At 39.5% G+C, this 144,179-nt stretch overlaps 5 protein-coding genes across 11 annotated transcripts; 1 reads left to right on the plus strand and 4 right to left on the minus strand.

Moving 5' to 3' along the window:
- Nucleotides 1-1,573: 1,573 nt before the first annotated feature.
- Nucleotides 1,574-22,596, minus strand: DNAAF10 (dynein axonemal assembly factor 10). Of its 4 annotated transcripts, none has more exons than XM_045580834.1 (9): nucleotides 22,025-22,593; nucleotides 17,987-18,058; nucleotides 15,812-15,912; nucleotides 13,478-13,608; nucleotides 10,768-10,869; nucleotides 8,748-8,863; nucleotides 7,710-7,844; nucleotides 5,036-5,133; nucleotides 1,574-2,483 (listed from the first exon to the last, which is right to left on the minus strand). In XM_045580834.1, exons 1-9 carry the CDS (start codon nucleotides 22,373-22,375, stop codon nucleotides 2,276-2,278), a joined length of 1,314 nt encoding a protein of 437 aa, XP_045436790.1. In that variant the 5' UTR covers nucleotides 22,376-22,593; the 3' UTR covers nucleotides 1,574-2,275. The 4 variants fall into 4 exon arrangements, with proteins under 4 accessions (XP_045436790.1, XP_045436791.1, XP_036291446.1 ...); XM_045580836.1 differs by lacking the exon at nucleotides 1,574-2,483 and adding an exon at nucleotides 2,573-2,738 and having other exon boundaries at nucleotides 22,025-22,595; XM_045580835.1 differs by lacking the exon at nucleotides 7,710-7,844 and having other exon boundaries at nucleotides 22,025-22,596.
- Nucleotides 22,597-22,656: 60 nt separating this feature from the next.
- PNO1 (partner of NOB1 homolog) lies at nucleotides 22,657-30,235 on the plus strand. Its single transcript, XM_036435556.2, has 7 exons — nucleotides 22,657-22,926; nucleotides 23,142-23,291; nucleotides 25,017-25,100; nucleotides 25,283-25,343; nucleotides 25,550-25,667; nucleotides 28,764-28,834; nucleotides 29,495-30,235. The coding sequence occupies exons 1-7, from the start codon at nucleotides 22,717-22,719 to the stop codon at nucleotides 29,560-29,562; spliced, it is 762 nt and encodes a 253-aa protein (XP_036291449.1). The 5' UTR covers nucleotides 22,657-22,716; the 3' UTR covers nucleotides 29,563-30,235.
- Nucleotides 30,236-32,665: 2,430 nt separating this feature from the next.
- Nucleotides 32,666-64,477, minus strand: PPP3R1 (protein phosphatase 3 regulatory subunit B, alpha). 3 transcript variants are annotated; one of them, XM_036435558.1, is made up of 6 exons: nucleotides 64,451-64,477; nucleotides 59,149-59,188; nucleotides 43,118-43,294; nucleotides 42,250-42,309; nucleotides 40,620-40,804; nucleotides 32,666-34,785 (listed from the first exon to the last, which is right to left on the minus strand). In XM_036435558.1, the coding sequence occupies exons 1-6, from the start codon at nucleotides 64,460-64,462 to the stop codon at nucleotides 34,738-34,740; spliced, it is 522 nt and encodes a 173-aa protein (XP_036291451.1). In that variant the 5' UTR covers nucleotides 64,463-64,477; the 3' UTR covers nucleotides 32,666-34,737. The 3 variants fall into 3 exon arrangements, with proteins under 3 accessions (XP_036291451.1, XP_036291453.1, XP_045436793.1); XM_036435560.2 differs by lacking the exon at nucleotides 32,666-34,785 and adding an exon at nucleotides 36,929-37,449; XM_045580837.1 differs by lacking the exon at nucleotides 32,666-34,785 and adding an exon at nucleotides 39,308-39,379.
- LOC118717457 (ninjurin-1-like) lies at nucleotides 47,336-49,807 on the minus strand. Its single transcript, XM_036435561.2, has one exon. The coding sequence runs from the start codon at nucleotides 48,700-48,702 to the stop codon at nucleotides 48,292-48,294; it is 411 nt and encodes a 136-aa protein (XP_036291454.1). The 5' UTR covers nucleotides 48,703-49,807; the 3' UTR covers nucleotides 47,336-48,291.
- A 62,872-nt stretch (nucleotides 64,478-127,349) lies between the features above and the next one.
- Nucleotides 127,350-137,358, minus strand: CNRIP1 (cannabinoid receptor interacting protein 1). 2 transcript variants are annotated; one of them, XM_036435565.2, is made up of 3 exons: nucleotides 136,715-137,313; nucleotides 134,428-134,578; nucleotides 127,350-128,333 (listed from the first exon to the last, which is right to left on the minus strand). In XM_036435565.2, the coding sequence occupies exons 1-3, from the start codon at nucleotides 136,891-136,893 to the stop codon at nucleotides 128,169-128,171; spliced, it is 495 nt and encodes a 164-aa protein (XP_036291458.1). In that variant the 5' UTR covers nucleotides 136,894-137,313; the 3' UTR covers nucleotides 127,350-128,168. The 2 variants fall into 2 exon arrangements, with proteins under 2 accessions (XP_036291458.1, XP_045436794.1); XM_045580838.1 differs by lacking the exons at nucleotides 127,350-128,333; nucleotides 134,428-134,578 and adding an exon at nucleotides 134,684-136,340 and having other exon boundaries at nucleotides 136,715-137,358.
- Between the last annotated feature and the right edge of the window lie 6,821 nt (nucleotides 137,359-144,179).

A 144,179-nucleotide genomic window follows, 5' to 3' on the forward strand; every position in this document is an offset into this window, starting at 1 on the left:
TTGGTTAGACTGAGCGGTGCCCTGCTCCTCGGGGCGGGGAGGGTGGGGGGAGGCAGAATGGAGTGTGGAGTGGACGCCTTAGGTGGCATAGGGAGGAGTGCTGGACTAGGGGGTCAGGAGATGTCACACCTGAGTCTCTGCCTCTAAGGGATTCTGGGCTCATTGAACTGCAAGGGCTCTCTCAGAGCTGACATTCCAATCTGCTATAAAAGACCCAGTGTGAGCATTCTTAAGCATAAGAAAAGTTGAAGATTTAAAATGACCAGAAAGTGTGCATGCCTTCAGGCTCCTGGGTGAGGGAGAGCTGTCTCTGACCACATTGTTCACTTTGTGTTGCTTATTTTAGGTCCACTGAGCCAAAAGGTTAGATGGGAAGCCTGCTCATTGACTTGTTCGTGCAGAAATAGCTTGAAAAAACAATGACCATATCCCATGCAAATTCAGAGCAAGGAAGGAGGTGGGGGAGGGGATCCTAGAATGTTTGCAGGACATTAGGTGGTGGTATAAAGAATCCTTACCTTGAGAAATACCACTTCATATTATAATCAGAACTTATAGAATGAATTAGTGGTGGGAGGTGGAGGTATATATACTATTTTAGTGTACAAGATAACTCCTCACTTTATAAAAAGTCCAATGTTTCCTTCTGGAAGTCAGCTCTCACGGAACACTAAAAATAAGGTTGAATCTAGAATAAAGTTAATCACATGACTTTTGAAGTGTTATTGCCTACAGAATGTTACTTTTCATAAACACTCCCAACTGGAGAAGAACCTTCTCTAAGATAATGTCTTTCTTGAGGCTCAATTTGACATGTGTGCCTACAGTAGACTGAACAGGAAAGGTTTTACCAGCTGCATTTGAAAGACAAAAATCATTTTCTTCTGTGATGAAAGGTTTGCAATGCCCACATTTCCCCACAAGAGGTCAGGGCATCATAGGGTCTTTACCTAGGAGAGTGCCTCCTTCCAGGGGAAGACAATTCACTGAAAGTGGTCAGGCAGATAGGACAGTAGTCTCCACATAACTCCAAGTATTTGCCAGGCCTTGTCTGGGCCTGTCCAGAAGGCACCCAATCCATGTGTCTCTCTCACACTGATATTTCTCTTTCTCCCCCTTTCTATCTCCCTTGCACTATCTCAAAAAATCAATGGGGGAAAAAAATCCTCATGTGAGGATTAAAACAAAAACAAAAACAAAAACAAGGGATAGGTATTTTTAAAGTTCAATTTAATTTTACTTTCATAATTATGCTCATTGTATTGTTCTATACAAAAATTTAGGATTTTTTTCTTAAAGTTAATGTTCTGAATTTAATATTCCAAACAAGTGACTTTCCAAGAACCCCTGAAATCACATGGGTTTCATACAATACAAATGTTTTAGGTGCTCTGTCTCTTGAATGCAGGAGAAAGGGTAGGCTTAATGAAAGTGTGATACAATTAATACCTGAGCTTAGCCAAAGATATGAACAGTAAGGAAACAAAGTGAATAAGAGGCACATATTAAGCATTTATAAAGCAAAAGTGATGTTTATTTTATTACTACTAAGTTCAAAGAATCAGATCCACCATAGATTTAAAAACCAAAAATTTATTCATAAAATATATTAAAAAGTTTGACAAAAAGATTACAAAATCCCCAAAACTTGAACATCTCAATATCACTTGCCACAGTCAATAATGGAAAGTCTCACTAATTTAACTCTGTTTCTAGGTACAAAAGAGATCTCTGTAAATCACAGTATTTCATTTTATGAGTTACGCAGCTAAACAGTTACCCAAATTTATTTTGACTGCACAGTAGGGTTATTTTGTAAAGTAATGTTTTGTACTGAAACTTAGTGACTGTGAAAGCACTCAGAGTACACTTATGAAAGTTAATTCACAGTAGTTTCACCAAGGCAAACCATCCTAAACCAAACTAAGTGATCCCTACCATGACCGTGTGAACACTGAAATGCAACACAAGTGTTTATTATAAAATATGGAATTTGGGGACGCTGAACAAATGTAAATATGGTGAAATATAGACAAGTTCCAACTTTTATCAGAAATGGAGAGAGGAACAGATCTGGCTCTGGAGACCGTGGTGTCCCCTGTGCAGGAACTCACCGCTGGGCATTGCACACCCAGAGAGGCGAGCCTGAGGTTTGTATCTGGGCCTTCTTCATCAGTCAAATCCAGCCTTGGCTGAGGAGAGTCGGAGGATGCAGAGCTCATTCTAAATTCTCCGAGTGTTCCACTGGAAGGTTTCAAAGTCCAAAATCTTCCGATCAAACTTTATTGAGTTTTGTAATAATCAGTACTCTCACCATTTGATCAAATGAACTACAGATGCAGAGGCCCCTTTTATCCGGACTCCAGTCCATACTGGAGATGGGCTGGGTAGACAATGTAACATTCTGCAAAAGGCTGACCGAACCCGCAACTCCCATCTCTACTCCCTCGGAATCTTTCTTTGACCGCTGGGCAGGGTATTCGCTGAAAGCAAGAGCAAAGAAGAGATACAGCATGTGTAAAGGCAAAAGCTGCAACTACCTTTTGCAGAACCCGTCCAAACACTTCCAGAATGGATGGCAGACACTTGATCCACCCATACTCTGAGCTCCATGCCAGATCTCAGCACCTCTGTGTACCACTCTATGAGCAGACACTGCTGGGAAGAGATTTTAGACCTAAACATCATTGCTTCAAAATGCAAAAAAAGCCATTCTGAACCATGTGATTTTCTTTTAGCTGAAAATACAACTTTATAAATAAATAAAGTTGAAGGCAAACAAGTTATAAATACTATTTGGGCTAAATTTGAGAGAGGGGAAAAGAAATATCCCTCTTGGCATGGAGATGTGTTCCTAGTGAAATACTAGAATATTGCTCCTCCTTAAAAGGCCTTTTAAAGTCTGTGAGGTAACTATGATACTACCTGTATTTTCTAAATGCTAAGAAAGCCAGGAGTTTCAGAACATAAAGCAACAGAGAAGCAGAGCAGAAATACAAGAAGTGATAGGTGGATAACCTACTGTTCTTTCTTCTTCTCAGACCCTACAATTCCTTTTGATAAATAGTCAACAGATTTTTTTTGTGAGTCTCTTGGCAGAGGCTGCAGCAATATAATATTTAATAAGTAACAAAGACTTTTCAAACCCTTTAGACTATCTGTTAAAGTTTTGAGATTTTCAAAATATGCAACAACAACAATAAAAAAGACAGCTTGTCGAGGGCCATTCATTCCTAACACAATTTCTAAATAATCAGATGAGTTACATTAGGAATTCTTGGTTAGGTGCCTAAGAAATATTTATAGTTTAATGGAATTACTGCCAAGGGAGACTGGCAAAAACCAGATCTCCTTTGCTGGTATAATACCTGGGAACAAAGCTCCAAACCAATTTGAAGATTACACTAGCTATCTGTTATGGAACAGGTTAAAGTTGATTTTGAGATAAGCTACAAATTTCTAATTGCATACAGACCCAACTTCTCTGTATTAATTAAATCCACAAGAGAAAAAAATTCCAGCTACAAACATGGCTGCATAGCATAAGGAAAACGACTCCACGTGTGGACTGCAAAGACAACTTGGACTCAGTGCTTCAAGTTAGCAGCCTGAAGAGTTCGGTCCTCAGGTAGAACAGTGAGGTGCCGCTGCATGGCTCAGAGGGGTCGGCAGAGTCCATCCCAGAGGAAAGACGGGGTTGGAACAACCAGGAAGGAACAATGGACAAAAGTGCAGAGAAAAGGGAAACTACCAAATGACCTACCTACCAGGCATTCTCCCAGATCTCTCACCACTTTCCCTCTGCTTTTTACTCACAGAAACGATACAGTTTTGATCTAAAGCATTCATTCCTGGTTCTTGGTCAGCTATATTCCTAAATGCTTTTGTATCCCTATTTTTGAGAACCCCTTCTAACTTCTAAAAGGAGATAATAAGTAGAAAAGTATTTTGTGGTCTGGCCAGTGTAGCTCAGAGGTTGACCACTGACCCATGAACCAAGATGTCCCCAGTTTAATTCCCAATGAGATGCCCCATTTGCGGGCTCAATCCCCACCAAAGGTCACGCGGGAGGTGGCCGATCGATGTCTATCTCTATGTCTCTGTCTCTCTCTCTAAAATCAATAAAAACGTATTTTTAGAAAATATTTTGTAAATGTGGAAGTCCCACAAGCATTAAAGATGGTATTTTTCTTTTATTTCCTTTTTCAAACATTATCTTTCATTTATGGCTTGTGTTTATTTCTCGCCCCCCCCCCCTCCCTTGGGTGATGTTTACAGAGAGAGAGAACCATTAATGCAGTTTTTATCAGGTCTTTTAAATGAGCAACTACTAGTAACTGCCACCTTCAGGCCCTTGGGATTCAGAGCGCAGTGCATGGTAAGCTCTCCCTGTCACTCACCCTGCCTATGGTATGCAGGAAGCAAATTCAGGAAATCATTCAGGGCCCTCGGGCTCTGCTCTGGTTCTATCACAAGGATGTTATCTGAATTTGGGCAACTGAATTATTAGGATCTAAAACTAACAAATTCCAGCCTTTTTCCTATCTTCTAGAGGTAGTGTTTTAACAACCCAATTATAATATTTCACAAAAGCCTTTGGTGAAAGCTTTTCTTAAAAAAAAAACAGCAAAAATCCATGATTTCAAATCTATGAAAAGAATTGTTCCTGGCTTCTGACCGCACTATAATATTTGGAAGACAACTAAATAACAAATATACTTAATGAGTCAAAATATTACTACTTAGTATGTGTAAAAGACGTAAATTTGTTTTTTTTAACTGCTTAGAAAATAATACTTATGTAATATAATAAAGTTGGAAATCCTTTATTATTATGTAATATAATAAAGGAACTTTTACCATCTGCAACAGCATGGATGGAACTGGAGAGCATTATGCTAAGTGAAATAAGCCAGTCGGAGAAAGGTAAGCAAAATGAACTGTCAGAGGAGGAAAATAAGGGGAACAAGTTCAGTCTATTCCTATTTCAAGCCCACAAGTGACCCAAAAAGGAGCCGGTGCACAGCAGACTTACTACTTCCAGAGGTGGAGGGCGCCGGCGCCTCCCGCTGTCAGGAACAGCTCTCGGTTCTGGGGCAGGTGTCGGACCTGCCACACGGTAGATTTATGAGCCTAAACAGTAAGAGAGGCACACAACCTGGTTATAAGTTTGTATGACAAAGACTGCCCTGGAAGAGAAATCCTGCAAATAAAGGAATTTTTCTTCTATCTTTTCAACAACTGCTATAAAAGTAATTACTTTCTGGTCCTTCTCTTTATAATGGCTCCAAATACTTAGAAGAACCCATCAGAAATCAAAAAAACATAATTTTTCTTTATTGTTTTATGAAACAAAGTTGTACTCGATTTAAAAAAAAAATGTGTTATCGGATTAAAAGTCTAAGTTTATAGTACCATATAAACTATGCAAATAAATTTCATACATTTATGTCTCTAGCTCACTCTGAAGAGCAAAAGAAACATAAAATACAAACCACATACTTCTTCCTAAGGGAAAAATAAAGCTAGATTGAACTTTTGAAAAATAAACTTTATTGCCCTAGCCAGTTGCTCAGTGGATAGACTGTCAGTCTGCAGACTGAAGGGTTCCAGGTTCGATTCCGGCCAAGGGCACATGCCCAGGTTGTGGGCTCAACCCCCAAGAGGGGCATGTAGGAAGCAGCCTGTCAATGATTCTCTCTCATCATTGATGTTTTTCTCTCTCCCTCCCTCTCCCTTCCTCTCTGAAATCAATAAAATATATATTAAAAAATAATAAACTTTATGTTTTAGGTCCACAGCAAAACTGAGTGGATAGTAGAATTCCCACAGACAGAATGAAATTTAACTGAAAGCTCCCAGAGCTTTATTTTCATTCTAAACCAATGGACTTGTGTGGTCTTCAAAATAACGGCCATAAGGACTTATGTACAGTGTTTATGGTCATAATATACATCTACATCTACACAATGGAATACTACGCTGCTATAAAAAAGGAACTTTTACCATCTGCAACAGCATGGATGGAACTGGAGAGCATTATGCTAAGTGAAATAAGCCAGTCGGAGAAAGGTAAGTATCACATGATCTCACTCATATGTAGGATATAATGATCAACACAAACTGATGAACAAAAACAGATCCAGAGACAAGATAGCACTGAACAGACCATTCAACCTCAGAGAGAAGGCAGGGGAGGGGGAAGGGGGTTAGAGATCAACCAAAGGACTTGTATGCGTGCATATTAGCAAAATCAATGGACAGACACTGGGGTGGTGGGAAGTTGCCCTCAGGGGTGGGGTCAACTGGGAAAAAAGGAGACATGTTATACTTAAAAGAAAAAAAGAAAAAAGACCACACACACACACACACACCCACATCTCAAAATATACACTTTAAGTGTGTGAGTCCTCAAGTGATTAGATTCAAGCTCTTAAAACTTAATTTGTTTTATAGTTTTTTAAAAAAAATTAAGCTGGATGATAAAAAAAACAAAAAACCCTAACCAAGAGGAGATATGACCTCTTAAAATACAATAGTCATTTATTTATCAGACTAAACAATTACTAGATTAACTAAACGTAAGAAAAATTTATTTTGAAGATAACACTATAATTTATAGCTAATAGGAAACATGCTGCAGTTGTACATAAACAAGTTAGTAAAGTGCTTTGATAGATAATATACTCTGAAACAAGTCAAAACAATATTACAAAATATATTTATCTTGTTAAGAATTTAGTTCATCAGGCAGTGGCAGTAATTTACATGCAATAATAACTGCTGTAATAATAAGACAAAATAGGAACATTTGGAAAGTACTACTGAGTCCATGGCAGAGTAAGAAAAGGAGTGAATTTTTATTTCCTGAACAACTTATATATTTTAATCTCATGGAAACTACAAATATGTAACCGACCTTTATTTTTATAATGGAGGAAGCTCAGACTCACATTTCTCACCCATCTCTTGCAAATGAGAGGATATTTCAGCAAGAATTTTATGCAATCCCCTTACTTCTGACACCATTTTAACAAGTATTTTCCCTTTGCCCTGTTTTTCTTCATCTATTTTTCTAATATTGTAATGCCACGTTTCTTTCTAAGTTTCGTCAAATACTATTCAAACAAGGCAAAGTATGTATGTATATAAGTGTGAATAAAAGAATAAATACATTTTTGAGCACCTACTATGTATCAACCACAGTGGTTAACACTTTATATAATTTTATTTAATATAACAAACAAATATAAAATAAAATGTGATTAAATGACTATATATATATAGATAGATATAGATATATTTTGAAAAGCATAAAATTAGTATTATACTAAGGTGCATCTTGGTATACACTTAAGAGTATATAATTAGGTATAAATACAAATATTATATATTTATTAGGAAATGCAAGGCTAGTATGTTTATTACATTCTTGTCATCAGCCATTTTTCCTATGATTGCTCCTTAAACTACAAAATAAGATTCCTATCCAACTGAGGTATTTATTATAATCAAGAAGTCTAAAACTGACAAGCTTTCTGAAAGCACTTTTTGTCAAGAAAACCTTGTCAAGATCCCACAAGAATATATTAAAAATAGCTCTCTTCCCATACAGACCTGGAAGGCACCCTGGTGACTAAGTCTATTTATTCGTCTAAAACAAGCTAAGAACATTCCTCTTCATAGAAAGGCATTCCCCTCAGATTTACCTTTTCTGAAACAGAAGCAAAACCTTTGGTTGGGTGCTGTGTTCTCATGTCAAAAACATGAAACTTTCCTTCCAGAGACGTAGCGACTAACTTATTCATGCTTATATCTTTCCTGTCAAACTCCAGGCTACATACCTGAAAATACAGAATATTTATTAATGAATATTATTCAGTAGGTTATTTTAAGCTAAGTATGGAATTCTTAAAATAATTTTAAAAAGTTATTAGCTCATGTAAAAGCATTTAAACGGAATCAATACATTAAAAACCTTTTAAACTATATAAAAAAAAAATTCTTCTTGGTTAATAAGGTCAAACTATCTTGAGTTCCCCAATTATTGTGCACAGTTAAGTCAAAGCTGACTTTAGGAAACAGGAAGGAGTCACATTCCTCATGAGAGCCCTACAACTCAGGAACTTAAAATCTGAAAGGCTTCCTATTCGCAGAAAAAAGCCTCTTACGTGCTCATTTTGATATGACAGTGCACAACACACAGGTGTTCACAGTCTGCCACAGGGGCTGGCGACTCACCAGCACTGTCACACCACATCTGGTGTGTGTTCACTTTGCAAGAGAGGGTCCACGGTTTTCATCAGATTCCCAAAGGGCTCGGAGCCCCAAAAGGTTAAGAACCACTGGTAGAGTGGGTTGTACTGAGATGAGTTATTAGAATCACCTTCCTTTTGTAGTAGTTCAGAGGTAGGTGAAAACATGCTCAGAGAAATTTAAAATAATCAAAATGGCCCTAGTTGGTCTGGCTCAGTGGATGGAGCATCGGCCTGTGGACTGAAGGTCCTCGGTTCAATTCTGGTCAAGTGCTCATACCTTGGTTGCAGGTTCCCTGGCCCTGGTCAGGGTGCATACAGGAGGCAATCAATCAATTTGCCTCTCTCACATCAATATTTCTCCCTGTCTCTCCCTCTCCCTTCCACTCCCTTTAAAAATCAATGAAAAAATATCCTCAGGTGAGAAGTAACATAAATTAATAAATAAATTAATTAATTAATTAAATATAAAAGAATCCAAATGTACATTACCCCATTCTTAATGTTTGTCTCCCACCGCAATGACATATTTCTGAGATCAAACAGTTTGATATCACCGTTGTCATAGCCAGCACAAACAACACGTTCCTCTTGATTATACGCGTTACCTACAGATCAAGACAACATTCCAGATCTTTAAAATCCTAATCTGAAGACTGGTAAAATAATTCTATGAACCGATGCATATAATTTGTACTGAATCAGATTTTACAAAATCTCATTGGGTAAAATCTCATGTTACCGATCTTGACAGGACATCAGATTATTAATTTGGTATTTGATACTGTTATTTTAAAGCTCATTTTATACTGAAGGGATATGTGAGAATATTATTGGCTTCTAAGACTATCTAAACACCTCTGGTTGTGGGCTTGAGCCATCTTTAAAGCAATTTCTACCACTACAGTATTTCCCCTACATACTAGGACACTTTTCAAGCTATTCCTTATACTTGAAATTTCCTTCCAATTTTAGGGGTTCAAACTTTATATGTCCTTTTGGTAAAAACTGCCCCCTCACCCTGGTCATCTTTCCCTTGGGATTTCTTCCACATTTGTCCATGTTTCTCATGATCTTTTATCACTCCTACCTTGTACTATAATTTTTAAAATATATTTTTACTTATTTCAGAGAGAAAGGGAGAAGAGAGAGTGAGAGACAAACATCAATGAGAAAATCATTGATCAGCTGCTTCCTGCACACCCCTACTGGGATCAAGCCCACCCAGGCATGTGCCCTTGACCAGAATCGAATCTGGGACCCTTCAGTCCGCAGACAATGCTCAATCCAGTGAGCCAAACCAGCTAGGGCTGTACTATAATTAATGTAGCTATCATGTCTTCTTTACTAAACTCTAAGCATCTTGATGCAGATAACACATCTGTTTACCCTTCATATGCCCGCCGCTTTGCGCCTCTTTGGCATCCATAAAAAATTGTCAAATCAATGGATTTTCTTTTTAAACTTAAGCACCTATATTTAAAATTGTACCTATGTTCCTTAGGTCAATGATGAAAGGCTTTAATGAGCCCAAAGGTAATTACTTTTTAATTATTATACCAAGTTTTAGATGATGATTCCAAATACTAACCCTGAAATTTCTCCCCAAGCATATGTCTTAAGTTTATATAATTGTTTACAAAATATACACACATAGTAATTCTCAAACAATAATTTATTTTTTATAGTGTAAGTCTAAAACTTTCCTCTAATTAAATAACAGTGCAATTTTAAAATAACATAAAAAGTTGAACAAATCACGTGTATTGTTAAATCCTACTTTTAATGTCTGTTATCTACATAGGATTATACTAAGAAAAGAGGGAAAGAAAATAGATTTAAAACTAAATATGACCTATATACCTCTCACTAGCAAAAATCATTTTAATTTTGGTGCTCAGCAAGCGATACAAGGGTAAAACATCAATTAGTCTTACAAAACCAGCATTCATTTTAAATATATTAATAGAGAAATACAGCTGTCAAATTTATAAGAAATAATTTTGTAATGGTATAACAACTTTCTAGAAACTAAACATACTATATAGAGAGTATAATGTAAGATCTGTAAGGATATCATTTGCCCTTGATGCTCTACTTAGCTCCGTTACTGGCATTTGGTTCTAACGGGTCAATATTATCTAGTTAAACACAAGTACATAGTAACAACAAATTATTTTTGAGCACTTAATAACCTAAGCACAATTCTAAGCACTATACATATATTAACTTTTTTAATCCTCATAACAACACTAGCAAGTAAATTATATTACTTCCATTTACAAATGAAGCTACCAATAAACAGATATTTCATAACTTGCCAATAAGTCACACAGCCAATAGGTAGACCATGAGACTTCAAACCCAGGCCTCAGAGGATGACATTAACCACCATGTCTATTTGCCTCAATAAACTGGCAGAATATCCCACAGGCTATGAACAGACCATCAGGAATTCCTTGAAACTTTTACCATTGGATACTTCAAACCCAAGAGTTCTTCAATAACTCACCAAACGCCACAGTCCAACAGTCTCTCTTGTTTTCTCCTTGTACAGGTTCCATGTTAGCAACAGGATCGTCTTTCTGCCTTGGGTCCCACACCTTCACAGTTCCTGCCAGACATAAAAGTGCACTGGCAAAATTCAACAGCAAATAATGACATTTCTTTTTTGCATTCTCTTCTATGGCTTCCTGTATACATGATAATATTATAGATGTTATAACACCTGAAAAAAATTCACACTTTTCTAACTTCTAAGTGGGTAAGTTGTACTTAATATCAGAAATATAACCCATATGTCTGACTTACTAATTTCCAAATAGATATACAGAAAAGCCAACAACTGTTCCTATGTTATCAACACAGTATGATTGACAAGACAAATATAGATGTTATGCAATTCAATTCACACTTTATTTTCTTTGCTTAAGCCTAAAACTAATGTATTAGTTACTTAGATAATACCAGTGCCATTTTAAATTATTTCCTTACTACCCATATAACTATTGACATTATTCTTTATACAGAAGAATAAACTAATTTTTACATCTACAATTTCTTATATTGAGTTTTAGAATACTATTTCATATAATTAAGTTTAATTTCCCTGTGGCAATAGAGAACAGGGAAATATTAAATAAAATTAACAGGGCGGGAATGGGCTGGAAGAGGTCAATGGGGGGAAAAGGGAGACATATGTAATACTTCCAATAATTAAGAATTTTTAAAAAAAATTAACAAGTAGCTGAAACCGGTTTGGCTCAGTGGATAGAGGATTGGCCTGTGGATTGAAGGGTCCCGGGTTTGATTCCGGTCAAGGGCATGTACCTTGGTTGCGGGCACATCCCCAGTAGGGGGTGTGCAGGAGGCAGCTGATTGATGTTTCTCTCTCATTGATGTTTCTAGCTTTCTATTCCTCTCTCTTCCTCTCTGTAAAAAAATCAATAATATATAATTTTTTTAAATAAAAATGATAAAATAAAATTTTAAAAAATTAACAAATAATTCTCAATTTAATTTCAACTTCCTCTTGTAATGCAAATTACAGGACTGCTACATAAATGATGTAATTGCTTCTGAGAAATACAAAATGGCTAAAATAAAATGGCTAAAAGGCAAGTACCTGAGAGAGAATAGGAAAAGCATAAAAAGAAATCCTTACAAGGGATAATAAATGTAGAAAAGAGAGTACTATTCAACTCGATTTATCTCTAAAAATAAAATAAAATTGGTTATTAAGAAGATGTGTTAAGGAGAAAAAGTTCCTGCAAATATGACAAGATGTATCACTCCACTAGCTTCATACAAATTGATAAAATTTATATTAAGTTTGTAACAGTTACATGAACAAAGAACATAAAAAATTCACACAGCAAAATTAACTGGTAAATAAATACTGTATAGAAAGAAATTAACACAAGTTGAAAGATGTATCATTTTTATCTAAAAATTTAGGAAAATCAATGCTGGTAGGGTACACTAGAAATCTATTTCTTCCATTGTAGCTGATAAGGTAAAGATATTTTGGAAAATTTGACAGTAAATTTTAAAAGCCACAACACATATTTATTCCAAAAGAGTTATATACATAATGATACTTATTTATTATTTTTTTTAATATATTTTGATTTCTTACAGAGAGAAAGAGAGAGGGATAGAGAGTTGGAAACATCGATGAGAGAGAATCATTGAACAGCTGCCTCTTGCACACCTCCTACTGGGGATGTGCCTGCAACCAAGGTACATGCCCTTGACTGGAATCGAACCTGGGACCTTTCAGTCTGCAGGCCGACGCTCTATCCACTGAGCCAAACCGGTTTCGGCTTATTTATTACTTTTAAGTCACTCTCCCAAAATAATAAGCAAAAAATTTGAGGTAAACAAAAAACTGAATGCTTATTAACAGGGGCATGGTTAAACATTGTGACCCTCCAGAGGATGGAATGTGACGTAGTCATTAAAATGTAAGTATGCAAACAGCAACACTTACATATAACAAAACATTAAATGGAAAAAAGGAAGATACAGAAGCACACACACACTGGTAGCTACTCATTGTTGTATATAAGACTGGAAAGAAAAGCACACCTAACTGTTATGCTGGTGTGGTGGACTGAATGTTGTTTTTCCTTCTATATTCTGAATTGTTTCTAGGGTTGGAAAGAATATTTGATTTAGAAAACAGAGCCACTCTTGAGTAACTATCAGAAAATTCCCCCCTCTTTCCTTTTAAGACTGGTCCATTTTTAGTCACTGCTGGCTGAGCGGCGCTCCCCTGATGGGGAGAAAAGCACTTGGTGTCCTTGGAGCTTTCTGCAATGCTCAGCGGAAGGATCACAGGATTTCAGTGTTCAACGCGACAATTTTCACAAGTACTGATTCTGCTTTTTAAAAAAGGAAAAGCTGCCACCCACATTGTATTGTCAGCTGCCTCAAAAACGGATAAAGAAATTTGAAATCCTTCAAGGGTCATATGAAACTATGGTTGTTAGTAGTTGAATTTGTTCAAAACTAAAATAGTTTAAGTGCTTTTCCTCTATCTCAAAATCCTCAAGAATAAAACAATTTAGAGATATGCAATCAAACCTGCCTAATAAAAAAGACTGTTAGATTTAGTGGGTAAGGGTCACTGTGGATTTCCACACAGAGAGGATAGCCCGTTGTATAGAGATTTATCTTTAAAAAAATTAAAATACTGTACATAAAATACTTTGACTTACCATCTCGGCTGCCAGTCACAATTTCAGGTGCTCCTTCCCCAATCCCTAGTCCACCTACACCATCTATAGTATTTATAATTTCTTTATGGGCCTTTACGGAATACACTGGGTACTCTGGAGCTTCCAAATTCCTAAACAACAGAAGACAGCTTCTTACTTACACCACATGTCCCAAACATTTAGTTCACTACTAAATTGTAAGGATGCATTCCATATTTGGATTTTTGTTTAAAAATAAGGATTTTACTATGAATTTATACAAATACTCCCAATTTCTTCCCTCCCCTTTAGCATCTTTTAAGCCCTCAATGAGAACGGTCATTATTCAACTTGGAATTCAAACCCATGTCCGCTTTATTTAATGTTCTTCATAGGTGAATTACCAGGTCTGCTTATTAAGTGCAGATTCACAGGCTCCTCCCCAGACATCCTATATAATAAAAGGCTAATATGCAAATTGTCTCCAGGACCAGGAGTTGGGGCCTGCTGGCCAACTGCCTGGGCCCCTCCCCCCAGACAGCCCCACCTCCAGCCCACCACAAATTCGTGCACTGAGCCTCTAGTCATTAATAAGGATCTCTGGGATGGGGTCCCAACCCTGTGGACTCTTTGCTGACTGAAGTCTGATAATTACTGCTTTAAATATAAAGTAAAAGGATTTAGAATATTTCCAAAGTTGACCTTGGTAGTTTCATCTTGAGATCTTCTAAGGTTTATTTTATTATATGAATAGTGTATACTAGGTACACATTTTCTAATTTATCATGTATTATTTTCTCACTGAGTTTTGATTTTTCATCTAATTATGTATTTGTTAGTTTATCATCATGCTGGTCACAAATATGAATCAAACTGGCTGAAGTTTGTCTAATGCTAGGTTATTTAAGAGAAAGAAATGCAGGAAAGTAACTACTATTATGGGTGCTTGAGTCTACATGAGATGGTTGAATAAGGAAAGGCTCAAGTAGGTTATGGCAATACATCCTTTTCTCGCTTGCTCCCCTTCTTTTGCTTTTCTATTGGAGCTTCTATCCACATTTCTCTTTAACAAGTCAGGTTTCAATAACTTACACTTAAACAAAACGAACATAGCTTTTCATGATGTAATCCCAACTTATGAGCCAAAATGTGTAAAATTTCACTTAGCAAATTTGTGATAGTTCAACCTAGTTTAGACATGATGTTTATCTTTATAACATTACTGTGAAAGAAACAGGAGACTAAACAGGATTGAGGTTCTACTTAAAAGACTATTTTTACAGATTTTTAAAAACATTACTTTTTTAATATAAACAAAAGACTTATCAATGAAAATAAGTCAGTAGTACCTGTTCTACTCTATTAGGAAGAAAGTCAACAGTTACATTTGTTCTATATACTTGTGCTGAAATATTTTATTTTTAAAAATAACATTCAGACTAGCCTCTCTCCCAATTTCTTTAAAAGTATATGACATAGCATGTGAGGACTAATACATTGTAATAAATGCTAACTTAATTATTAAGCAGTTAAAGCAAGGGTAAATTAAAATAGCTGCATTATGTTGTATATTAGGAGCCTAAGAAAGATAAATAGATCAAAGTAATTTAATTACAAAGTAGCAGATTCTCAGTGAGAAATCCAAAAAGGTCACATTGGAAAACAAGCAGGGAAGACGGTTTCTCTCTAGACCATTAGTGTATACTTCAGATGATTAAGAGATATTCTTAAAAAGTAATTAGAGAAATTTGAATTCACTCAATTCTAATTTAAATATAAAAAAATAACTCTAAAAAAAGGAGATATATGTACTACTATGTGTAATACTTTAAACAATAAAATAAAGTTTAAAAAAAAGAAAAAATAAATCTTGATAAAACATGAAAATTAAAAGCATTTGACACAATTATGATTTTGCTCATTCAAAACAGGTTTATCTTGATTTGCTCAACAGATGTGTTCCTATAAAGTTGTGCTTAGATGTTAGCTAACTCATTAAAAGAACTTCAAATGAACTGGGAGCTCTACATTAAAAAATTAAAATAAGCAAAAGCTCAGTGTATCATTCTGTAATGTCAAATGTACTGCTTAAATGCATACAATATCTAATTTCCCCCATGTTACACATGTGTACTTTTATAGACTGCATCCTTCAAGGTGGAGAGGAATAACCCTTTATTTACAAATTCAAGTTATTAAATAGTAGCATCAAACAGCATATGTAGAAATACTGATAACATTACTTTAAATACCTAAAGCCTAAAGATAAAATTAGAATTCTCTTTCAGAGGAAGAGCAATAAGACTATCAAAGAAACTGTTATCTCAGGTCTTACTACTAATTAAGTAATCTTACCATATATGAAGGTTTCCAGCAAAATCTCCAGTAGCTAAATATCTCTGCTGTAAGGATGTTGCACCAAATGTTCCACATTTAATGGGTTTGGCCTTTTCAATCTTGATAAAAGGGAGGGAGAGAAGATATAGTATTTATGTCAGCTATTTATAATCATGATATTTACAGCCATATTAAAGGGTTTATATAAGGTGGTAATATAAAAAGCAATTAAAACTTAGGATAAAGCAGAAACCGGTTTGGCTCAGTGGATAGAGTGTCGGCCTGCGAACTGAAAGGTCCCAGGTTCGATTCCAGTCAAGGGCATGTACATTGGTTGCAGACACATCTCCAGTAGGGGGTGTGCGGGAGGCAGCTGGTCGATGTTTCTCTCTCATTGATGTTTCTAGCTCTCTATCCCTCTCCCTTCCTCTCTGTAAAAAAAAATCAATAAAATATATTTTAAAAAATTAAAAACTTATGATAAAAATGATCGTGCTTTCCTTTAGTCATCCTATAAAATAAAAGGCTAATCTGCAAATCAACTGAACAGCAGAATGACTGGTCTTTATGATAAACACTGACCACGAGGGGGCAGATGCTCAGTGCAGGCGCTGCCCCTTGGTGGTCAGTGCGCTCCCACAGGGGGAGCGCCGCTCAGCCAGAAGCTGGGCTCACCGTGGGCGGGCGGGCACAGTGGCGATGGTAGGAGCCGCTCCTGCCTCCTGGGCAGTGCTAAGGATGTCTGACTGCTGCGAACATCCCTGAGGGCTCCCGGACTGCAAGAGGGCCCCGGTCGGGCTGAGGGACCTCCCCTTACCCACCTCCCCAGTACAGGAATTTCTAGTTCTTCTATAATTTAAAAGTATATAACTGTCAAAAAGAATGAGTTTTAATTTTGCCTTTCCTTTCATCTCGCTAATGAGATGTTCAAATGCTGATAACTACCATCTCCACTGATTTGCAAATATGAACATCGCAGCATTTAATGAGGTATTCTTTTTTTAAGATCCTCTGCAGAAATGAGAACATAATAAAGACATTGCTCTTTCTAGATGGCTACAGGAACAAAAATTTTTATGAGTATTTCATAGTTTTCCCTGCAGAACCCTCTAAACTGAGAATGTTTATGTCCTGTTCTCTGTGGTACCTTTTCAATCATAGAGATTTATACACCTCTGTGTACCAAAGGTACCACTGTTAGTATGGATTAGCCAATCTTTTTCATGTTCCTTTTATTTAAAAGGCTACTACTCCGACTATTATATATAATCACATTAGTAAAATAACTATATATCAATGCACTACTTAAGGCATGCGGCTTATGGAAGTCACGTGAAGAACATATCACAGAAAGGATCCTTGAAATTATCTAAAACTACCCCCTGCCCCGTCATAGATAAAGATATTCCAAGTCTAGAACTTTATAGATTTGCCCAACTCAAGCATTCAACATTTACTAGTAATGAGTCCCTACTATATGGAAGTCAATGAACTAAGCAGAAGAAGACATAAAGATGAGTAAGACTGAACATTCCCTCAAGGAGTTTACAGCCCAAATACAGTAGTCCCCGTTATCCATGGGAGATATATGTTTCAATACCCACAGTAAATGCTTGAAACAGAAGATAGTACGGACACTGTTTTTTCCTATACAAACCTATGATTAAGTTTAATTTATAAATCAGGCCCAGTAAGAGATTAACGATAACTAAATAATCTAGAACAATTAAAACAATATACTATAATAAGAGTTATGTGAATGGCTCTGGGCATTAATAAAAATAAGGGTTATTTTTACACAGGTACTGTGGTGCTGAAACCATCTATATGATAACCATGGCAGCTAAGTGACTAACAGGCAGAGAGCATATACATCATAGATACCAGTGTGGGACAGAGTAGGATGGCATGAGATTTCAACACACTACTCAGATTGTCATGCAATTTAAAACTTATGAATGTTTATTTATTGCCTTTTCCATTTAATATTTTCAGACCATGGGTAATAGAAACTGTGGAAAACAAAACCGTGAATGGAGCTGGGAAGGGGGGGATCGGGGGAGAGACTACAGGATCAGTTCCTACCTGACTCCTCCTACATGCATTATGCTACTCTCACCTACTCCCACCTCTGTGGAATTTTCATTACTCATTTACTTCCTGATGTTAGGTCCCCACTGACCACAACTTCACCTCCCAGGTCACTGACAGTCCTCCTGAAGTCTGCTTTTCCTTCTGGTTCGGCCCCTGGAAACTCTGGACAATCTGTAATTAGATGAGGCCACTAGTTGATGCCTTTCCCAGACTATATTATGGCCTTATACTATCACCTTCCATTTACTGTCAGCCTCACTAGGGCAAAACTATTCCTCATATTTGGTCTCTACAACTTTTATTCTTAATGTTTATATAATACAGTTGGACATCCCCCAAGGGGTCCCAGATTAGAGAGGGTGCAGGCTGGACTGAGGGGACCACACCCCACCTCCACCCCCATGCACCAGGCCTCTAGTCTATATGTATAAAAGACTAATATGCAAAGTGTTCCCTCAGGAGTTTGACTGCTTGCTATGAAGTGCACTGACCACCAGGGGGCAGTGTGGACCATGGTGGGCAACCAGTGGTGGTGGTGGGTTGGTGGTGCTGAGGGAGTGAGGGAAGGAAGAGGTGGGGAGGTGGGGAACCGTATCCACTCTGATCACCAGCCAGGCCTAGGGACCCTACCCATGCATGAATTTCATGCACCGGGCCTCTAGTTAGTATATGACAGTGGAAATAACCATCCATGATGGTCATGTTTAATCCAGATGTTGGTTCTCTTTGCTACACTAAGTTAACATGATTAAAGAAGCCCATGATAGATAATTCCAGTGAGAGCTATTTTTGTTCTGTCTGTGGGTGGGTCTAGTACAGCTTGTCAGTATTTCCTCCTCCACATCCTGGCACTACTTAATTAACATTAAAAGATTTAGCCAACCAAATGCTAACAAGCAGTGAATTCAGTGCCACAGGAGCTAAAAAGCAAAGCTGTATTAGCTCATTACTAAATTTTAAAAGTGTAAACATCCCCAACTATATTGCCATTTCTCAGGACTACCCCCAGTCCTTTGTGCCAATTAGAAAAAAGGTGCCTTTTACAGACAGATGAAGTCTCAGGGGAAAGGCTTGGTGAAAGAGGTAGATTTCAGCTCTCGTGCTCTTGGCCAAACATCTATGGGTGACGCAACAAGCTGCTTAACTGTATACGGAGCCTTGCTGTCATTCCCGTCTGTCTTCAGTAATAACATGAGGAAAGCACCAACAAAGATCCACTTTCTTCCTTCCTTTTTGTCTTGGATGCACAAGCTTTGACTTGTGGTGGTCCCACAATGATAAAATCAAGTCTGTATCCTAATAGTATAATGAAATAATTCATCTAGCCCCACTGAAGTCAACCCTGGTACTCATTAGAATCATCCGGTGAAAGCTGAAAAACTACTGATGTCCAGCCCTTGCCCCAGTCTAAAAGCAAGGGTCCCAGTGCATCAGAACTTCTAAGGGTGGGACCAAGGCAGGAATTCCTTAAAACACGCACACAAACAGCAACAATACACGCTAAGAATTGAGAATCACTGAACTTGTACTTAACCTATATTCTTTCACATTGCATCATCACAGCCAAATACAAGGTAAATTCTTAAATGTTTTCCCATTTGTTTTATCCTCTTTAGACAGCAGGCTCTTTAAGAGAAAGAACTCATCAATCAAATAGTTCTGGTCCTTCTTCAGAATAGTCCTTAGATACAGGTGAAATAGAAAAAGTAAACTCCTAGGGTTGAGATCATGGGTGATATTAATTTTCCTCTTCTCCGATCTACAGAGTATTCCCCCCTCCCGCAAATGTATAGACACTTTAACAACCGATTCTATTACACTTTGAAAATGAAATGTATTTTAATAAATAATGCCTTTATTTATTCAAAGTACAATATGTATGCATTTTTGAGGTCACCCTGTATATTTCTAAAATGTTCTATCATTAACACATTACTTTTGCTAAAAAGCAAATTTATTTGAAAAACTCGTTAGAATCCTATAGAAACTCTAGAAAAGACCAAAGAGCACTATTTCACTTTTGGAACAAGTGTATTCCTGCAAATTATACAAATCATAGTCTTATAAAAAAAAAAAGTCATAAGTCTGGAGATGCTCTCTGGTTGAACTTTGATTGGTATTTGTTCCTAATACTTCACCTTTAAATTCTTTCTGCTGTTTCTCGTTTGTTTAAACTCTTGACCCCAATAGTATAATCAATAAACCAATATTTAAATTACCCAAGTTACACTAACTAAAGTATATAATTATCTAACCACTAAGCTGTACACCTGAAACCAATACAAAATAAAATTTAAAGGGAAAAAATAAATTACCCGTTATATCCTGTACAGACATACATTTACTCATTCTTTTAACAAGTAATTTATTGAGTTACTGCTCCTTACGTACTATATGAAAGAAAGACACTGCCCTGGCCAGCGTGGCTCAGTAGGCTGGGTGTCCTCGCTTGCACTGGTTTTGATTCCAGATCAGGGCATACACCAGGGTTTCCGGGGCTCAATCCCCAGTAGGGGGCGTGCAGGAGGCAACCCAGTGATGTTCAGCTCTCAAAATGAAGTTTCTCTCAGTCTACCCTCTGACCCTCTCCCTCTCTCTAAAACGTCAATTAAAAAAATAATTTTTTTTTAAAAGACACCATCCTTACTCTCCAGGAGCTTACAATCTAGAGATAAATGGAACAGAATGACATATTGCAGGCACAGATAGTAAATACCACAGGAATGCAATGTATGAAAGGTTACTTTGTGTGGGGATCAGGAAGGGACTTCAGAAATCAAATAATCTGAAACTGGACCTCAGAACAGCAACAAGTGACTGGGGGCAAGTGGTGAACAACCTAAGGAAATGGAGAAAAGCACAAGCCACATGTACTGATCCCTGACTAGAGAAGGCAAACTGAACAAGAAAACTGACACTCATAGAAATTTAAAGTGGGAGGGGGCCCAGCCTACTACCTTCTAATCTAGGCTATCTATCGAAACTATATTCTTCCTTTACTTAGCACCAGTTTAACCTCCGACTCCTCCAAGCAGATTCTCTCTACAGCTTTTGATCTCCAGAGTTGTCAACCTTCCCTGTGGTCTATTACAACCCTAAACACCTGAGCACGATCATTTTTTTCCAGGTAACACAAATCAAGGCACTTTTTAAACTGTAAACAGGTATGAAAAATGTCAGTTAACGTGATTCTTAACTTCTTTCACTGTTGAGCTTTTTCAAAACTTTTTCAAAACTTGCCAACGTGATCATGCCACACACTGCTTAAAGCCCTTCACTGATGTCCTTATTCTTAGGGGCAGAAAGGCAACGTTTGGTCCCTGCTTACCACTCCTGTTTCTTAAGAAGAGACTTTCTCTCATCGCAGAGGTTCCGCACAGGCCGTGTCCTATGGAAACCTCGTCCTTTCCTTTTAGTTTGGCCTCGTTAGCTTCTACTATTGATTTCAGCGAGGAAGAAAGGCGGTTGTTTTTACTTTCGTAGAACCGTGTTCTTTCATGTTTGCGAATTCATCTTGGTTGTACTTATGCACTGTTGGTTTGATTATTTTTAACCGATTCTTTCTCCCACAGGAAAACTCCCTGAGATTGGAGACACTGTCATTCACAAGCCTGGGAATACCACCAGGCAATCAACCGATACTTGTGGGAAGAATAAATGTTAAGTTAGGGGATCTCCTGCAATCACAAGGCCGGCAAACCGGCGCCAGCTTTGGCTCTGTTTGCATTTAAAAGCATTTTACTAACAAGACCCTCTATTCCCAGACTCGCCACGAACTGCGCCCCGCCCCGAAGGGACTCGCTTTCAGACCCGGATTCGTCCCGAGACCTCGCGCTGGACCACAGGGGCCGCTGGAGGAGGGGCCGGAGGGCGCGGATGGACTCGCCCGCCCAGGAGAACTCTGAGCTCCGGCAAAAGCACTCACATCGGAAGTACCGTATGTGCGCCATCTGCGATCAACTCCACTCCGCCCACGAGGCTCCGAGCGGTGCTTTTGCGGGACCCTGGACGGAGGCGGTGGCGTAATGCAGACCCCACACTCCGAATCCGCACTCGCCCCCCAACGAATTAGCTTAACACTTAATTCGGTATTCCCCCCCGGATCCTGCACGAGGGCAAGTCTCGGCCGGCACCCACCTCCCGGAGCAGCTTGAGGTCCCCGTGCTGGATCTCGTACAGCTGAATGACGCCGGTGCCCCGGGCGAAGTTGCCCATGGTCACAAACTTGGCGCTGCAGGGCATCCACTTACAGTCGAACACAGTGTAGTTGAGGCCCTTCTGGATGTGGGCAATGATCTGAGGCTTCTCGAAGGCCGACATGGTCCAGCCAACTTCTCCTCCACCAACGGGTACGTTCAGCCCCTTGCCAAACCCCTCACCTGGAAACCAGACCCCAAACAGGACAGTTGGTCTCTTCCGCTCGCCGTACACGTCCCCCCGACACCCTAGCCAGTTGGACGTAGCTGTCTCAGATAATGCCAGATGCATTACAGAAATCCCACGGGCTTTTTCTTCACCGGTGGCACCAACTTAGGCATCGCCTTTACCTACTTCCTTTAGCACATACACAGATTCCAGGTCATAAGATGCTTTGGCTTTGAGTGTCGGGGCCAGAGGGAGATCATAAGCATACGGCATATTTTAGGACAGCCCCCTCCCCTTCCCAGCAAACCCACACAAAAATCCTGCCTCAGGTCCCCGGCGTGGGGCCCTCTCAGAAAAGGGGGCGGAGCCCTGCGGCTGGTTGGCCAGCACGTGGTGCGCCTGCGCAGTGCAGCGGCGCACGTGTTCCATCCGGAAGCGCCCGCGGGGGCTGGAGATTCCTGAGGATGGCCGCCGAAATGGAGGCACAGAGCGCTGGGGCCGAGGACGGTTTCACCCAGGTCACCCGCAAGGGTGGCCGGAGAGCGAAGAAAAGGCAGGCGGAGGAGCTGTCCGCGGCCGGGGAGGGCGGGGACGCGAGCCGCATGGACACCGAGGAGGCCCGGCCGGCGGCGAAGAGGCCGGTGTTCCCGCCCCTGTCCGGGGACGGGTTCCTGGTACTGGCGGGACCCGGGACTGGAGTTGGGTTAGGGACCAGGGGGAGGCCAAGTCCGTGGTGATGGTGAAGCTGCATGGGCTCTTCTGAGGCTGAAGTGACTCCGCTGACGTTTAATTTGTTAAGGAAGCTTTTTTTTGGTGTGGATCAGTTGTCATTGTTACAGCTCCACCCCCTTTACTTCAGACATCTGAATTGTGTGTTCTTTTATTGCAGGATGGGAAAGAAGAAACAAGGAAAATTCCAGTCCCGGCTAACAGATACACACCATTAAAAGAGAACTGGATGAAGATATTTACTCCTATTGTAGAACATTTGGGACTTCAGATACGCTTTAACTTGAAATCGAGGAATGTAGAAATCAGGGTATGGAGAATGCCAGTCATTTCCAAATATACAGGGATGAACATGGGTGAATAGACTTTCCTCAGTGAGAGTCATTTTGTTAAATGATTTCCTCTGTTTTCTAATTTAGTGAGTTTGCATTTAACACATATATTAGTTGAGTTCATAAATTGAGCCTGAGATCATACCAAAATAGTGGTTATGCTGTGCATATTTTTAAAAAATATATTGATTTTTTACAGAGAGGAAGGGAGAGGGAAAGAGAGAAACATCTATCAGCTGCTTCCTGCACACCTCCTACCGTGGTTGTGCATGCAACCATGCCCTTCACCTGAATCGAACCTGGGACCTTTTAGTCCACAAGCTGCCCCTCTGTCCACTGAGCCAAACTGGTCAGGGCTGCTGTGCATATTTTTAATAATGTTCTGTGTTGGACTGAGAAAAGGCCAATTAAAGAGGTTGTCATAAACAGAAGTTTGTAAATAATGAGTTGGAAGTACTTGCTGCACTATATATTTTATTGGTGTTTGGGGAAAATGCATTTTAGGAATAAGTATAAATTATATATACGTGTGTGTGTGTGTGTGTGTGTGTGTGTATATATATATATATATATATATATATATATATATGGTACTTACACACGTGTATATACTTTTTTTTCCTATGGTGCCAGCCCCCTGGTTCAACAATCAAAATTAATTGACTTTGAGCTTCTTTTTCTGAGTGTCAACTTTGTATCAGAATCAAAGACCAAAGTTAATTATAATCTGTCTTAAGGGTGTGGGGAAACAGGGTCAAAGGAGTATCTTGGCCAAAGTCATCAAGCTGATATGTGAATTTTAATACTAGTAGGGACCTCTTGGCATCTTTTACCCTGACCCCCTTTTAGAATATATATTGGGCTTGTTCAAGGTCATGTATAGGATTGGGATAGGATCCAGTTTTAAAACTGGACACATACAGGGTCTAGTTTTATACAACCCTGTATGGTTTCAAGTTTGTCAAGTATGTGGTCTCAGTTAGATTGTGAGCTTATGTCGGAGAGCGGAAGTAACAGTTTTGGAATCAGACCTATGTCCAAACCTTACCTGTTTCACCTTTTAGTACTTTAGTTGCCTGGAGCATAAGTCTTTATATCACTTAATATTTAGGGTTGTCATGAAGCTTAGAGCTATAGTACAGAAAGCACCTTTATAATGCTTGTCATTTGCAGTGGTAGGCATTTTATGAATACCTGTTTCTGTGATTATGGAATGAACTCTTTGAGCTCGGGATCCCTGCTTAAACCACTCTCCGTAGTTCATACTGGAGTTGTTGCTGTGGGAAACATTAGTATATACATGATTGAAGTTGGGAGATTATATCACAGCTTGCAGGGAAGACTGTATTGAAAGATAAGACAATTGGCTTGGGCCTTGACACATGGAGGGGCTGGTGTGAGGATGCTTCAGTGTGTGTATTCCGGCTGTGCCAGAGGGATCTTGCTGTTAAACCCAAGTCAGATTTGGATGGAGTACAGTCATTTGACAGCATTTTGGTGGAACTGTCTACCCCTGGAGTTGGGAAAGTTTTATTTTGCAAGTTAAACAGTACTTACCTCAGCAAAAAACTGGGTCATGGAGAATACACTGGGGGAAGGGTGGTGGTAAAGGAAATGACAATAAAGGGAAAGGTCATTCCTGATATTCTGTTAGATATTATCTTTTTCATCACCACCTGTAATGTGTGCCTCTTTTAACACAGACTTGTAAAGAAACCAAGGATGTTAGCGCTCTGACAAAAGCCGCCGATTTTGTGAAAGCCTTTATTCTCGGATTTCAGGTAGAGGTGAGTGATTTCATGACATCTGAAATAGGGGCTTGAAAAATATTCAAAATGAATGTTTCAATGAATTGGGGCTTTTTTTTAAATATGAATTTTCTAGTTCCACAATTTGTGAATTTTAGCTTAACACTCATTCTCAGAGATTTACATGGAAGGGCTTCACAGTATTCCTTTTTACATTGTAGGATGCACTTGCTCTCATTAGGTTGGATGACCTCTTCTTAGAGTCTTTTGAAATTACAGATGGTGAGTCTTTTATAATGAAATGCTGTCCTTTTGTATATTGTGTTTCTCACCTTTCCTAAAGCATCCGTTGATTATTAGCAGCTTTTTAAAAAAATGCATATTTTGTGTCTGTTAGGAGGGAAATTGCATTAAAGATTACCCGTTATGTAGAAGAGGGTGCTGTACTGGAATGGCTTGCCTCTTAAAGTCTTGATTTTCTCATTTAGTGAAACCTCTAAAGGGAGACCACCTGTCCAGGGCAATAGGAAGAATCGCTGGCAAAGGAGGAAAAACCAAATTCACCATAGAGAATGTGACACGGACTCGGATAGTTCTAGCTGATGTGTAAGTATGTGATCTTGAGAAAATTGTTGTAATTTACATTTGATCTTTTGCTTTGTCATAAAGATAAAATGACCTCTCAGAGGTCATAAAAGTTGTATTTTTTGCACAGGGTTGCCACTAAATCTTTGTCAGCATATGGTTCTGGATGAATAGTTACCTACTTTGAAAGCAGATTAAGTTAGGAAAAATCTTAGAAATTTATAGCATTTTTTTCTCAATTAGCATGAAGGTAATGTTTGGAACCTTAAAAAGAATTACAGGACAGGTGAAAAAGTAAATAGTTTCTTAGGGGAATATTAAGTCAGTAGGGGAGAGTGGATGTTTTAAATGCTATTGTGAGATTTTCCTTTAAAATATGTATATAAAGGCCTTTCCTAAAAGGAAGATGAGTAGTGCACATTGGACAGAAACAAGAGAATGGTAATAAGGGAACATTAATAAGATGAGACCGGCTTAACGTAAGGGTGCAGGAAGTCAGGCTGGGATTACCCCTCCGTGAGGTTGAAGGTGCTCTGTTGCCAGGTTGGGATTATTAGCAGATGGCTCAGAGATTATATAATGCACAAAGTTGGGAGACGAAGGAAGCAGTTGCCTGCTACTGAATCCAAAAGTAATTTTATTTGAAATCGTTTCATCTTTGCTCTAAATTGAGTGGCTCAACTATTTCTGCACTTAAAGAATAACTATAGTAATACATTGGTGGCCCTCTTTACCTAAGGACAGGTGTATTATAATTTTGATCTTTTATGAATTGAGTCTAGAATTGGGAGTAGGGAGCTACGGGAAAAGATTTTTTGAACTAGAAATTTCAAAAATTGTGAAGTATATACCATATATTTAAATACAGCCCTAAAATGTTGTTAATTTAGAAATCTAAAATTGAACTGGTTTGCTAATCATCTTGTATTTATAAGTATAATTGTTAACTTAAAAATGTATTCCTTTAAATAATGTTAACAGCTTTATTGTGGTATGATTTACGTACAATAACATTCATCTGTTTTAAGTATACAGTTCAGTGAGTTTGGGCAGAGGTACTAGTCCTGTAATCCCATCTCACTCTCACAGTTCCCTCACCCCAAAAATTCTTCGTGTACCTTTGCAGCACCATACCCAGGCACTTACTGATCTACTTTGTGTCACTGTGGTTTTGCCTTTCCTAGAAATTCACAGTCTGTAGTCTTTGGTATGTGGCTTCATTTGGTTAGCATGTTGTTGTGAGTCTCTCCATTTTGTTGGATGTATCAGTAATACCTTCTTATTGCCAAGTACCAGTCCAGTGTATGGATATGTTGCATTTTGTTTATCCACGCACAGATGATGGACATTGGGACTTTCATTTTGATACTATTATGAATAATGTTGCTATTTAATTGCTTTTTAGATGTGTGTGTGTGTGTGTGTGTGTAAATTGAATTACTACTAAAAATTAAAGAAATGCACTATCTGGTAGTTTTTGCTACAAATAGGCTAATAGGAAATCCACAAGTCGAACAATTTATCATAATTTATTATGATCTTGCCATAAAGTGGACTATTGTGCACTTCTAAATGTTATTTTGGATGAGTTGCTAACCTGGTAAAATACATTACAATGTGAGCAAGATATCAAACTAAAAACTACTTGCTCCATATAATGCAGATATATCAGATAGGAAGTCATGTTGCCTGTATGTCCAGAGACCTCCATTCCATTCCAACTACTGCCCCATTACTTTGTTTTAGTAGGAAAACTACTGAAGCTTTATATATTCTTGCTGTCTCTCTGTTCTCATCTTTCATGCTTTATTTTAAAGAATTTTATTTTTGTCAGACATATACATATTTTACAAAGCCAAAAATTTCTGCTACCTAACTCCATTTTCTCTTCTTTAGAGGAGTCAATTTCAACTCTTAGTGAATTTTTAAAAATTATTTATCTCCGTATTTCCAAATGTCTTATTTATATGCCAACTTCTTGATTTTTTTCCGATTCATTGTTGACTACTATAAATAATGAGGATTTAGCTTCCTTTCACCCCTCCCCTCCACTCACACACTCAACCTTCCTTACAATCCAGTTTACTATTCTTCCCCATCCTGTCTATGCATTGTGGGTTTAGTTAGACCAGTGTTCAGTATTTCCTGCTGACAGGCTTTGGCGCCCGTTATGAAGACAGTGTGCAAATGTTTGCCTGACATTTCGTGTGTATAACATGATACTTATTCAGCTGAGCCTGGTACCCATGTTTTTTACTTTCTCCAATAAACAGCTTTCCTCTCCCCCCCAGTAATTTTGTCAGTTACAGAAGGGTGGGTGCCTGTTTGCATGGAATGGGGAAGAAAACCTGGGGATCATCCTGAATAGACTTTAACTGATTTCTTGTTTGTAGCTTCACTCTTATCCCAATTTCAGAAATACCTGAGCCTATGGTGGGAGAGGGCTCTGCTTGAAGTTCCCACTGCTGATTTTGGATGGTTTACTGACACTTTAGATTAGAAGATGAGTTGAAAAGGCAGAATCTCTCTTTAGATCTTTAAGCCTTTCAGCAAGGAACTCCCATTAAAATGGTCTGGGTGATCCTCAGTGAGCACTGAAGAGATTTAGATAATCTTAGAAAGCTATATGGTTGAAATCCAAAGATATTTTAATTAAGCACAGTATTCCTTGCATTTCTAGGTAATCAATAATCCCGGCTCTGACAGTGTGTAATCTTAGGCAGGTTTCTTGTAAACCTTTTCATCTTCTGTAAATCGATAATAGCATCTACCTAATGATTCTCCTGTGAGGATTAAAAGAGAACAATTGTATGAAGCTTTAACACACAGAAAGCACTTACTAGTTCTTGGATGGTGGTCATTATTTACCCAAAATCTAATGTCATAGTTTTGTTTTTATGTTTAGTTTCTTATTTCCTAATATTTTATATATAGGGACATAATTCACATGCCATAAAATTCCCCCTTTCAAATTGTGTTCTTAGCATGTTTGCAGAGTTGTGCAGCCACCATCCCAGCCTTTACTTAGAAATCTGTATCTTGTGATTTTTCAGTTTCTGGATAATAAGACTTAAGGAAATGTGTTTTGTTGCTAACTTGTCTCACTTTTTCTTGCAGGAAAGTTCATATCCTTGGCTCTTTCCAAAACATCAAGATGGCAAGAACTGCCATCTGCAACCTCATCCTGGGTAATAGTTTATTTCTTTGTATTTTCTCTGAAAAGAAAATAATAATAGAGGATCTAGAATAAACCAGATTTGCACATCAGTTTAGAGAAATGTTTAAGATAGCAAATAGATACTCTTGGGGGCAGGCAAATGAGAACCTGAGAGAAGAAAGTAGGAATCTTTTTGCTTGGATTCAATGTCTGCTAAAGAGAAAGGGTTTATTGACTTATATTGCTTAAATCTTCACTGCTTTTCCCTGATGATGTGCACAGAAAAGCCATTTCAGAGCATCAGGCAATGACACCATATGTTAGTTTCAACAAAAGGAGCTGCTGATCAGCCCCAATCAACTGAATCCACTTGGTCCCATTTCCCACAGGGCAGTAGAATCAGTAACTCGGACAGGAGTTACAGGGAGTGTAGAAATTTACTCAGAAAACACTGGAGATTCTCCGTTGGTGCCTAGGTCTAACGAACGAGCTTCCTTCCTAAATATTTTGGCTCTTAGGATTTAAAATGGGTTTTGGAGAATATTTGGGTATGGTTTCCTTTTTAGGTCTTTTGTTAAAGATAGATCCAATGGAAAAGGTTCCTTTTAGAGTTTCGTAGACCATTTCCAATGTAGCTTCTATATATGTGAGTGTAATTTTACAGATAAATAAGCTTTTTTGTTTCCTACAGGAAATCCTCCATCAAAGGTTTATGGCAATATTCGAGCTGTGGCTAACAGAGCAGCAGATCGATTCTGATCTCAAATCAGAGACTTTTTCTTATCTTTGGACTGTAGAGAAGAAGAGCTAACAAGAGGTTCCAAGAAACCATGTGAAGAATTTTGGTAACTTCAAACCTCAGTCTCTGTTCTTCAGTTCTTAGCCAGAAGCATAAAGCCGAAAGAAAAAATTTGATAGTATTCATTCATCAGCTTTGAGGATTACTTAAGCATCAGAATTTCATACCACTATTATACTTAAACATTAATTATAATTTATCTTATTTTGTTTTAAATTACATGCATAACTTCTAGTTCCCTTATTTGGAGGGAATATTATTTTTCTGTTTGAATTTATGTTTTTGAATTAGAGATTTATAAACATTTCTTCCCTGTGAGCTGTAATTAAAGAACTATTCCCAGAAAACCTCTCTGAATCATGTCCCTCAATATTGGTGACGTGTCTATTTTAGAATCGGATCATAAAAGCAGCCGTTTGAACCAAAAGACTAATCTACCTGTTTTGCCACTTGTAAAATTAAAATTTATCACAATACAAGTTTGACATGTTATTTTTCACATAAGTTGGGTTTATTTCTTCTAAGTAATAAAATATGGTAAAATGTTTTTACTTCTCTAAGAAAAATGTGTTCTACAAGCATAATAGTTGTTTTAACTAGTGTCTGCCTAATTAAATATTATGATTCAGCTTATGCATTTTTTAAACCAACTCTAAAGTTCATGTAAGAACAAGCTAAGTATTCAGCTTCTGTTTCATTTATATCAGTTACATGTGCCACTGTTACAATGTAGTCTGTACATTGTATGGGATTGGATATACTTAGATGTTAGTGAGAATCCCTTGAGGAATTGCTGGAAAATTTTCCCACCCCAAATAATTTTTTATCCTTTGGCAACACAGCAGCATGAAGAGTATGTACGATGGTAGCAAATCTCTTCATTCGTGAATTTGGGACACTGAACTTTGATTTAGCACCTTGAGTTCTGGGTACCTCCGAGGGAGCAGTACTACTTGGGGTTTGAAAGGAAGATAAAATGTAGAGGAAACTCAATTCTTGTAATGGGAATAAAGAAGGAATTAGATAAATCTGTTTATCACAGTGATAGTTGATCTTATCACTAAATCACCTCAAACCTTAGCCATGGTATCTGTTTCTATGCCATTTGTCATGCTATACTGTAATTATAGTGTCTACCTCTCATCCTACTTAGTATCTAACACAATTTCTAACAATTTACATTTTAGCTGGAGAATGGACATGAGTAGTCTTAGTGGCTGGTATGGGAGGAGGCCTAGGTGTTTCCTCCTAGTCATTCCAAAAGATTTGGGTTCCAATACTCATGCTGCCTAGAATTAGGATGATAGAGAAGAAAGCTCATGTTCACCAAGAATCTGGGAAAGAGGCCTAACTTTCCTGATCTCAGCCATACTGAGATTGGGCCAGCATGCTTAATGTTAAAGTACACAGTGACAATGTACAGAGCCATCCTAGAACTTGTAAAATGCTCCTGTGGAAATGTTAATTACTTATCTGGTCAAATACATGAAGTAAATCCGTAGGAGTTTTGAGAACAAGGAATTGCTCATTTGATCTGATTAGTTGATAGATTTATAATGCCCAAGGAAAGTGAAAGGTTGAAGTGGCAAAGGACTTTAAAAGTTATGTAATGCAGATATTTTTGAGTTTGTGAGAATTTTTGAAGATAGGATTAATGTTTCAGTACAAGTCCTGGAAACTATCCATAAAGATTGAGATGCTTTTTCACAATCTTGTGCACTTTAAAATTGTGGTAAACACACAAAGTTTACCATTTTAACCATTTTTAAGTATACATTGTACAATCATCACCATCACCCATCTCCGTAAGTTTACTTTCCCTAACTGAAACTGTACCCATGAAACACTAATTCCCCACTTCCTCCTCCTTCCTCTCTGAATTTGGGAACTCTGGGAACTCATGTAAGTAGAATCAACACAGTATTTGTTTTTTTTGTAAGACCAGTAACCACCTGAGGCTGACCAACCGGAAGTCAGTGCTGGCCCCGCCCCCGAGCAAGTGATAAAGAGAGGAATCAGGCAGGCAAACAGAGGTGTTAGGGGTAATCAGGTAGGCAGAGCAGTGGTTAGGGGTGATCAGGTAGGCAGGCAAGTGGTTAGGGGAGATCAGGTATGCAAGACGGCCCCTCCCCGGGCTGGCCCTGCCCCCAAGCAAGTGGTTAGGGGCAATCAGGCAGGCAGGCAGAGTGGTTAAGGGTGAACAGGTAGGCAGACAGCCTCTTGTTGGGTTGGTGCTACCCTCCAGCAAAGAAAGGGGGGGAGGCACTGGCCAACCAAGCCATTGCACCCCCATCTCTCCAGCAGAGGGAGGCCTCTGGTGGCAGGGGAGGGGGAACAGTGCTGCACAGATAGCAAGCAGTGGCATCAAGCAGTGCCAGCGCCCTGTAGCCTGGGGAAGGAAAGCCAAGCATAGGGACATTATGTGAGGGATCCTGGATTCTGAGGGTGCAGGCTTGGCTGAGGGACCTCCCCCCCTTCTGAGTGCATGAATTGTCATATACCGGGCCTCTAATCCTATATAATCAAGAGCTAATATGCTAATTAGACTAAACAGCAAAACTGTCGGCACGATCTGGACGAAGCTGGGGTTGAGAAGTCTGGCCGAGGCAGCCAGGGCTGCAAGAACCAAGCCCCGTGCACAAATGTTTGCATCAGGCCTCTAGTTTTATGTGTCTTCAAGGTACTCCCTGTTGTAGCATATATCAGTTTCCTTTCTTTTAAATATTCCATTGTATGTACACCATCTGTTGGGTGCATTTGGATTGCTTGTACCTTTTAGCTATTGTAAATGATGCTGGTATGAACTTATTTGTGAGTATACAAATAAACACCCGTGCAGGAGGCTAAAGAACAGTAGTTAGCAAACCCTTGCTGTGCAAAGACTATGGCACACCCATTAGAGTCCCTGCTTTTAACTTCAGGGTGTATGTATACCTGGAAGTGATAAAGCAGATTTGTTTTTACCTCTGGATTACATCAATTTACCAGTTTTTTTAAAAACCCAAAAGAATGAAAATGAGACTGATGGCTCTGGAAGCCCACCAAAGACCAATGTGAATACACTCAGGTTCCAAATATTTTATTTTTTTATTCATACAGTATGAAGTTTTCTAAAGATCCCACAACATGATGTTTCATGCAGAAGAAAAACTAAACATTCAACATAAACCACCCTCCCCCCACCCACACACACTAAAAAAAAAAAAAAAGGAAAAAAAGAAAAAAACCCTCATTCCCCAGTAAGGAAATAATGTTTGCACTATTTTTCTGTAACGCCAGCCAAGATATGCACAAGCAAGAGAAATAGAAAGCATTTGCTAAAATATTTGTAACAAATACTTATGTACAAAAAATTCACAAAAGACTAGTTCCCCCTTGAAGCAGAGCACATGGCAGTTGACACTGGAACAGATCAAACCACTGGCTGGGATTATAAACCACGTACTGATCCAGAGGAAGAAAGTTACATGTAGTGGAGATTTTCAGTTTGAACATTAACATTTCCAAAGTTTGGCAACATTATCTTTTAAAATTATGCAAATTATGTAAACAAGAGGTACATTTTAAATCGATCTACATGCAAAACTCCATGTCATGCAAGGACACCAAGCACCGAGATTTTTCTCTCACAGACAGAGCCCATGATGTGCAGCACTCAGTTGAAGGAACAGCAATAGCAGGCAGGTACGACCAATTTAAGATTCGTTCACCTTGACTCAACCTGCCCTTTCCCACTCATGACTATATAACCAGTTTTATTGAAAATCTATATCGGGAAAGACTACTGTCCTAGAAAGCTAACCATAACGTTTTCTTCCAGCCAACAGTACCTTTGCAGAAAAGGGAAGGGACAATAACAAGTGGTGGAACATGATACACTACTTTTATATCACACAAATTTATTAAGTTATCCATTACAAATATGAGCAAATCAAGGAAGAATATTTTCATGCACTCTTTATGCCTTATGGTAAGGAAATTTAAGAGGTATAAATTTGGATAAAAATTTTCTCTTCTGTGGCATACACATGAGTAAGATTTCTCCCATTTAAGTCACAAATATATTATATGTTGGGTGTTTAGATACATACATGCAATTTAAATATCACCCAAGTTTCAAATTAGCTGCAAGTCTTTTGAAACACAGAGGGGAAGTTAGTAGTTAAAACTCAGGTTTAATTACAAGTTATTTACCCACATAATAAAATGGATATGCAAGTACTCTTCATTAAGTAATGTCAAAGATAAATTATGATTGCCTCACATAGCTTCTGGCCTTTATGTATGAAATCACAACTGAAACTTACATGTACTCAGGGACATTTAATAAATGTAATGGCTCCCAGTTATGAAGTAACAGAATGATATAGCTATAAGCTTTGTGCAGGCACTATATGAACACAAGAACAAGCTCTTGGCAGTAGCACTGATTATACTTTCTCCTCAAGCAAAGATGTAATAAAAGCTGCTCAGCAATGAGACATAGTCCCTGGAAATATATTCATAGGTATAAATAAAAGTTACAAACTCCCTTGTTTACAAAAATGTACTTAAGGTAAAAGGACGTTAACAAATGCTTTGTCAATCTCTCAAAGGAGAAAGCACAAGAAAGAAAGTAGCTGGCCTAACACCCGGCTCAAATTGTACAATCTTCTACCTATATAAAAAACTGTGTGAAATAAAAGTAAGGATGTTTTATGTTCTGCTTGGCACTTTTGTACTCTTATCATTTTGTTTCTGAATCAAGTATATTAAATTAAAGCCAACCTACTACACATATAGAAAGCTACATATATCTATATATAAATATTTACATATGTATATATAGATACTTTCTTGTTATAAAAGATGAAGAAAAATAAATTAAAAAGCCAACCCCTTCCCTTTCTTCACCACATTGATATGCTCTTTTCATGTTGCTGTCCTTCAGACTTTAAAGTGCTACACGGAGTTATTGAGAGAGTAAGAGTTCAATAACACTTAGTTGGCTTCATGAGGCTCATGTTGGAAAATGTGGCTTCACAGAGAAAAATACTTCCATTTAAATACACAGAGAGCATTGCTGGACGTCTTGAGCAGATCTTCAGAGATGGAGAAGAAAGCAAAAGTGTTGGGTGGTACTCTTTAAAAAAGAGTCACACATCTACCACCATCTTTTTGTGGATATCTAGGCCACCTACAACCTGCAATGGAAGAAATCAAGCTTAGCCATGTTGGAGAAATTCCTTTTTACTAGTCTAAGCACTTTATTAAAACTGTAATATAAAAACATACTATTTTAAACATTTCATAAGCTGTGTTTTTTCTTTTGTTAAAGTTACATTGCCTCTAGTTAGAATTGTCATGGCTTCTTTCAGGAGTATGGGCAAACATACTCTGTAAAGGGCCAGACAGTCAATATTTTTGACTTTGTAGACCATATAGTTTCTCTTACATTTTCTTTTTCCCCTTAAAGGTGAAAAACAAAAACTTTCTTAGCTCAAAGATGCACACAGTAGGCCATAGGCAGGATGTGGTCCACTCTGTAGTTTGCCGACCCCTACCTTTAGCAGTTTTAGGATAAATGATAACCAAATGTTACCATAAAAGTTGTGCTCAAAAACCAAGTATGGGCTTTACTCTCAGTCTATTTTAGAAAAATTAAAAAGTGCCAAATAAGTAAGATTTTCTGCACATTATTTTACCATCAACTCAAATATATATAAAGTTCTTATAGACATCTCATCTACTAACATGGAAATCTAAACATGTAAGTATCTGGTCTAGTAATAATTAATGTCGCTTTTTAACATTCGTTTAAAATCTTGCTTGGCGTTGACTTGTATTGACATAACCTTCAAACACGTGGTATCTACAGAACGTGTGAAGTGCAATTAACAAGTTTTGCTTGAAAAAGTTTGTGTTTGGTTTGGTTTTTGTTGCAAAACTAGGGCTAAGAAGATGGCGGATGAAGAGCATATTCGGCACTGCATGCTTTACGAGTTCCAATTAGGAAGAAAAGCCTTTTCAAATTAACATACAGCACCCATTCTTCATCTCCAGTAACAATTTGCTCTAAAAACGGCAAACGGTTTTGACGAGAGAGGAGCGAACTGCAAATTGTGACTCTCTGATTTCTGTTGTTGTCGGTCAACTCATGAGGAACCCATTTTCCAAACTTTTGGACTTTGCCAAGTGCACACAATTGATTGGAAATTGTTTTTTGTGAACAATTTAAAGTTGTCGCAAGCTCTTGTTGGGTAATTTGAGGATTTTGCACCAAAAGAGCTTGAAGAGCTTCTTGATCAAAATTGGACACACGGCCTCGACCACTCTTGTCATCTAACAAAAAATTTCCCTCGCGAAATTTCTCAAACCAACGCTGGCATTTTCTGGCGCTAACTGCATCTTGACCAAGAGCACTACAGATGTTTTTTGCAGCCTCACTTGCTTTTCTTCCTAATTGGAACTCGTAAAGCATGCAGTGCCGAATATGCTCTTCATCCGCCATCTTCTTAGCCCTAGTTTTGCAACAAAAACCAAACCAAACACAAACTTTTTCAAGCAAAACTTGTTAATTGCACTTCACACGTTCTGTAGATACCATGTGTTTGAAGGTTATGTCAATACAAGTCAACGCCAAGCAAGATTTTAAACGAATGTTAAAAAGCGACATTAATTATTACTAGACCCGATACAACAGAAGTATATACTATAAACACCCCCCACCACATCTGTTTTGCTAAAGTTAGTAATTATCTGCTGTTTTCCTTTGTTGGGTTTCTTATGCACTTATCATTAATTCAACCTGAAACTTCTGTTCTAAATACATTCAACTATTGTATATTATATAATTCTATTTATTTTATTGTCATTAAGTCACCCCCAGAGCTTTCCAACCTGCTGCAATCCAGGTCCATCATCTCTGAATCTCCCTTCACTATTCTAGAGATTTCCTTCTTTCTCATGGTGGACCCTATGTTTCCTGGATCCCACATTATTTCTTTTTGATTTAAAACTTTACTTCACTTGGGAGAACATCCTCCAGTAGTTTCCCAAAAACAGAGGCCTTCCATACCTGAAAATGTCTTTATGCTTTCATGTAGTTTGTTGGTAGATAATTGTAGTTTGGAAATAACTATTCCCCAAAATTGTGAAGGCAATGCAATGCTCCTTTGTCTTCTAGTCTCTAATTTGCTACTGAGAAATGGTCACTATGATTCTTGAGTCTTGTACAAAGCTCCTCCCCCATCCCTGCACCCCAGCTCTTTGGAAATTTGTAGAACCAGTTCTGTTTCCATTGTTTTAAAAATTCATGACAATGTGCCTAGGTCCAGATTATTTTTATATACTATGCTATGCACCTTAGTGAGTCCTTTCAGTCAGGAAACTGATTACTTTTGATTCATTATCCTTGATTCATTTTTGTTGACTTCCTTCCCTCTATTTTCTTTCTGGATCACCTGGCAATTAGGTGTTAAATCTCCTGAAATGAATCTCTAAATTTAAATTTCCAAGAGCTCTTGTAAATATTATTGAGTTTTTGTTTCCAAAGATTTAATATATTATGTCCCGCGGATAATGACAAATTTTCATTTTGCTTTTAAAGTTTTTGTTGGACTAGCAAAAAAGTTTTTCTAAGCTTCATTTTGGGGCTTGGCTTCATTTTTATATTCCATAATAGAAGTTTTCCTCTCATGTCTGGTGACACTTGGCTCTCTGCTTCTATAGAAAGGACACTGGAACTTCATGTACATGGTAGGGCTGTTGATTACGAGTACACTGAGTGACCTGCTTTGGGAAGATCAGATTTCCCCAAGAGGGCTTTTCCTCTCTCATCTGGAGAATAGGACTAGTTGGCAGGGAGCCTGGTCAGGAAGAAGGCTAGAGTTGAGAAAATGCAAATATGCTTAACTTCACTTAACTCCTCAACACACAAACCCATAAACACATCCTCAGTTATGTCTTGTGTTTCCCTGACTAGAGATTATATTTCATCCTCTCCAATCTCCCCAAAAAAAGGGCACAGAGTAAGGAAGTAGATCTAGTGTTCTAATTTCTCCTTAAACTTTAAGAAGTTTTCCTGTTTTGAACCTCACCTTTACCCCTACTTACAGTTATCTTGTGACACCAATTTCTGGCCCTTTCAGCATTATATATCAGGTTGCTTCTCAGCTTTCCAAGCTGACAGCTTAGAATTCATTCTTTCTCCTGTCTGCTAAATTAGTTTACTCACTTATAAATTGCCAAATCTAGTTGCTATCCTCGCTGCTGTTCACTTTGTCCCTGGGGATTTATAACCTTTTCTTCTTAATCTATTTAATTTCATTTAAGTTTTGAGAGGAAACAACATTGAACACAGACCTTAAATCTACCAACTTTAATCTTGTCACTATTTACTGCCAGAAGCCAATTCCAGCATGTCATAATTGCAAGAGCTTCATTGAAAGGTTGATGGAACTTAGGAACTCAACAAGGGCTGAGTCACATATGTTATCCCTGTAGGGAATAGCTGAAGGCATTCCCCAAACCTGAAAAGGATGATTGCTTGCTGCCAGACAACTCTTAATCTACATTTTAATGCCTCCTTCTGGTTAAACACCTGAACAGTCAGAGGTAATTCTTCCAATGACAATGGATTCTGGAGGAACCCTATGCTTTGATGTGTATAGCTCTACTTTGCCTTAGGACAATTTGTGTTATAAATAGCAAGGGGTTCTGAGACTAGGAGAACTTAGTTCCTTTAGCTGAGCTTCTCTGACTCCCTATAATGCCTTTCAAAATTATGTTTTGTCTCTGGACTCTTGATTAATTTACGAACAGCGCCTTCTCTGGATTTCCTGAACCCTTCTAGATGCCGAATCAAGACCACTGGCATTAATTTACAAATTTATTTGTATATATCTTGAGTATTCTGAAAATTTTAAAGTAGATACATATACCCTGTTTCCCCGAAAATAAGACAGTGTCTTATATTAATTTTTGCTCCCAAAGATGCGCTAGGTCTTATTTTCAGGGGATGTCTTATCTTTCCATGGGCTAGGTCTTATTTGCGGGGAAACACGGCATTATGTGGTCTTTTAAAATAGCTTTTCCCACCTCTTTCATTGTCATTGCTTGAGAAATCAGAATACAAAGATTACTCAATGAAGCCAAAAGTATGGGTTTGATCAATGTTCAGAAAGGTTTTAAAACACAAAATAAACATTTTTCTCCATTCCTGACCTATACCCCTCAAAAACACAAATAAAAGCAGTTTATAAAAAATACTGGAAAATGAACTCAAAGCTTAGCTATATCTTCAGTGTAAAAAGTATTTCTATAACTAAAATATAATTTTATTTCCTTCCACCACAGGTAATTTATATGTTTTTATTGATTTTTGAGTGAGAGGAAGGGAGTGGAAAAGAAATACCAATGAAAGAGAAACATTGATTGGTAGCTTCCTGCACACCTGCTACTAGCAGATCAAGCCCGCACCTGGGCATATGCTCTGACTGGAAATGAAATCAGGGGCCTCTTAGTTCATAGGTCAACGCTCAACAAAAACCACATCAGCTGGGCTTAGGTTATATTTTATATTTACTAAATGTAAGTATTCTTCATTTATATACATTGACTTCCTTATCACTCCACCCAAGAGGTGTCCATTTTTGTGTTGTTTCCTCACAGCTTGGGATTTCTTTTCTTTCCTTCCTTTGAAAACTGGCTGCTGACTATGATGCCACTACCATCCTGACTTCATGTCCTACTCTTTGGCAATGGTGAAGGGATAGCAAACACCTGTAGCAGTACCACCTGGCAAGCGTTCAAAATCTCGTCTCAAGCCAAAATCTCAAAATCTCAAGTCTCTTCCAAAAAGACCCAGCCTATTTTTTAACTAGAGCACTACCCCCCCCCCCTTTTTTAAAAACAAAATGCAAAGATAGTATTCTCTTGAGATGGTAAAGGATAGTGAGAACCTCTACTTAAAGACAAAGTACCGTGTTTCCCCGAAAATAAGACATACTCCGAAAATAAGACCTAGCGTAACTTTGGGAGAAAAAATTAATATAAGACACTGTCTTATTTTCGGGGAAACAGGGTAGCAACTTCAGTCCTTACATAACATACAACCAAAGTTATTTGTTTTTCCTTGTGTGGTCTAAATAAAAAATGGAAAGAAAGGGAGAAGAAATACCTTCCTATAAAAGCATCCAGTCTCACTGAAAAACTTCAAAACTTTTTGTTACCTTTATCATTATTCTGGATTCACTATTACCTCTAGCTTGCAGTTATAACAAAAAGCTAACATCTTTGCATTAGAAGTAGAGAAGACAAGCCTACTTAGAAGCAATGAGTGGTGGCGAATCCCAGGATCTACTGAAGAAAAGTAGTAAATTGGAAGCTAAACTGTTGCCCGTCCCAACCTAGACTCAGTTTTCTAAGGCTCTCCTGACTGTAGTCCTCACCTCTGTAGAGCCCTTGCTCATGAACATAAGAACTACCCATGAAATAGTGTGGAAATGGAAGGGGCAGGGAATCACCCTTTCCACTGCCTAATTGGTGAGTTTAAGATGGACAGGGACTCCATCTCTGTGCCCTCATGAAACCAAGTTTCTAGATTCTAGCTGAAAGTCACAAACACATATTTCCCAAAAAATGGATTTTGAAGCATGTTTACTTTTAAATGAACCTCAAAAAAACATAAATTGTAATTTTTGAGCTACCAACAATTAGGAAAAGTTACGAGTACTGGTCTTATGGCATGTTATCAATCACTGAGAATACTGGGGTGGGCAAAAGTAAGTTTACAGTTGTGACTGCATAAAACAGAGTTTATTTTTGTATTATTATTTGTTAATTATTTTATTATTTTTCCATACAACCGTAAACCTACTTTTGCCCATCCCTGTATTAATTCTTGAGAACTATCACTGTTATACACTAAAAATTACAACAAAAAACACTTCAAAACGGGGCAATTAGGCAAAATAACAAGGAATTCTCTATTAAGTAGTTTTTAAAACTAAAGAAGAATCAGATCTTTTGTACTTACAGCACAGAATTCTTCAAAGGATATTCTTCCATCTCCATCCTTATCTGCATTTATTATGGTTTTGTCTACAATTTGCTGTAACTGCGTATCTTTCAGATTGTTCCCCACCATCATCTTCAGCACCTGGAAGAGTTCCCCATTGGAAATATAGCCATCTTTATCCATGTCATAGATACGAAAAGCAACTAAAAAAAGAGTAAGGAAAAAAAATCAATGACAAGTGTAAGGCAATCATAAGGGAATATTTTCAATGAGAAAAAAAAACTGTTAAGTTGCCATACATCTAGAATTGTAAATGTGAGGATGGCTCCTTTCTACACACAGATGTTGCCCTTCAGTGCAGTTTAACATTAACTGGTTAAGAGGGTGAGCAATGGAATCAAGGGTGCTTAGGCCAATTAGTATAGTCAAGGGACGTGGTCGGCAAACTGCAGCTCGAGCCACATATGGCTCTTTGGCCCCTTGAGTGTGGCTCTTTCACAAAATGCCACGGCCTGGTATTTTGAAGAAGTGGCATTAGAAGAAGTTTAAGTTTAAAAAATTTGGCTCTCAAAAGAAATTTCCAATGTTGTACTGTTGATATTTGGCTCTGTTGACTAATGAGTTTGCCGACCACTTGTCTAGGGTAACTTATTTAACCTTACTAATAAGCACATTTAGTTTCTGTACATATAAAACTGAGGCTAACAGTTCCTACTTCCCAGGTTTTTCAGAGTATTGAATGAAATAACTCATGTAAATTGCTTAAAAGTGCCTGATACCTAGTTAAAGCTCAACAAAAGATAGCACTTGCTGTTACTGTAAGTCTCATTTTGTAAAAATGAATCAAGAGTTCATTTGCCAAATATGTAATACCTTAATCAATAAAGTAATTTAAAAAAAAATTCATTTGCAAAGGATGCCTGCATATGTCCCGGGCTTCAGAGAAATGTTATTGAAAAACCGTCTCCCTAGTTAAGAGTTGAATAATTTAAAAAGATATCAGAAGTTCACTATAATAGAGGCTATCAGAAGTTCACTATAGCCGAAACTGGTTTGGCTCAGTGGATAAGAGCGTTGGCCTGCGGACTGAAAGGCCCAGGTTTGATTCCGGTCAAGGGCATGTACCTTTGTTGCAGGTACAACCCCAGTAGGGGGGGTGCAAGAGGCAGCTGATCAATTATTCTCTCTCATTGATGTTTCTGACTCTCTATCCCTCTCTCTTCCTCTCTGTAAAAAAATCAATAAAATATATTTAAAAAAAAAAAGTTCACTATAATTAAGTTCACAAAATAGTGGACTTCTGGCTAAATATTTCTAAAAACAGTATATGTAAACTAAATTAACCTACTCTCACATGCTTTCATTTAAAAAAAATCTCTTATTCCAGATAGGTCATTTATATGGTTATTTTCAATAGAAGGAAATTATATTTCCCTTGTATCCAATTAAAAAGCAACAATGACATACTTAAAAATTACTAGTTGTAAATGTCCTAAAGGATTTTCTCCAGAATGTAAAATTTCTATTATGTCTACTAAGGATGGAGAATAAAAGATACCTTTTAGAGTATTTTAAAAGGAGTTTATAATGCAGTATGGGGTGGTACTGGTATAAGAGAGAGAATACCTTCGCGAAGAAAAATACTTACACCTCAACTTCTGCTCCTTATCGCCTTTGACACTGAACTGAGAGACTCCCTCAATGAATTCTGAATAAGAAAACATTTACAAATCTGAAGTTTCAACTTTTTATATGGAATAATACATACTCAATACATATATACAAAAAACTTACATACCCACAAAAGGATATATTGTTGCTACAAAATATTACTTAGCAATGTTTAAAATGAAAAATGCCAAACTTGAAATTTCAACAAGTAATTCCTAATTTTTTTAAAAATTTGAACCTAAAGTTTCTCTGAGTATCACAGAGTATAACATTCAAAAACATATTTACAAACTATTTACTCTTTCTTCTTTTAACATGACTATTAAAAGGTGCTTTTAAAAAGGATTATACACAGTGAAATGAAATGTTTATTTAAAGTATAGAATCAAGTATAAAATTATGCATCATTTTAATAACAGCAAAAGCACTGCCAAGTATCTTTGTGAATTCTAGATTAACTAAATTAATCATTTTATGATAATTATCCATATTCTTATTACTAGTTTATTTTTTACTGCTGACTTGGTGTTAAGTCCCTTCTGTAAAAAAAAAAGTTTAAAAAATGCAGCTTTTAATGTGGTAAATTTCCCTCACCTGAGACTAATTTTCTCAAAACAAAGAAAATAATAAATCTCATTATTTAAATTACCTTATAAAAACAACTTGATCCTTTAAGAATGATTTTTAGTTCATTACGGTTCATATACCAAAGATTTTGAGATTTCAACATACTGTTTTATTATAAAAGTATCAGTAATATAAATACATTTAAGAAAAGTTTTTAAACATTTTTGTACATAGAACTTGAAGAATATAACTTGTGGTGTTAAAAACCATTTTCTTACCTTTAAAGTCTACTTCTCCATTCCCATCTGTGTCAAATATATCTATTACTCGCTGTACTAAAGGATTCTGTTGTAACTCCGGCAGAGACATGAACTCTTCCACACTCAAAGAACCAGAATTGTCCAAATCAAGCTTCTTAAATCTCTTTCCTAGCCTTTTAATTTCATCAGCATCAACTAAAAGTAAACAAAAATAATAGCATGACTCACAAAATGATGTTATGATTTTAGGGCTGGCGGGAGATCCAGCAGTTAACCAATACTTTAATTTCCAATTTAATTAAAAGAACTACATATACTGTTTACTAGCTCCTTCTAACAGAGAAAGAACATCATAAATATTCTTATTTGGTTACCCTTCTGCTTCTCTGCACCTGCCATAATAGACAGCCAACTACATGCTGAGTACACCAATATATTACTAAATAGGATTGACAATGCTAAGCTGAATATGGCAGTCAGGTGGTTCCTACATATAAGATACACTCTATTTCTTTTTTTCCCCTCTTTTATTTATTTATTTTTTTAATTTTATTTTATTTTTCCCCCCTCCCTCCCTCCCACACATCCCCTCCCTCCCCAGAGCTTTATGTCCATTGGTTGTACTTATATGCATGTATACAAGTCCTTCAGTTGATCTATTATCTCCCAGATACACTTTATTTCTAACTAGAGGCCCGGTGCATAAAGTTCATGCCCTCTGGGGAAGGGGTGTGTGTGTCCCTCAGCCTGGATTGTGAGAGGGCACAGGCCAGGCTGAGGGCCCCAAGGCAGGTCTGGTTCGCCTCAATCAGTCCCAATTGGCTAGACCCCAGCAGGAAGCTAACCTACTGGTCAGAGCATCTTTTCCCTGGTGCTCAGGGAACGTCATAGTGACTGGTCAACCAGTTGACTGTACACACTTCGATGGTCAGTGCACATCATAATGAACAGTTGAGCGGCCTTATCGTATCACTAGCATATTAAGCTTTGGTTGGTTGAATGGCAGACCGGACGGCCTAAGCCTATTAGACTTTTATTATATAGGATTATTCATGGTTCAAACTTCAAAGCCTCCCTTCCATCCCACCCTATAGATGTCCAATCCCCTTCCTGGAGGCAATGTTGCCAGTTTCCTGACAACACTGAGTAGAGCACAGAATTTTTCAGAGATTTCCTTTGTAAATACACAGCTTTGCTTTATTTTTTTTACAAAAAATAGTACTATCACAATTCAGTATCAGGTCTTTTATCATATCCATTCTTGAAAAAGGTATCTTCACTGTCTTCTAAATAACATTATTTTCATTCCTTTAAAAAACAAAACTAATTCATATAATTTTGATCTTTGCTTAATAGAAACAATACAATTATATAAAACTTTAAATACAATCACCACTTAAAAATGCTGCCCATGAGTATTATGGTCATGTATTATGTATTAGGGGAAAGGTGGGTGATTATAAACCATAGAATCTCATCTCTCACAGGTCTGGAGGCTGAAAGTCCAAGATTAAGGTCCTAACATGATCAGGTAATGCCCCTCTTTTCAGTCATAATATGTATTATGTATACATGTATTATGATCCACAATATTAGAGACTGAGATTCCAAACTGTTTTTGAAAGTTCAAATATATATAGCATCTTCAGAGGTAATATATGTATTTTTAAAATCTAAAAATATGTTAAAGTGGAGTAAGAACAATAATTATATGTACTACTAAGGTATACATTGTATAACAAGATGCTACTCCAATATAAATAAGTTCATATGCAGTTGGTAAAGAAGAGGAATGATGTCAGTAGAGCATAGAATCACTGGTTCATAGGTGTTTTTTGTTTTTTGTTTTTTGACATATTATAAAGGGATCAGGAACAAGTTCTCTAAAATTAAAGAGAAAGTCTAAGTAAAATGTGAAAACTCTAAGAAAAAAGGTGAAAACAACAAATATCTCTCTCAAGAGAAAGTAACAGCATCTTTAGTGGCTTCAAGAACTCCAAGGCTTTTCAACATCGTTATCTGGTAGAAACAAGGGCGCAAATGAACAAGCTGCAAAGACAGTTTCTCTTATTTACTACCTCTCCTCCCAAAATTAACAACCTGGGTTCATTACTTAATTTTTACAAAATTAGTTTCTGCTGAAGCAGATCCCAAAAACCTGTGTCTCAAAATAGAAAGCACAAGCTGAAGTTTAAGGCTACTAAGTGAACAACTGTAGTACAAATGCCACAGGTAATGTATGTTAGTATTTTATTTTTTACTGGGAAGGAAAGAAGGGGGGGGGGGAAGAAAGGTAGGAATGCAGTGCCATATATTTATGAAAACTATCTGTGAGATTTCATTTACTGAGATTGGGACATGAATAACAATTTACATTATAAAACTGAAAATGAAGTCCTTGAAGGATTGTTTTAACTAGAGGCCGGTGCATGAAATTTATGCACAGGTAGGGTTCCTTAGGCCTGAGTGGTGATCAAGGCTGATCAGAGCCTTTCACTGCTGGCTAGGGCCCCCCTGCCCTGGCTACTGGCTGCCAGCTGGGGCCTTCCTTCGTTCCATGCCGCCCCCTGATGATCAGTGCATGTCATAGCGAGCAGTTGGTTTCCTGGTCTAACTCCCCTAGAGACAATTTGTATATTTGGCTTTTATATATATAGATTATCTGGAGAACACCAGTAACCCAGAAGACAGTATTCCATAGTCCTGATAAGGAATATTATTAATATCAAGAAAAATTAATCATAAACCATCAAATAAATATATATAGGCTCAATCCATCCTTTTTACACTGTCAATAGCACTCTTCTAAAGGTTATATTCAGCCCAATTGCTAGTGCTTAAAAATTTCTAGTGGCTTCCTAATACAAACAGGGTAAAAAGTTTTAAGTCTTTGACAATATTTAGCTTCAATTTAAATTTTCATCTCTCTCTTCTCCATTACCTTTACTTTAGCTACAATGCTCTTGGCACAATTCTTTGACAGGATAAACTCTATGCCTCCATTTCCTTATAAATCCTTTGATGGGATGTCCTTCCTTGAATTCTGCATTTATGAAACCATTATCAATTTTTCTAATTAAAAAGGAGGAAGGCAGTATTATTAACTGTATATCCTGTTGTGAGTATTATTAACACACACTCTGGCAAAAGTCCTTAAAAAGCAACATTTAAAATCTACCCACTTTCTTCTGGCTTAACTATCTGATGAAATATTGTAAACTAGTTGATACCTGTTCTGGATGAGTAGTTTGAACCTTCAAAGGCAAAGCAACATGACAGTGATGACCTTTTAACCTGACAATAACTGTGTGGTTTTTTTTGTTTTGTTTTCAACCATTTGACTATTTTATTTTTTAATAAATGTTTTTATTGATTTCAGAGAGGAAGCGAGAGGGAGAAGAGAAACATCAATGATGATAATCACTGATTGGCTACCTTCTGCACGCCCCCTACTGGGGATCGCAACCCTAGAATGTGCCCTGACTGGGAACTGAACCATGACATCCTGATAAGAGCAATACTGAACCATTTAGCCACATGTGGGACAACAACTGACCTTTTTTGTTGTTTTTTTTCTTTTTTCAACTGAAGTTTATTTTTTTCAATCCTCACCAGTGGGTATGTGTTTATTGATTTTGAGAGGGAGGGAGGAAGAGAGAGAAACACCAATCGGTTGCCTTACATACTCTCCCCACTGGGGATTTAATTTACAGCCTAGTATGTACCTGACCTGAAATTCAATCTGCAACCTTGGTATATCGGGACTATGCTCCTACCAACTGAGCCGCAGTCCAGGCTGCAGCTAAAGTTGTTGGTAGCACAGTGTGTTTGTATCACTCACTGGAGCCCCAGTTGGATGAGGGAAAACACCTGCGGGAAGGTTTCCAATAGAGCAAATGACCCGGATCATGACCTGGGCTATGAGAGCTCTTTGTGTGTGTGTGTGTGTGTGTGTGTGTGTGTGTCCTCACACGAGGGTATTTTCCCATTAATTTTTTTTTTAATTGATTTTTTTAGAGAGGAAGGGAGAGGGATAGAGAGCCAGAAACATCGATGAGAGAGAAACATCGACCAGCTGCCTCCTGCACACCTCCCACTGGGGATGCGCCCGCAACCGAGGCACATGCCCTTGACCGGAATCGAACCCGGGACCCTTAAGTCCACAGGCTGACGCTCTATCCACTGAGCCCCACCGGTTTCGGCATTTTTCCCATTAATTTTTAGAAAGAGATGGAGAGAGAGAGGGAAAGACAGAGAAATATTGATGTGAGAGAAATATATCTATTGGTTGCTTCCTGTAGTAGCCTCAACCAGGGCTTGGGCTGGGGATAAACTTGCAACCAAAGTACGTGTCCTTGACCAGAATCAAACCCAGAACCCTTTGGTCCACAGGCTCTATTCACTGAATCAAACCAGCAAGGGCTACGGGAGCTCTTTAAACCGTTCTATAAAAATAAAGACACTGGGACAATGGAGACCCAAGACCCTGGTCTCTACCTGGAAACCTGACTGGAGATGCCAAGTTGCCAAGGAGACACTCAAGTTCCTGATCCTGGAGAAGGCCCCGAGGTGTCAACCATGTCCCCATGACTGCCCTGACCGGAGGAGAGATCAGTACAGGCAGGGCCTCAGGCAGGTGCAGGAAGGAAATTGGTGCTAGAAGCTGCACAGGAGAAGCATTCATTTTATTGGCCATTTGTGCTTAGAAAAGTGGGGCTGGTGGAAGGTGTGCGAATGGTCCATGGCCACAGCAGTGCCACAGGAGCTGGTAGTCCATTGTACCAAGTCAGGAAAGGCAGGGGCAACAGGTCCCCCAGCAGAAAGGTTGGCTGAGGAGGGACATATCCTGTCCTTCTAGAAATATCCCAGGACTAAGGCTGGCCCTAGTCCCTAACTGCACCCCCTCAAACCTGTTGCGTGTCTATGTTGGCCATGGCCCTGCTTGGGGATCTATAGCTCTGCCTCTGGGGCCTCGCTGCCCCTGCTTCAGATGAGGAGGAGCCAAGGATGGAGCAGGACACACACACACAACAGGCCAGACTGTTCTCCAGGCTAGTCCTGACTGGCATTTTCAGGGTGTGCAGCAAAGAGGCAGGTGGGCCCCAAGGCAGTTTCTGGAGTGTGTGGCTATGGCCCGGCACAGTCCAGGGCTTCTGAGACCTACTGCCAGGGCCCCAGGTCCACTACAAGTGCTAGATGCCAAAGGCAGTGATGAAGATGTTGACCACAACAATGATGAAGACAAGGCCAGTGGCCATGTTGTTGAAGAATATCAACTGGGCATGCTTGGCTGGGTTGTTGAGGTTGGTCTTGACCAGGAAGATGAGCAGCACGACCAAAGTGATCTCCAGCACGAGAGAGATGGAGATGAGGACCACGAAGGTGACATAGAAGCGCAAGTCGGGGCCCTCCGTGATGACGGTATTCAGCTGCGAGGCGTTGGCCATCAGCAGAGCGACGTCCAGCATGCCCTCTGCTACGCTCTTCTTATTAGCATAATTGTTCATGTTGAGGGGCCTACGGGGCATGGCGTCTGGAGGGGCGTCGAGCGAATCCAGCTGCAGGTTACCGTTGAGCTCATACTCATTGGGGTCGGAGTCCATGACGCACGCGGCCGCAGTTGACTCACTCCGACCACCGTAGCTGCCACGTTCGGAGCCTGAGGCCGCCTGATCAGCTGCCGCGGTGTCCGCCCCTCCCCCACCTCGCCCGCCCCAATAACTGGCCTTTTAAAAAGAATCTGAGGTATAACCTGAAGGGAACAAGCTCTATCTAATCACCTATTCATACCATTTTCACATACTTCACGCAGCCAAAATTCACCTTGAGCTTCTTTAAGAAGACAGTACCTATTTATTCTCCAACCACCCATTTATTCCCTCCTTTCAGTCCATCCCTTCCTGCCTGGATTACAATGACGAGTAAGACACCCTACATTACTCAGTACTTCTTATCTAGTTGGGACTAGCTGGGCAATGAAGGAATCTATACCTAAACAATTAAAATATTCTTAAGTGGCTAGTTTAGAAGGCAATGCCATAAATATTTTTAAAAGCCAAGATCTAAGGAAGCTAGCTTTCAAAAACAATGATAAAAATACCTCTTTTAGGGATGGAAGGAACAGAGTGACTTATTTGGGTGTTACTGTTGCCACAGAAGCAGTCAATCAGCATTCCCACTTGCCAGCACTGCGGACTAGAAGTATTAAAGAACTAAACATATTCTAAAGTATGAAGCAGGTCTCAAGTCTTGAAATAGCATTTACAAATCTCCTAAAAATTAGGCACAAATCTCTAAAACAGATCAAATCCATCTTGGCAGCATCATTAAATGTTTCAGATCTTCACTTAGTACAAGTTAAATATTAAAGAACAAATTCCAACTTCTGACATCAAATTTCATCAAAGATTTTTTCCCCTACTGCTTGGTATCATACTCCCTTTAAAACAGATGGACAAGGGGAATAAAAACAAACCTCACTCTCTTGACTCATCTTGTGACTCATTTTCTTAAGTTCTGTCAAGTTGAAAGACATATTATTCATCTACTTTTTATAAGGATACCTTTGGGAGAGCTATCTTTTTAAATAGTTGAAAATACCTCTGGATTCAATTTAAATCTTTATTCAAAATAAAGATTTTCTTCTATCATATATATTAAGGATGGGGCAAAAGTAGGTTTATAATCGCTTGTATGGAAAATAATACAATAATTTATAGACAATACAAGAGTAAATTCTGGACAGTGTGCTCAATGGTTAAGGATGGACCCATGTAGTACCAAGATGTCCCCGGTTCGATTCCCAGTCAAGCACATGTTTTCTAACATCCACTGCTGCTGCTAAGAAATCCAATGCCAGTGGATGACTATCCTTCTTAGGCAGCTTATTTCCCCCTGTTGGGTTGTCTTTTTACTCTTGGAGTTTTCTTTTATCTTACTGTGTTTTTTATGAATCCTCACCAGAGGATATTTTTCCACTGATTTTTTAGAGTGTGGAAGGTAGAGAGGGAGGAAGAAAGAAGAGAGGAGAGGGAGACACATTGATTACTTGCCTCCCATATGCACCCCAATTGGGGCCAGGGATCAAACCTATGTCCTTGATCAGGGATCAAACCTTTGACCTTTTGGAGCATGGGCCAATGTTCTAACCACTGAACACAACAGCCAGGGCTTACTCTTGTAATTTTAAAATTATAAAATGGGCTGAGACTAAATGTAGGTCTTTTTCATCTAACTTTCTTGACTATCAGAATGCTCTTTCAATCAGATTTGACTTTTTAGGAAAGAGAAATTTTCACCCACTATTTCACTGATTATTTGTGCTTTTAACTAATATATTTCCTTAAATTTATTTTAGACAAATGCTATTACTCTCTGTATTTGTCCCAAGTCCTTCTTTTCTTACATATTTTTTCATATTCTTTGATCTAACATTTTGAGGGAGAGCCAAGAATTTATACCTTTGCTAAATGATTAGTTAAGCTTTTGTCAGCTAAAAACAAACAACAACAACAAAAACTGACTTCTACATCACAAATATAAAATTATTCAAATTTGTGGTAGACTATCAAAATACTATGTCATGGACTTCACTGCTGAATCTACAAATTGGTAAGTGCTGCCATAATATCAAAATTTGACAGTATGGACCAAAAAAACCTAAAATATTTAGAATATAGTAGACAATCCAGGTTTTTAACAAAAGGCACTGTAAGAACAAATTAAGGTAACAACTCAAAGCTTAGATATTCAAGTTCATGCACTAAACTTGAGAAAACTATTCATTCATCTCCTTTCCAGCTCTAAAGCTTTACTGAAAGAAAGCAGAATAGTAGTAATTCTCAGTGAACTCAATGAAATTAGAATTTAGGATCATCAAATTACTAAGTAAATGATAAATCAAGGTTGGTAAATAGATTGTTTAAGGATGAACTATGTGACTGACTGTTGATAAAACCAGTATAATTGTGAATAGTTTTGATAAAATGAAGTACGGGGCTTGTTTTGTAGACTAAATGTAGATGTGAAGGACTGATAATAGCCTTTTATCTAAAATGTTTTAGAAGATTTTATGAAGATTTTTAATTAAAAGTGACAAATGTACATATCAATTTCAAAGTTAATGACAAAAATTTTTTAAATAATATATGGCATTTTAGCTTAAAAATGTTTACCAACATTTTATTGATATTACTTGTTAGAACACACATTTAAAAATTGGAGTTAATCTAGTCCCATTTAAGAAGGGAAACAAAGTAATGCAGATATGAAGGAGGAAGTCAAATTAAGTTTAGATTAAGTTTTTCCCTGAAAAAAGTTTTATTTTCACAACAAAGAAAAACCCATTTAATCTGACTGAGAGCAGAAATTAACAGCACAAAGTCAATTATCTCTATATTTTCAAGTCACATGTAAATATTCAAATCAGAATATTTGCTTGAATATGAGGTTGTTTACTTAAAATTAGAGCAGTTATCCTAATGGCTAAAGATGTCCTCAAGGTTTCTATAGATACTTCATTATCCAAAAGAAAACATTGTTTAAGAATCTGCCAAGCTCTTCTGGGATCACCTTCTAATCAAAGAAAATTGAGAAAACTTTTAGATAAAAGACTATTGTCAGTCCTTCACATCTACATTCAGTCTACAAAACAAGCCCCATACTTCATTTTATCAAAACCATTCACAATTATACTGGTTTTATCAACAGTAATAGCTGAATCTAATTTTCAATTTATACTTTCAACTGTGTCCAATCTAATTCTCTGTTTAAACTATCTAAAGTAGTATCTTACAGAGTCACTTTTCCAAGTCATCATGCCAAGTTACAAGTAAGGTCTCAACTCTGAGCAAGTTACCCCAACAGAGTATACCTTTCCACTGTAGTCCAAACAGGTTAGCTAACAGACAGAAACAAAGTCTCAATGGCCTAGAATAATTTAACTCAATGAAAAGTGAACACTGAACTGAGAGGTGGGGGATTCAGAGAATACCTATGTCTTAGACAAGTCCAATTTGCCTAAAATAATTCATGTGTAAACAAAATAGCATAATCTTATGACATTTATTATAAGAGAGGCTGTATAAGATTGGGATTAAAAATATGACTCTGGAGCATGTCTGCCTGAGATCAAATCATAGCTTAGTTCCTTTACCTGCAGCTATGTGACTGAGATCTCTCTGCCTCTGTTTTCTCATCTATACAATGGATAAATAATACCTCTCCCATGAGACTATCATGAAGATTAAAAACATTGATGTGAAATGCTTAGAATTTGTTTTATTATTCATGAAACAATAAGTGTGATGATTGGTAACTAAAGTTTTCATAAAGGTACAGCCTTTAAAATTATCCAACTAGTTGTCTATCCAATACAGCTAGTTTATCTGTGAGCTCTTACTAGCTTATTCAGTCAAGAGATACTTACTTGGCCTCTGCTTTATGCCTGGTATTGCACTTATGCTTCCACTGTCAATGCCTCAATATCTTTATTGGTGATTATTAGCTCAACTAGGCTCATTATTATTAAAGCTTGCTGTTACATGCCACATTTAACTATAATTAATTATTTCTCCTTGATACTATTCTTAGTTACTTACCACTCTATTTTTACATTCATTAAAAAGACTTAAAAAATAATTTCAAGCACAAAGGCTAACAAACTAGTATAATGAATCCCATGTATCACCTAGCTTTGACCATTACTACAAGAAGTTTTATTTCACTTATACACCCAGTGGGACTGGACAGTTTAACATCCCTCGAGGGATCCCAAATTGGGGAGAGTGCAGGCTGGGCTGAGGGACATCCCACCACCCCGTGCACGAATTTCGTGCACTGGGCCTCTAGTAATAATATATGTGTTTCTCTTTTTTCCAGTAGCTAGACCATAAAAACTTTGTGGGTGTTTATCTGTGTTATGGGCCAAAGACAGTACCTTCCCTTTTAAAAAGTAGCACAATTAAGAGCAAAAAGAACAAAACAGATAACTACTTGAAGAACAGGAAGGATCAATGAAGGCTGGGACAGTTATATAAGGCCTCACTGAGAATATAGAATTGAACTAAATCTTAAAGGAATGAGAAGGCATAACAGGGTTTAACCCAAACAGGGAAGTATAAATATTGAAGTGCTACAAAGACTGGTTTTAACATTATGATATATAGATAATATTAAGTTCTTCCAATAATGAAGAGCTTTGAAAATAATAAAAAATTTACAATGTATGAATGGCAGGAAAAAGTGTTAGTTTTAATGTGGATAAGTTCATTTTGGAGAAATTAATCCAAATCATGTATAAAATACACAAAAGTACACTAAGTACACTGTACTCTGACGAACCAAGTAGGGAACATTGGGGGGAGGTATTATATACTAACAGAATAAGTCATACAGATTTATTGCTGGTTGAATATTCATGGTGGTTTGCAGGCCAGTCACGTCCCCTGGCGACCCAAGCGGAGGCCCTGGTATCTGGAATTTATTTACCTTCTACAATTGAAACTTTGTAGCCTGGAGTGGAGCCAAGCCTCCTGCTCACTCCTTGGCAGCAGCCATTTCTGTTTGGATTTGTTTACCTTCTATAAATGAAACTTTATAGCCTTGAGTGGAGGACTAGGCCGGCTAGGGAAGGTGGAAAGTTTGGCTTCCTCTGTTGCTTGGGAAACCCAAACCTCCCTCCTGCTCTCTGTTGCTGTAGCTATCTTGGTTGGGTTTATTTGCATACTCGCTCTGATTGGCTTGTGGGTATAGTGGGGTGATGGTTAATTTGCATATTACTCTCTTATTATGTAAAATTATATATTTTTAAACTAAGATAATGACATTAAAAAAACAAACTATCACATGCTCCAAGTAGCAAGGAACAATTGTGAGAGCAAATCCTTTTGATTCTAAAGAAACTATAATACTGACATATTAACTTTGCCAGAAACAAGAATTCTAGATCTAGACAACACCCAAAGCATTAGGTTAGACAGTGATAGAAGTGACAGTTCTCAAATTCAGAAGACCATTATCGTCTATAATAGGGTTCCAACAAACTTGTTCTGTAAGAGGCCGATAGGCAGTAGTATACAGAGTTATAATTGCTAGAGAGTGGGAATTTTAGAGCATGCTCTTCCTAGTCGACTTGGCCTTGACTCCCAACTGCACCTCAAAAAGTAAGACTAATCCCATTCCAGAGAGGCCGTCGACTATGCCCCAGATAGAGTTGTTAGTGCTGACAACAGGGCAGGCCTTGAGATAAGGTCCCATGGCTCCTACCCAACACCCAACACATAGGCCTTCTTTCATTGATCACTGTCAGCTTTCTTGGGAACAGAATGATCCTGTAAATAACATGGTCATCAATAACATGATCCTGACATTACTTAAGAAAAACTGTTTTGACTTAAATTGCTTGCTCTGCAAAAACAAGGTGTAGTAAATGTGCTTAAAAGTGGTCTTGCACAAAGGATCCGGGCTGCTCTCTGGACTTCCTGTGTGGAGAAAGAGCGGTCACCAACCGGCTAATAAAGGCTCCCTAAATTTTAATTTGGTCTGGACTCCCGTGGTCATTTACTCGCCTTTGCTCCACAATAATCAGGTTTTGTTTAGCTCAATTCTTAAAATATGCTAGATGCAACATTATATCTTTATATTAAAATAAAAATATAGTCGAAACCAGTTTGGCTCAGTGGATAGAGTGTCAGCCTGCGGACTGAAGGGTCCCAGGTTCGATTCTGGTCAAGGGCATGTACCTTGATTGCGGGCACATCCCCAGTGGGGGTTATGCAAGAGGCAGCTGATCGATGATTCTCTCTCACTGATGTTTCTAACTCTCTATTCCTCTCTCTTCCTCTCTGTAAAAAAAAAAAAAAAAAAAAAAAATCAATAAAATATATTTTAAAAAAATAATAAAATAAAAATATACATCTGAGCCGAAACTGGTTTGGCTCAGTGGTAGAGCGTCGGCCTGCAGACTGAAAGGTCCCGGGTTCAATTCCGGTCAAGGGCATGTACCTTGGTTGCGGGCGCATCCCCGGTGGGGGGTGTGCAGGAGGCAGCTGGTCGATGTTTCTCTGTCATCGACATTTCTAGCTCTCTCTCTCCCTGCCTCTCTGTAAAAAAAAAAAAATCAATAAAATATATATTTAAAAATATATATATACATCTGAATGTGATCATAATTATGTAAAAAATCCATAAAGGAAAGCCTGAGAAGAAATAGTACAATAAAATTTATGTAGAATTCTGGGTAATTAGTCATATATAGAGTATCACTCATTTTTAAAAAATGATATGTTACAAAATGGAAGATAAAAATGGATGAATAAAAGCAAGTAATTTCTTTGCTACGAGGAAAAAAACAGCGTACTTACTACCTGTGATAAACTCTGAAGAGAGGAAATATAAATTTCCAAAGAGGTGACATTTATGCTAAGAGTTAAAAGACAATGAAGGCAAGTAAGGAAAGTATAGAGAGGCCTAGGAAGGCACATGGGCATTTCTTTAATTATTGTTAGCTGAATCCATTGATAACATGTTTTGCTAAAAGGCAAAGTGTTCACAGCTTAACCTTCAGCTCGGGTGCCAGTGGGTGGGTTTTGTTATTTAAATCCAGTCAAGCACTGAAAGGGCAGGGCGGGGCGAGGATGAGCTCCCAACTCCGCCCCGCAAGGCGGAGTTATCCCTAGCTCTCACCCAACCAATCAGGGTTAGCCGAGGCAGTGACATCACCACCGACAGGAGTAAAACCCCTGGACTGGGCGAAATTCTCTCTCTTCCGCCATGCTGCCGGCGTGAGTGGGAGGAGCCCATGCTAGCATGGAGAAGGCTCTTTTGTTTATTGCATGGGACTCGGCTCCCTGGTGGTCCTTGGGGATCACGAAGTCTAGGCTTAACAGCACCAGGAATGAATTCGACTCCGGCCCACCCAAGAATGGGCGTAATCTTCTGTCTTGACTTTTAGTAAAACTTCCTATTTCTCTCAATTTACCAAATAAACATGCTGTATGGGCTCGGGGGCACTGTTCCTTCCCAGTCCATGTCAGAGGACAGTGGTCCCACCTGGCACCAGTTTTTTTCCTTCTTTCTCTGTGTCTGTCTCTTTCTTTCATTTTCTTAATTCCCAGCTGCCCCTCCTCAGGAACCAGGTCACTCTCACCGTGCTGGACTCGGGAAAGAGAGAAATATTTACAGTAAAGAACTTGATACAACTCTTTGAGGAAGACAAGGTTGAAGCTGCAACAGAACTCCATTTCACTGTCTTCTGCTCCTGACTCGCCACTGTTTGCTCTCACGGAGGAATAAATCCATCAGGAAACAATGCCATAGCCATGGCTTTTAAAGATATAGGAAAGACTTCCATGGAACCAGGGGTAGCAATTCACTGAATTAGAATTACTCTAACTAGCTACACTGTAGTTGTTGGAGAAGGTGTGTGCTGGCTTGATCACAGGAGCAAAGGAAAAGTGAAAAGACCAGTTTGGATGTCCACCAAGATTCTTAACAACCACTACAAGAAAAACTCCCTGTGAGAAATGTTCTAAGACTTGAAATCCATTTCAGATAAGGATCCACAAGCAACTCACTGACTTTGTTTAGTCCTTCTGAGATTATTATGGCTTGTTAAATATATTACTTCCAATAGTATTGATCCAGGAGTCAAGGCTTAAGACACCATTGCAGATACCTAAATCAATCTTTTTAATAAATTATCAGTTGTTAAAACAAAAACTTGACACAAAAGCATTCTACCCAGAGCTCAGAAGCAAGCAAAGGTGTTGATGAGAATGAAAGAAATGAACACGTGTTTGGGGAAAAGAAAGCAAACTAATGAAATATAATAAGCAATAAGGAAAGTGGTTTTAACGGGGGGAAAAAAGGAAGAGGTACCTCATTGCAAGGTAAAAGGTCTCCAAACAAGGCAGGAGCAGTCCCATCAAACAGGGATGAAAAGGGCAAGGAAGGATTAGAATGATTCTGTGACCTCCTCATGATATCTAAATTTACCAAATGTCTCCACTCTAATTCTCAGGATCTCCCTCTTCCCTATCAATGCCCTTCCACACAAAAAACTTTTTGGTCCTGTGACTAATCCTTGAATCAACATCTAACAGTGTCATGTTCTGCTTTTACATTCCCCAATACAAATCAGAAATAACAAGCCCACCCATACCTCTTAAATTCCTCATTCTCTTACAAACCCTCGCCCCCTCAACTTTGCAGGGGCCTGAACCCTCATCCCTTCTGAGAGAAGTCTCCTGCCTCCATGGCCCATACCCAGCTCAAATTGGGACCCAGGTAACAGACAGAGACTTGGCCGACAGCAGCTGCCCAAGACTTGTTTGAGTTGCCTTGTACCCAGGGTGTGGGGAAGTGGGTTTTTGATATCTAAATCCAGCCTACCACCAGGAATGCTCAAGGCCTACTCAAGAAGGCAAATAATCCTTTCCATTAATATTTACAGGGTAAATGTGATTGTTGTTAGAGTAATAAATTTGACAGTAAAACAGTAGACAAGTTTTCAGACTAATTTAAATTGGTTAATTGAAATAAGCAAATATTCTAGAAAAATTAATTGTACTGGACAAAAGCTGTTTCTATAGTGTTAACTAAAATTTTTATTGGTAGTTCATCTCATGGTAAAATTGCATAAAATGTAATGAACCTAAAGCAGTCATATTTTAGTGTAAAAAATTAAAATTTAAAAGCTATCAAGACTACATTATAAAATTTTCAAAAGCCTCTAATATTTAAATTAAGGGGGGGGGGGGGAATAGTAGTAAGAATACCATGTAAGGAATAATATCCTGTAAGTAAATTACATCTAGAAAATTTGTATTTTAGAAAATTGATTGTAATGCTATCAGCAAGACACCCATGAAAAACACACATGGTGTCAAAACAAGCCAGAAGAAAATCATTTGGGCAAAAATTGAAAAAGGATCCCAAGTCAAATTTATAGAAAATATTCCTTTATTAACTTTTGGTCAAGAATATGTTTGTATATTTTCAGAAAACATCTCTGAGACCATGTGGATTCCGGCAACAGAGAGGAATTGACAGGCCTACTCCAACCATGAAGACAGAAGAGAAGCCGTCCAGAGATGGAAGACGCTGATGTCGCCTTGCCATACTAGCAGACAGCAGCTGTGTGTCACTGCAGGTTGCCCAGGACCAAACCAGAGAGGGTTGCACCTGCATTACCACCATTTGCCCACCATCCAAAACTGAAATTATCACTGCTAACATGTATACATAAAGAACTGTTTGACACTGAAATCAGTCTCAGAAGAACTGTTGGCCCAGAAAGAAATTCACTACAGACTGATTCATTTGCCTTTCAGCATAACCATTATTGCTTGTCTCATTTTCCGTTCTTACAAGTATATTTCCAGTAGTACATGATCTCACTCATCTAGGGAAAATGATGAACAACATATACTAATGAACAAGAACAGACCCAGAGACAAGGAAGCATGGATCAGACTTGTCAGACCTTAGGGGAAGTGTAGGGAGGGGTGGGGATAAAGGGGAGAGATCAACCAAAGGACTTGTGTGCATACATATGATTCTAACCAGTGGTCAAGGACAACAGGGTGTGGGGGCATGCATGGGAAGGGATTGGGGATGGGGATGGGGGGAAGAGGACAAATATGTGATACCTTAATCAATAAAGAAATTTAAAAACAAATAAACAGGCAAAAAAAAAAAAAATTTCCTTATTCTCCCCAAAAAGATTTTTTGCAATAGCTACTTGGACTACCAAAGTTTTGCCTTCAATAAGTACTTTGTTTTATGTAAATACAAGATAAATAGTTTAATTGTCCAGTTAAGTCATTTGATATTTGAGGTTTGATTTGTAACTATAGCATAATTCAGATCCCAATAATAAAAAAGTTTGTAAAAAAATTCTCTATTCTGATTAAGACTATAAGTCAAATTCACTGCCCATTTTAAATAATCATGGGCTAACATTGCTATACAAACATATAGAAGTATAATATATACATATAAAGAAATAAAATAAGAATAAAACAAATTAACAAGAATATTTTACTTACAGTGTGAGCACATTTCCAAAGGATAACTTGCCTCATTTCCCTGAAGGAAAAAAAAAAAAAAAAGTTATTAGTTACACAACATTAGTACAAATTTATTTTTTAAAGTTTATATTTGCATTGAAATATAATTTTCTATATTAGCAGGGAAATGGATCCAATTATCAGCCAATTCCAATTTTTCTTTTTATGGGACTTCTTATCTCATGGTTAGGGTCTAAGTTAATACAATTTATCTGAATCCCTAACTTATGAAGAAATATAAAACCACTAGTAAGTATTTGTTTTTATATTAGGATTCTATGTGAAATTTATTTAGAAAGAAAAATGCTCTAGGAAAACTACAGACCTGAGCCAATGCTTACATTGAAAGAAATCTTGATAACTGAATCATTTGATTATTAATGGAACCAGTATTAGTTCTAAATCTGGAATGGTCAAAATTCCAAATATAATATATTCACATGAAGCAAAAACCATTAAGATCACCCTGCTCAGTTGGTTGGAGAGTCATCCCGCACACCAAAAGGTTGCTGGTTCAATTTTGAGTCAGGACACATACCCAGGTTACAGGTTCGATCCCAGACCAGGGTGCTTATGGGAAGCAATCTATCAATATTCCTCTCTCTATACATGTCCTTGTCTCTTCCACTATCTCTAAAATCATTACAAAAATATATCCTTTGGTGAGAAAAAAAAACAAACAAAAACTAAAGGCATTTAGATCTTTTTTAAAAAGTCCACAGAATTTAAAGTAATGTAAATTGAGTTTTTAAAGTTCAGGGATAAAATTGTGTACTATGCATTCTATACGCCATCAAACTAATACCGACATTAAGTATACGAAAGGATTGACATTTAAATACAGGGGTGGACAGAAGTAGGTTTACAGTTGTGAGTACATGAAACAAAGTTTATTATTTTATTATTTTTGTAACTAGAGGTCTGGTACACCGAAATTCATGCACAGGGGGTTGAGGGAAGAGGCGTCCCTTCAACCCAGCCTGCATCTTCTTCAATCCAGGATCCCTCTCACAATCCTGGACCAGTGGCTCCTAATCCCTCAACTGCCTGGTCATCCCTAACTGCACCCCCTGCCGACCTGGTCACTCCTAACTTCCCCCTGCTGCCAGTCAGGTTGCCCCAAACTGCCCCCCTGCTGACCTTGACACCCCTAACAGGCCCCCTGCCAATCTGGTTGTCCCACGCAGCCTGCTGTTCAGTCATTTGGTTGTCCCTCACTAACCCCCTTGCCGGCCTGGTTGTACCCAGCCATCTTGTGAGAGTGGGAGGGTTAATTCAAATATCACCTCTTTTTAAAAAATTTATTTATTTATTTATTTTGTACAGAGAGGAAGGGAGAGAGATAGAGAGTTAGAAACATCGATGAGAGAGAGTCATTGATCAGCTGCCTCTTGCACACCCCCTACTGGGGATATGCCCGAAACCAAGGTACATACCCTTGACCAGAACCGAACCCGGGACCCTTCAGTCCCCAAGCCGACGCTCTATCCATTGAGCCAAACCGGTTTTGGCCGAATATCACCTCTTTATTATATAGGATTATTGTGTTTATTATTATTAACCTACTTGTGCCCACCCCTGTACATACTTATTTACCCTAAGTTATTGAATACTTCCTGAAAAAAACAATTTAAGCTGTCTGGCTAGCTTATACACTTTGAAAAGTATCTCTTATTCTACGTAATTTAAGGTCTAAAAGAGTTTATCAACAAATCAGTATCTTCAATTTGTATTATTTTGCCAATAACTGAAAATTATAGCAGGTAAATGCAATTTTCCAGAACCTGTTAATTTAATTTTAGGTCACTTTAAATATAAAATATATACTAAAGATGGAAGAAATTCTTACTATACTCTTTCATGCTTAAAATTTTTAAATATACTTTTAAAAAAAATCTTATTACACCCAACCTAAAATTATGCTTCTTTCAAGGCTCCAAGAAAAATATAATAATACTTTGGATTACCACTGGTAGTTTTAAGAAAATAATTAATGCTATAATTGTTTTATATGTGATGACAAAAGACATAGAAATTTCTGGGAAGACTTCAAAACTAGGTCCTTATTTCTCTAGCCCCCTGACCTTTACAGTGTTATCAATCCTTTATAAATTATATCACCCATCTTATATCACTCCCTACTAGCCAGCATCCACTAAGAGCCAAGGAATAGCCTGACTAGGACTCCTCAGAATTTCACCATCACTGAATGCTTCATGTCTCTCTCCTAAGCTTCAAATCCATGTAGCCAAAAGGTTATTTCAACCTCAACCTGACTAATTTCATACCAAGCAAAAATATATTTCCAATGTTAAGGTAAAATGCTTTATCCAGGTAAATGTAAAAGACATTTTCCTCACTTTTAAAGGTTTTTAAAACATAACTATTTAACACACAGTGTTAACAATGCATTATATGGTATATAATGTATAATAGTAAATTCTTTGACAACAGCAGACAATAAATGTGAGGTATATTGTCAGTATCTTACACTATGAGAAAAACATTACATTACTTAAAAGTGGAGCATGAGCCGAAATCAGTTTGGCTCAATAGATAGAGCGTCGGCTTGGGGACTGAAAGGTCCCGGGTTCAATTATAGTCAAGGGCATGTACCTTGGTTGCGGGCATATCCCCAGTAGGGGGTGTGCAAGAGGCAGTTGATCGATGACTCTCTCTCATGGATGTTTCTGCCTATCTCTCTCCCTTCCTCTCTGTACAAAATCAATAAAATAAATAAATAAATAAATAAATTTAAAAATAAATAAATAAATAAATAAGGAACGAGTTAAAAAATAATAAAATAAAATAAAATAAAATAAAATAAAATAAAATAAAATAAAATAAAATAAAATAAAATAAAAGTGGAGCATGGGCTGGATTTTAAATCAATCACCGATGGCCAGTGTTCAATCAATCACACCTATGTAATAAAGCCTCTATGAAAACCCATAAGGGCAGTGTTCTGCGAGCTTCCTGTTAGTAAACAAGTGGAGATGCAGGGGGAGTGGAACACCTAGAGAGAACATAGAAGCTCCTCACCCCTTCCCTTGTACCTTGCTCTATGGGTCTCTTCCACTTAGTTGTTCCTGAGTTAGCTCCTTTAAAATAAAAGTGAGTTAGTAAGTAAAATGTTTCTCTTGAGTTGTGTGAGTTGCTCTAACAAATTAATTAAACCAAAGAAGAGGTCCTTGAAACCTCCAACCCATAGCCAGTTGAACATCTAGAACTCCAGGTAACAACTTGGACTTGTAATTGGCAAAAAGGACTGAGCCCTTAACTTGTGGAATATGGTGCGATTTCCAGGTAATGTCAGAATTGAGGTTAAACTGTAGGGAACCCAATTAGTGTCTCAGAATTGTGTGGATGTGTGAGGAAAAACCACACACACACACACACACACACACACACACACACACACACACACACTAACTGAGTCCCAAGACCCTTTTATTTATATATATATATACATATACATACACACACACACATATATATATATGCTAATAAAGCTTCAAATAAACGAAAGCAAACAGAGAACTGAAAGGAAAATAGACAATCATATTAGATTTTTACATTTCTCTCACAGTAACTGACAGAAAAAGTAGACATTATCCACACAAAAAAAAGATTAGTAAAATTCAGAAGCTCTGAGCACACTATTTTTTTAATATCAATATATTTTATTATTTTTAAAAAATATAATTTATTGATTTTTCACAGTTAGGAAAAGAGAGAGAGAGTTAGAAACATCGACCAGCTGCCTCCTGCACACCCCCAACTGGGGATGTGCCCGCAACCAATGTACATGCCCCTGACCGGAACCGAACCTGGGACCTTTCAGTCCGTAGACCAACGCTCTACCACTGAGCCAAACTGGTTTCGGCTCTAAGCACAGTATTAATCAACAGGTCCTAAAACAACAGAATATTATTTTCCAGTTCACATGGAACACTGGCAAAGACAAACATTCTGAGCCTCAAAAAAACTCTCAATAAACTAAAAAGATTTGAAATATACAAAATATATTTTCTCATTACAATGGAATTAAAGTAGAAAGGTATTTGGAATTATGAAACTATTTGGAAATAAAACAAAATTCTAATAAGCTATAAGTCACAAAGGAAATGATGAGAAATCAGAAAATATTTTGAATACAAGATGCAGGTTAAGCAGTGCTTTGAAGAAAATACTATTTTACAAAGAAAATCTAACATACAATGATCTGTTCCCACATTAAAAAACTAAAATAATAGTAAAATTTAATTATATAAACCCAAAGCAAGGGGAGAGAGGGGAAAAATAAATTAATGAAGTAGAAACTAAACAGAAAGATAATAAAGCCAAAAACTTTGTTTTTCTAAATATATACACTATAGTCTAAATATATGAAAATCAATTTTATAATTTAGATAAAACAGATGAATTTCTTGAAAGATTCTACAACTGAGTCAAAGAAAAAGAGGAAAAACTGTGCACCTCTATAGCTGTTAAACTGAATTTGAGTTAAAAACCTTCCCTCAAAAAAACTACACCCATATGGCTTCACTGGTCAATTCTAGCATATATTTGAATTTCCAAAACATACCAACCCTACGTTAATTCCTTCAGAAGGTAAAAGAGAAGAAACTAATTCTTAACTCATTTTATGAACATCATTACCTGGATACAAAAATCAAATGACACTTCACAAAAAACAAACACAGAAAACCCAATAAACTATATCCCAATATTTCTTCATGACCATGAATATAAAAATCCTTAAAAAATACTTGCGCAAATTAAATTCAGAAAAAAATTATTAAAGAAAACATCAACTACTCAGAATTATTCAGCGATGCAATATTTGTTTTAATATTCAAAATTAATGTAATTCACTACAAAATTTAAAAACACACACACACCACTATATAGTCTTTTTAACAGATACAATAAGAGCATTAACAAATACCAATAATCACTCATGGTAAAGTAAGAACTCAGCAAACTAAGGATCTTCCTCAATCTATAAAGGCTATCTACAAAAAGCCTATAGCGAACACCACACTTAATATGGTAAACACTAAATGCCTTCCATCTAAGAGCAGAAATAAAAGATAATTGCACCAGTACAATATGACAAGATGCAAGAAATTCTGGCACAGGAAAAGGAAATTAAGAAAACACTGCCATTTGGAAAATCATCAAAAATGCAAAATATTTAGAGATAAAGTTAATAAAATATATGTAATGATTATACAATAAAGGCTATTGAACATAGCTGACAGACATTAAAGATTACCTTAAGAAACATAGAACTATATCATGCTCACAGATCAGAAGACTAGCTGTTAAGATGACAGCTCTCCACATACTGATCTATTGATAAAAAAAAATCCCAATCAAAATCCCAGTAAAATATTTTGAAGACATCAACAAATCAATTTTAAAATTGTATATGGAAATGCAAAAGACTAAGAAGCCAAAAATGTTTTAAATCAACAATGTTGAGAAACTTACACTATCTACTTAAAGAATTATCCACAGTCACATATCCATACACCCACAGTCAATCTTTGCAACAAATGATGCTAAAACAAATGGATATTAATAAAAAAGACAAAAACACCTGGATATTTAACAATAGTTATATACAGCAAATAATCATGTGAAAAGATGTTCAACATCATTAGACATCAGAGAAATCCAAATTAAAACTACCATGATATGTGCAATTAGTATGTATATAGCTAAAAAATGCCAACATGTGAAGTGTTGCTGAAAATGTACAACAAATAAACGGTTTTGTGCTGGTCAGAATTCTAAGATGGCCTTCTGAAATTCCTCATACCTGGTACATACCTCCCAGTTATTCAAACAATAATCTAGGTACTGTTGCAAAGGAATTTTGTATATGTAATTAAGGTTATAATCAGGTGACCTTATGGTAAGATTATTCAGCTGAGTCTGTTGTAATCATAAGAGTCATAAAAACAGAGCAAACTCGGAGATGTAAAATATGAGAATTCAACACAAGGGAGATGGAGTAGGCTATGTGCCATTGAATGTGGGCAATCTCTAGGAGCTGCTGAGAGTGATCCCCCACTGATAGTGAACAAGGAAACAGACCTATTCCAAAAAAAGCAAGAAACTGAATTCCGCCAATAATCTAAAAGAAACAGAACTATATCCAGAACCTCTGGATGAGAACTCGGTCTGACATCTGGATTTCAGCCTTGTGATACTCTGAAGAGAACCTGTGCTGAATTCGGACCTACAAAACTATGAAATAATAGGTATTGTTTTAAGCAAACTAACACTCAGACATCCAGTACTTGTGGCTAAAAAGAAAAATGTTGACATACCATGTGTTGGTAAAAATGTGAAGTACAATGTGTTTTTATACATTGCTGGTGGGAACTCAAAATGGTACAGCCATTTTGAAAAAAAGTTTGGTAGATTCTTAACTTTAACAACACTTAGCAATGAAAACATGTCCACACAAAGATATATACACATATTTTCATAGAAGCTTTATTGTTAATAGTCCAAACAAAAAACAATATAAATATCCATCAACTGTCAAATGGACAAACAAGCTATGCTGTCTTCAGCTATGGAGTACTACTCAGTAATGAATAGAAAAGACTACTGATACACACAATAACATAAATAAATCTCAAAAGCAATATGCTAAGTGAAAAAAGCCAGATCCAAAGGTTACATAGTACATGACTGCATTTACAAATACTAGAAAAGGCAAGCTACGGTTATTGAAATATCAGGGGTTGTGTATGTGAGGAGGTGGGAGGGAAGTGTGTTCAATGCAAAGGTGTACCAGGTTAATATTTTAGGGTAAAAGAAATTATCTACATCTTAATTGTGGTGGTGCTTACAAAATGATATACATATGTTAAGAAACGTTAACTAGCAGAAACCGGTTTGGCTCAGTGGATAGAGCTTCGGTCTGTGGACTGAAAGGTTCCAGGTTCGATTCCAGTCAAGGGCATATACATTGATTGCGGGCACATCCCCAGTAGGGGGTGTGCAGGAGGCAGTTGGTCGATGATTCTCTCTCATCAATGTTTCTAACTATCCCTCTCCCTTCCTCTCTGTGAAAAATCAATAAAATATATATTTAAAAAAAGGAACTTAAAAAAAAAGTTAACTATAAACTTAAAATTTATTATATGTAAGCTATACCATCTCAATAAAGCTGGTTTTTTTTAAGACTCAGCAAGTATAATGGAATTGTTTCATAACACAGTCTTTAGTTAAGAAAGATAAAAATATCACTTTCTTTAAAATAATATAATTCTATCATACTATTATTTACAGTTCAAAAAGTATACTTTTTAGAATAAGAAACCTATACATTTCAAGATAGCAAATATATATTTTTCCGATTACTCATAATCATGAGAAACCAGAAACTTAGTAATCTTTACCACCATGATTATTTCATCCTTTACTTAGTCCCCTTCTCAGATTTTAAATTCTACGAAGACAGCAGTTGTCTTATCTTTTGATATCCCCTGCCAGATTTAACAAAGTCCTAAATTTATTCAAGGAAGAATTTTATAGGTGCATGTAAAAACCTAGATAACTTTAAGGAACTTGGTTTAATTAGCATTTTAAGCAACATTGTGTTCAAGAACATGATTAGATTAAGGGCATTATTGCCAGATTTAAGAAATCCTTAAAATTCTAATTATTAAAGAACTTTAGATTTTCACTTTTCTTGAAGCTCACTTTCCATAATGAGTATCTATTGAGCATTTGGTTCTACATACACTTTAAATAAGCAGTACTCTTAACAGGGAACTAATATTTATAGTTCACAAGGAGAGCCTATAACCAAATAAGACAATGTTGTCATCTCTTAAGTCTACTAGATAAAAATATCTAAGTATTCTGACAGCACACCTTAGGAAACATTCTAAACTTTACAGTATGCACTTATAAATTTCATTTTTATTATCCTATATCTTGACACTCTAAGATAAAAGTAACTGTAAACAAAATAAGGTAAAATATGTATTTGCCAAAAATTTCCTTTAGAAAATACTTTTCTATTCTTACTGACTTAGTATGTACCAAAGCTGAATTTAAAAATACTGAACAATATTGACTCGAAGAAAAAGTTAAATATAACCAAATGTCTTTATCTACTGAAAGATAAAGCTTGCCAACTTCTCAATTAATTGAATCATAATAAATCAATCAAAATCAATTTTTTCCCTATGGTAAAAATCAATGACCATCTTAACTATTCTAGAACAGATATTCCTTGTTCTTAGAAAACAAAGTATGAAACTGTGGATAGGTGAATTTGGTGGAAAGTGAAAAGATCAAAGGGCAGAAGCAAAAAATAGAAATGGCTGATATCAACAGCATTCTGTGGACAAGTCTGTCTCTACCAAGCATTGAATCCATAAGTGCCCATCTCTCTAGGTGCTGACTTCTCTATCCAATTAATGAAAGCCTATGTGGTCATCATGCCCTCACGCCATGATGCCTTCACACCACAACCAGCGATCACTAGGAGTGGTGCACCGGTGGGTAGAGCTGCATGTGCACACAGGTGGGCAGGGGCTTGATGCTGCATGCGCAGCACGGAGGCAAGTCTCCTCCCGGCTCTGCATGGTGAGGCCGGGGGTCCCATGGCTCCACACGGCTCAAAGGCGGGACCCCAGCTCTCGGCTACCTCTTTGGGGCAATCCATCGAGGAACCCCAGATGAGTGGCCAGAGCCTACCTCTTTCCGTGCGGGACGGGGAAAAGGGAGATCCCCACCGCATCAGGTCCCCGCAATACAGTATATACACAATGATCAGATGTAATAAGATACATTTTACTCCTTTACCAAGAATATTCTTACATGAAGCTGGAGTTTTTTAAAACTGCAATTGCATGACGGTAAAGAACACAAGGACTACTAATTCAGTATGTTGCCAACCACTGGTATTACCAGCCACTGGTTTTACACCATCAGTGCAAATGTAAACACAGTGAATAAAACAAATGATGTTTTAGTGTTACTGAGGAAAAACCGCTGAACCAATTTAAAGATCTGATTTAAATTTTGCCAATAGAGAATACTGACATTTAAAAAATTGGAAGAGAAGTTCACCAATAAAAAAGAAAACAATTCAATACAACAATAGAACCAGTACACGATAGATCTATTCTAATAGTGCTAATTAATATTCTATTATGGTTCCATAATAGTATTCTATATTACCCAATAATACATAAATATGTCCCATAGCATTCTTTATAGCAAGAAAGTAAAAATCCTAGATTATATATTATATTCAACTAGAGGCCTGAAGCACGAAGATTCATGCAAGAATGGGCTTCCTCCCCCTGGCTGATGGCACCACCTTCGTTCTGGCCAGAGCCACCTTTTCACTCCAGAGCCATCTTCCCACCTTCCTTGCCCAGAGCCCAAAGTGGCTGGGGTGGTGCGTAATGCCTGTGTAGGCAAATTAGCTTGCCATCTCTGTTGGTTTAATTTACATAGTCACTCCTGATTGGCTGGGGGTGTTGCGAAGGTACAGTCAATTAGCATGTTATTCTTTTATTAGTGCAGATTGTCATGTCTCTATTTGGCATTAATCCCAAATAGTAAATTGTAACAACTCCTCATCCTGTTTTATGCCTTTCATGACTTTGTTTTTTCTAGAAAGTACTGCCTAGTTATTTTGTGGACTGTCCTTCAATAGGTTTGCCTGATACTTCCTCCTGATTAGATTCAGATTATACCCTTCAGTAAAATATCACAGAGGTGGTAATATGTTCTTTCCTGAAAACAGGAAACAGGAAAACCTGATTTTTCACCTTACTGGTAATGTTAACTTTACTTAAGGTCTGCCAGATTTCTCCACTGTAAAGTTAATTTTCCCCTCTGTTTTTGTTTTTTGTTTCCCCTTTGTTTTTAATAAGCATCCTATGGGAAGTTAGTTTTAGACTATGTAAATATCCAGTTACTCCTAAAACTTTTGACTATTAATTTTAACATCTATTGATGATTCTTATCTGAGTTAATTACATTATGATGACTGCAGGTATAGCCAGTCTCTAACATGATCCCCATCTTCTGGTACTCACAGCCTTGTATAATCAATCCCCTTCCCTTGTGTAAATTGCTTTTAACTAACTGAATATGACAATATTAAGGGAATATCACTTCAGTGATTGGGTTTCAATAGACTGACTTCTATTTTGCCAAGAGTAGCTTTCTTAGCTTACATGTTCTAATAAAACTGCCGAAACCGGTTTGGCTCAGTGGATAGAGCATCGGCCTGCGGACTGAAAGGTCCCAGGTTCAATTCCAGTCAAGGGCATGTACCTGGGTTGCAGCCACATCCCCAGTAGGGGGTGTGCAAGAGGCAGCTGATCGATGACTCTCTCATCGATGTTTCTAACTCTGTATCTCTCTCCATTCCTCTTTGTGAAAATAAATAAATAAATAAATAAATAAATAAATAAATAAATAAATACTAACACAGCAAGAAACTGAGTGCAGCCTGCAGCCCACAATAAACTGAATGCCACCAATAATCAATGAGTGAGGAAGTGGATCCTTCCCCCAATCAAACCTTCATATGACACCCCAAACCCAAGCTGTCACCTTGATTTCAGCCTTCTGACATACCATGAAGCAGAGAACCCAATTAAGCCCATAGGAACTGTGAAATAATAAATGTGTTTTTCTAAGCCACTACATTTTGGGGTAATTTGTTATGGAGCAATAGCTCATACAATTGCCATATGGTAGAATTCTAATTCTTTCATTTCTTCAACATTTATTATTTGGCTTTCTCCTACAGGGAAAGGCTTTCTTTTTTCCTCCATTTCTGTACATATGACAGTTTGGACTCATGGATTTTATTTTAATGGTTATAATCTTTTATTATCATAATCAAATTTGATGCTTAAATTGTCCCACATTTGGCCATTGGGAGTCCTCCCCTTCAGTCCGGTTCTTGTGTCCTTTTAACATGCCCCATCATTCTCAGGAACCTCATTATGTCCTGGCACAAGATGTTCCAAGCAGACATTATGCTTTCTCTGCCCCAGTCCTGAAATTAGCTATTTCTCCAAGGAACCCTAGGTCCTTTTAGTTAGAGTGGCTAGTGATATCACTTGATGAAGAAAAGTTCTTAATTTTAATGTACTCTAATTTATCATCTCTTATTTTAAACTATGATTAATTCCGAGCACCTGATTATTTTTACTGAGCTGTCTGAATATTTACTATATGAATTTGTATCTTTACATTGCTTATTAATAGTCTGAAATGAGAGCCTGCTATTTATACCTTTTTACAGAACCATTAGTGAGAAGGAGAGGGAGAAATGCCCATCCATGTGCACTGCAATATGCTAGGCATAATCAAGTAATAAACACTGCATATTCTCTGGTTCCTCAAACATATAGGTAATACTGTAACTGTAGAGGTCCATGGCTTCCAGGTAGACATAGTGCCCATCAGTAGATAAGTAGATTAAAAAAGGTGTGGTAATTTATAGCATGGAATACCACACAGTAGTAACAAAGACTCTCTTACCCTTGGAAACAGCATGGAGGGACCTTGAGAGTGTCATACTAAGTGACATAAGTCAGTTAGAGAAAGAGAAGTATCATATGATCTCACTCATATGTGGAATCTAGTAAGTAACAAACTGATGAATGAAGTGAATCCTGAGACATGGAAGCATGGAACAGAGAATGGAATCTCGGAAGGAAAGCAGAGGAGGGAGGGTGGGAGGAAGGTAATCAAAGACCTCATACACATATATGCATAATCCATGGACACAGACAATAAGGTGGTGAAGGCCTGGGGTATGGAGGGGGAGGGCCAGAAGAGGTCAGTGGGGGGGGGGGGGAGACATATTAAATATTGTTAACAATAAATAATATTTTTAAAAAATCAACCTATACATAAAAAAGACTAAGGGCCTGTCCAACCTGTGCCTATGACACACAATGACCACCAGGGGGAAGATGCTCAAAGTAGGAACTGCAGTGACTTGGCAGCAGTGATTCTCGAGTGATGCACACCCAGAACCAGAGAGGAAGAAGCCCGATTCCAGTGTGCATCACCTGAGAACTGCCCTCTCGCAATCTGGGACCCCTCAGGGGATGGTGGAGAGCCAGTTTCAGCCCGATCCCCACAGGCCAGGCTGAGGGACCTCATCTGCTGAAGAGACCCCTCACTCCGCAGACAGCCTTTGAGCCTCAGCACCACCCCAGGTGCGGCCAGATGGCCAAGGAGGGACCATGGGAGGTTGGCTCCAGGCCATGTCCAACCCATCTCACCAAGATTCCATTCTGTTCCATGCTTCCATGTCTCTATCAGGCGTCTTCAAACTACGGCCCGCGGGCCACATGCGGCCCGCAGAGGAGTCTGAACCGGCCCGCCAGGTTTTTTGGGCAGTGAGCGCAGCCGAGGTGTTACAGTAGGAATTAGTAGTTCATATAGTCCGGCCCTCCAGCTCTCTGAGGGACCGTGATCTGGACCCCACTTTAAAAAGTTTGAGGACCCCTGCGGCATTCAACAGTTTATTTTGTTACTTAGATTCCACATATGAGTGAGATCATATGATACTTCTCTTTCACTGACTGACTTATGTCATTCAGAATGATAATCTCAAGGTCCCTCCATGCATAATATATAAAAAACATTATATATATAAAAAATTTAGAATTATCACTAAAGTATGCTTTTGTAACTCTTTATTATCCCTCTTTGTTATTTCTTTGAAAAATGTTTTGGTTCCAAACAATTGGTATATGAACTTTATACACAGTCCATTTGCCAATTAAACAACTTCTTTTTGCCAACCCACAATTTTTCCAGGAATAAGGCTTCCAACATTTAAGAAAACTCTAAAAAAAAAGACGAAACCGGTTTGGCTCAGTGGATAGAGCATCTGCCTGCAGACTGAAAGGTCTCAGGTTCAATTCCGGTCAACGGCACGTACCTTAGTTGCGGGCACATCCCCAGTAGGGGGTATGCAAGAGGCAGCTGATCTTTGATTCTCTTTCATCGGTGTTTCTAACTCTCTATCCCTCTCTCTTCCTCTCTGTAAAAAATCAATAAAATATATTTTAAGAAAACTAAAAAGACAGAATAGTAGTCCAAAAAGGTTAAGAATGATATCCTATATTGTGCTTATACACTGTAAGCAATTAATAAAGCCAAGGATTTAAGAAGATTTCATTCCCAAAGGTACAAAATCTCTCTCCAGAAGCAAAAGACACATGCCAAAAGCTTTATTAAGGCAGAGAGCTCTTAAAAAACAATGTTTAAAAAAAAAAAAGTGCACCTGCTAGCTCTTATTACCTGGTTTTATTCTAACAATAAAATTGCTTTTCCTCCTTGCCGAAACCGGTTTGGCTCAGCGGTAGAGCGTCGGTCTGCGGACTGAAAGTTCCCAGGTTCGATTCCGGTTAAGGGCATGTACATTGGTTGCGGGCACATCCCCGGTAGGGAGTGTGCAAGAGGCAGCTGGTCTATGTTTCTCTCTCATCAACGTTTCTAGCTCTCTATCCCTCTCCCTTCCTCTCTGTAAGAAAAATCAATAAAATATATATTTTTTTAAATTGCTTTTCCTCAAATTAAAACAATTCTTTACACAAAGTCCTAAAATCCTTCAGACATTCCACATGTACTAATATAAATTTCAGTAACTACTTTAGTTCAAACTAAATGTGTAATACAGTGTTGTTCCTTTGTTAAGTTCTAATGGATTTTTTTAAAAGATAAAAAGATGGATCTAGAAAGTAATCTTTAAAAAATTATCTTTATGAATACAAACATAAATGGAACAAAGGAAAATTCACTGAATACAAGAAAATTAAAAAATGATTTCTGTGCTGGACCTCTGTTATGGACTTTACATACATGATCTCATTTATCCTCCAAACAATCTTCTGGATAAACAAGGGTGTTACGGGTAAGCAGCTTCCACAAGGTATCACAGCTGGTAGTGGCAGAGACCAAATTTGAATTCAAGCTAATATAATTCCCATAGTATTACTGCCAATAGTGTATCATACAGCCACACCCTTTCTATATTATAATACAAGAAAAGCAATAAGGTATTGGAGCCATTTTCTTTTCATCTTAGAACACTTAAATTCAAGTGGTTCGTCACTGCCAACTCACACTGGCACAGCAACCTAAAATGTGTTGTTCATATATCTAACACAGTAGTCATAATCAGAAACATAACAGTAAGAGGGTGTGAGATAAGTGGAGACAGCTGAGAAGAGAAAGAGTAAAGGGATGGAAAATAGAAAATATTATTACATGAAAACCATCGAATTACTTCCTGTAAGGACAATACTAGAAATGAAGTCCTAGCAGTGGAATAGTTCTGGATGATGGTGAGACCATCTTGACTATGGCCACAGGTATAGTGGAAGTAGACAGACGTAGGTGAGTAAAATGGAGGTCAAGGAACACTAAAACAAAGATGACCATAGTGACTTAAAGTGATGGTGGAACCTAGTAGGAAAATGACACAGGAATCTAAATTCTAAATGAAAAACTAGAGAATCTAGAAAGATGTTAGATGATAGCAATGAGAAGAAATAAAGGAAAGTGCAGTCAGATATAAGGAAATGACTGCACAGGAGTTAATAAGTAATGACCTATGGGGGGGAGGAAATCAGCAAACTATGGCCCCAGGCCAAATCAGGCCTACACCCTCTTGGGTGTTTTTTTTTTTTTGTATGTGGTATTTTTTTAAAATATATTTTTATTGATTTTTTACAGAGAGGAAGGTAGAGGGAGAGTTAGAAACATCGATCAGCTGCCTCCTGCACACCGCCTACTGGGGATGTGCCCGCAACCAAGGTACATGCCCTTGACCGGAATCAAACCTGGGACCTTTCAGTCCACAGGCCGATGCTCTACCCACTGAGCCAAACAGGTTTTGGCTTAGGTATGTGGTATCTTTTTTAATTGAGATATTAATTGACATATCAAATTAGTTTCAAGCATGATTCAGTATTTGTATATATTGCAAAATGATCACAATAATTACAATTACCATCTATTACCATACATCTACAAAGATATTTTTTCTTGTGATGCAAACTTTTCTCTCTTCTTTTTTTCCGCCTTTAAGCAGTAAGTAAAGAGCAGAGTTCAAAACCGGGGACTTGCTTTCTCCTTCTAAATTACGGTAGTTTTTTAAAAAGCGGCCCGCCCAGGCCAGGAGGCCAGGTGGTTGGAGCATCGTTCAGATGCTCCCAAGTTGAACTTCAATCCCTGGTCAGGGCACGACAGGAGTCAGCCTAAGGAGGGGAACAACCGATGTTTTCTTGCATCTTTCTCCCAACCGCTCTCTGAAACCAATAAATTAAGTTAAAAGGCAGTGGCCAGAGGCAGCCAGGCGATGCTTCAGCCCTGCCATCATAGGCCTGGGACAGGCACCCGGCTCCAGGGGCCGTGGGTCCCTCCAGGACAATGAAAACACGAGGTTCTGCCGACCCAGCGTGAAGTGGCGACAGGAAGTGCCCAGGTGAGTGCGACACGCGGACAGCACTAAAAGGCAGATGTGCCACCTGCTGGCACGAATAATGACCGCGCTGCGGAGGCCAAAGGGGTTTATTCAGGAAAGGAAGTCGCCCTGAACCCTCTGCCTGACCTGGTGCCTGTGCTAACACTGGCCTGGAACACACGGCCTCCCAATGGCAGGTGACGGAAGAGCTGCGTCCACGGCCCGTTCAAGTAAAGTTTCAGGAACCCGAGGGGCACTGGGGGCGCGCCTCCCGCACAGCCACATCTGTAAACACTGTTGGGGGCTGGGCTGCACCTGGCACACCAGGGACTTTTAAAAAATATATATATATTTTGATTGAGTTCAGAGAGGAAGGGGGGGGGGGAAGAGAGATGGGGGGGGGGACATCAATGATGAGAATTATTGATTTGGCTGCCTTCTGCACATCCCACACTGGGGATCCAGCCCACAACCTAGGCATGTGCCTTTGATCAGAATTGAACCCAGGATCCTTCCGTCCGCAGGCCGATGCTCTGTCCACTAACCCACCAAGTCTAATGATGCAAACTTTTAAGACCTACTCTTTTAGCAACTTTCAAATATGTAATGCATTACCATTAACTGTCATGTTGTGTGTTACATCCCCAGAGTTGTGCAGCCATTACCACAATCAAACTTAGAGCATTTTCATCACCCCAAAAGAAAGCCTGCATCCATCCACTGGCAATAATTCCTAATTTCCCTGCCTTGCAACAGACCTTCCTGCCACAGGCTGCCAGCATTGGTTTTCCTCTGGCACCTGAAACCTAGGCCTTCGTTCCAGCCGGAGCCATTCCTGTAGCTCCCTCCGCCCTTCCCCTCATAGCAGGCGGGGGTTGGGGGGGGGGGGGAATGTCATCTTTATTGGGTCAATTTGCATATTCACTCCTGATTGGCTGGTGGGTGTCACAAAGTAATGGTCACCTTGCATATTTCTCTTTTATTAGTGTAGATATTTGCCTGTTCTGGACTACACTAATAAAAGAGTAAGATGCAAATTATCCGTACCTTTGCAACATCCACCAGCCAATCAGGAGAATGCAAATTAACCCAACAAAGATGGCAGGTCTATTTGCACATGCAGGCACTGAGCGACCGGGGCGGGGCAGGGCAGGGCAGGACAGGTCAGGACGCTTGTGTTGTTGCCACAGCAACGATGCAGGTGTTCAACAAGGACCCAGCCACTCAGGGCCTCTGGGCCTCTAGGCAGAATGGGAAGGCAGAAAGGCAGCTCCAGGCCAGAGTGAAAAGGCTGCTCTAGCAGCCAGGGGGAGGAAAGCCCGTTCTTGCATGAATCTTTGTGCACTGGGACTCCAGTTACATATAATCATTGTGTGCTCCTTGTTTTACTTAACAGAGTAACTTCAAGGTTTATCTATATAGTAGCAAGAATCAATACTTTTACTGCCAAAAAAATTTCCTTGTATGGATATAGAACATTTATTTATCCATTCATCAGCGGATGGGCATTTAGACTGTTTCCTTTTTTTTTGGGGGGGGGGGTTAGTAAGACAATGTTATTATCAACATTCACGTACAAGTTTTTCATTTCATTTCTTGCAAGTATATATTGTTTAGGAATACTAGGCCATATGGCAACACTGTTTTAACATTTTAAAAACTGTTTTCTAAAGCAACTACAATATTTGTATTTTTCAAGTAATGTTATAAGGGCTCTGATTTCTCTACATCCTCACATTTTGTTATATTATAGCCATGCCAGTGGGTATCAAATGATATCTCAGGTGGCTTGATTTGCATTTCCCAATGACTAATAATGTTGAGCATCTTTCCATGTGCTTATTGAACATTAGTTTATTTTCTCTGGAGAAATGTCTACTTAGATCCTTTACCCATTTTTTAGTTGGGTGTGCCTTTGTTCCTGAATCCTAAGAATTCTTTATATACTACAGGCCTGATGCATGAAATTAGTGAAAGGGGTTCGGCCCACGTCATCACAGCAGCTGCCTCTGCCTCCACCCCTGACACTTCAGTTTCATCTGGAAGGTTGTCCAGAAGGACGTCTCGGAAATTAGCATAGTATGCTTTTATTATTATTCTAGATAGAAGTCCTTTATCAGAGCTATGATTTTCAAAAATGTTCTCCCATTTTGTGGGTGTCTTTTCATTTTTTTTTAACGTCCTTTTTCAAGTACTTAAGTTGTGAATTTTGGTGATGTTCAATTTATCTTTAATTTTTTGTTGTTTGTGCTCTTAGAAACAATTTGCCACCTGTGTTTGTAACTTTAAGTTTTATTGGAACACAAAGCTAGTTTATTTATGTATTGTCTATAGCTGCTTAAGCTACAATGCTAGAGGTGAGAATTTGCAAAAGACTGTATGGCCCACAAAGCATAAAATATTTGCCTGGCCCTTTACAGAAAAAGTTTCCCACTCCTGATCTAACACAATGCCAACAACTCCCACCCACCCCTAACTTAAAATTAGCAGACTTCCCTCAATTAAAGGGGCTACATGGCAGATGATATCCTTTGAACAGTAGCAGAATATGGGTTACGGTTAACTTGGTACAGAAAATACTTTTTGTGAAAAGACTGACAATACAAGGGTAAAGCTATGAACTGGTGAGGGAAGAGGTACAGTATAAAGTATACCATCAGACGCCAAATGTAATTTTCACTGCCTACAATCCCATCAGAGTACCAAATAAAATACTGTGCACTATATGAAATAAAACATTGAAAAGGTTATTTTTACTACTTTCTATAAGGCCTAACCTCTTGTAAGCTAGAACCAATTTTTAAGAACTTAACTGCCTGAGAGGTATAAAATTCCAGTTATGCAATAAGTAAGTACTAAGGATGTAATGTACAATATGAGGACTATAGTTAACACTGCCACATGACATAAAGGAAAGTTAAGAAAGTAAACTCTAGGAGTTCTCATCACACAAAATTGTTTTTATTTCTTTTCTTTTTATTGTATCTACATGAAATGATGGATTTTAACTGAACCTATTGTGGTAATAAAGCCATCATGTTGTATACCTTAAATTTATACTGATATATGTCAATTATTTCTCAATAAAATTGAGAAACAAAACAAAAATTTAACTGCCAGAGTAAGGAATTTTATCTTTTTTGGTATACAAGAACACATGAAGAATACAGTTGGATCTAAGGAAAAAAACCTTCTATGAGACAAGAAAATTCTTCCTTTTACTACCAAAAACTATTTCCTCATATGGGTATATCATTTATTTATCCATTCATCAGTTGATGGACATTTAGACTGTTACCTTTTTTCCTTTCTTTTGGCTATTAAGAATGTGTTTTCATTCATCTTTGTAAAGCCAAGAGAAACTTGAGGAAGTGAGCTCTTCAAACAGATGCTAGTATATGAAATTGCATCAACTCTTCTGATATGTAAATCAAACCTATGTCCTTGATGAAACTGATGAACAGCTGAACCAACTCTGGCTATGGGCTTCTCATTTTGTGAAATAATACATTCCCTATTTTTGGACCACTTTTGGGTAGGTGTTTTGTTGTCACCCAAAACATTGTCATATTTTCTACTTTGATAGCTACACAGAAATTAGAATGAAGTATATGAAACCTATATCTGCAAAGAATACTACATACTACTTTTTAATAGTTTTTCAGAAATTTAAACAGAATTTTGCATTTTAACTTACCCAATACTCACAAGAACTCTCAATCAGGCAGTCTTATGGCCATTTTATAGATGCAGATTACTCTAATATAGGTCTTCCAATTCTATATTCCATGCATGTTTCATCACATCATATTATATCTCATAGTATCAGTACAGAAAAAAATTCACTGAAAGCAACATAACCAAGAAAATGATTACACTATTCTTTCAGCACTTAAATAATTGTTTGACATTACACAACTCTATTCGATAGGTAAAGTAATTATAATGAATAATAGCTGCTACATGTTAAGTTCAATCTGGGCAAGCAGAGTGACCAGAATAAGTCTAGCACCTTATAATGCCTTTAATACAGACTCAGGCCTATGGCTGCTTTTATCGAATTAATTCATCTTGGTCTTCCTCTTTTTCCTGATGCCTTCTACTTTTCCCAGCATTATTATATTTTCCAAAGAATACCCATTCTCACGATGTGCTTGAAGTAGGGCAGCTTCAGTTTTGTCATTTTTGCCTACAGTGCTGATGATAAATATAACTTGACTCAGCCAGCAGAACAAGGGCCTATTCACCCATCCATCATTTATATTTAAATTCCATGAGAGGCACTACAATAGGAACTGGCTTTACAAAGATGAATAAAAACACACACCCTGCTTTAAAGGAGCCCAAAGTTTAGGAGGAAAGGAGATTAAACACAATGAAATATATGATGCATTATAACTTACTTACAAATGGCTATTAGTTGCCTGGGGAAGGTGAGGGAAAAGTACATAAAAAGGCACCACTAAGTGAAAAAGGATGAGGCAGAGAACCAAGTGACATGACTTGGATATAGCATAAAGATAGCCAGAAATAAGGATGAGAACATGAGTGCCATGAAAGGAGCTTAACTTTTTAATTTTAGAATATCAATTCTAGTAGCACTGACTTTTAAATAATGACACTAGATTTCCTCTTCAGAAGAAAAACTCTGGAGCTAATACTAAAGATAGAAGGAAGAAGGAAGAAACTGGAGGCAAAAAGAGCAAAGCATTAAATATAAAACAGTAAAGAAAAAAAAAAGAAAACAGTCCTGATGAGAAGTAAATGAAACTGCAACAATGCCAATAATGGGAATAAAGAAGCTGATCAAGAGGCATTTGGCATCTAAATGTGAGAATATGTTTGCTATACCATGATACTTATGTTCCTGAAAAAACTTCATGTTCTTAACATTAAAAATAACATGGCTTAAGGAAAGGAGTTGGAAGCAGACACTCAAAACTTAAGCAACTCAGTAGCCAGAGTACTAACAAAACAAAAACAAAAAACCCTAATAAGCATATTAACATAAAGATGTACTAAATAAGTATGGAACTTTTTAAAGATACCAATGAAAGTATCAGGAAAAAGAATATTGTATATTTCAAGTTAACTTATTTAAAAAAAAAAAAAAAGGAAAAATGCACAAACATCTGGGGAAATAGTGAAATTAATTTTACTAACACTAATAGATGGCTAAATGGAGTAGAGAAAGAATATAGGCTATCCTATCTAATAAAGTGGGAATATGCTAATTGATCTTCACACCATTATAAAGATGGGGGTGCCCACAGCCAATAAAGAGGGAATATATTAATTGACTGCCACAGCCTCAAAGATGGCGGTGCCCATAGTTACAAGATGGCAGCTCCCAGTCCCCTCAGTCTCCCAACCCCCCAGGGCCTGCCCAAGGCGCAGGCAAGCCTCAGATGGCAGCAGCAGAGGTGTGATGGGGTGTTGCCAGGTCGCCTCCTGCCCCTAAAGGCTCCCAGTCTGTGAAAGGGAGCAAGCCGGGCTGAAGGACCGCCCCCCCCCCCCTTCCAGTGCATGAATTTTCATGTACTGGGTCTCTAGTATGGCTATAATGCAGTACTGCATTCTTCAGTTCACTGCTTTCAACTAACTGTATTCGGATATTTTGGATTCAGCTGCCACTAATTCATGGCACAAAGCACTAAGATGCTGGGAATATAATAAATACATTTATTTTCCTCTTCATCAACAGTATGTGAGCCTGACTGTGATGTCTCAAAAGTTCCTGAAGTAAATGACTGAGCTTCCCACCCTCACAGCAGGCAGGCCATGTTTCTATGTTTACTCTTTTAGTACAGACTGCAACTAAGGACTGCTTATGACTTAGGTAGGAGTGCCTAGCCAGCGTGGCACCCTGGTTAAGCAGAAAGTCATGGTTCAATTCCCATTCAGGGCACATGCCCAGTGTGGGGCATGCAGGCCATTGATGTTTCTCTCTCCCTCTCTCCCTTATCCCCCTCTCTCCCTCTCCCTCCCTCTCCCTCTTCCTCTCCCTTTCTCTCTGAAATCAATAAAAATATATATATATTTTAAAAAGAGTTAGTGCCGAGACCGGTTTGGCTCAGTGGATAGAGCGTCGGTCTGCAGACTGAAAGGTCCCAGGTTCGATTCCGGTCAAAGGCATGTACCTTGGCTGCGGGCACATCCCCGGTAGGGGGTGTGCAAGAGGCAGCTGGTCGATGTTTCTCTCTCATCGATGTTTCTAGCTCTTTATCTCTCTCCCTTCCTCTCTGTAAAAAATCAATAAAATACATTAAAAAAAAAAAAAAGTTAGTAGTAAAGGGAAGAAAAAGGAATATCAGGTTCCTAGATAGGAGTGAATGGAGAAATAGAATTTCTATTAAGAAGTACTAGGAAATGATGAAGCACTAGTAAGAAGACAATAATGAATATAGTTTTAGTTATGTTGAGTTTGATTTCTTACACGTAACCTTATTTAGATAAAAATACAGTAAGGAATGTGATCCATAGACTGAAGCAGAAGAGAATGTGATCTCAAAATATGAACCATCCTATATAATAAAGCAGTAACATGCGAATTAACCCTCACTCCATAACACCATCACAAGATGGTGATGCACACAGCAAGGGTGGGACCCGCATCCGCTTCACACAGCTTCTGCCGGGGTTTCCGTGGCCCCATGTGCATGGGGCATCAGGGTGGCACTCTAGGAATCAGGGCCGTCCTGCAGCATGTCAATCACGCAGGGCAGGACTCCAGGACTTGGGGCGGTCCCAAGGTACAGACAGAGGAGAGGGGAGCAGGAGGAAGGGTCCCAGGTCTCATGCAATTTCACAGGACGGGTCACTAGTCAGTACATAAGCTGTGATAAAACTGTGAGAATAAACAAATAATTACTATAATATGTAAGGGCCTATGCTGGCAGCAGGGGGTATATACCAGTAAGTAAAGAACAATACAACTAAGACCCACTCTCAGCCAGCTCACATTAAATCATGGGAAGACAAATAACAACCAAACACAAACTGATTAATCTTGTGCTACAAAGACATAAAAAGGCACATAAAATGGCCTAACATGAGAGACTTGTAAGGCACTCCAATATAACCCTGGCAATGAGTGGATTAGAAAACTGTAGTACACCTACACGATGGAATACTACACTGCGATAAAAAGAAGGAATTCTTACTATTTGCAACAGCATGGACGGAACTGGAGAGCATATGCTAAGCGAAATAAGCCAATAGAGAAAGATGAGTATCACATGATCTCACTCATTTGTGGAACATAATGAACACTATAAACTGGTGGGGGAAAAACAGATCCAGCGACAGAGAAGCATAGATCAGAGAGAAGGTAGGGGAGGGTGGGGGTAAGGGGAGAGATCAACCAAAGGACTTGTATGCATGCATATAAGCCTAACCAATGGACAGATGCCAGAGGTGTGAGGGCATGAGCGGGGGTTCGGGGGAGGGGTTGGAGGGCAATGGGGCGGGGGGGATAAAGACACATATGTAATACCTAAATCAATAAAGAAAAAAATTAAGAAAAAAAAAGGCTCAGATGGCAGAATAAACAGAAAAACATACATAGTGGTTCAAGTATAAAGGGAAAGCAGGAACATGTGGAAGGAGCTGAAATAAACCACAGGTAGAACTTTTAGAGTCTAGCAGGCGTCTTCAAACTACGGCCCGCGGGCCACATGCAGCCCGCAGAGGAGTCTGATCCGGCCCGCCAGGTTTTTTGGGCAGTGAGCGCAGCCGAGGTGTTACAGTAGGAATTAGTTCATATAGTCCGGCCCTCCAGCTCTCTGAGGGACCGTGATCTGGACCCCACTTTAAAAAGTTTGAGGACCCCTGGTATGGGCTACATCAAGTATTTTAGTTTTATAATATATGGGAAAATAATACAATCATATTTAAGATTGGAGGAGAAAATTTCAAGAGTTTCCAACAACATCCAACATTACAAGAAAGAAGAAGAATAAAGAACCAAATATATTTAATGAGTGCCTACTGGGTTTCTAAACATTACTGTCACCACAATCTGAGATGTTATTCACATTTATAATGTACTAAATAATGCCTGGAGAGTTTTTAATATTTATTCATGGTCACATAACTAACATATGGCAGAATCAGAATCTAAAGTCAAATCTTTCCAACGCCAAATCTCATGCTGGTTTATAAGATTACTGTCAACTTAATAAACTAAGTTTCAGTAAAACGCAGATGTATACTACAAAGATGGAAATGTTCTTTATCTACCTTAATGCAATAACCACTAGCCACAAGTTGCTATTGAGCACTTAGAATGTAGCTGTTGTGACTGAAAACTTCCAATCTTATTTAGTTTCCATTCATTTTAATTCCACTTAATCCATTTTACTTTTTTTTTTAAATATATTTTATTGATTTTTCACAGAGAGGAAGAGAGAATTAGAGAGTTAGAAACATCGATGAGAGAGAATCATCCATCAGCTGCCTCTTGCACACCCCCTCCTGGGGATGTGCCCGCAACCAAGGTACATGCCCCGGCCCGGAATCGAACCCGGGACCTTTCAGTCCGCAGGCCGACGCTCTATCCACTGAGCCAAACCGGTCCCGGCTCTCTTTTACTTTAAAGACAGGTAGCTAGTGACTACTGAATAAAAATTATCATGAGTTAGTTTATAATTACAAAATTCTACTTGTTAGGAAAGCAGCTGCAACATAAACATATATAGATTCACAAATTTCACCTATCACCACTTATATTTCCTGACATTCCTATTTTTATTAGAGTGCCTTACCAATAAATACTAGAGGATGCCAGCTTACTGCATGCCTAAAATATAACATTACTTGTGGCATCACACTCAGGAGAATATGAAAGAAAATAAAACTTGCAACTAGGCAGATTAAGAATAAATTAAAATGGGAGAGTATTATGCTAAATGAAATAAGCTAGTTAAGAAAAAGACAATTAACATACGATTTCACCTATACATGTGTGGAACCTAACTTAACAAAATAGAAACAGACTCAGAGGTAGAGAACAGATTGATAGTCGTCAGAGAGGATGAGGGTTGGAGGGCTGAGTTAAAAAGATGAAGGGGTTAAACAAAGGGGGAAAAACTAACCTCAGAGACAGAAAAATAAAGTTTTCTAACAAGTAAAAAATGCCCTAATCGGTCTGGCTCAGTGAATAGAGCATCAAGCTGTGGACTGAAGGATCCTAAGTTCGATTCTGGTCAAGGGCCATGTACCTTAGTTTTGGGCTCCATCCCTAATAGGGGGTGTGCAGGAGGCAGCTGATGGATGTTTCTCTCTATCCTTCTCCCTTCCTCTCTATAAAAGTCAATAAAAATATGTATTTTTTAAAAAGGATAAAAATGCTAGGCCTGGCCAGTATAACTCAGTTGAGTGTTGTCCTGTGCACTGAAAGATGCCTGGTTTCAGGCTCATTCCCCAGAAGGTTGTGTCCAGGAGGCAGTCCAGCCATTCCCCACTCTCATATCAATGCTTTTCTCTCTCCCTCTCTCTCCCAAAATCAATTTTAACTATATATTTTTAAATGCTAGTAGCTCTGAAAAGGCCAATGGTAAAGGTTTGATTCTTTTATGGGTTGCTGTGCTTCATCCTCTTGTGGCCAAGTGTTAAAATATATGCCTAAAACTAACATACAAATAAAAATAAATACTCTGTATTATTTACAAAAGACAAAAGACCTGGCTAGAACACAGATGAATTTAATAATGCAACCAGAAAAACAAGTCAAAGTAGTATTTAATTTATAGAATTTTTTTGGAGGGGGTAGCAATAAGACTATTAGCATGGTCCTCCTTATGATACTCGAGAAAGGGCTGTACCTAACCAAAAACAAACAAACAAACAAGAAAAAACTGAGGAAGTAACCTATAACCTGTTGAATTATCAGTGCTAAATTTTAAAGCATTTCCTATAGAAATCTTCAAATGTTTTATTTTTAGAGTACGAGACTATAAAAACCAAAGACAAACCCAGAAACATATTTAAGTCACATTTCATTTCAAAATTGTATTCCTGTGCCAGATTTATATATTAGCTTTAATTATATTGTCAAACTCATGACCACAAAGAGGAAGTCCAAGGAGGAAACTCAGAAAAGGAGAGTGGCTGTAGATGTTGAAGAAAATAATTATTTGGAAGGTTAAAAGTGAGGAAGTTTTTTTTAATCTGGCAAGTTTGAAATAAAATAGATGCTTTATCCACTACACTTCTGAGTTTGTTTTCTTTTTATACTCAGACACTGTTACCAATGAAGAAAAAAGTACAATGTTCTAGTGAAATATTATTGTGAGTAATTTCATAAGAATACTATTATAGTACAGAGCCTTTTTAAAGTACCAACTTCAATCATTATGAAACTGTTATCTGATTAGACAAATTATACTCAATTGTTTTTAACTTAACGCTTACATTTTAAATACAATTAAAAACCTTGAAATAAACTGACTGTAATGAGTAAACTAGAACATGGCATCATTAAAATCTCCAGGTCTGCCGGAACCGGTTTGGCTCAGTGGATAGAGCGTAGGCCTGCGGACTGAAAGGTCCCAGGTTCGATTCCAGTCAAGGGCATGTACCTTGGTTGTGGGCACATCCCCAGTGGGGGGCGTGCAAGAGGCAGCTGATTGATGTTTCTCTCTCATGATGTTTCTAACTCTATCCCTCTCTCTTCCTCTCTGTAAAAAAAAAAAAAAAAAAAAAAAAAAAATCAATAAAATATATTTTTTTTAAATAAAAATAAAAAAATAAAATCTCCAGGTCTGACCTTTTGTAATTTTTTAAATAAAAACTAAATTACAAAAAAGTTAATAAATCCACACACAGATACAGGTTTTTAAAAATGGAGAGAAAAACAACTACTCCCTTTTGGGAAAAATATACAAGAAACACAACAGTGATCAATACAAGAAGTAGTGGGTGACCAGGAAAGATTTACTTTCCATTTTACATTTTTCAATGTTTAAAGCAAGTGAATAGTGCCTAAAGAACTTTAAAACTTTCTTAACATCAATCTACAATTATATGTCTCTCTGAACTCAGAAAATGCTTCCTTTTAGACCCATGTAATTTGCTCAGAAGCTACTAAAGCAAAGACAAAGCAGTAAGCTCTTTTTAAAAATATATTTTTATTGACTTCAGAGAAGAAGGGAGATGGAGAGGGAAATATCAATGATGAGAAAGAATCATTGATTGGCTGCCTCCTACACATCCCACACTAGGGATCAAGCCCAAAATCAGACTGGGAATCAAACTGTAACCTCCTGGTTCACAGGTTGACACTCAACTACTGAGCCACACTGGCTGGGCAGTAAGCTCTTTTCTTCTTAAAACTTTTTGTTTCCCAGATTCATTTTCTAGGTCACTGACCCACTTTGTCCTCTTCTTGGTCCACTTAGTATCTATCTATCTATCTATTAATATATGTCTTGTATAAAAGCCCATCGACTAGAACAGCTGGACCACGAGAATGACCGGGGGCTACGACACGAACTTCAGCAGTCAACCAGCCTGATCAGGGCCCTGTTGGGGGCTGGGGCCAGCCAACCACCTGAGGGCCCTCCCCCCCACCGGCCCCATAGGCCCCCATCAGGGCAGGCAGGCTAGAGCCCACCATGTACGAATTCATGCACCAGGACTCTAGTTTAGTAATATTTAATACCCTGTTAACTGTCTACCAAACCCCTCAAAACTGGTATTATAATCCTTTTGCACACTCCTGACCCTAAATCTTACCCCATTTCCTCAGCCTCAATCTCAACTTCAGCAGTTAATCTTGCCTCAGACTATCTCAAGTTACTGAAGTGATTTAAGCCATCTGGTATGAACTCCATTATTAAAACATGTCTGTAAATAAATAAATAAATAAATAAAACATACCTGTTGCCATGGCCTACTCTCATCACCCTGATTTCTGCCCTCTCTTTTTAAGTCCCTTCTTTCCTTTTATCCCTCTTCCTACCACTTCTAGGGCTCATTCTATTAATCATTTCTTATAGCTCCCTCTCCAGGCTTCTCTTCTAATTTTAAATACCCACATCGCCCATCCTTAAAAAAATAATTTTAAAAAATTTTTTTCAACTGTAAATCACTTAGTTTTCCTTTATTCCTTTCTTCACAAATGTCTCAAAAACAAAAACTGATACTCATTGCCTCCACTATCTCATCAGCACTTACTCTTTTATTCCATTTATTCATTCACAATTCCTTCTTTAAACACTACTTACCATCTATTATATACCAAGTATTTGTAATATAACAATGAAAAAAACAAAGACAAAGTCTCTGCATTTTGTTTAAATCCCCTTGAAATCTTATTTTCATTACCCAAACCTTAACTGAGATTATGTCCTCTATAACAGCTTCCATTTTCATCTCCTTCCCTCTCGTGTTAACAGATGAGAAAAGTCTTGTTAAAGGAGAGGTATATGCCTTCCTACCTTCTTGCTCAAACTATCAATAATTCCTTCTTTATCACTCTGAATCTTCAACTACACCTTCTTTCCTGGCTTGTTCCCTTAACTTCAAAATAATTACTCAAACCTAACTATAGCTTTCATCTTCTCTCCTAGTAGACAAAGCTTCAAGGAACAGTTTATACTCAATGTCTGGCCACCACCCATTCCTCAACTCACGGCATCCTGGCTTTTCTTAACTACCAGTACAAAATGGTGTGGGTTTTTTGAACTGTTCCCAAGTTACCTGATCCCTCCTAAAGACACTTTTAAATTTTCCTCTTTCCTGATCTCTGCAATATCTAGACACTGCTGACTCCTTCCTGTCTGACATAACTCTGCTAATTATCCAGCTATCCCTCTATCTACTTATTCTCAGACAGCCTTCACATGTTTCTCATCCTCTGACTCTTTAATGCAAATTTCTTTAGGGTTTGCACTCTTCTCATTTTATATTCTTTATAGGATGTCATCCAGTTTTATGGCTTCAACTACTATCTAATATTAATACAAAGACAATGCTCAAATCCTTAATTCAAACACAGATTTCTCTTCTAAGCTTCAGATATAAATAGCCAGTTACCTGTTGGCCATATCTACTCAGATGAGCTACTATGGTACTTTAAATTCAACATGTTCAAAATAGAAATCATCTCTCCCCCAAATTTCATTGTCCTATATCTTCTAGGTCAGTGGTCGACAAACTGCGGCTCAAGAGCCACATGCGGCTCTTTGGCCCCTTGAGTGTGGCTCTTCCACAAAATACTACAGCCTAGGGGAGTCTATTTTGAAGAAGTGGCATTAGGAAAAGTTTAAGTTTAAAAAGCTTGGCTCTCAAAAGAAATTGCAATCGTTGTACTGTTGATATTTGGCTCTGTTGTGGACTAAGGAGTTTGCCGACCACTGTTCTAGGCAAAGTGTTATTTCTAACAAGTCCCAGGTGCTGATGATGCTGTATCAACAGCTCAAGATCAACATTTTGAGAATCACTACTCAAACATGTTGCCCCTTCCTATGGCTAGGATATCAGATTTCTTCTACTATCTCCTAGGCTATTTTATCTATGCAGCAGGCACTGTTAATATTTCACAGCACCTTGTCCCATTGAACTTAGAAAGTTTAGCATTCTAAACGTTAATTACCAAAAGACAAGAGATGATGAATCCAGTCATCACAGTGCCTTGGAAGTTTCTTGAGGATGGGATAGCACTTCCCATGGAAGTAAACGCTCAATAAATATTTGCTGAATGCATGGCACTGCCATCTACCCAATCACCCAAGCCAGAAGCCACAACAGGATTCACCTCTCTTCTTCCCCATAGTCTAGTGGTCACCAAGTCCTATCTTCTACCTCCTAAATGTCTCTTAGACCTCCACTCCATATGCACTGTTACTACCTCCTTTCAAGTCTTGATTTCCTCACATGAATTACCATAATTTCTTAATTAGTCCCCATGTCCAGATTCATCTATCCTATTTTATTATTCACATGACCAACTAACTGATCTCTAGAAAAAAGTACAGTAGTTTCCCCTCATCCACATTTCTCTTTCCTCGATTTCAGTTACCTGTGGTGAACCAAAGACTAAAAATGTTCAATGTAAAATTCCAGAAACAAACAGTTCCTAAGTTTTAAGTTGAGTGATAAAATGTCACACCACCCCGCTCAGTCCTTCTCCAACCCTCCTAGGATTGAATCATTCCTTTGCCCAGAGTGTCCACACTATATATGTCGTCATTATCGGCACATTAATCACTTAGTAGCAGTCTTGGTTGTATGTGAGAGACCACATTCACATAACCAGGGATATAGGGTTCAGTACTATTTGTAGTTTCAGGAATCCACTAGGGATCTTGTAAAGTATCCCCCCTGGGAAAAGGGGAGAAACTATTGTAATGTGAATGTCATTCTCCTGCTTAAAAATAATAGCTTCCCACTGCCTTTAAAGAAAAATGTAAATTTCTTCACAGAACAGGCAAACCTCTCCCCCAGATCTTGACTCAATCTACCTGACCACCTCTCTCTCCCTTCTATCCTAAACCCTTACTCTCCAGCCACGCTGAACAGGCTTGAATATCTTAAGCTTTCATGGCTTTAAATATCAAATTCTCATTTAGAGCCTACTTTCCCACTGGATAAATACTCATTTTAAGACTCAGCTCAGACACCATCTCTTACAGAGAAGCTTTTTTTGGGTGACATTCACGTCCCTGTCCCATTCCCACCCCAGTTTACATCGTCTCTTCCCTGACATGTGCTTTTACAGCACCCATGTTTACTTTATTTACCCTACTATAAGTTCCCTGGAAATTACAACTACTATGTCTTATGTTTACATAGTCAGTGCAAACATAAAAGATAGTTAAATAAGTTTAAATACATTCCTTGCTATTCTCTACTGGCTCTCAAAAATTACCATGTACCAGGATTACCTGCAAGATCTATAGCATCTAGACTGCTTGGCACCATTCCAAGTTTTAGATTCAGTTGGTCTAGTGCACAGCCTAACAAGTTCCCAGATGCTGCTGATACTGTTGGTCCAAGAACCACATTTTGAGGATCAGTGTTCCAAATTTGTTGTCTGTTCCTATCTCCTAGATTTTAAGAGTCTTTTTCTAGCTGCCTTCAACGCTGCCTAGTGCAATCCTAATAATCTTTTTAGATCCAGCTCAATTGTCACCTCCTTCATAAAACTTTCCTTAACCCCAAATGAAACTGATCTTGCATTTTCTTCAATTTTGGGGGGGTTTTGTATATATTATTCATATGATCACTCAAACTTTTTTCACATCTACTAGCATTTGCCTTATGTTCTCTACATAAACAAAGGTAGGAAACTTGTCTTACTCAATTTACTATCCTCTACAACCAAGCACAATAACCAGTGAACATCTGCAAGTATTTGTTAATACTAGAGGCCTGGTGCAGGACATTCGTGCGGGGGGGGGGGGGGGGGGGGGAGGACGGGACGGACGGGACCCTCAGCTGAGCCTGCACCCTCACTCCCCTAAACTGGCCGACAGACATTCCCTGAGGGGGCCTTAGCACCACAGAGGTGGGAAAGGCTCCTGCCAACCATGAGCCAGACTTCTGGCTGAGCGATCTGTCCCCTGGTGTCCAGTGTGCATCATAGCAACCAATTGTTCTGCCATTCGGTCTATTTACATATTAGCCCTTTATTATATAACTGAATCCCTGATGCTTGCCCATATTCTGGGCCCATAGTCTGTTTGACTTGCTTAATCCTTCTGCCCTAAGGGGAATTCCTTATATTGCTTTGTACTTTTGCTGGCCTTACTATCTATGATAGGTCCTCCCACGGTAGTCTGTCCCCCTGGTTACTAGCCTATCCTTAAGTCAGCTTCTTTACCTTGAACTCTGTGCCTTTTAATTTTCTCATCTACTATGATGAGAAATTAAATATAATGAGTAGAGAAATTTTTTCATGATTGATGTGAATTTTAATTCTGCTGGCCATAAGTCATGTTGGTTTTTTTTTTTTTATTAATCTTTCTTTGTGAGAGAACCTGAACTAGACAGAATATGTGGTGTACAACTACAGTTCATGTAAACAGCAAGTAATGTGTTTTGAATTCTATTTATGCATCATGACAATAATTTTAATAAAAAGTTGAAAAATAGTCATAAGATTATTATATGCAAGGTTGCTCTACATAACAAAATTTAAAGTAGCAAATTTCTTATGCACTAGGTTCATATATGCATTCAAAACAAAATTCATATTACCCAGATACAACAGATACAAAAAGTCTGGTCATATTTCTAAATTACACTAAGCACATAGTAAAAACTATTTCTGATATGTGAAAAGTTAAGGAGGTTTCTTAAAATGCCCCTACAAAATTTACTCCTTTAAAAATTACTCAGACTGTTTTTAATCACAGGAACCTAAACATTCTTCTATTTGATTATTGTATTCTTTTTCCATTTCTTTACATGTAACATTTAAGTACCCTAAAACTATACATGCCTACCTAGAGAATTGTGAAGATATATGTTTATTTCAATAATATCTATTTATTTATTTTAGGCATTTGGGGGAAATCCCCCTCAGGTCAGTACTCATTGTTCTGTAGTCATATACATAATCACTATTCCTCCCCAAATGCTCAGCAGTTTATTGAGAGCCCTGTCTGGTGGCTCAGCTGTTTGGAATGTAGTCCCATATACCAAAGAAAAAAAGGTTTCAGGTTTGATTCCCAGAGAGGGCAACCATTTGATGTTTCTCTTTCTCGAGTTTCCTCTCTCTCTAAAATAAAAATAAAATAAAACAAAATAAACACCACAACATATCCTCAGGTAAGGATTTAAAAAGTAATTTAAAAAAAAACCCACCTCAATTAGAGGTTTAATTTTCAGAAGGAAAAAAAAGTACAGTACTTTTAAGACAGCAACTAAAATTAGTACCTGTCAAGATTCTTGACTGTTTCAATCCAATCTAATAAGCCTTTTACTTTCCCCTTAATTAATCAGATACTTATAAATTCATAAATTAAAATGTTGACAAAAATGTAAATGTAAATATGGGTTCATGATACCCAGTGAGAGTTATAAATATTTTTCCAAAGGGAGTGAAAATTTCCAGAATTGTATGCTAGAAAAATGAACCAGATCACTCCAAAGCCCAATTCATTCGAGTTAATATCCCATATGGCAGAGCTAAGCTATAGATATTTGGCCTTGCCACTTCTGAAACCAGTGTTATGTTCAGCTGACCAAAATAATACTAAAGTTGGGAAGCCACTGTCAGAACAAGTTATGTAGAGCCTAAGATAATAGAGAATATGGTAGAAAAAAGAGGCATGTAATCAGAAAATAAATTTTTAAAAAATATATATTTTATTGATTTTTTATAGAGAGGAAGGGAGAGAGATAGAGAGCTAGAAACGTCGATGAGAGAGAAACATCGACCGGCTGCCTCTTGCACACCCCCTACTGGGGATGTGCCCGCAACCAAGGTTACATGCCCTGGACTGGAATCAAGCCTGGGACCTTTCAGTCCGCAGACCAATGCTCTACCACTGAGCCAAACCGGTTTCAGCTAGAAAATAAATATTGAAAAGAATACCTGAAAGAGGAAATGATGATCTGGAAGAAAACAATTGTATGGTAAATCTCAAAATCTTTTTAAAGTATAAAGAAACACTGAGTACCAGGAAGAAAGCTTTAAGAGCTAAAAGAAGATTTCCCAAATTCAGCCTGTGGTTAAAAAAAAAAAAAAAAAAAAAAAAAAAAAAAAGGTGTGTGTGTGTGTGGAGGGAGGGGAGGATTGAAAGAGGGAGGTTGTTAGGAGAATACACTACAAGAAAGAAAAAATATTTGCAAACTACATCATTCTGCTATATAATGTACAGACAAAAGGCTAGATGATTGTTCCTGAAAATTTACTGTTTATAAATACAGGTAAAAATATTCACTGCAATTCACAAAGATCTTCAAGATCCTGACCTTTGAGTAAAAATACATGTATAATGAAGTTGTATATGAATGACTCTGAAATAAGATGTTTTCTGTAACACTCTGGAAAAGCCTACTTTTTTTTTTTTTTTGTAATTCTCAAAGTTGTCTGAGAAGCCTCCCAAGTTGTCTGGGAAAAGCTTATGCGTATCAAAATCACTAACCATTTATTAAGTCTGCGCCTATTAAGTCTAGCAAGTGAACTTAAATCACTTGACCTGCATTTTAAATAAAAGCTGACTTAACTCGAATACCCTAATGTCCTTTTCTTCTCACACAATTACACCAAATGGAGCTTACGTTACAATCAACAGAATTTCTTCACTAACTCATCACTCTATTTTTGAAATACTACCTACATTCCACGGATAGGATGAAATGCAATTACAACGAAAAGGTGCAAGAAGTCACCCCACATCCTTCTAAAACAAAACAAACAAAAAAAACCTGCTGCCAGACTTGCAGGGGGGGAAAAAAAAAAAAGCATTAGCAAACCAAATCCCATGTTCGAATCTCTCTGACACTGCGGGCCTTGGCCAGCCTGTGCACCATCTCTGATTTACAAAAGGCAACGACACGGGCCGCCCCGGAGCGGAGCGGGAGAACCGGTAACGGGCTCCCAGGGCGTCGTTGATTTCTTGGCTCCGGTGACAGCGGCGGGGAGACACACCCCTAGCGTCGGTTTGAAACACTACAGCAGGGAATTCTACCTAGGGGATTACTGCGAGGCTAAGGAAAGACAAATTTAAATCGCCATGATTCAAAAACAACCACCACCAGGAGAGACAGAGAGACTTGACGAGGCAACAAAGAAAACGGGGGGGAAAAACAAAACAAAACAAAACAAAACAAAACAAAACCAAAAAAAGCCAAGCCCTGGGCAGGCAGACAGCATACGAAAGACTGGCATCCCCATGGATAGCCAAGCCGGGGCCCGGGTTTGTTTTCGTGGATCCACACCCCGGCCCTGCGCGGCGGCCCGCGCGGACAGAGCCCGGCGGCGGCGGCGGCGGCGGCGGCGGGAGGAAGCCGGGGCTGCCCACCGCGGCGCGATCCACCCGGGCCCGGAGGGGGAAGTGAGCGAGCGGCGCGGCTGCTGCCAAGACGCCCTGCTTGCAAATGGAGTGTGAGTGGGAGCAGGCGCAGCCCTGGAGAGAGAGAAAGTGGGTCTTACATAAAGAGCCAGCGGGCACATTTTATTTCCGCAGGAACAGCCCGGGACCCGAGGGAGTCTGGGGGCGGGAGGGGGGCTCCTCCACGGGGAGGAGGGTCCGACCCAAGTCCTGCGGGGCGGCCCGGGGGCTGCACCAGGCCGAGGGCCCGAGGGGGTGGGGGTGGGGGTGGGGGGTCGAGAACGGAGGCGGAACCCGGCGGCCGCGAGGGACAGGGCGCCGCGGAGCACCAGCCCGACGCCCCCACCCCTACCCCCACCCCCACCCCCGGGGCCGCCCGGGCCGCCGCGGGCTCTCGGACCCGCCGCCGCACCAGCCCGGCCCGGGTCTCTCGAATTTTCCGGCGGAGGGGAAGCCCGCGGGGGCGTCGGGGCTCGCAGCCGCCCCCGCCCCTGGCCGCGGCGCGCGGGGGAGGCTGCTGCACGGGGGAAGCAGAGGGCTCACCATTTTGCTGGCGGTCGGTCGGCGGCTGTGGCTCGGACGGAGAAGAGAGTCGGCGCTCAGACGGGCTCCCGCAGGAAGAAGAAGCGGCGGCGGCGGCCCAGCTGCGTTCAGCTGGGGCGGCTGCGGCCCTCGGGACACCCGCGGGGGAGGGGGTGCGGGCTGGGGGAAGGGAGGCGGCGCCGCGGGGCCCGCGCCGACACGGGGTGACTGGGCACACGGGAGCGGGCGGGCGGGGAGAAGAAAAATTAAGGTCGAGATTCAGGAACCGAAAGAGCGGGAGGAGAGGCGGCGAGCAGGGGTCGAGGCGGAGAGAAAGCGGGAGATGGAGGCGAGAGGGCCAGGCGGCTTTCCGGGCTGCAGCCTCGCGCTCTCAAGCTCACGCCGGAGCCGTGACGGACTCACTGCAGTGGCTCGCGCTGACCCGCAACCTCCAGGCACGAAAAAAAGGGGGAGGGCGGGAGAGGGAGGGGAAAGCAGCGCGCAGAGGGGCGGAGGGCGGGGGCGCGCGGAGCCGGCGGCGGCGGGGGGCGGGGCTTCCGCGAGCGCCGCACATCCGGGCACCCGCAAGGCGCGGCGGCGGCGGCCGCGGCGGCCGCGGCGCTCCGAGAGCTCTGGTTGGGGAGCTCGGAGCGCGCCGACGCGTTCGCCCCTCCGCCGCCGCCGCCCCGCCCCCTCCCCCCTGCGTGCGGGGCGGGCTAGGGCAGGGGCGGGGTCGCCGACGTCGGTGACGTTGCGCGGCGAAGCCCTTCCTGTCACGTGGCTGGAGGCGGGTGTCCGGGGCGGGGGAGGCTGGGCGGGGAGGAGAAGGAGGAAATGCGAGGGTTCCCTTGGAGGGAGGAAACGCTTGGGGTGCGCGATCCCGGGGCGGAGCGGGGCTTGGCCTCGGGAGGGGGAGGCTTGTGGGGGAGGAGGAGGAGCTGGTGGTGGAGGGCCTTATCGTGTCTGAACCACCCGGACGCCGCACCAAAAAGGGAGAAAAAGCCAAAGCCTCGGGCTGGAGGGAATCCGTTTGCTCCTGGGGACGGGTGTCTTCCATCCGGGTGCAGACAGGGATCCACGGCTCGGCGCAGCTCCGCCGTGGTCCCCGCTGCGGCGCCTGCAGGCCTTGACTGCTGCAGGAGCGGGCGGCTCACCGGGCGCGGCTTGAGGCGTGGGAGCCCCGGGACGGCCGAGCCCCGGGCTGCTGCCCACTCCCGCCCGGGATCCCTCGCCCCGCGCGGCGCTGCCCTCCGCCTGCCCAGGCGGCCCTCGGAAGGGTGCAGCAGTGTTTGTTTTTGAAAAACGCCCACTTGTTCCTTTCCTAAGGCTGGATCCGCTTTGGTGCCAGTGGCCATGCCCAGAAAATTCAGACCACAATGGGAAATGGAGTCCAGAAAAGCGGAAGGGGCAAAGAAAGTCCTGTCCAGGGAAAATAAAAGCTGACAGGAGGAGTGTGATAAGGATAGTGAAAAAAATATATATTTCGCAATCATCTTAACCAGTTATTCCTTTTCAAATCTTGATCGTCTCCGGTGTAAGTGGGAGGGAGGGAACGAATGTTTGTATTTTTTTTGAGTGGTCAGAATCTCCTTACTGACAGGTCCTTCCTTTGAATCGTTTTTATAAAAAGCTATATAGGGGAGGAGTTTTATTCTTTTTCGGTTCTAATTATTTTTCCTTATGATAATCACTCAGCTTTCCTAATAGAAGCTCAGTGATGTGCCCTAGTCGCCCCCCCCCCCTTCGTGGCCGCTCTCCCTTTAAGAACTATTTTGTTTTTGTATCAGGATGAATAAGATAAGTAACTCAGACTGATAACAAGATATATATCACATTGTGAGTGTACCGAGGAAATGCCAAGAAATGACACTGTTGCTTCCACCAGTTAAGTTTCTTGACTTAAACATGGCGTTGTTTAGAAAGTGATGTGTTCCAAAACAGGGAAAGGTCCCTACGCTAAGTGTGTGACATGTCCAGGTATATTATTTTTAATTCGTTTTCATCTTAAAGTTAAAACATGTTCATTTTTATAGAAGTACTACTTAAATTCCTCTCCCTCAACTCCAGTTCTCAGAGATGATCACTACTGAGTTCATGTGTGTCCAACATGTTCAGTGAAAATCAAATCATTTGGGCTGAGGAGTAAATACTAAGAAGGAATTGGAGATATATGGAATGCAGTGGATTTACACTAGCTCATACTTTTGTCATAATTTGAGCCATTTTAGACTATAATATTCAAGAAGTCTATTTTGATTAAATCAGAATCTCAAGAGGCATGGGCAGCCTCTGTTACTGACCAAAAGCAAGAGACAGAAAACCAGCCCACTTGCTCCTTCTCATCCTATAAATCTCCCAGAGTTTGCCACTTACGTTCTCTCAGCTTTGTGTCATACTACATAAAATACAGGCAGGTAGCAGTTTGCATCTCTGCTAAGAGAGAGAGAAATCTGCAATGCACAGCTAGCTGGGATGGTGTGGTTCAGTGGTTGAGCATCATCCCATGCACCAAGAGGTACCCAATCTATTCCTGGTCAGGACACCTGCCTGGGTTTCAGGTTGTGGGGCTCCATCTCCGCATGGGACGTGCAGGAGGCAGACAATTAATGTTGATGTTTTTTTCTCATTGATGTTTCTATCTCCCTTTCTCTCTCAAATCAAAACAATTTTTAAAAATAAATTTTAAAAGTACACATAATACCCTGATTTTCCCCCTAAGGCCAAAAAGAGGGGGTGTGATAAGTAGTTATTCTTTTTTGTTTTTTTCCATTAACTTTTGGTATATGATAAAACTTGGTATGAGAGGGAACAGGTGCCAAATGTCCTACCAAAAGCATACATGTTTTTAAGTAACTAGATAAGTAAAAAAGGCAAAAGATTTACTCTAATAAGTGTATCATTTTAGCAACCAAAAGATGATTGTTGGGAAGTATTATGTCTGATAAGTTGGAGGGGGAGACAGTGAAGGCAGGGATACTTGTTTCTACAGTAACAGCTAGGCATGAGGTAATGAAAAGTACCTTAAGCAATGACAGAGAAAAGAAAGGCGTAAATAGACATGAAGCAAAAATGGACTGACTATGCAACTAAGTGGACATGGGGAACAGGAGAGGGAGACACCAAAGATAAAACAGTTTTAGTTTGGATGACCGAAACTATGATACCCTTTAAGAAATAGAGAAGGCAGAGGAGGTTTGGTTGCTGAGTAAAAAGAGGTGAATATGGATTTTAAAATGCTATGTTTAAGTTACTGATGAGCTATCCCAGTGTAAGCACCCAAGTAGAAGCTGGAAGTGCAGGTTAGAAAGGTTTGTGTTTCTAAGAAAAATATTTCAATTTAAAAGAAGGGAATCAAACGAAGATTGAGAGTGAAATGTTAAAATTTCCCCGTATTTAGTGTTAGGAAAAAGAAACAATTCAGAGATGGTAATAAAGCGGCTAAGTAGGAAGAAAAGGGCAAGAAATTTTTATGGAAGAGAAATGCTTGCAGTTATATTAGACTATAGGCAGCCTCGGGCTTTAATGTCTCCGCAATTATCTTTAAGTTAGAAATGTCACAGGAAATTTTACCAGGTGTAGATCTTTAAGAGTATTGTGATATTGAGAACTCTGCCTTATTCTTCAAGGATTAACCACTGTCATTTATTCACATATAATATTTAAGGATGGCAGAAGAAACAAATTATCATTCCTGTAGGTTACGGCCGAGGTCAGCAAACTGCGGCTCACAAGCCACATGCTGCTCTTTGGCCCCTGGAGTGTGGCTCTTCCACAAAATACCACAGCTGTCTATTTTGAAGAAGTGGCATTAGAAGAAGTTTAAGTTTAAAAAATTTGGCTCTAAAAAGAAATTTCAATCATTGTACTGTTGATATTTGGCTGTATTGACTAATGAGTTTGCCGACCACTGGGTTAAGATATTCCAGTTACCTCCAAATATCCATTCTTACTCATAATTACACTAGAGGCCCAGTGCACAAAATTCATATGCACTTGGGACACACACACACACACACACACACACACACACACACGACACCCTCAGCCGGGCTTGTGCCCTCTCCCAGTCTGGGAGCCCTCAGTTGATGTCCAACTGATGGCTTAGGGCCTAAGCCTTAGGCCCACTCCCCATGGGAGAGGCTCTTCCACCACTGCTGCTCTTGCCGTCAGCGGGCCCAGCTCAGGGCTTCTGGCTGAATGGCGTTTCCCCGGTGGGAGCACACTGAGCACCATGGGGCAGCTCCTGCATTGAGCATCTGCCCCCTGGTGGTCAGTGTGTGTCATAGCCACTGGTCATTCCATTTTTTTGGTCGATTTGCATATTAGCCTTTTATTATATAGGATTGACTAATGTCGACTGGAAACCGTATTTAATTTTATACTCTGATACCTACCAAAAAAAAGCCAATTAAAATGGAGAGTCAATTAAAACCAAAGTAATGTCTCTGTTTTTTGTTAATGTGGGTTTAGAGGATACCACTATCACTCCTCCTACATGAACATATACGTACCAGTTCAGGAATCCCAGATTGACGGGTTTCATAGGAAATAAATTACTTTTCTTCTCAGAATACTTTTTTTTTTTTTTTTTTTTTTTTTTTGTACCCAGGAGAAAGCAGGAGTGCCAGCCAGCCCTCTGCTCCGGGGTGTGGCTGAGAAAAGGTTCCTTGACACCTGAGATAGAGTAGTGGCTGCTTCCTTGCTAAGCAGCATAAGTAGGAGCCACGCATTCTAAATTTCATCTTGGAAACTCATTTCTCCATTGAAACCATTTTACAAAGAGTTCTATAAACAAGGGCCCTCCTACAAAAGCCTACTTAAATTATAATGTAGCTGAAACTGTATATTTGCTATTGAAAAGACAATGGTAGAAAACAATGCTCTTAAAAATACAGAGGTTTATGAACTAATGAGTTTGGGGTAAATGTATACCACATACTGGATGGGTTTTTATTTTAAGCACAACTACTTTTAAAATTATGGATTGTATGCAACTCTTCTAGTTCTCATAAGGGAATTAATATGGAATTTGTTCAAAATAAAATCTATTTACTTTTCAAATGAAAACAACTTATAACTACCTTTTAATTGGGAAAAATGTTTAAAGATTATATATAAATCAGTTATGTAAATTTGAACATTTTACTGCATATGACCAAAAAAGAAAAAAGAGGGGAAAATGAGGCTTTCTAAGTTTTATTCCTAAACCTCTTGAATCCACATTGAATTCCAAATGTTGGAGAAAAAACCCAGTGTTTTTAAAGGCCATTAACATTTCACATGATGAGCTTTATTCTCTTTCTGTGTTGATTACCTTTCCATATGCTAAGTACATTCAATTGGGTAATTATATCAACACTAGAGGCCTGGTGCATGAAATTTGTTCAAGGGGCTTGGCCCTAGCAGCCACAGTGGCTAGCCCTAGCCCTTGCAACTCCTGCTTCATCTGGAAGGACGTCTGGTCTAATTAGCACATTACCCTTTTATTATTATAGATAATGACAGTTGAAATAATGAGAAGACAGAAATCTTAGAAGCAATAGGGCAAAAACAAAGGTAACAGCTGCATTTAAGTAGTGGACAGATAAAGAAGTGACAGAAAAGATAATGGACTAGGCAGAAGGAAGGGTGGGAGACTGTGAGGATGACCAGGAAGCTGAAGAAGAGTTGTTGAAAAAGACAGTGTGGTCAAAGAGGACCAACACAAATGGAAATGTGAAGGCAATTGGTTTATATCTGTATATATTCATTCATTGAAATATCATAGCCGGGACCGGCTTGGCTCAGTGGATAGAGCGTCAGCCTGTGGACTGAAAGGTCCCAGGTTCGATTCCAGTCAAGGGCATGTACCTTGGTTGCAGGCACATCCCCAGTAGGGGAGGTGCAAGAGGCAGCTGAGCGATGATTCTTTCTCATCGATGTTTCTAACTCTCTATCCCTCTCTCTTCCTCTCTGTAAAAAATCAATGATATATATATATATATATATATATATATATATATTTTTTTTTTTTTTAAAGAAATATCATAGATTGTAGATTATGTCTTGAAATAGTTTTTCTGACTTACAAGTCTCACTTATTTCTTTAATCTCTTGCACCAAAAAAGTGAGACCAAAAAAAAATGCCATTTATTTGGACTTTGATAGTATTTCCATTTTACGAGTTTGCTATGAGTATTTACCTTATAGCATTTACCTAAACAGTATTTACCTCAACATAACAAAATACAGTGGTGCCTCGCATAAAGAACGCCTCGCACAGCGAACGCTGCACACAACGAACTTCATTTCATGATTCATACAACGAACTTCGTTTCACACAACGAAGTCGCCCGAGCTTCCACGACCTCTTTGCCCCAGCTTCCATGACTGCTTCGCCCGAGCTTCCACGATCGCTGCCGATGTATTGCATCCTTCCGCGCAGGCACTGCAGGCAGTCGTTAGTCACTGCGCTTAACTTAAGCACGTATCTCGGCAATCGTTCTTCATTACGAATTAAATCACGCACGTATCACGGCAGTCGTCCTTTTAAGTTAAACTCAATATTTTTTTTATATAATTTTTTTTTTAAAAAAAATTATGTTTTTAGAGGTATCTAAATAAAAATAATAACAAAAAATTTATCTTTTTTAATGTCATCTTAGCATATTTTATGCTACAGAACGAATTATTTTTTTTAACATGTATTGTTATGGGAAAACGCGTTTCACATAATGAACTTTTCGCATAACAAACTTGCTCCTGGAACGAATTAAGTTCGTTGTGTGAGGCACCACTGTATGTATATGTAAAATAGACATGACATTAGAGAAGACCTGTTTGTCATACTTGTTAACTCACTAATATACTTAAATGTTCACAAGAGACAGTGTGTAAGATTGGAGTCAGATCCTAGTTCTAATTCATCTCTAGTCCTGGTCCATTTCTGTATTATTTAAATCTAAGTCTGTACAGTTTAATATGGTAGCCACTAGCCACCTGTGACTATTTACATTAAAATGAATGAAAATGGAAGAAAATTAAAATTTAGTTCTTCTGTCTCCTGAGCTACATTTGAAGTGCTTCATAGCTCTATTCCTTAGTGGTGACTATGTTGTATCTCACTGAAAGTTCTATTGGACAGCACTCATTTAAGTTCTTTACCTGAAAATACTCATCACTAACCACTAATATAATGTTTGTTTATTACCGGGTATGCAACTTTCAAACACAATAAGTTAATTGAACCTATTTTAGGTGCTTTTAGCATTTAAACAAACATATAATAGACACTCAAAAAGCCCAGGAAAGTATATTTAAACAAATGTGCTAATGTAAAAAAAAAAAAAGTGTATGTTTATATTAGGGAGAGACAGAAAAAAATATTGTCAGTATTTCTACTAAGAAAAATACACACCTTCTATATTAAAATGTTTCATGTAGCCTTTTCAAAATAAAATAATATATTACAACAAATAAGAGAAATATAAGTTCATAAAAATATTTTTAGCAACTTCATAGACAGAATTAATAGTGGATTTATTTTGTTTTCACTAATGATTTTTTAAGTTATAATTTAAGTTCTACATTTTACCTGCAGTATTAATACAGATTTCAAGTCGCAATTAGGATACATAGGGAACTTTTAAAATGCATAGAGAATGTGTAAGTGATTAAGTATTAACCCTGTTCGCTTACAAAGATTCTTTTTTCATTTTTTATTGATTTTTAGAGAGAGAAAGGAAGGGAGAGAGAGGAGGGGAAAAACAACTATTGATTTGTTGTTCCATTTATTTATGCATTCACTCGTTGTTTTTAGTATGTGTCCTGACTAGGGATGGAACCTATAGCCTTGGTGCACCCAGGATGATGCTCTAAGCAGCTGAGCCTGGGCCCTACAGATATCTTTTTTTTTTTTTTAATTTTTTTTAATATATATTTTATTGATTTTTCACAGAGAGGAAGAGAGAGGGATAGAGAGTTAGAAACATCGATGAGAGAGAATCATCGATCAGCTGCCTCTTACACACCCCCTACCGGGGATGTGCCCGCAACCAAGGTACATGCTCTTGACCGGAATCGAACCCAGGACCTTTCAGTCTGCAGGCCGACGCTCTATCCACTGAGCCAAACCGGTCCCGGCAGATATCTTAAAGAGATCTATAATAAATAGAATGCCAGGGTCTCAGGTTTGTATTCTATCTACAAATAACATTCCTTAGTGCTGAATCACGACTGAACATGCAGCATACTGAGTCCAGTTCTTTCGACTGTCAGGGTTTTTCTCAGGGAATTTTCAAGGTAGACCTTGGCTTCCAAAGGAACAGAGATAAGTAAACTTGCAAAAGAAGGCATATACCATCTATTAACCTAACTCATCTGATATTTGAAAAGAGACACACACCAGGATCAAGTTGACTCCTAGAAAAGGGAACAAGGCTTACTGATTGTAGCCCACAGGTACTAGAGATTAATTGGCTTTGGGTGGCACACCTCAGAAATTCCCACGGACTTCTCCTGGGAGCAGGGAAGCAATGCAATGCCATTACCATGCTGTTAAGTTGTGGTTATAAACCATAACTGGGGCATAGCGTAAGATGGCGTTTTCTAGATGGCAGAACACTGAGGCTAAATATTGGACATTAGTAAATTGTCCATTATCGATACTTTCATCATCCCCACTAGAGGGAGCTCTCAAAACTTTCCACTTTTGTGAGACTCTGGACACTGGATAATTGTTTGGTGACATAAATGAAATAGCTAACTTCTAAAGGACCTTTAGGGGAAACTATTGAATCAACATGGTTATTATAAAAATGTTCTACATACAGGAAATTACAAAGAAAGGAAAATCATCTGTTATCATACCAGCAAGAGATAATTATTGTTTATATTTGGATGTACTGTATATCCAATCTTTTTTTCTATGCAGATATACAGAAAAAATTTAATTAAGTAATACTATTTTATAACATACTTTTTTACTTAACATTTGAGAAATATTTCCCATATCTGTAAATATTCATCAAGAATATGATTTTTAATTCTTATATGTTCAACTAGAGGCCTCATGCACTCGGAGGGGGAGGGGGAGAGTTAGGGGATCCCTGCACCCTCTTGCAGTCTGGGACCACTCGGGGGATGTCCACCTGCTGGCTTAGGCCCGATCCCCCTGGGCTTCTGAGCAGTAGGGAGGGCTTGTTGCTCCTTACCACCCGTCTGCAGCAGAAGCGAGAGAGGCTCTCACCACTGCCGCTGCACTCACCAGCCATGAGCTTGGCTTCTGGCTGAGTGGTGCTCCTACTGAGGGTGCACACTGACCATCAGAGGGCAGCTCCTGTGTTGAGCGTCTACTCCTTGGTGGTCAGTGCATGTAATAGCTACAGGCTATTCTGCTATTCGATCGATTTGCATATTAGGGTTTCATTATATAGGATAATATTAACGTGTGCCATAATTTCTTTAACAGATCTCCTGTAACTTAATTCTGATTTTTGGTTGGTTTAAATTTTCCTGTTATGGACCACAGAATATTAAACATCTTTGTAAATCTTTGTGCACATCTCTGATTTTTTTAAATATATATTTTATTGATTTCTTACAGAGAGGAATTGAGAGGAATGCAGAGTTAGAAACATCGATGAGAGAGAAACATCAATCAGCTGCCTCCTGCACACCTCCCACAGGAGATGTGCCCACAACAAAGGTATGTGCCCTTGACTGGAATCGAACCTGGGACCTTTCAGTCTGCAGGCCAATGCTCTATCCACTGAGCCAAACTGGTTTTGGCACATCTCTGATTTTTTTTAAGGATACATTGTAGTAGAGGAATTACAGAACCAAAAGGTATAAAAATTTTAAAGGTTTTAAATATATATGTCACCAGATTATCTCAAGAAAATTATACCACTCTAACCTTTCACCAGCAATGCACATTTCCTAACCACTATACAAATTGTAGTGACATGTCTTCTGAAGCTAGGTTTTAAAAAACTGACACCTCATCATAATTTACATTTCTTGATTTACTGGAAATCTGAACATTTTTCTGATGCTTGACCTTTTAACTCAACTATTAAGAATATATACCAGTGACTTACCTATTCATTGCCCATGTTTCTTGGGAAAATTTATAATTTTTAGTGATTTTTAACATCTTTTTGTATATGAAAGATATGATCCCCTTTTCATGTGTTAGGATGATTTGCCTCAAACTTGTAGTTTGACTTTTGGTTCTGTCTGCAGCATTTAAAAAGTTTATTTTCCCGTTCTGTAACAAAGGATATATACATCTGAAAGACAACTAAAGAATTCATATCTTTAGGATATAAATATCCTCCTAGTTAAGTAAAAACGAATGTTTCAAATTATCAATCTGTTTCTCCTATATTGAACACTATATATATATATATTCAACAGTTAGATTGGAAGATAAACTATCTAGGAAATTCCCAAGCACTCTACTTACAGAGTATAGGTTAAGTAATGATGACTCGACAGTGGCTACTTACTCTGTTTACTATATATATATTTTTAAAGTTGTATATTTTTTCGCCTGGCTGGCAAGGCTCAGGGGATGAGCATCAACCTATGAACCAGGAGGTCACGGTTTAATTTCCAATCACGGTACATGCCTGGGTTGCAGGCTTAATCCCCAGTGGGGAGCATGCAGGAGGCAGCTGATCAATGATTCTCATCATTGATGCTTCTATCGCTCTCTCTACCTCTCCCTTCCTCTCTGAAATCAATAAAAATACGTGTGTGTTTTTTTTTTTTAATGTTATATATATTTTTAGTAAGAATAAAATGTTTGGTAAATAAGTTTTCTTTAGTGAATTCTATATGTTCTGTGATTTTAAAGAACATTTTCAGGTCATCATAAAATCATAGCATTTCCTTCACCACTAAGTGACAAATCTGAAGGAAGAGAAGCATTTATATACAAGCAGATCACTTTTTCCCAAAAGCAATTGCGTTTCAGGGCCCATTCCAGTTGAGTCACACATTTTGTCAATAGTGATTCTATTTAGTCAAGTCTCCATTACCTTTTCAAAATTTTCCTAATTAGCCTGCCATTTTGGATCCAAGACAACACCATAATCATTAATTACTCCTTCTGAGCAGAGAAGACTGACTGACTCTCTTTCACTCAAAGCATTCACAATTGGCAGGACCTTTATGCTTTCCCAGTGTCAGCATCAGTAGCTCTCTAAGGCCAGTTTGCCAATGAACAAAAGGCGTTTGAAGAAAGCAATGGGGGAACAGTGAAGAGTGAAAGAGCAGAGCCTCTGGTCCAGCATTACAACTGGAGCACTTGGTGGGTTTCAAAGTTCCTCAGCTTCGAGTTTCTAGTGCCTAATTTTTTCAACCTCCCACTGTCTACACTGCAGCCCCTGCCTGTCCTGTGCCTATTTACTCTGACACGGAGCATGTGATTTCAACCACTGGTTGGTTTGTCTTCTGAGACTACTCTTCTGATCTCAAACCCGCGAATCCTTATTCCTAACCATATACCCTTTGAGCATCAGAAATGTTTGGTTTGGGGCCTGAAAAGACCCATCTATTTCTTCTCAAACCACGCAGACATAAATGAGCTTCTGAAGTGAAATAATTGCTGAGCCCAAGAATTAAGAGAAGCCTGTGTGCTCTCTCAGAGCTGCAGTTGGAGCTTGCTGGGGTTTGTTCTGGCAGGTTTCAGAAAGGCTGTTGGAAACAACAGAAGCACAGACCTTCAGAGCTGGGAGGGTGATGCTTAGCCGTCATCTCTTCTCAATTCCTCATGTTAGAGACAAGAACATGCATGATAGAAAGTGTGCCTCTCAAGATCACAATCCCTGTCTGGATTACACTGATCAAGGTCAGAGAACATTGGACATTCTTGTTGACAATATACACATGAGGCTTAATTCTTAATGTAAAGCTAGGAATACACTAGTGTAAAAAAAAGTCCCCATGACGAAATAATTATTAAAGGGAGGAGGAGTAGGTTTCTTATATAGAGATCATAAAAAATCTCTTAATCACACATTTCTTACATTTATGGAAATAAGACCAAACCTCCAAAGACAGCATTCAAAGAGGCCTTTTGCAATTTAAAAATAAAATCCTTATTCCTCCTCTGAGGCAGCGAATAAAATACTCTCAGGCTTTTTGAAAGAATGAAGTCTACTAGTAGATTTGACTCTACTATTCTAAGACGATTTTCAACCGGTGTGCCCCAAGAATTTTTAAAGCAAGCAATACCTGACTATATTTTCCGTGACCTATTTTCCCTGAGATTGTCAAATAAGGAAATGACAACAGCCAACACTAGGGTAACCTTCCAGTGTGAGTGAATCGAAATTACACTTATTTTGTTTTTGGTCAGATTGCCAAAAATTGGTGTGCTGCGGAATTTTAGTTTATGTGTGCCGTGAAATTAAAAAAAAAAAAAAAAAAAAAAAAGTAGAAAAATCACAGTTCTAAGAGATTGCTTTTTGGATTTTAAAAATCCAAAATACTTCATTTATTCTAGATTGATTTGACCTACATTATATTATTATGTAATGAAAATGTTTCCTGAAGGTCCTATGAACAACACCAAGTGCCAATAGTGCCTGGCACAAAACCCTATAGTATAAATCGCCCTTAACCTCCACAATTGGAAACAAACTGAATTCACAACCTAAGAATCCACCTGGCACCCAGGTCCTCTGTGGTGGAGTTAGGTGTGTTTTAATCCCAGACAATTGATTAGGTCTAATCACCAAAACAGAAAGTCTCTAATTTGCCAGCAGTCAGTGTTATAACTAGGGTATCCCAATGAAGGGCACGAAAGCGCAGACTCTCATGTTAATTCTCCCACGTTCTGCCTACTGGCCCCATTCTCCTGCCGAATCACACCCCCATGTATCTTTTGCATGCAGAGCTCTCTCTGAAGCTATGAGAGTTTCGTGCGTGGGAAACCAGGGGAATCAAAGCTGCTTTATACAAAACATATGGTTGAGTACAGGGGCTGCTGAAAAATGCATGTTATGGTCTCCCTGTGAGGAGCTCTTGGAATCTGAGACCCTCTCATTTTGCATTTCTTGTGCCCAGGTGTTTAAATTAGTAGCCTCAATCCTATCACACCAGGATTTGTTTTCACATGTAGTTTCCTAGGATTTTTTTTTTTCTTTTTAACCTACTTTGCTAAAAAGAAGAAAAAAAAAAAGAAAAAAAAAAAAAAGGAGCCAACTAGGAAAAGAAGGCAGGGGCGGGGAAAGAATAAATCATTATGCAGCTTTCAACCTCCACAGGGAAACGGCAGTACAAACCCACAGATCCGGAATTGCCAAGCAATAGGCTGTTTGTTTACAAGTCACAGAATCAGTTACATAACTAGAAAGATGAGGGAAATCAAATGAGTGTTTGAACAGGACAACTGATACTTTTTGAATTAGGCAAGTGTCTTTGTCTCTGAAATAGAGTTATGCAGATGTTCTGTTTGCTTATTTTCAGTTGCTTTATAAATTTAGTTTTTGAGTTTATTATCCCCAAAGTATAGTGTTTCTATGCAGACAATGACCTGTCATTCTTTATCCTTGATTTTAGATACCTGACAACACTTGCCCACCATGGGAGTTGTTGAAGTATCAGCATGCAAATTTATAAAGGAAATGGGAATAGCTTTTTATCTGCTGGCCTAGAATTCCTGTCAGACTTAGCAGGAAAATGTACTTACTGTATGTCCAATTATTCAGTTCTTTAAAAAAAAAAAAATATATATATATATATATATATATTATTGATTTTATTTTATTATTTTTTTAAAATATATTTTTTATTGATTTTATACAGAGAGGAAGGGAGAGAGAGTTAGAAACATCGATGAGAGAGAGTCATCGATCAGCTGCCTCTTGCACACCCCCTACTGGGGATATGCCAGCAACCAAGGTACATGCCCTTGACCGGAACCGAACCCGGGACCCTTCAGTCCCCAAGCTGATGCTCTATCCATTGAGCCAAACCAGTCCTGGCTATTTTTATTGATTTTAGAGAGGGAGGGAGAGGGAGAGATAGAAACATCAATGATAAGAGAGAATTATTGACTGGCTGCCTCCTGCATGCCCTACATTGGGGCCCAAACCTACAACCCAGGCATGTGCCCTGACCAGGAATTGAACCATGACCTCCTGGTTCATAGGTTGACGCTCAACCACTGAGCCACACCAATAGGGCTGATGGTTCAGTTCTAATTCCCCCACCCCTCATCCCATGATGTCTTTTTTTTATTGGTTACTTGTTTTCTTTTCTTTTTTATTTGTTTAAGTTCTAGGACCATATAATGTTTATAAAATGAAGAGCTTTAAAAATATGTCTATGTAAACAAATGCTTTTGGATCTAGGACAGTATATATATATTTCAACTCTAAAAAATAAAAGTTAGAAAACCAAATGATTTAAGTAGGTCATTATATTGACTGATAATACATTTCATAAATAACTTAAGCTGCTCTCAATAAAACTCTTAAATTTGAAAGTCTTTATGATCTTTTAAATACCTGCCTTTATATTTTATACTTCCTAAAAATATTATTTTTTCATGAAATCTTACAGAGCTTAGTAAGAGTATAATTAATCAACTCCGTATAGCAAGTTAAACTCAAATTACTGAGGTTTCAGTCGATAGTTTAAGAGACATTATTTTCTTTCTCATGTACCTAACTTGTTCTTCAAACTGGGTCAGTTTAGTGTTATAAGTTACTCCTACTATAATAGTAGAGAAAATCCTAGGGGAATTGTTGGAGAAGAATGTTTTTCACCAGGCAGACAAAAGCTGAATTCTTCCCCTCAGGGGACCTTCTCAGGATGCCTTCTGGGAATGGTGCCCCAACCCCATTACCCCGAGGGAGCTGCACACTTGAGATGCGGTACCCAGAGCCGCTCAGCTCCCCTGTCTACCACAACAGACACTGAGACCAGGGATTAACTCATGTCCCTCTTTCAAGGGCTATTGTGTTTTTGTTTGAATCTTAACATAGAGAAGGGCACTTGTTGGCCCCTGTCCTTTTACCTGAATTAAGGTAGGGCTGCAAACAGGGAGTAATGGAGAAATAAGGACAAATGTAATACCTTAATTAATAAAGAAATTAAAAAAAGAGAGAAGAGCAACCAACTACAGTCAATGAAAGACTATGTTCGTTAGTAATGTTTCAATAAATGTATGTTCCCATCCAAGAGCATCATCCAGCCTCCTTAATTAGGAGTCTGATATTTACCAGTTTAGAGCAGTGATGTATGTTTGATAAGGACTCTCCATCCATCTAATTATCAGTGAATATTCAATAGAGTGAATGAGTCAAAATGAAAGGTTAAAGATGGATATCAACTTAAGACTGATTTCTCTCAATTGCTATTCAAATTCTTAGATGCTTCTGTATTTTAAGGCCACATTGTTCCAATAATAGACCATGATGATGATTTATGTAATTTGTGTGCAGGTAAATTGTGTGAATGAAATTTTGTACATATTCTTATATTGTATGGGATTGTTCACTATTTAAAGATTGTGATAGTGTGCAATATTGTGCAATTGTGATAGTGCCTGTAATATTTTATTGTCTTTATCTTATCTTGCCTGCTGTTCAAAGGAATATGAAAATATATTATCATTTAAGATTGTAATCACAATTATAATACTAGTTTAACAATAGTACTTTAATTAAAGTAATGAGCTTAACCTTTCAAAGTAGCCTTAGGTATATGAGCTAATTTAGGCATTATTAGAGTTCATTATTACTTTTACAAATTGCTCTGAGATGTGAAATGGCATCTTGTCTTAAACATTTCAAAAATTAAGTATATTTTATTTCTATACTTTAATACAAAATTTAAAAGGTTCAGATAGCAACATGCACGTTAACTGGGTGTAAGAAATTTACTAAAATGGAGTGAACTAAGTCAATTCTCAAAAAAAGAATATGCCAGTATTTAGCTTTTGTTTCTTCAATAACATTTTTATGAAAGTGTCTTTTTAAAATGATTTTAAACTACCTATCCTTCAAAGTAACTTCCTAATTGATGGCTTTGGGGTGGTCTTCAGCTCTCTGGGGAGGAGACTGAAGTTTCATTAGAATATCTTAGTTTAATATTTAAGTTTAAAGAGAGGATAGGGACAGAGAGGAGAAGCAATGCCCGTCTGCAGAGGGCAGAGCTAGGTCTCACTTCTTGGAGGCCATTGTTTGAGGTGTCGGAAAGTGAATGGACCGTGTCCAGTGCTGTGGGTTTAAATCTCTGCTCTATCACGGAAACTCCGTGAGGCTCAGCTTTCTCATCTATAATTTGAGAATGTTGCTTTGCAGAGTTGGTGCTCAATACTGTTAATGCTCACAGGGAACCGCAATCAAATGACCTAATGCCATCTGGATATCAACCAAATGACTTAAAGGCGTTTCTTTTAAGTGCTAGAATTAAATAATTATAAGACAGATGAAGTGATTCCCCTTCACTGGTGAGTGGTTAGTTGAAAACTATCACCAAAGATGGCAGAATACCCTGTTAAAATGGTTTTTATAAATCCCTTTTCCTCTGGCTTTCATCAACTATAAATGAAAGCGACTCTATTCATAACCTAAAGCTGAGGAAATAAGCTTTTGTAACATGCTGATGTTTTCACCTCAGGAAAATAATTGTTCCTAGGAAAGCCAAAATGTCCCTACACTTAATCCTACTGTTTGAAGTATAAAGATTTGTTAATTGTTTGTTTTTGCCTGAGTTGAAAAACCAAGGACTGTTCTAAAAACTTGAAGCAACGATCCAGGTAGATTCTAAATTATGAATTACCTGTGGGCCTTAATGTAGCACGTTATTAATACTAATTAATTTTTACCAACACCCCTGTGGTGAAATCATTCTTATCCCTCCTCCCTTTGCCAGGCAGGGAGATGAAGATTCTGGGAGACCGAGCAACTCCCTGCAGGAGGACGCGTGGGAGAAGCTGCCTGGCCAGAAAACCGAGCCCAGGAGGTTGGCATTGGAGCTCAATTGTTTACAACTTAAGAAGAGACTCATTCCTCCTGGATAAAAGATTTCTGCTTCTCTTCAGATTGGTAGAGTGTGTGCAGGTGGTGGGAGAGGCTGGTGTGTCCTACTGAGACTCCCCAGATGTTAGCAATTTTCTCCAGGACCTGCAATCACAAATTATTTTTGGTAATGCAAACACTTCAGTCTTTGAGACCTAAATTTACTCAGTGAGCTTCAAACTTCCTCTAAGTGGACTAAGAATGAAATTTAAGAAGATCCATGAAGACCAAAAGCAACAAGGAAAAGAAAGGCCTTCCCCTTTTCAATAAGTGATTTACTTGTTTAATGTGGTTTTATTTTTTATATTTTTGTCTTAATCACTGTAATTTGTAAGGTGATTCAGAGATTATTTCATAATCTCTTCCTCTATGCCAACCATTGAGCGTATAGTGGGCATTTATTGGTGAAAACACAATCCCCTGCACATTGACCAGGGACTATTATAATATAGAATGTTGTCTAATGGGTAACACGATGGATAAACAGTTTTCCCCTTTCAAGCACTCAGTTAATAGAGCACTTTATTCATTTAACCAAGTAATTTGTGATAGAAGAATCCCAGGAATGAGCCAGAAATCGCTGTGATGACTTCAATTTAGTTAAATGTGGTAAACATCCAGTGCTATTTCTTCTTCAAATTTGATGACTAGTGTCTGACTTATGATTTTTAAAAATCCCGAAAGAGATTGACTGTGTCAAGAGCCAGCATATAATACATTTGTCCAAATTTTATTTTCCAGAAAATCACTTATCTTAGCTAAGAATAAATGCAAGAGGCTGCTTGACTATCAGTATTGGATAGTATGAAAAATGGGGTTCACCATCACTGGCTAGTTTTTTGCACCATAATAAACTGCAATATGGGTTTATATAGCACCCATATAACTCTTCTCTGTCATACTTTTGGAGTTGCTATATTTAAAATAACACCTTGAAATTGTTGACTGTAATATAGAAAAATAGGATTGAATTTGGTCTTATGAGCTAGGTTTCATCTTCAAGGTACTGCAGTGTATTTCTGAAAATGAGCCTTGCAAATGTTTTCCACTAGAATATTTATGGATATAGTAATTTAGGCAGTCATCCTCTGGAGTAGATTATGACATGCCAGTAGCTGAAAGATGAGAATAAACCCTAAAGTGTCGAGTTGCAAGTAGAGAAAGACACTTAAAAACAACACACATACACATTTAAAATAACCTTTTTAAAAGAAGGTTGGTACTATGTTCAAAAGGTCCCCGCATTTGGAAAACTGTCTTCATGACTTTTTCTGATAGATCACGTTCTTTCCTGTTGCTGGGTTAAATAAATAACTCCTTGAAATTTTAATTACGGTCTCTCAAACAAGACAGAACAAGTTGAGCTGCTTTGTATCATCTCTTGAGCCAGGAATGGAGGCCAACAGTCATGAAAAGATAACCACAAGTTGACTTTTTGTGTTTTATAGGTTAATGCCTGCGACAAAGGGATAAGTTGTTTATATCCTTAAACATCCGTTCAGAAGGAATGAAAGGGTCTTGATATTACTCTTCATCATATTATTTCCACTTTTTTTTTTTTCTGGCAAAGAGTTTTTAAATGCCCTCCGTAAAGCCCTTCCTCTGCAGAAATTACTGAGTTCAAGTACATGCTACATGCCACTGTTGCTATTGATAACTACACAGGCAATAAAATTAAAGTCGTTCCTGTACATTTTAAGAGCCTTGGCAGACTGGTGTCCTTACGACCATCACATTCTAGACCTTTCTAAATCCCGAGTCACATGAAATAGAGAGTAAAGAGCCTAAGGACAAAATGAGACGAGACTGTTTCACTGAGCCGTCCCTTTCCCCTCTGGGGCCTATTAAGTTCTATACAAACAAGGTTGCCTCTTATTTTGACTCATTTGGCATTGGTACACACCTCTTAGGTGAGTGGAGCCAGCCCTCTAGAACTGTCTGTCTCATCTTGAACAGTTTGTTTATTCATATCCCAGTCGCTCTTTTTTTTCATGCCTGTTTTTCACTTGATGATATCAGAGCATCTGATGCTGATCAAATAAATCAATTTCAGAATAGGACAATAAGGCGGTACTGGGTATGTCCCCATCACCGGCACACACCGCATGACATCTGGGCAAGAAAACAATTGCTCACAGAGCTACAAGGCTTGCCAAGGCCAAGAATGAAACAGAGAAGAAAGGAACCCATTTTAAAAGCCACATCCTTTCGATGACAGATGCAGAAGCTATGTTGGCATTCCATCACCTGCAGTCTTCTTACTCAGGTATCAACATTGATCTCAACACGGAGGAGAACAGAGCCAAAGAGCCAAAAACGTGTTTACTCTGGGCGCATGCAATCCGTGCTTGGGAAACTCTTAGGGGTATAGCGTCTTCTGCATGTTCACACACAACACCCATTACTGTTAATAAGGGATAACCACGGACGCTGAAAGGAAAACATGCCCTTTAGAATTGAACTTAGGCCTTGGGGAGAAGAGATCTCCCCAACTAACAGCTGAGGGGAATTGTGCAGTCTCAAATTTGCTCCCTGATGACCTGACATCATTGAATTTGGAAAAGCAGAGCCAGGTTCATTCAGGGGTAGCTGAGAAGAAAAAACTGTTTTGAAAAAAAAAAAAAAAAGATGACTATAACTCAGGCTTTTAAATCAAGTCACAGAAGTCCCCTATCTAATTATTATATCATGAAAACAAGGCTCCTGCTCCAAGTTCCTAGGAAAGAGAAGGTGTGGTGGATTTATTCTTATTTGCTACTTTCAACCAACCATGCTTAGTTTGTTTTTCTTAAAAATAATAGAATTAAACCCATGTAAAATTACGTTAAGTGTTTCAATAATGAAACCAATTTACATTTACATTTTGAGGATTCATGGTAAGGAGAAAAGGCGGTAAAAATAACTGTGACCCACAGAAACTCACGGACTTTGAGTTCTATCCCATCGTTAACCTTCTTGACCCCAAATGTGAGCAAGGCGCCAGCAGTCACAGAAGGAACATGGTGTTCAGAAACCACTGCGGGTGGAACCTGAAGGGAGGTGCTGAGAAAGAGGCAAAAAGTAACCGAAAAGCGTGTTCTTGCCTTTACAAAAGGTATATCTAAGCCTAGATGTCTGTACACAGCACATGGACACATTTACATTCACTTTCTTGTCTTGACCTTTTTTCTCACTCTTGAAAAGGAGAATGAACAAAGGGGTTAAGGAGGAGGAAAAGCCTCAGCAGGCAAGTCTCTGAGGAATCAGAGCCCTTCACTGTCTTCGGAACAGGACACAGGATTAACAAGACAAACTTTGAAAAGAAGCCCATAAAGGGTATGGGAACAATACTGCCACTTTACAAGGAGGGGTGAGGAAATCAAATAAGACACAGCATATTAAGAGCTTAGTCCAGGTTTGGGCCAATAGCAAGAGCTCAGAGAAACAGTGGTCTTACTAATGATGGGTGGTCGCTAACACCCATTTAATGTCTAGGACCTCTGGCACGGAAAGTTTCTGACTCTCCTCTCTGGTATTTATGGGTGGCTCCACTGGCCGCACAGGGAGTGTCATGTACAACTCTTATCACATTCGCCACTTTCTTCTTGGCTTTGATCCGAAGGCTTGCTGAGCACACTGACCATACTGGAGGGTGCGGTGGGGGTGGGAGGGAAGAAGGTGAAGAATCACTCGGGTCCTGTGAGGACCGAGACCAGGAGCAGGCCTCAGCCACGCCAGAGCCGGTGCAGACACTCCTGGCTTTGCCCCCAGTGGAACTGAAGAGCTGTGTGCACCAGGCTGGCCTCGCTGGTATCCCCAAGAGAGCACAAGAGTGTTTTCGCTGAGTCTTGGGAGGTTTTGCTAAGTCTAGGGTTAGGAATCTCAGGCTCCGGGGTTTGGAACGAAATATGGTTTCTGAACAAAGGACAACACATTAGCTAGTTCAGAACACTCCTTGATAGAAGAGGAGATAAGCGGCTCTATAGAAGGGAAAAGTCCCTGGCAGTGAAATCACAAGTGCTGCATTATCATGGGAGGTAGAAAGAGGACAGGTGGTAACATTTCTGCCTCCTGTTTGCAGGATTAAGGATAAGTGGATGGAAGGAAAGGCCTGGTCTTGGAAATCAGGGAACCCCAGAGAAAGGGAACCATCACGGAGAAAGGTTAAATTATTTTTATGCATCTGATCAAGATTTGACTTGGGAATATAATTGTAAGGTGGAGCTCTTAAGACGTAGCTGAATGTAGGTGAACCAAACTGTGTACAACTTAGATTGATGCAGAAAGATTTTTTTTTTTTTTTTACTTGAAAATGGTTTGATACAAGTTAAATAAAAATTCGGTATCTTGCCAAAACCGGTTTGGCTCAGTGGATAGAGAGTCGGTCTGCAGACTGAAAGGTCCCATGTTCGATTCCGGTCAAGGGCATTTACATTGGTTGCAGGCACATCCCTGGTGTGGGGTGTGCAGGAGGCAGCTTGTCGATGTCTCTCTCTCATCGATGTTTCTAGCTCTCTATCTCTCTCCTTTCCCTTCCTCTCTGTAAAAAAATAAAATAAAATAAAATTCGGTATCTCATATCTGAAGTGAAATAAGAGGGAAGTCAGGGGCTTTGAGCTCTAAGCTCGAAAACCACATGCTAATAATAAGTGGTGCATTAGTGTGTTTCACTCGTTAAAAGTCAGAAGTTAGACCTACCTGCAGGTGCCATGGATTAGCACAGGACACTTCAAGGCCGTCTCATCTGTGCTGCCACTAGTGCCACCTAGTGGCATCCAGGGGGATGTGTAAGCAGTTTATTAAAAAATTGGTTTGAAAAGTTACAAAAGCATATGTCAATACAATTCCTTGGCAAAAACAATTTAAAATCCACACGGATTCAGAGTAAATTGTCAAGGGTCTTTCGATTCCCTCTCCCAATCCTAGTCCTCTTTCTTATTTAGAGTAATCTGCCTTTGCTGTGCATTTCCTCAAATCCCAATCTCTCTCTCTCTCTCTCTCTCTCTCTCTCTCTCTCTCTCTCTCTCTCTCTCTCTCTCTCTCTCTCTCTCACTTTCTGTCTCTGCCTCTACCTATATCTCCCTCTCAAGCTCTCCCTCTCTTTCCCTGCACTCAATTTTAAAAACATACTGCATATGATGGAGTGATAGTTTTTAGTAAACCTATTCCCTAGCACAGCAGAAACAATCTCCAGTGGCCCTAGATGCTACAATCTGCTCACAAGTTCAAATGCCATGTCAGCTGTTAAAATATGGCTAGAAGAGTTATGTGGGCACTGGAAACGCCTTCTCTTGGATGAGGTTCTTGCTTCAGACTCTCCATAGCTATCACCACTTCCCCTGCCTATTCTGCCCCTTCCTTGCTCCCTGCCCTGAGCGACAGGCCCTCTTCCTCTCTAACCTGTGGCCTAAGCTGACAATGGGCCATCTAGGTCCCCACCTCCGTCTCTCCTGTCCTCTCACACTCTTCCCTGCAGAGCGCTCTGCCCGCACGTGCCATTCTCTGGCTTTAGCATCCTCACGCCTCACCATTGCAGATGCATCTCTACTCCTCTCCCTGCCTCCACACTGCCAGCAGAGAGATCCTTCCATAACACACAGGTCATTATGCTTACCAAATCCCTCCAGCTCCCATTTTCTATAGAGCAAACAGCCCACACTGCTCAGCAGCTATGCAAAGCTCCTCCCAATCTGATCTATGTCTCTCTCCTCCTCCACAACTCCCTACACCCCAGCTGCACAGAATCCCTTCTTCCAGAGTGGACGGTACACCTTCCTATGCCAACGCCCTGCAACACCTTCTCTGTGCCTAGAATGTGCTTTCTCTTTTGTTCTCCTGACTAGATTTGACTCATTTATCAAGATGCAGCTGAAACATCATCCACGAAGCTGGCTTCAACCCCAGCAGCCTCCTCCTCTATTATATCCCCTTCTACCACATTTTATTGTAATTATTTGGCAATAAGCAACCTGAACACTGAAGGTAGTACCCCCACCACAGAGCAGCTGGCACATGAATGTGTTTTGAATGAGTGAATAAATATTAAAGAGAAGCACTGCAGTGAACAGACCTTAGGGCAGTGATTTCCAAACTTCATTATGATAGGGATCATCTCAGGTGCTTATTAAAATGCAAATATTTTGGATTTGCTCTCAGAGTTCATGTCTTTGGCAGGTCTGAGAAGGAAGAGTGCAGGAACCTACATTTTAATAAGCATCCCAGGTCATTCTGACCTAGAATGAAAAGCAATTAATCTGAAGGCAAAAAAAAAAAAAAAAAAAAAAAAAAAAAAAGAAAGAAAGAAAGAAAGCAAAGAACACAATTGTTCCTCACACTGGCATACATTGGAGAATGTGCTTATTATGCCCATAAAAGATCCCTGAGGTTGGTTGTTCTTGGCACCCCTGAGAATAAATAGATGCCAGCCCACGTTGGATAGAGAAGGGCTACAGTGCAGTGAGTTCCACGAAGACTCTAAAGAGGCATCAAGCTCTACAGACAAGGGCTGAACCGCTTCCTTTTCAGAACAATTGTCGTCAACCATCAAGTGTTTGTTTCGTTAGAATAGTCATGATTTAGCCAGGCCCAAGTTGTTTTCATGAATATGTTGCCTTTGTGTCAAGCTTCTCTTTGGATGTTCTCCAAGCCTGTCTCCCTTCATTCCCTGAAGGAGGAACACGCACTAGGTCACGCCAACTCAACTCCTTAGGGAGGCGTTGCTCAAGAACAGCTCCAGGGCACCCGAGGTAGGAGGCAGCGGGAGAGTGGGAGAAGCTCCACCCTCCTCCCCTCTGCGCTGTCTCTTTTCCCCACCCACCCTGCCAAATGCTAGGGTGTCTTCAGCAGGTGGCTCCCACCCCTGCCTGCAAATCTGCTCGCACAATTTTCCTCCCAGAGAGATAAACTCTGAAGAGATGCACAGGTTCTAGACAAGGCCGGATGGCCAAGGACCACAGGCGCTTAGTGAAGATTTCGTACAGCTAACTGCCCGGAGCTTGCAGAGACAGCAGAGAGCACAGGGTACGATCTGGTTCAGAAGGCAGAGCCTTTAGGCAGCAGACGCCCACCAAGTTTAGAGCACCAGTTCTCCCAGAGGCCCAGGGGCTCCGGCCCGACTTGACCTGATTCCTGATTCCTGTTGTTTTCCTTCTGGCGAAGCCCCTCCACTTTACAGACTCAGAGTTCCTCAGATCTAAAACGGTTAACCCAGTTGAATTAACCCAGTTTTCATTTAGGTACTTCTCTGACTCCATAACTTTCTTTTTCATTATTATTTTCCATGGTTTTTTTTTTTAAATTGATTTCAGAGAGGAAGGGAGAGGAACAGAGGGAGAGAAACATCAGTGATGAGAGAGAATCATTCGTCAGCTGCCTCCTGCACGCCCCACACTGTGGATGGAGCCCCCAACCCAAGCATGTGCTCTGACCAGGAATCGAACTGTGACCTCCTGGTTCATAGGTCAATGCTCAACCACTGAGCCATGCCAACTGGGCTGACTCCATACTTTCTAGGTGGGCTTTTTTCTTTCTTCTCAATTACGGTCTTCTTAGCATTCCCACTCCAGCATCATGACTCCAGCCTCAATGAAGACACCATTAAAGGGACAAAGCAAGCACACATATATTCCAAGCAGATCATCGGGGAAGACACTGCACTCTTCTCTGACGGTTGAAGAGACACATTTTACTATTGTCAGCTTCCCAGAAGGATGGCTGTGTGTGAAGGAAAGAGGAGAGAACGGGCAGCTACCCCTGGGAAAGTCTGTTCAGTGTGTGCCCCTCTGAAACTATTCCCTGACACTTTGTTCAGATGCTTGGAAACTGTGAAATTGATTTCTTGCCTCATGTGCCACTTTGCATTAGTGTCTTCAGGTTTTTATAAATAAAAAACATACAGCAAAAAACAAAAAATAACTCTGTGAGCATGTCATTTCTGTGAGTGTATGTGGTGTGTATAGATCTATGGGTTTTAATACAGATAATAGATTCATGCAACTGCTTCCACAGTCAGGATGCAGCGCAGGTCTATGACCCCAGGAAACTCCCTCACTGCCCCTTTGAAGGTACCCGAGCTTCATCCCAGGCCTTACTCTCATAAAAATCACTAAGGAAAGGCTCTATAGAAAAGTTAAGAAAGATTGTGATCAATATGTCAAGCGACTTGTCATTTGGGGTTGGGTTACAGCTACAAGGTGAGGACTAGTTCCTATACTCACAAGTCCTAAATGGACCCTTAAGTTGTGTTTTGAGGCTAGTTGGCTGAGCTACTCCCTCTTACCCAGGCAAGCAAGAGGTACCTCTCTCAGGAAAAACATCCTTATCCTGAATAGGAATCTGATTATTGAAACTTACATTCATAATACCCATTCATTTGAGTTTCACTAATATGAGTCTGAAATCATTAGGCTGTAACCATAAAACTTCTGAGAATAAACCTTCAGTATGATTATACCCATTAAATCTCAATATGTGATGGTCTCCATTTGGGGAAATAAATACCAAGCGCATGCGTCCATATCTACTCCACAACAAAATAAAAGCCTAAATAAAAGCCATGCAGCTCAGTTGGTTGTAGCATCATCCCATACACCAAAAGGTTGTAAGTTCAATTCCTGGTTAGGGCACAAACCTAGGTTGCAGGTTCAATCCCCAGTTGGCACACATTCAGAAGTCAACCAATTAATGTCTCTCTCTCTCTCTCTCTCTCTCTCTCTCTCTCTCTGGAATAAAAAAAAAAATCCTTAGGTGAGGATAAAAAAATACATAAATAAACTGTGAGAAGATCAAAATTCCAGCTGGGTTTTCACTTACAAAAAAAAAAACTATTTTAGAATATATATATTTTTGCCAGAGAAAATGACTGATAAAGGCAAAGAGAAGAAAAATGGATCTTTCAGCTTTGAGAAAATCACAGTACTCCTATATTTAATGGATTTGTTGAACTTTTCTGAGCATTCAAAAATATTCTTGCCAAATGATGTTGACATTTCAAATTCTGCTTCAAACTATGAGGGAGGTTGCCCATCACACCATGGTTACTTCAAGGGCCATGAGGAATGGCTTTCTTTGGTGGGACACACACACACACACACACACACACACACACACACATCAGCTTTGGGTTTTTATTCTGCCTCTTCCACTCAAACTAGCTATACAACCTTGAATAGACTAATCTCTCTGATCTGGCCCTTGCTTTCTCAGGATACTGTTCTGGCCTGCTGCTGCCTCTGAAGGAGAGTCACACACTGTGGCCAGCGTGTAGAGTGCCTATCGGGATCACTCTTAAAGCACGACATCATCATAACAATCCAATTCCTGAATTTCCTGGTGAATTTCTTGTGACTCCATTTCTTTCAGAGTCAGTGGACCAAATCTCTCATGTTTAGACTAGGGGGGACCTTATATTTCACTCAGAAGAAAACCTGTAGGTCTTATTTTCGGAAGATGTCTCATTTTCGGGGAAACACAGTAACACAAGCACGAAAAGGCAGAGCCACCTAAAGCGAGGTCAGCCGGGGAATGCAAAAGCTTTTTCTCTCTCCTCCACTTGCCTTCTCTCGGTCTCCTTTAAAGGGAACAGAACTCAGCCGCCAAAGGCCAATACATTCCACACTTCTCGATGGTTGGTTTTCCAGTCAGCCAGCCAGCCAGCCCGCCAGCCCGCAGCCCGCCAGCCAGCTCTTTCTAGAATCTCATCACCTTTTTATTGAGTCAGCTCATTTTCACCCTCGGTAAGAATTGGTGGACGCTGTCCAGAGAACTTCAGAAAAAGCAGAAGTTAGATGGAGGCGGATGATGCTTTTCAGAAAGGGGGAAATACAACGACATGTTTGAGTCAACAAGATTTCACAATGATTCTTGACTTGACATTTTAGAGGAGGCTTTCCTGACTGGGGTGACATTTCAGCTGGCCCTTGAAGGCATGTGCCAGGTAGAAAAAGGAGCCGGGCATTCCAAGCCAAGGGAACAGGCTGTGCAGTGGCGAGGAAACTGCCCTGGCTCGCTGCTGTGTCTGAAGGAGAATCACACACCCGCCGTGGCCAGAGTCTAGAGTGCCTGTCGGGATTACTCTGAAAGCACGAGGGCAGCAGAACTAAATATGTCGTTGCAATTTTCACTGGTTAGCAAATGGGGAATGGAAGCCTATACACACTAAGGAAAAAATTTAATTCATCTTATCTAGTGCTGTAGCAGCAGTTATGTCAGAAAGAAACGGTCATCTACAAGCCATGTGCTGGATAGGGTCTCCACACCGAACACCAAGTTTCTAAAAATCGAATACTTCTAGTCATTGGCAATGTTTAAGTTGCATATATGTTTTTAATATATCCATAGCACATTTCCTTGGGAAGAGCAACTAATCTACTAGGCTGCAAGCAAATGAAGGCAAACTCACCAGGTTAAAACAAACAAACGGCCCTAGCGGGTTTGGCTCAGTGGATAGAGCATCAGCCTGTGAACTGAGTGGTTCCAGGTTCGATTCCGGTCAAGGGCACATGCCCAGGTTGTGGGCTTGATCCCCAGTGGGGGACTTGCAGGAGGCAGCCGATCCATAATTCTCTCTCATCATGGATGTTTCTATCTCTCCCTCTTCCTTCCTCTCTGAAATCAATAAAAATATATTAAAAAAAAAAAAACAAACCAAAACGCTGCAGGAATAGGGGCACAGAATGAAGTCATTTGCAATGACATGTGTCAGGAGGAAGGTGATGGGTGAGGTGTATTAGTTAATTCTAACACGCTTTGTGAAGTGGATAATGTCATCATTTCATAAGTGAGACAACTGCAGATCAAATAAGGTGGTTTCTTATAAAAGCAGTAGTTTAAACTTGGGCCTTATATTTAAATTCTGAGACATTCCTCCCTCTGTAAAACGAAGATCTGACATGTGCTACTTACCTCACAGAGTTGTCAGGAGGATGCAAAGAAATAGCAAATAGAATTTTTGACATCATTCGTGACCTTTTCCAGATTTTAAGTTCTCTGATTCTGTTCTGAGGTTTGCATATTATTGAAACCTCAGGACAAACCTGGCTCTTTATAAAAGAGACTTAATGAAGCCCATTGGTGGAGACAGTCTTTTCCTTCCATATCTTATAAAACATATTACTTCAAACTATTTATTTTTAAATAACTGAAAATATTATCGCTAGCCCTCGCCAATTTGGCTGAGTGTATAGAGTGTCAGCCTGTGAACTGAAGGGTCCCAGGTTCGATTCTGGACAAGGCCATGTACCTTGGTTGCAGGCTCCTGGCCCTGGTCGGGGCATGAGGGAGGTAACCAATTGATGTGTCTCTCTCACATCGGTGTTTCTCTTTGTCTCTCCCTCTCCCTTCCAGCCTCTCTTAAAAAAAAAAAATCAATGGAAAAATATCCTCAGGTGAGGATTAAAACATATATATGTAATCTCTACATGCTTTTTAAAATATATATATGTTTTATTGATTTTTTTTTTTTTTACAGAGGGATAGAGAGCTAGAAACACCGATGAGAGAGAAACATTGACCAGCTGCCTCCTGCACACCCCCCCACCAGGAATGTGCTCGCAACATGCCTTTGACTAGAATCGAACCTGGGACCCTTTAGTCCACAGGCTCTATCCACTGAGCCAAACCGGTTTCAGCTCTACATGCTTTTTTTTTTTTAGAATAACAAAAGGGCACGACTCTTCCTCGGTACTGCCTGTGGAGATGGCAGGAGTCTCCTACTTGGCACCATGGCTGCCCTCAGGCCCCACTCAAAACCTAAGATTATAAAAAAAGAGGACCAAGAAGGTCATCGAACACCAGACAGGCCGGTAGGTCAAAATTCAGCAGGACTGGCGGGAACTCAGGGACATTGACAACAGAGTGTGCAGAGGAGGCAGGGGCCAGATCTTGATGCCCAGCGTTGGTTATGGGCATAGCACGTGCTGCCCAGCAGCTTTTGGAAGGTCCACAGCGTCAGGGAGCTCGAGGTGCTGCTGACCTGACCGCTCTCAGACTGCTCCCCGCATCTGCCTCTGCGGAAAGGGCAGCCCAGCTGGCCATCAGGTCACCGGCCGGCCCCAAAGCCAGGCTGCTCGGTGAAGAAACGAGTACACACAAGAGAGCACCAACGTTGGCCCCTCTTTTCAACCTAGGCACGGAATATCCTGCGAAAGTAAGTTTTATTCCTTGAAATGCCTTCAGTTTTTCTCTTGGTATTTTTAATTCTGTTGTTTGAAAATGTATTTTGCCCTGCCTTTTAAAGATGTACTGAATCATATGATGTACAGACACTATTCTAAAGGCTTCACGTACATTCGTTTATTTGACCCTCACAACCATTGTACAAAGTAAGTACTATTATTATCTTAATTTTCCAAATGATAAAATTGAAGCACAGAGGAAATGAAATGACTTGACTAAGGTCACACGGTAAGTAGCTGAGCCAGGATTTGAATCGAGGGATCTGGACTTCAGTGTCTGAACTCTTAAAACAATGAGTCGTGGCAATCCATCTCTGAAGACAGTGGATCACCTTCCTAGGTGAATTAGGGCCACGATTACGTATATCAATTTGTATTTGATAGTCGCAGAAACTACTACACAATTGTGTGTCCATCATGCCTATCTAGTATATTTTTTACTTAACTTTATCTGCTTTTTTTTTCTTCTTTCTTTGTTTTCTCTCTGTGGAAAAAAAAAAATTTTTTTTCTTTTTTCTTTTCAGGATACCTACTCTAGGTATCTTGCCTCTAGTTATTCTGCTTCCAGTTTCCTAAAAGCCTGAAACCAGGTCACCCTACTTGTTAGAACTACCTTGGAAACGGGAGTCATGGGGTGTTGCGAGAAGACCCCAGCCCTTGGTGAATGCACAGGTGACATCGTGGCAGGGAGGGTTATTTCTAGGCATGCTTTCTGCTCTCGGCTGCGGTCCAGATAGTTTAGATGGCTGGGTAAGTGACTTCTCAGTGAGCCAGGGGTGACAAAACACAAATTCAAGGCATTTCTACGCTCCCACCTGTTCAAAGGGGTTTAGTCATCAACATAATTAGAAGGATGGCCTTGTTCCTCAAGCTTCTGGGTAGCCATCTGATGCTTCGAAGTAGAGAGACGTGGCTACAACTTGTGTAAAAATAGCCCTTCCAGATGGCCGAGGGGCAAAGTTACAACTCAGCAGCTTGATATAGCTGAGCACTCAAGTTTGAGAGCAGGAGGAGAGCTATGCAAGAAGTGGCCAGAGACACTGGGCTGGCATCCAATCATAAGTGGAACAGTATATGCCAGGAGAGATCACTTAATGTGGCAGATTAGCTGTTAAGACTTCCTGTTTACTTCATCTCCCTCTCCTCCCCATCTACCTGATTCAGCCTTATCTCTTGGCCTCTGGGGAACACACACAAACGTGCACACACACACACACACACACTTTTTTTTTTTTTTTAAAGAGTATGAAATAGAGGTAAAAACTCTGAATCTTAGAGGGCTTTAGAATTTTCATAGCCCAGCTCCTTGTGTTGGAGATAAGCAAAAAGACACAGAAAGGTGAAATGAGCCCTTAGGCTCAGCCGGAGTGTTTGTGGGACTCAGTTGTTCCAGCTTCCCGTCCAGGGCTCACCTTCCGGCTCCTCTGGGGGACAGTGTGTGCAGTTACAATGGGCCACATCTCCTCCTGCTCTGCCTCAAATCATCCCAAACCCCCAAATCCCTGTGTGCTGAGGTTGCACATACAGGAATTGACCAGTGAATGCATAAATAGGTGGAACAGCAAATTGATGTTTCTCTCTTTCTTCCTTCCTCTCTCTCTAAAATCAATCAATAAATTAAAAAAATCAAAACCTCTAGTTTTATTTTTTTGTTGCTGTTGTTTGTTTTGTTAATCCTCACCAGAGGATATTTTTTCATTGCTTTTTGGGGAGAGTGGAAGAGAGAAACATCGGTGTGAGAGAAACACATGGATTGGTTGCTCCTGCATGAGACCGATCAGGGCCTGGGCCAGGGAGGAGCCTGCAACTGAGATATGCCCTTGTGGGGATCTGAACCCTGGAACCCGTCAGTCCGAAGGCCAATGCTCTATCCACTGAGACAAACTGGCTAGGGCACCTGTAGTTTTTTTTTTGTTTGTTTTTTTTAAGGCCATGGAACTATTGCAAAAACCATTCCTCGAAACAAATACTAAAGCTCTGATGGATCACTAGCTTGAAACCTGTTTCACAAATGAAAATATTCACTAGTCACATACTTCATTGAATTAAAATATGTGGTTTTCATATTTCCATACCTTCTAATCACTGCACTTCTACTGGATATTCTGGAAGAAAACTTAAGCCACTGTCTGTAGTAAATACGTCATTTTACATATCTCAGTGTCTGTGTAAATAATCGAGCGTTGGCTTTTACAATCACAGTAATTAGGCCGGGCAGTGTTGTTCAATAGTTGAGCGTCGACCCATGCACCAAGAGGTCACCGGTTCTATTCCTGGTCAGGGCACATGCCTGGACTGTGGATTCAATCCCCAGTTATGGGTGTGCAGGAGGCAGCTGACCAATGTTTCTCATTCATCACTGTTTCTATCTCTCTGTCCCTCTCTCTTCCGTTCTAAAATCAATTAAAAAAAATCACAGTAATTAGGAATGGGCTAATGCTTATATTTATCAGCAGTTGTAATAGACACTATTATTTTTGAAAAACAAGCAGATACTGCTCTCCTAAACCCATTCCTGACTAGCCCAAATCCAAGGCAGTGCTGTGCCCTGCTGGCAGGATGGCCTCATTGCAGGCAGGTGACAAAGGTGGGAAGGGTTTTGGTGCCATCCCTCCAAATTCAGTTCTACAATAAACCGACTCTGCAATACTCCTATTAACCTTACATATTCTCACACAAAGGGTTTACAGGTAGCACAAACTAACTTTTTCTAACACAATAGGATTTGTGCTTCCCAGGTGAATACTGCTGCAAGGTAGTATGATACGTTTCTTTTTTAATCTTCACCCGAGGATATTTTTTCCATGGATTTTTAGAGAGTGGAAGGGAGGGAGAGATAGGGAAACATTTATGTAAGAAACAACACATTGCTTGGTTGCTTCCCACAGGCAACCTGATGGGATGGAGATCAAACCTGCAAACTGGATACATGCCCTTGACCGGGAATTGAACTCCAGACCCTTAGGGTGTGCAGGCTGATGCTCTAACTAGTGAGCAACACCAGCCAGGGCAGTCTGTGACTTTTCTTTCTTTTTAAAAAAAAAAATATTTTATTGATTTTTTTACAGAGAGAAAGAGAGAGGGATAGAGAGTTAGAAACATCGATGAGGGAGAAACATCGACCAGCTGCCTCTTGCACGCTCCCCACTGGGGATGTGCCCGCAACCAAGGTACATGCCCCGGACCGGAATCAAACCTGGGACCTTTCAATCTGCAGGCCGACGCTCTATCCACTGAGCCAAACCGGTTTCGGCAGTCTGTGACTTTTCAAAAGAATGTTTTATTTTTTTTCCTTCTGAGGGATTCATCCTCAGCCTTCATGCAGGGTGGGCTTTGTGCCAGGTAACGTGTGGTGCCCTGGGAGCAGGCATGGAGGTGTCCACCCTGGTGGGCACATGCTATTACAGCCCCACATCCTCAAGCTGCTCAGCTACGGAGCCTGCTGATGATGGAGAGCTCACCACGGAAGACAGAATGGAGAACGGACAGGGACAAGCACTTATTGATTGCCCATCAAGTGCCCAAGCCCACATTAGCTCAGTTAGAGCTGGCTGGAGCATGCCGGTTATATGGTCAGAGTTGATCTTGGAGTGAGTATGCTCCTTCCAGTCCAGGTCTACCTTTCTCCCTCCTCCTGCGGTGCAGGTGGAGATCCGGGGTGGCGCTGGCCTGGAGCTGAGGCTCACCTGATGAATGGGTATGGCCCACATTAAGAAGGTAAGTTGGCCGAAACCGGTTTGGCTCAGCGGTAGAGCATCGGTCTGAGGACTGAAAGGTCCCAGGTTTGATTCCGGTCAAGGGCATGTACATTGGTTGCGGGCACATCCCCGGTAGGGGGTGTGCAAAAGGCAGCTGGTCGATGTTTCTCTCTCATCGACATTTCTAGCTCTCTATCTCTCTCCCTTGCTCTCTGTAAGAAAAATCAATAAAATATATTTTTTAAAAAAGAAAAAGAAAAAAAAAAGAAGGTAAGTCGGAGTATGATTTTCAACACCTTTATTAAGAAATATCAAAAGTTGATCACAGTTCCATACACAGTTTTACAAAGTTCAAGTGAAGGGGAGCATGGGGAGGTCACCACTATGCACGTGTGAACACGAGGGCAGCTTGCCAGGGAGGTAACCGTGTAACTCCTGTGTCCACACCATGCCTTTCCCCACCGCCGCCAGGTCACAGCACAATGAAGATACTCCAAACTGCTTAAATGCATTATGAATACTCGTTCAGCATTTCTCCTTTTATTTCGTCATCTTCCTTCCCTGAAAAAGCTGAGCTGTTTACAGGAAGCCCACTTGAGCCCCATTCCCTGCTGCTGTTGGCATTGCATGCTCACAAAGCCTGCTTTGAGAATTGCACAACATTGCAAGTTACACGTCAGCATATCACACTTGGGAAAGGACCCACACACATTGCTATTTTGTATGTAAACGCTAACAAAAAAAGGAGGGGATCACGCCACTTAGAAATAAAACACCACAGTCAACTGTGAAGCATGGGACTCGCCTGCCAACTCCACGGAGGTCCTCGCAAGCGGCCAACGGCACCGCCGAGAACAATTGGATGCAGGGAACCGGCACAAGGATACAGAGAGGGATCTTGTCGGGATAGTACGTCACCTTCCTTTGTCAGGGACATTGCATCAGCGGGGAATTACGCTTTCCAAATAATCGGGGCTAGTAGGTCACTGGCACCGGCGGGAAACAGCGCTGGTGTGGTGTGCCTCGGTGAAGGCTTGTGCTGGGTGATCTGGGAATGGGTTTCGGAAGCGATGGTCCAAAAGCATCAGAAGGAGCCGTCCTCAGAGGAAGGACTCCTTGTTCACCCACATGAGGCTGCGTGTCTCGTTGGGCTTGCACTCATACTCGATGACCGAGAAGGGGCTGCCCCACTGGCAATGATCGCGCTTGTGGTAATTGTAGAACTTGACTTGCCACACCGTCTCGAAGGTCCCAATGTCCGTGAACTGAGGGGAGAGAAACACGCCCCGTAAAAAGCCCATTCTCCCCTGAGCACTAGGCAAGAGCTAACGGTGGTAAGGTCTTCCATCATCCAGGACAATCAACCAAGGCTCTTTGGGTCAGCAAAGCTTTATCAAACTATCTTCCTTTCTTACGGGAGATACTGTCCTGAAAAACTGTCCATTCCCCACCTCCCCCTATGAAATCTTATCCCATAGTGTGGGTGGCATGAGTTATTATATTGTCTTGAATAAAAATACCTCCACAATATGTATCTATTTTCCAAATATAATTTCTGGGAACCGCTCTTAGACTCTGAGAGTTTTAGAATTTGCCCCAGAAAGGGGGACTGGGAAGAGAAGAGGGACATAATGTCTAATGGTTGCATTTTGATTTCTATTTCAAAAGAGAGCTGTCCAAAATAACGCAAGCACAACGTAAGATACAACTGCCCTTCCATCATCAATTTTAATTACAAGAAAAACGATGTTATTGCAAGCATTTGATTGTTAAAGACCCTACTTTAACTTGCAAATATTACTACCTAATCATTATAAGTCAAGATCCATGACCATGCCTCAGGCTTTGAGTATACCTTATCAAAATCATATCTGAATACCTACTAGGTGCTTTGCACATATAAAAATTTGTATAAGGTGTTATTTTTACTCTCAAGAAGTTTGCATTCTATATGTAATGCTTTAAACAATAAAAAAATTAAATTAAAAAAAAGAAGTTTGCATTCTACTTTGAGAAGGTAGGCCCTGCAAGTCACTGCACAGAATTCCCCTGAACCATAAGCCCATGATACTCATGTCGCTGAGAAGAGGACACAGAACACCCCAGAGGCCACTGGGCAGGTGCTCAAGTGGCCTGTGGGGTAGCCTGACCCAGCTACCACCTCCTGGAGCTATTTAGGGGATCTGGCATTAAACAGAGCCATGCCCGTCGTTATTTTATCCTCTGACCCTCCCTTGTCATGGGAGGGGACAGGGACTGACTTGGCAGGATTCTTAGACATGTCAGGAGCCAGAAGACAGAAAGGGGGAGGGCAGTGAGAGTGAGGAGCCTTATGTTTGTGGCTGCGACAGGAGGAGGGCGATCAGGTGCTTCCGGATAGATTTCCAAGATGCTCTCAAAATTATATCCTGCACTATGGCCTCACCCTGCTCGTTTGACTCGCCAAACAAGATCTGGCTTTCCTTTGGGAAGTTTGCTTGACTTGAAAGAATGGAGGATATACCTAGGATCCATAAATCTACTCCCAGGTAAGAAAAATAAACTATCTCTGTCTAGAGAGCAATGGCTTAAAGACCTATGCTTTATCCATAATGGACCCAGCCTGGGATCATTCAGCTGATGACAGACAATATTTGGCACATCTATCAAATGACATTTACTCACCAACAAAGGGAACATACTGATTCAGACAAGACTAGATCTGGACCTCAAAAGATCTTTGCTAATCAAAAGAATCCAGACCCTAAAGAATACATACTGTATGATCACTATATATATATATATATTTATATATATATATATATATATATATATATATATAGTGATAGGATATGATGTAAGCTGAGAAGCAACATCTGTGGTTATCTAGGGCCTGGGGTGGAAGGAAGGGATGATGATTGATGAAAATGTGCAAGAGGGAACTTTTTGGGGTGATGAAAATGTTTGATTGTAGTGGTGGTTATAGAAGGACATGTATATGTTTGTCAAAGCTTATTAATCAGTGTGCTTAAGATGGTCATATTTATTATATGTACACTATAACTCAAAGTTGATTAGAAATATCGCTTTTTAGTGTGCAAGGAAACAGCTATTTTAAATACTGCCAATGGGAACTGAGTTATATAGCCTTTGGAAAGGTAATTTGTACCAAGCTAAAGGTTCAGCAATTCCACCTATAATTTTTCATAAGACTATCATAATGTTTAAGGTATTAAAAATATGAACATTTGGATAAAACTGAAACACAGGTCATTAAAAAAGAAAAGAGGTCTAATATATGAAGATATTCAAATATACTTATTAATTTAAGCAATATAGTTTTACAAATATATTATTGACCTATCAATTTAGCAAACATTTCTAAATACCAGAAGCTAAGCATCTACTAATAGGAAAATATTATGAAAATGGTGGAATATCCATATGATGGATTTATACAGGGTGGGGCAAAAGTAGGTTTACAGTTGTGAGCATGCGAAACAGTTTATTTTTGTGTTATTTTCCATGCAAACAACTGTAAACCTACTTTTACCCCCTCTGTATAACCATGAAATAGTATTATAAATGATGTCAGAAAGTGATTAGAACAATGCCAACAGAAAAAAGATGGATAAAAGCAGTTTATACACAGTATGAGCTCAAATCCATAAAATAAGATAATTTAGGAAAATGAAAACATGTTAATAATAGAATTCTAAGTAAAAAAAATTGAGTGGTTTTTCTATTTTTCCTGCTCAGATTTTTTGCAATATATGTTACTTTCATAATCATTTTAAATGGTGAGATGGATTTATCATCCCTGAAAAATTAACATGTATTTCTCAAATTCTAGAGATTTTATAAATTCTATTAAGGATATATATATATGCTAATGAAAATATTAAAAGTTTATGTATGATAGGCTAATTAGCAACAATAATAAAATGAACTTTTGTTTTATAAATCACCAACTCATTTGAAGATGGTTTAGTATTACTTATTATTATTGACCAGAACAGGGCTTTACACATTTTAAGTGCAATTGAATTAAGTTAAATTATAAGGATATTTTACAAACACTAGCTGATCTTTTGAGAGAAGAAGCCTGAAATCATGGTAGGTAAGTGGAAGAAACAATGCTGAGGCCTTTTAAAAAAATAAATAAACACAAAAGTTGGTTTTTAAAAAACAAACGGATTATAACAACAGCTAAGAAAAGACTTATGTTTGAATAATCTTAAAACTAAGAAAGACTCAGTAACCCAAGAGAGCAAAATAGAAGTCTGCTGAGAGCAATAGTCACATAGCTAAATAAATGGCACATGAGGAGCATGTTGTAGTAAAACTTAACTAGGGCTTACCATGCCTTAGCTGTTTTAACTTCTTCTTTCCTATTCTTTCTTCTGGAGTTCTATTTTCTGGGCATCTCACTACCTAGCTCAGAATCTCTTCTCCTTTGGCTAAGAACAGATGGGGTTCTAAAAACTGACATTCTTCTGGAAGAACAGAAGAAAGTACATAGGCTCTCTACTCCCGCTCATCCCATCTGTGCCTTCGAAGGAAAACTTACCCAGGCGGGCTCCCTGGGTGATGCAGTTTATACACAGGTATAATTCTGTGCATTTGTGTAGTACTCTTTATTTTATGCAACACTTTCACACACGTCATTCCACATTGGTCTTGTGATGGATTTTAACATCTCCATGTTAGGAATGTAAGAACTAAGATTCAGAGAGGTGAAGTGACTTTCTCTTGGTTTAGACTAGGCGGCCAGCTAATGATAGGAGCAGGCCAAGAACCTTGGTTTCCTAATTCCTATCTAGGAACTATCATCATTGTACCAAGCTGTTCATATAAGTAAAAGAGCTACAAGTTGATCATCGGTGGTTTCTTATTTCTCCTTCAGTGAGAACATATACAGATTGTTACCCGTTGAATACTTTAGCACTGCTATGAACTGAATGCTTGAATTTATCCAATATTCAAGCCTAAATTCTCAATGTATTTGGAGGTGGAGCTTTTCAGAGGTCCTGGGGGTAGAGCTCTCATGAATAGAATATCTAGGATCTCTAGATATCTATCTATCTATCTTCTATCTATCTATCTATCTATCTATCTATCTATCTATCTATCTTGTCCTTCATGTGATGACACACCATTAAAGTAGCCTTCTATGAACCTGGAAGAGTTCTCTCACTAGATGCCATATCTGTTAGCACCTTTTTTTTTTTTAAAAAAAATATATTTTATTGATTTTTTACAGAGAGAAAGAGAGAAGGATAGAGAGTTAGAAACATCGATGAGAGAGAATCATCGATCAGCTGCCTCTTGTACATCCCCTACTGGGGATGTGCCCGCAACTAAGGTATATGCCCTTGACTGGAATCAAACCCGGAACCTTTCAGTCCACAGGCTGATGCTCTATCCACTGAGCCAAACTGGTTTTGGCTCTGTTAGCACCTTGATCTTAGACTTCCAACCTCCAGATCTGTGAGAAATAAATGTTTGTTCTTTAAACCATCCAGTCTATTGTATTCTACAATTTACATTCTTTTATATACCTGGATATTTGATGTAGTATCCTTAAAAGTTGCAAGCCTTGGTACAGTTTAATCTCACAACTAATGTGAAAGAGAACCCATCAGATTCAAAGGAGAGAAGATGCATTTGTTGTCCCCAGTAATAAATGAGTAATCATTTATTGATTACTTGTTTTAAACAATTTCTGTGGTCTGACCACCAGTTGGTCTAGAACACCCAGAGAACTTCACTGCATTGCCTATGCCACCCACCTCCACTGGAGATATGTGAAATTCACCAAGTTATTAATAAGATCATTCAGAAATCCATTGACTTGGGAGCACAGAACAAGCTTATGATATTGATAAAAATACAATGTTATTTCATCACCAAGTAAATTCAGTATAAAAAGCATCTGTGACTTTTGGTGTAGTGTGATCTATTAATTTCTACTGGATTCCAAGCCCCTCTTCTTTTCTCACATGCTCCCTCTTCCTCAAACTCTTATTTATTCTTTAGTTCTTCCTTTAAGAAAGCCATCCTCACCCTAGATGGTTTGGCTCAGTGGATAGAGCCTGAGGACTGAAGGTTCTTGGGTTTGATTCCATCAAGGCACATGCCTGGGTTGTGGGCTTGATTCCCAGTGAGAGGCATTCAGGAGGCAGCTGATAAATGATTCTCTCTCCTTACTGATGCTTCTATCTCTCTCTCCCTCTCCCTTCCTTTCTGAAATCAATTAAAAAATATATGTTAAAAAAAGAAAGCCATCCTCAAACCTTAAACTAGGATAAGACCCTAGTATGTGCTTCACAGGCATCATTATTTTTTCACTACACTTTTAATAATAATAATAATAATAATAATAATAATAATAATTTGCTCTATAATTGATAATCATCTATAATTTGCTTTACTATTGCTCCTCTAGATTAGAAATTCTGTAAAACCAGGAATGTCCATTTTGTTTACCAGTATTATCCCAGTGCTTAAAATATAGGAAATCCTCATATATTTTTTGACAAACCAAGAAAAAAAATTTAATAAAATAAAAATCTAAAAACTAGAAATAAGATATGAGCATATTGAATTTAGCAATATATTAAAAACCATACATGATGTTTAAGTAGGACTTATTTTAGAAAATAAATGTATTTTAGCATTTGAAAGTATATTATACAAGTATTACATTAATATATCAAAGGAGATAAGTTATCTACATAGACAGGAAAGAAATTAGATGAAATTTCACATGCCTCCCAATTTTAAAAATACATCTTAGTAAACTAGAAAAAGGATGCTTTAACATAAAAGATACTTGAAACTAACATTATACCTAACAATGTAATTCTGGAGACAGGCTATCCTTTACCAACACTGGCATGCAAATTTATTTTAAAAACATTAGCCAATGCAATAAGGTGGAGGGAAAAAAAATCAGAAAATGATGCACTTAAATGTAGATTATGATTTTCTAGCTGAAAAACACAAGATCATTAACTGGAAATGTTTAGTATGCAGATTTAGTAAGGTGGCCAGTTACAAAATACATGAACACATATTATAAAAGCAATATATTCAAAACAATGCAGGACTGGCTTAAGAATAGACAGATCAATGGAATAGATTAGAAAGGGTAAAAAAGGCCTTAAAATTATTCCATATAAAAAATGATTATGAAATTGACCTTTGGAGAAGTCTTTAATTAATTATATTGGGATATTAAGGGCAAATAGATTCTAATATGAAGCCATGAGTTTAAATATTTCATTTTATACCTTTTTTTTAAGGGGAGATAGTGACTGTTTTCTATAGTTGCTATTTGCCCAAACACCACACCCTACGGCCGCGGGCAGGCCTTACCGGCATGGTGATTTGGATGGGCTGTCGTTCTCCACTCTTGGTTGGGGCTACTCCTTCTGTATCATAGGTGCCCATGTAAACAATCCTTTCCCCGTCAGGCTCTTTCGACTTCAGCTCCAGTGGGACAACCACACCACCAATGGAAATGTTCCTGCAATGGACTTGAGTTGAGCACACGTGGTAGGAATTAGCTTAGGTGCCCTTTCTTATCTTGACCACAACCCTAGGCAGGAAACCTACAGGGTGTAGCTAAAAACGACATTACGGTATGGTAGAAAGTTCTGAAAATTCAAGAGGCTTGAGTTCTCCAACTCACCAGTCACGTAATCTTAGACCAACCACATAATCTCCCTGGATGGACAGTATTCTCATCTAGGATACTAGTACAAGGCCTAGTTAGACTTTAGCAGCAGTCGTCCTCTTTAGTGTCTCTTTTGTGGGGCTATTAAAAACCTACCTATACCCAGCCCCATCCCAAACCCCAGAGAAGAATTCAATTGGTCTGGTTTGGGTACTGGTAAATTTATTTTAAGACTCACTAGGTGGTTCTAATGGGTAGGTAAGGTTGAGAACCACTAAACTAGTTCTCTCATGATTTTTCTGTTCCACCAATCAAGGATCCCATGAGTTGGGGTACTCTTCCTCATGCAGCTACAACACTAGACATTCTCACCGGCATCATTATTTTGTTAGGGTAATGGCCCTCAAATAGTCCTGAGCTACCAATATCAGATCCCTTGACAACCTATTAAAAAGCAAATTCTTAAGCCCCACTGTAGGGTGGGACTCAGCCTTCCGTGTTTTAACAAGACCTCTAGGCGATTCTGACGTACACTCAAGTTCAAGAACCCCTGGGTTAGGACGTTGAAATCCCCTTGATAAAATTAAGTTTTAACTAGAAAAAAGTCGTTTTGTCATGAACACAGACTCACTTGTAGATTAGCTTGAAAAATAGAGAACTACCCTCAAGAAAATGGCGTAGAGAACAGATAACTTGAGAGAAGGGGTTCCTTGGAAAGAGGGGAAAGAAAATGTGTCTGGATCTCATGGAGATTCAGTGATAACACTGGGAAATGTGAGGACAATGGATCCATGAAGCCAAGGGGGGGAGGGAAGAGCTGCTGACAAAAAGATGGGCCAGGAGCACCAGAAAAAAACGAGGTTTTAGGTCCTTGAATTAGGACCTGCCACCTGAAAGCCAACACGAGGATAGTGAATTAATGACTGCAGATGGACACTTACTCTGAAGAGGTCTCTGGTGGATTCAAGCACATATACCCGCCCCCCCCCCCCCCAACTCAGTATATGGTAGATGATATAAATACTGGCTATTTCTTCCTTCCCCACTGGACTTCCCATCAGGTTTAGGTGGAGGCTAAAAGGTAAGGGACCCCACCCCTGGATGCTTCCCCATAATCTATGAACCCTCCCAGCCAGGGGCCTACTGGGTGCCGCAGCTGGGGTGGCAGGGAAGAGATAATCCTGCCACGAGTAAACGGAAAAAAATAACCCCACAAAACCACATTTTTTTTTTTTTTTTTTTTTTTTTTTTGTGGTTGCTAATCCCAGGCGCCATCACCAGGCAGAACAGAAAACAGGAGAAACAGACAGACACCCGGCTCGGGAAACCGGGGCACATTAGGCCAAGCAGAGGAAGGAGGCCGCGCGCTGCCTGCGGCTGCTCCTCCAGCCCGGCGTCCACAGCCGCGGGGGGACAGATGGCGGAGTGGGGAGCGACCAGAGCCACCCTGCCGCCGCCTTCACGCTCCACTCCTCCGCCTACAGCTCGGGGGCGGGCCGGGGCGGGACGCCGGGACGCGGGAGGGAGAGGAGGACCGGGATTGCGGAAGGTGAACCCCGCGGCGAGCTGCACCCTCTGCACCTCTCGGGCCGCCTGGGGGTCCGCGCGGAGGCTGGACCGGGGGGGGGGGGAGGGGAGGGAATGAGACATTTACAGGTCAACCAACCAACCAACCAACAAACAAACAAAGCCAACCCCGAACCCCTGGCTTCCTGTCGCTGTTTTCAACAACCCACCCCGCGATGGGTGGAGGGAAGCCAGAATAGAGGAAAGGCTACGGGAAGGCAGAGAGGGGACCAATGGAACAGGGACTTCTGCGGGCCCCCCCCCCCCAACCCCCCAACCCCAGCTCCGGGTCCCCCTGGGTGCGGCGCGAGCCCGAGGGGCCCGGGAGGCTCCGGCGTCCCGGGGCCTCTGTCCTCCGCGCGTACCCCAAGGGGGGGGGGGGCCGGGGAACGGGCATCCTGGGCGCGCTCCCGCACTCACTCGACCTGCAGCGTGCTGGGCTTGATCTTCACCTCCACCTTGTAGGAGGAGCCGGTGAGCAGCTTGATGGTGCGGTTCTGGCCGAAGCGCTGCCCGTCCACCTTGTAGAAGACCGGGCCGTCGTTGGGCTGGATGCGCAGCGCGATGGAGAGGCGCACCAGGCCGGGCAGGTCCCCCATGGCTGGGCGCGGGGCGGCGGGGGGCGGCGGAGAGCGGAGGAGAGCGCGGGCGGTGACCCGGCGGCTGGAGGGCGGTGGGCGGAGAGGAAGCGCGAGTAGGGGGAGGAGGAGGAGGAGGCGGGGGGAAGGCTGCCGTTAGGAGCCCACGCCGCCGTCGCAGCAGCAGTCCGCAGGGGCTCTGGAGCTGCTCCCGAGGCTGTGGCCTCCCGCCCCACGGGGAGGGGAAGCGCACCTCGGGGACCGCGGCGAGGCCCCGAGTCTCCCCATGCCCCTCGCTCCAGCCTGCAGGCTACGGGTGGAGATCAGCGTGGGCGGAAGAGAGAGAGTTAATCCTGTTTACGCACCACAATCCCCTGCAGCTAGGGGAGAGGAGGATGTCTAGGCTCCTCCTAGGGCTGCGCGGTTTGGGTCGATGGAGGGGATTGGGAGGAAGGGGTGACATCCAGAAGTGACACCTCAGACTGTGGGTGCCTGCCTCCTCGGCCAGCAAAAGGGATGTGCACACCATTGATGGGGTCCCGGTGAGGCAAGGGAAGGCTGAGAGGCGAAAGGGAGACTGGGAGCGAGCAAGGACAGGGAACCGCTAGCCAGTGATTTAAGTGCCAGGAAATAGGAGTCTCTCCGAAGCGGAGGGGAAATGGCCGAGGAAAGGCGCAGTTCCTTCTCCTGTGGACTGCCAGCTGCACTGGATTCGGAATGTGCGTGAGAAAAGGGGGAAAGATGGAGAGAAAGAAAATAAGCCATGCTCAAGGAGGTACACCTTCTGGCGGTGTATGTTTGAATTGTGCATATCCTTGTCTCAAGAATGACACGGTAATGAATCACACACACATATTTATAGTTCTGGATGGGTGAGCTATTAACCCTGTCAAAGGCAACTGGCAGGCATATCTGGAAGGCATAGTTGGTTGACTATGTCCAGGAGGAATCCTCCATCAAAGATTATTGGCAGAGCACTTGGCCGGACACATCTTCATATGAAGTATGATTACAGAGACTTCCAGGCAGAAGTCAGTTGACAGATCCTGATTTTGGGAGCAAGCAGAGACCTGGGGATTAGGGCTGGATGGAGAATGGTTTCAGAGAGCGCAGAGCAAGCTTCTGCTTCAGCACCACCCAGGTGGATAGTACCAGGCCCGGTGAGCACACCTGGGTGGTGGCGAAGCGGTTAGTGAGGACTAGAGGTAGGAAGTAGTAGTAAAACTACTAGTGTTTGGTAGTATTTGTTCACCCGGGCTTGTACCACTTTTCTTTAGAAGTAGCATCATCTCGAAAGTGATTTCTTTCTTTCTTTATTCTACAAAAATAAATCAGTTTTAACTACTCTCATTCCAGAGTTGTTTGCATTATTCCCTACATTATTCTGAATAGGGTTATACTGTGTAGAGCTGCAGAGTTTTGTATGATTGCTTCCCTGACACTGGATAGATTTGCTGATCGCACCATAGTTGCTTATGGTGTGATTGTTTTTTTGGTTTCTCAATAAGATTCTGCCTCTTCAGATCACCAAATAATGTCTATCATAGTGTCTTCTCCACAGGGAACCTTCAAGTATTTGCTAATTTAATCAGCTTGTTTCCACTTGAAGGGAGGGATCCAGACTGGATGGAATGGATTGAAAGTGTTCCTGGCAGCGGAAGCAGTCTGTGTAGTTGTTCAACCCAGAAGCACTACAATCAGACTTGTTAAAAATCCACACTCTACCTCTTCCTCTGTTGTGTGACCTGGGTTCCATAATTTCTGGGAAACAATTTTCTCACCTGTAAAGTGGGCTGGGGAAGCAGATGCTAGCTCTCTGATAGAGTTGTGTTAAAGAACAAATGAGAGATGCACAGTTCAGTACCTGGCTCCAATATTAGCGATCATTATTAATTTGAAACCCAACGAGCAGTAGACATAGGTAAGGATGCTCAGTCATTCCTAGGAGAAGAACTAGAGGGATGAAAATTAAATCAGTAACATCAAAACTATTTTGGCCTATCAGCTTGGCAATTTTTTTCACTATATTTGTAATTAGTTTTATTATAAAGGATTCCAATTAGGAGGACCAGCAGAATGAAGACACACAGAGGGCGAGGTCTGAGAGGAAACACAGAGTTGGCAAACACTGTAAATACTAAACTTCAGTGCTGGCAAGATGTAGCAAAGTCAGTCCTGTTATACATTGGAGAAAAATATAACTGCTATAACCTTTAAAATATGTATGTATATATATATATATATATATATATATATATATATATATATATATATATATATATATATAATCAATGTTTTACAGAGAGGCAGGGAGAGGGAATTAGAAACATTGATGAGAGAAACATCAATTAGCTGCCTCCTGCACACTCCCTATTGGGTATGTGCCTGCAACCAAGGTACATGCCCTTGACTGGAATCGAACCTGGGATCCTTGAGTATGGAGACCAATGCTCTATCCACTGAGCCAAACCGGTTAGGGCTTCTATAACCTTTTACTAGAAGTAATCTGAGGAATTTATTGAAAGCTTAAGATTATACATATATATCCCTTGAGACAACAATCCTACTTTTTAAAACCTACCCTTCAGAAGAAATAAAGGCATCATCACCCTGAATATGTGTAATATGGGTACTTATTGCAACATGGATGACAAAAATGAAAACAAAGAATAAACTGAATGTCAAAAATAAACGGCTAAGTTTTTACATGCCCATACTATACAATTTATGTGACTTCCTAAAATAATAAATCACATGTTATATTGGCAAACACATATGCTAACACTGTTACTACACTGTGGTAAACTGGGAAAGTCCAAGGGCAGGCATTTTTGTCTGTTTTGTTCATTGCCATATCCCCAGTCCAGTACACGGTAGTGCTCCATAAATATTTGTTGAATTGTGTGGGAAGCCACCGCTTTCCCAATACTGTCGTGATAGGAGTGCACCAAGGAATGCAGAAGGCCGGTGGACCTTGGACTTAGCAGGGCTGTGCTGAGATAGTGGTGGCTCGAAGCAATTACCTCCTGACCTGATAGCCTCAAAGTAAATGTTTACTCATCTTTACTGATCTTTATTGACCTTTGAGACGGTCTGTCTGCTATCTGTTTGTCTTGCTTTACTGAGGGCAAGATGTGTATCTAAAACTGAATAAAAAGCAGACCAGCCAGAATCTCGGTGTGTGCTCTTCACGAAAGAGACATCCCTAGCCCCCAATGCCTTCTAAATTCACATTTCTTGTACAGCCTTTTCATTTGTGCACCCGCCCCTTCTTCAGATCCTGAACCTTGGCCATATAGGTTGCTGGAAAATTGAATTCCTATCTTTGTTGTAAATATGTTCATATGGAAATTCTTTTATGTCTTGAAAAGTAATTAGTTAGATCTATATGATTTATCTGGAATAATGTAAAGAGAAAAATCTAATTGTAGATAATATCTGTAGTATGATGATATTTTAAAACACTTAAAAATTTAAAACCATATTAATTTGTACATATTTTTATTAATTTGAAAAAGCATTAGACATACACAGCAATGGGGATGTTGAATGGGGATGGAAAGATAATTACTTTAGTTTTTCAGAATTACTTTAGTTGTTTTTTTTTTTAAATTTAATTTTTTTTCTCTCACTTTTTGTTCAGCAGTCCCTAAAGTCTCAAACCAACTTCTACCTGTGTATTGATGAAAGTTTTGGACGAGGAGTGAGATGACTTCAGTTTGAATTCTGACTCAGGTATTAATTGTTTTCTTTATGCAAAGCACTTGAAATGTTTGTATTTCAATTTTTATTGATGTAGAATGGGAATTAAAATGCTTCCTTCTCAATGTAGTGAGAATTAAATGAAGAAATTAAAAAATGTTTTTAAAAAATTGCTTTTCAAATATGAGATGTTACACATCTCATATCATAGGCAACACACATTATTAAAAACATATTCAGAACCATAAAATGCAACTTCTTAAAACGAAATTAATAAATGTAAAAGTAACTGAAAAATTTCTCATCATTGGTACAAATATGCAACAAATCTGGGTATGAAGCTGAATGGACCTATATTTACATCCCAGTTCTGCTGAGTACAAGCCAGGTGACCTTGAGCAAGATAAGCTATGTAGTCTCTCCAGGATCCAGTGTTTTCATTAGTACAATGATGATGGGAACATATATAATGCTCATAGAACCAAATGAGATAACATAAAACTCAAGAGTAGTAGTCACATATAAGCTCAATACATTGTAGCTATTTCTGTTCACTTGAAGTATACTTACTATATTTTTAAGGTATCTAGTGTTATTAGCTCAAATTGATGGCCTTAAACACTGTCTGTCAACAGGGCAACCATTATTATCATTCTTTTGGAAATTAGGAAGTAGGCTAATAACATTCCATGTTCACTGTTCCAGTCTCTATGGTAAATTCATATTATAGACTTTGAAAAGTTATAAGTATTATGATATGGGACATTTTGTGTGTGTGTGTGTGTGTGTGTGTGTGTGTGTGTGTGTGTGTATACATACAGGAGTGGGCAAAAGTAGGTTAAATACCAGCCATTATTACCTAAAAGTTAAATCATAAGTAAGGATAGAAAATAATATAAATAAATAATACTATAACTAATAAATACATAATAATATGAGTAAATTCCTGTGTATTCACAACTGTAAACCCATTTTTGCCCACCCTTGTATATGTAAAAATCCAAACCCAGCACATTTTATTCTCTTTTTCATTCCTTCTGTCCCCTAGGAGTACACTTTTGGATAGGAATTTTTAATGATCGCTTAAAGTTTATTTTACATTTAGAGTTCTTCAATCAAGTAAGAAACAAATCGAGTAAAGGAAGATAGAGCGCCTGGGTGTTTCTCACATCCTGGCTCCCACCTCTCTCTCCATCCATCATGCACATATGTGCCCGCATGCTCAGATGCCTCAAATATCCTCAAACTTAAACAGAATATACAGTCTCAATCCTTCTCTAAATGTATTTAAAGTATTGGTGGACATTATGAAATTCTCAGGCTCTGAAATCACAAAATACAATGAGACAATTTCCTGCTAATGCCAACTGGTTTGGCACCAAGCTTGTCAGGATCATAAAATTGGCTCCATTATTTTTTTTCTTCTCCTTCCTTATGCTTTACAAAATGTACTCTTAAGTAATCACAGGACCTGTAACACAGATGAGTAAGAAGCCATAAACAGTGGAATAAATTGTGCATTATAAAGGAAATGAAGTGACTGATTGAAAATCAAAGCACAGTTCTCCAAAATGAAACTGTCACTTAAAGCACAACATACTGTCCGAAAACATGCTGAAAATTGTACATGAGGAGAGATGGAGAGTTAACAGTTAACAAGGTAGGAAGCAGTAACTAGACTTTTATTTATTTATTTCCTTGAGATGGAAAGATGCTATTAAGGCTCTAGATTCTGAAAATCTGACCAGTGCTTTATGGAAAATGATGTGCAGGGAATTTCCCCACTCACTTTTTTTTTTTTTTTTTTTTTTTAACTAGTTCCATAAATGACCCATAGTTATTCCGAATGCTGGAGTTGTGTCTGAGTATACAGCAAGGTTCATGGACGGGCACTCAAACAAAGGACTGGGTTTGAGCTAAAAAAGAGGGGTCTTGAGAGCTGCAATATATGTAGAGTGGCTGGTATTAGGAACTCAGTCTAACATAGGTGCTGTATTCCTTATCTATGGATGCATAAAAAATTATAACTTAGCAGCTGAAAACAAGGTGCATGTATTATCTTACAATTTCTGGGGCGTCAGGAGCACAGGAGAGTTTCGTTGGATGATTTTGGTGCAAAGTTTCAACCATTCAAGCTGTAGCCAAGGACACAGTGTCCTGAAGATTTGATGGGAGTGGAGGGTCTGCTTCCAAGCTCACTCACATGGGTGTTGCCAGGAAGCCTCAGTTCCTTTCTGACTGTGGGCTGGAGGCTTCAGTTCCTCACCCTTTGGGCCTCACCACATAGCATGGCAGAGATCCAAGACAGAAACTGCAGTCTTTATAACCTTACCAGAGGCCGGGTGCACAGAATACGTGCACTGGTGGGACATGTGGCCTTCAGGGATCAGCCTGTTGTGGGGACACCACTCATCCCAGTCAGCCAAGCGGCTGCACACCTGCTCATCCCAGTCAGCTGAGTGGCTGTGGACCTGCCCCCTGAGCAGCTGCTCCCAATGTGGGAGTGGCATTCATCCCAGTCAGCTGTGGCGCTCCCACTTTGGGAGTGCGCTGACCACCACGGGGCAGCTCCTGCATTGAGTTGCATCATAGTGACTGGTCAACTGGTCATCTCGTCATTCCACCATTCGGTTGCTGGGCTTTTATTATATAGGATCTTGAAAGTGACATGCCATCACCATTACCATATGCTATTGTGATAAGGGAGGGAACTTCACCAGGGGTGACTACAGGAGGTGGATATCACTGGGGGCCAACTGGAAGGCTAGGTACCTCAAGTAGAAAAACATTTGTTAATAAGGTGGTTCTCCCTAGGAAATGTCAGGTGGATCGGAAATCTTCCTTGTTAGGAAGCCTCAAAGCATAGATATATTTTTGTTTGAATAAATAGAATTTTTTTTTTAGTGGTCACTGCACCACAAATACTTAAAACTGGGTCAACAAAACATAGCCCTTGGGCCTAATTTGATTCTGCCTATTTTTTTTGTATGTTTCATGAACTAAGAATGTTTTTATATATTTAAATGATTGGAAAACTAGGAAGAATCATTATATTTAATGACAGGTGAAAATTACATAATTCATATTTCAGTGTGTCCCTAGATAAAGTTTTATTGGAACACAGCTATACTCATTTGTTGAGATCTTGCCCAGGGCTGCTCTCGTAGTAAAACAGCAGAGTTGAGAAATTACAACAGAGACTGTTTGGCCTACAACCTAAAATATTTATTATTTGGACCTTTACTTTAAAAGTTTGCCAATCCCTGACTTACAGGGACATTTTAAATAAATTTAAAATAAGATCCTTGGAACTAATAAATTATAAAAGGATATGAAGAATTTTTTTACTGATAATAGAGTATGTCATAAGGATTAATATTTGTGTAAATATAAATTAACATTTATGTAATGAAATAATGACACCGGACAACCAATCGGTCCGTGCTACCTGTCACTGCTTGGGCCAATTCAGCGGAGACAGGGTTGAATCATATATTATTCCAATAATGCTGGCAGTATGGGAGCGCAGCAGGTCACCCATAAAAATCTGCTCTGCACCCATCCCATCATAAGCCAGCTGCTTATATTGGGTAGAAGGGCAAAGA

The sequence above is a fragment of the Pipistrellus kuhlii genome, unplaced genomic scaffold (genome assembly GCF_014108245.1).
Source record: "Pipistrellus kuhlii isolate mPipKuh1 unplaced genomic scaffold, mPipKuh1.p scaffold_m20_p_13, whole genome shotgun sequence".
NCBI classification, from domain to species: Eukaryota; Metazoa; Chordata; class Mammalia; order Chiroptera; family Vespertilionidae; genus Pipistrellus; species Pipistrellus kuhlii.

Bases quoted from the DNA above. Each gene is read 5' to 3' on its own strand.
- DNAAF10 (XM_045580834.1), bottom strand. From the start codon at position 22,375: ATGCATCTGGCATTATCTGAGACAGCTACGTCCAACTGGCTAGGGTGT. The intron at 15,913-17,986 runs GTGAAGTTGTGG...CCTTTTATCAAG, and splicing joins GACTGTCAGTGACCTGGGAG to ATTGAAAAGGCCAAACCCAT. The intron at 10,870-13,477 runs GTAAGTCAAAGT...TATGTCTGGCAG, and splicing joins TGTGACTGGCAGCCGAGATG to GAACTGTGAAGGTGTGGGAC.
- PNO1 (XM_036435556.2), top strand. From the start codon at position 22,717: ATGGCCGCCGAAATGGAGGCACAGAGCGCTGGGGCCGAGGACGGTTTC. The intron at 25,101-25,282 runs GTGAGTGATTTC...TTTACATTGTAG, and splicing joins TTCTCGGATTTCAGGTAGAG to GATGCACTTGCTCTCATTAG. The intron at 25,668-28,763 runs GTAAGTATGTGA...TTTTTCTTGCAG, and splicing joins CGGATAGTTCTAGCTGATGT to GAAAGTTCATATCCTTGGCT.
- LOC118717457 (XM_036435561.2), bottom strand. From the start codon at position 48,702: ATGGACTCCGACCCCAATGAGTATGAGCTCAACGGTAACCTGCAGCTG.
- PPP3R1 (XM_045580837.1), bottom strand. The intron at 42,310-43,117 runs GTAAGAAAATGG...TTTCTTATTCAG, and splicing joins TGGAGAAGTAGACTTTAAAG to AATTCATTGAGGGAGTCTCT. The intron at 40,805-42,249 runs GTAAGTATTTTT...CTCTTTTTTTAG, and splicing joins TAAGGAGCAGAAGTTGAGGT to TTGCTTTTCGTATCTATGAC.
- CNRIP1 (XM_045580838.1), bottom strand. From the start codon at position 136,893: ATGGGGGACCTGCCCGGCCTGGTGCGCCTCTCCATCGCGCTGCGCATC. The intron at 136,341-136,714 runs GTGAGTGCGGGA...CCCCCGGTCCAG, and splicing joins CCCAGCACGCTGCAGGTCGA to CCTCCGCGCGGACCCCCAGG.